The sequence below is a fragment of the Suncus etruscus genome, chromosome 7 (genome assembly GCF_024139225.1).
Source record: "Suncus etruscus isolate mSunEtr1 chromosome 7, mSunEtr1.pri.cur, whole genome shotgun sequence".
Lineage (NCBI taxonomy): Eukaryota > Metazoa > Chordata > Mammalia > Eulipotyphla > Soricidae > Suncus > Suncus etruscus.
In genome coordinates, this window is record NC_064854.1 from 124514164 (window position 1) to 124636749 (window position 122586).

General features: G+C 49.6%; 11 protein-coding genes and 1 non-coding gene across 18 annotated transcripts in view; 6 read left to right on the plus strand and 6 right to left on the minus strand.

Annotated features, from left to right (window-relative positions):
• LOC126013582 (IQ domain-containing protein F2-like) overlaps nucleotides 1-888 on the plus strand; it is a 2898-nt gene extending 2010 nt beyond the window's left edge. The window contains exon 3 of the mRNA XM_049776708.1: nucleotides 520-888. Within this exon, the coding sequence (XP_049632665.1) occupies nucleotides 520-888 (369 nt within the window). The remainder of the gene's footprint in view (nucleotides 1-519) is intronic.
• A 10731-nt stretch (nucleotides 889-11619) lies between these two features.
• IQCF5 (IQ motif containing F5) lies at nucleotides 11620-17606 on the minus strand. Its single transcript, XM_049777706.1, has 2 exons — nucleotides 17573-17606; nucleotides 11620-12077 (listed from the first exon to the last, which is right to left on the minus strand). The coding sequence occupies exons 1-2, from the start codon at nucleotides 17604-17606 to the stop codon at nucleotides 11620-11622; spliced, it is 492 nt and encodes a 163-aa protein (XP_049633663.1).
• A 12236-nt stretch (nucleotides 17607-29842) lies between these two features.
• IQCF1 (IQ motif containing F1) lies at nucleotides 29843-33859 on the minus strand. Its single transcript, XM_049777707.1, has 2 exons — nucleotides 33815-33859; nucleotides 29843-30292 (listed from the first exon to the last, which is right to left on the minus strand). Exons 1-2 carry the CDS (start codon nucleotides 33857-33859, stop codon nucleotides 29849-29851), a joined length of 489 nt encoding a protein of 162 aa, XP_049633664.1. The 3' UTR covers nucleotides 29843-29848.
• A 5323-nt stretch (nucleotides 33860-39182) lies between these two features.
• RRP9 (ribosomal RNA processing 9, U3 small nucleolar RNA binding protein) lies at nucleotides 39183-54579 on the minus strand. The gene is given in 19 exon segments (XM_049776712.1): nucleotides 39183-39337; nucleotides 39427-39500; nucleotides 40154-40233; nucleotides 40324-40469; nucleotides 40691-40753; nucleotides 40832-40884; nucleotides 40887-40925; nucleotides 40928-40973; nucleotides 41052-41079; nucleotides 41082-41115; nucleotides 41117-41152; nucleotides 41388-41480; nucleotides 41575-41699; nucleotides 41918-42047; nucleotides 42878-42919; nucleotides 42994-43061; nucleotides 43434-43543; nucleotides 54047-54129; nucleotides 54483-54579. Coding segments are annotated over 19 exon segments (1431 nt in total). The 5' UTR covers nucleotides 54570-54579; the 3' UTR covers nucleotides 39183-39243.
• A 441-nt stretch (nucleotides 54580-55020) lies between these two features.
• Nucleotides 55021-61982, plus strand: PARP3 (poly(ADP-ribose) polymerase family member 3). Its single transcript, XM_049776711.1, has 11 exons — nucleotides 55021-55422; nucleotides 56828-57011; nucleotides 57931-58056; nucleotides 58286-58474; nucleotides 58646-58778; nucleotides 58868-59091; nucleotides 59316-59465; nucleotides 59614-59700; nucleotides 59871-60048; nucleotides 60960-61115; nucleotides 61473-61982. Exons 2-11 carry the CDS (start codon nucleotides 56835-56837, stop codon nucleotides 61640-61642), a joined length of 1590 nt encoding a protein of 529 aa, XP_049632668.1. The 5' UTR covers nucleotides 55021-55422; nucleotides 56828-56834; the 3' UTR covers nucleotides 61643-61982.
• A 12618-nt stretch (nucleotides 61983-74600) lies between these two features.
• On the plus strand, nucleotides 74601-76447 carry GPR62 (G protein-coupled receptor 62). The gene is made up of 2 exons (XM_049777708.1): nucleotides 74601-74644; nucleotides 74765-76447. Exons 1-2 carry the CDS (start codon nucleotides 74601-74603, stop codon nucleotides 75930-75932), a joined length of 1212 nt encoding a protein of 403 aa, XP_049633665.1. The 3' UTR covers nucleotides 75933-76447.
• A 124-nt stretch (nucleotides 76448-76571) lies between these two features.
• Nucleotides 76572-87446, minus strand: PCBP4 (poly(rC) binding protein 4). Of its 3 annotated transcripts, none has more exons than XM_049776694.1 (13): nucleotides 87273-87446; nucleotides 81088-81231; nucleotides 80434-80457; nucleotides 80126-80158; nucleotides 79712-79828; nucleotides 79388-79519; nucleotides 79138-79266; nucleotides 78881-78955; nucleotides 78497-78541; nucleotides 78352-78415; nucleotides 78172-78224; nucleotides 77908-78077; nucleotides 76572-77462 (listed from the first exon to the last, which is right to left on the minus strand). In XM_049776694.1, the coding sequence occupies exons 2-13, from the start codon at nucleotides 81166-81168 to the stop codon at nucleotides 77174-77176; spliced, it is 1212 nt and encodes a 403-aa protein (XP_049632651.1). In that variant the 5' UTR covers nucleotides 81169-81231; nucleotides 87273-87446; the 3' UTR covers nucleotides 76572-77173. The 3 variants fall into 3 exon arrangements, with proteins under 3 accessions (XP_049632651.1, XP_049632653.1, XP_049632652.1); XM_049776696.1 differs by having other exon boundaries at nucleotides 77308-77457; XM_049776695.1 differs by lacking the exon at nucleotides 76572-77462 and adding an exon at nucleotides 77472-77693.
• On the plus strand, nucleotides 86840-101810 carry ABHD14A (abhydrolase domain containing 14A). Of its 4 annotated transcripts, none has more exons than XM_049776697.1 (6): nucleotides 96471-96627; nucleotides 97369-97828; nucleotides 99385-99596; nucleotides 100006-100121; nucleotides 101072-101307; nucleotides 101499-101810. In XM_049776697.1, the coding sequence occupies exons 2-6, from the start codon at nucleotides 97517-97519 to the stop codon at nucleotides 101679-101681; spliced, it is 1059 nt and encodes a 352-aa protein (XP_049632654.1). In that variant the 5' UTR covers nucleotides 96471-96627; nucleotides 97369-97516; the 3' UTR covers nucleotides 101682-101810. The 4 variants fall into 4 exon arrangements, with proteins under 4 accessions (XP_049632657.1, XP_049632656.1, XP_049632654.1 ...); XM_049776698.1 differs by having other exon boundaries at nucleotides 97369-97810; XM_049776700.1 differs by lacking the exons at nucleotides 96471-96627; nucleotides 97369-97828 and adding an exon at nucleotides 86840-86858.
• On the minus strand, nucleotides 88388-94935 carry ABHD14B (abhydrolase domain containing 14B). Its single transcript, XM_049776705.1, has 4 exons — nucleotides 94838-94935; nucleotides 93215-93467; nucleotides 89905-90146; nucleotides 88388-89349 (listed from the first exon to the last, which is right to left on the minus strand). The coding sequence occupies exons 2-4, from the start codon at nucleotides 93423-93425 to the stop codon at nucleotides 89170-89172; spliced, it is 633 nt and encodes a 210-aa protein (XP_049632662.1). The 5' UTR covers nucleotides 93426-93467; nucleotides 94838-94935; the 3' UTR covers nucleotides 88388-89169.
• A 2767-nt stretch (nucleotides 101811-104577) lies between the features above and the next one.
• ACY1 (aminoacylase 1) lies at nucleotides 104578-112055 on the plus strand. Of its 2 annotated transcripts, none has more exons than XM_049776692.1 (16): nucleotides 104578-104705; nucleotides 105064-105114; nucleotides 105327-105440; nucleotides 106649-106713; nucleotides 106798-106902; nucleotides 107669-107763; nucleotides 109031-109107; nucleotides 109187-109276; nucleotides 109374-109430; nucleotides 109855-109928; nucleotides 110009-110058; nucleotides 110437-110581; nucleotides 110685-110753; nucleotides 111435-111514; nucleotides 111621-111681; nucleotides 111764-112055. In XM_049776692.1, the coding sequence occupies exons 3-16, from the start codon at nucleotides 105347-105349 to the stop codon at nucleotides 111926-111928; spliced, it is 1227 nt and encodes a 408-aa protein (XP_049632649.1). In that variant the 5' UTR covers nucleotides 104578-104705; nucleotides 105064-105114; nucleotides 105327-105346; the 3' UTR covers nucleotides 111929-112055. The 2 variants fall into 2 exon arrangements, with proteins under 2 accessions (XP_049632649.1, XP_049632650.1); XM_049776693.1 differs by having other exon boundaries at nucleotides 111605-111681; nucleotides 111764-111866.
• Nucleotides 111033-111136, plus strand: LOC126015222 (U6 spliceosomal RNA). The gene has a single exon (XR_007498109.1). It is a non-coding gene; the product is annotated as a U6 spliceosomal RNA (small nuclear RNA).
• A 1606-nt stretch (nucleotides 112056-113661) lies between the features above and the next one.
• RPL29 (ribosomal protein L29) lies at nucleotides 113662-115897 on the minus strand. The gene is made up of 4 exons (XM_049776707.1): nucleotides 115859-115897; nucleotides 115233-115277; nucleotides 114821-114885; nucleotides 113662-114168 (listed from the first exon to the last, which is right to left on the minus strand). The coding sequence occupies exons 2-4, from the start codon at nucleotides 115267-115269 to the stop codon at nucleotides 113734-113736; spliced, it is 537 nt and encodes a 178-aa protein (XP_049632664.1). The 5' UTR covers nucleotides 115270-115277; nucleotides 115859-115897; the 3' UTR covers nucleotides 113662-113733.
• Nucleotides 115898-122586: the final 6689 nt, after the last annotated feature.

Consider the following 122586-nt stretch of genomic DNA (forward strand, 5'->3'; position numbering starts at 1 on the left):
CCGACCTTCTGCATGCAAGGCAAATGCCTTACCTCCATGCTATTTCTCCGGCCCCCCCCATAATGATTCTTAATGTCCCATTGACTTCTGTTCACTTAATATGGTTGAAATATTCTTCTATTATAGATTATTAAATATTTTAGTACAAAAGTTGCTTTAGAATATTTTTTTCTTGTTTTCCTCGTCTAAAAACTGTGTGAATCTTATGGTCAGATACATCTTATAGAATGACAAAACTAACAAAATCTCTCACCCTGGATTCACCCTCTAGTCACTAATAAGTTCTTGATCTATGCAGTGGTAGGAGAATGAAAAGGAAAAGGGTTAACTCAGGAAAAGGGGAAAAGGTCTCAGCCACTTGGGCCACCCAGGTCTCAGGCTCTCAGTCAGAAGGCAGGACTGTTACAAAGTCTAGGCACCCGCAACAGCTCCTGGATGCCGGGGTGAGGACATTTACTGAATGATTGCTCTCTCATCTCTGCCTAGAAAAGAAAAAGAATAATCAAGCATGGAAACCAGCAATTGAAAGCAGCAACTATGATTCAGGCCTGGTGGCGAGGCACATTGGTTCGTCGGACACTGCTGCACGCAGCCCTCCGGGCTTGGATTATTCAATGCTGGTGGAGGATGACACTGGACAGGATAAAGCAGAGGAAGAGAAGTGAAGCCCTGTTTGCCTATGTGAAAAGAGAAAGGGCAGTTGTCAAGCTGCAGTCTCTGGTCCGTATGTGGCGCATCCGCTGGCGATACTGTCAGGTGCTCAGTGCCATCTATACCATCCAGTACCATTGGCAATGTCAAAACCCCCAGCCTCGTTCTTTCCTTCGGGGTCACTGTGTAGTTACCGCCACTCACTTGCAGTTTCACATTGAGGTCATCAACTCCTAAAGACTGGCAAGGAGGGGCACTGCATCTGGTGTTCTCAGTAAAGGTCTCCCTGGTCTGGTATGTCACATGGTCTTACCGAGCCAATGGAAATCTGAGGACTTAGGTCATGATGCTACTTATTTTCCCTGGGAAGAATATCAGAGAGGTTTTCACCAAGTGTCCATAGTCCTGCTCTGGATTGACAATGACCATTGACTCCTTAGATATATTTCTTGACTAAAATAGAAACCGAGGGCCAGAGTGGCAGCACAGTGGTAGAGCATTTGCCTAGAATGCAGCTGACCCAGAACAGAAATGAGTTTGATCTCCAGTATTCTATATGGTCCCCAAGCCTGCCAGGAGCAATTTCTGAGCACAGAGCCAGGAGTAATCCCTGATTGCTGTTGGGTGTGACTCAAAAACCAAAAATAAATAAATAAACAAATAAATAAAAAAAAATAGAAATTGAGATTCTCACCTACCCAAATAACCCCAATTCTAATTCCAACTCCATTCTTTTCTTTTCATCTGAGAAGGACTCAGAAAGTATGGTGCAGCTCTGAATACTCTAGGCACCTCTATCCATGAGCCAGGGGCTGAGATGGGTTGGGGTCTGGGATGTCTAAGACAGGTTGCTTTCGAAACACATTTGGGGAGGTGCCAACATTTGGCAAACTCTTTTAGGAACATTCTAATGCAGCCCCAGATAGAAAACAAGATGGCGCTAGGTCAGCGAGAGTACAGAGGCGCTTGCCTTACACAGCGCTGGTTAGGGTATGATCCCCAGCACTGCATGTAGTGCCACCAAGATGATCCTGAGTATTGAGCCAGGAGGACAATGAGGACCGCTAGGTATAGCAGGAAAGGAAGAAGAAAGAAAAAGGAAGGAAGGAGGGAAGGGAGGGAGGGAGGAAGTGAAAGAAAAGAAAGAAAACGAAAGAAAGAGAAAAGGAGGAAAGAAGGAAAATAAAATAAATAATAGAGAAAAGAAAGGAAGGAAGGAAGGAAGGAAGAAGAAAGAAAGAAAGAAGGAAGGAAGGAAGGAAGGAAGGAAGGAAGGAAAGAAAGAAAGAAAGAAAGAAAGAAAGAAAGAAAGAAAGAAAGAAAGAAAGAAAGAAAGAAAGAAAGAAAGAAAGAAAGAAGAAAGAAAGAAAGAAAGAAAGAAAGAAGAAAGAAAGAAAGAAAGAAAGAAAGAAAGAAAGAAAGAAAGAAAAGAAAGAAAGAGAAAGAAAAGAAAGAAAAGAAAGAAAGAAAGAAAGAAAGAAAGAAAGAAAGAAAGAAAGAAAGAGAAAGAGAGAAAAGAAAAGAAAAGAAAGAAGAGAGTAAGAAGAAAGAGAGAGAGAAAGAAAGAGAGAAAGAGAGAAAGAAAGAAAGAAAGAAAGAAAGAAAGAAAAAGAAAGAAAGAAAGAAGAAAGAAAGAAAGAAAGAAAGAAAGAAAGAAAGAAAGAAAGAAAGAAAGAAAGAAAGAAGAAAGAAAGAAGAAAGAAAGAAGAAAAGAAAGAAAGAAGAAAGAAAGAAAGAAAAAGAAAGAAAGAAAGAAAGAGAAAGAAAGAAAGAAAGAAAGAGAAAAAGAAGAGTGAAAGAAAAGAAAGAGGGCCCGGAGAGATAGCACAGAGGCTTTTGCCTTGCAAGCAGCTGATCCAGGACCAAAGGTGGTTGGTTCGAATCCCGGTGTCCCATATGGTCCCCCGTGCCGCCAGGAGCTATTTCTGAGCAGACAGCCAGGAGTAACCCCTGAACACCGCCTGGTGTGGCCCCCCCAAAAAAAAAGAAAGAAAGAAAGAAAGAAAGAAACAAAAAGAAGAGAGAGAAAGGAAAACAGAAAGAGAAAAAGGAGCCGGAGAGATAGCATGGAGGTAAAGTGTTTGCCTTGCATGCAGAAGGATGGTGGCTCAAATCCCGGCATCCGATATGGTCCCCCGAGCCTGCCAGGAGTGATTTCTGAGCATAGCGCCAGGAGGAACTCCTAAGTGCTGCCGGGTGTGACCCAAAAACTAAAAATCAAACAAACAACAAACAAAAGAAAGAGAAGAGACATCCTCATCATTTATATGGTCTTACCCCTAAATACCATGAATTTTTCTCACACAGTTCAGATACTAATGTTAATTATTGTACTCTCTCCCTCCTTAATAATCTGACTTCCCTTGGTCCTTGTGCTCCCACTTCAAATGTGTGTGGGGTGAATTCAACCAGCGGTCTATTCTGTGCCTGTAGAGAAGAGTGATCATGGCTACCAGAAAACAAATCTGTAATTTATGGTTTGTTTACATTAATGATAGAATACTATGGAACAAAATTTCTGATAAATTTACTGATATTTTGGGCCCGGAGAGATAGCACAGTGGCGTTTGCCTTGCAAGCAGCCGATCCAGGACCAAAGGTGGTTGGTTCAAATCCCGGTGTCCCATATGGTCCCCCGTGCCTGCCAGGAGCTATTTCTGAGCAGACAGCCAAGAATAACCCCTGAGCACCGCTAGGTGTGGCCCAAAAACCAAATAAAACAAAACAAAACAAAAAAATTTACTGATGGGCCCAGAGAGATAGCACAGCGGTGTTTGCCTTGCAAGCAGCCGATCCAGGACCAAAGGTGGTTGGTTCGAATCCGGTGTCCCATATGGTCCCCCGTGCCTGCCAGGAGCTATTTCTGAGCAGACAGCCAGGAGTAACCCTGAGCAACGCCAGGTTGTGACCCAAAAACCAAAAAAAAAAAAAAAAATTTACTGATATTTTGCATGTTTATTTTCTTACTTGAATGGATCAGAAAATAAGCTTAATTTCCTCTCCAATATTTCCAATGCCCCCCTATTCTCTTCAAAATTAAGTGATGAAGAACTGGAAACAGATTGAACTCTCTTCCTGTCATTACTCTTGACATGGTATTTCAGTGTTCATATAGGTAAATATGTAATTGATTTTGTTTATGTATCATTATTATGGGGGTGACATATCAGAACCTACAAGTTAGTGATGTAGGAACCCCTTGAAACAACTGATTGAGTAGATGCAGCTTGGGCTCCTGGCACACTTGCTTGTGACCAGAGGCAAGTGTTTTTTGTGATTCTCATGTTGTTTCCCTTGTATTTGATGTTATTCTTCTCACTTTAAGTAGTCTGTATTTGTTTTTGCTTGTTTGGTTTTGGTTTTTGGTTATACCCGGCAGCTCTCAGGGATTACTCCTGGCTACACACTCATAAAACCGTCCTGGCAGGCTTGGGGGACCATATAGGATGCCAGGATTCAAACCACCATCCTTATGCATGCAAGGCAAACGTCCATACCTTCATGCTATCTCTCTGGCTCCTTGCTTTTGGTTTTAACCAGAAGAAAAATTTAAACCAAAAATTAATAGAGGAAAATATATTAGTGCACTGATAGAATAAAAATTGGACAAAATTAGAAAAAAATTAATGAAACCAAAAAGTTGCCTTTGAAAATCTCAACCAAATTGACTAAACTTTATCAAGATTGACTGGAGAAAAAAAAAATAGGGCCCGGAGAGATAGCACAGCGGCGTTTGCCTTGCAAGTAGCCAATTCAGGACCTAAGGTGGTTGGTTCGAATCCCGGTGTCCCATATGGTCCCCTGTGCCTGCCAGGAGCTATTTCTGAGCAGACAGCCAGGAGTGACCCCTGAGCACCGCCAGGTATGGCCCAAAAACAAACAAACAAACAAAAAATAACACTCAAATTGCTAAAATCAAAAAAAAATTGCTAAAATCGTAAATAAAAGTAGAGACATTACTACAATCACAACAGATAGGAAAGCAACCATATGTCAACAAAATTAATAACTAGATGAGATTATCAAATTCTACAAAACATAAAATATACCAATACTGAATCACAAAGAAATAAAAAAATCTGACTTCGGAGCACTGCCAGGAGTCGTTCTCAGAGACAGTCAGGGATAGCCCCTAAGCATCACCGAGTACGAAAAAAAAATATTGATAAGGAAAATATTTTTGTGGGGCTGGAAAGATAGCGTAGAGGTAAGTCTTTTGCTTTACATGCAGAAGGATGATGGTTCAAATCTCGGCATCCCATATGGACCCCTGAGCATGCCAGGAGCAATTTCTGAGCATAGAGCCAGGAGTAACCCCTGAGTGCTGCTGGATGTGACTCAAAAACCAAAAAAAAAATTTTTTTTGTTATATCTATAAATAACAAAAATGTTTTATAATAAAAATATTCAGTGAGTTTAGGGATGTAGTTCAGGGATAGAAGGCACTCCTTGCAATTTCAAACACTGACTTTGATCCATGCTATGAAAAAAAAAATCTCAACAAATAGGCAGTACAAATTTCCCCCAATAAAGTTGAATTCATATATGAAAAAAGACACACAGGCACTAATGAGAATGACCACTTTCATCATTTTTTAAAATAGGTTCTACCAAGGTAATTTAGAAGGAAAAGGAAACAAGTCATATAGGAAAACATAAAATGATCTGTTTTCAGATAACACAATTTTATTATAAGTGAAAAATTCTGAAGATTTCACACTCGAAAATCTTGTTAGAATTAATACATTAGATCCATTCAGCTCCTTAGGGAGGGTCTGGGTGGGGCTCCGAAACTTCTGGCTTCTTGAGCAGTCACTGGTAATCTCTTTCCAGTTTATATTTTCACAACTATACATTAATAGTATCACTATCATTGAATTATGTTTTTATTATGCAGAATATCCAGTTTGTACTCTGCCCTTTTGCACACCCCTACAAAAGATCATTTTTTCTCTTTAACTTCCTTAACCCCTATCATCATTACTCCTCATTTACCCTTTCTAACTTAAGTACTGTAGAGACCTAAGTGGTGCCCTGGAATTAACACCCACCCTGTAGGGTACCTATCTGAGACCCACCCATTTCTGGGAGGGGTCTTGGGAACCGGATAATAGGTGTGACCTTACCTGCAAGACCCGGCCCATTCCTGGGAGGGGTCTTGGAATAGGTAGATAAACCCGGAAGCCAGTGGTTTAAGGGTCTTTGCCTTTTGGCCCTGCTGGGCTCTCGGAGGAAGATGACTGAATTATAAGATGCTGGGCTAAGAATGGCCGAATGCTTAAAAGGTTATGAGATAGGCCACACACACGTGGTGGCTAGGGCCTAAATGAAGATGATTCTTCCTGAAGCCTGCCTGTGAGTGAGTGATTACGCCGATTACCTGGGCCTGGAACCCGCTGGCTGAATGGGGTTGCAGAGCCATGTGGCCTGGGGTGGCAGAAAGAAATCCTTCACCATCCATCGCCATCCAGCTCCATCATTAATTATTTAATTCAACACCACCCAACTATTCCAAAAGGCATAAAAAGGACACATATGTCTTTTCAAGATTTTATGGGTGTTTTCTTTGACAGTTATAACTTTTGCTGAATATTTTCTTATATAGTGACGATTCCTTCCCCTTTTTTTATCTTCTCTGTCTGATCTGCTCAATATGGAATTTGGTGTGAAAGAATCCCTCAGTTTAATGCTTATGTTTGAACCCAGTCATGGGTATTGTTAGACGTGTTCTTACACCCCCATATATCTCAGATAACATCATGTGGCTTTATTTCTTGTTTGCTTAGGCACACTAAAATGGGAAAATACTATACATACCAATAAGTTCTTATCTAATAGAGATGGGAACACACAAATCTTGTGCAATGGAACCTTACACCCTGAACATTGACATAAAGACCTGGCACAGGCCTCAGAAGAATGGGCATTCTCCATTCACCCCTGATCTAGAGAAGACATCTACAAAACATCCAAGGTTGTCTATAACATCACTTGCAGGCAATCCTCTACCAGGGAAGACCCTACAGCTGCGCTGACATTGATCTACTCACAAGAGACTTCCCTTAACACTGAGAAGACTTAACAAGAACAATGACCCGCTTACTGGACAGGGCTTGCTGTATTGCCCCTTAATTGTGAGGTGAAACTAGAGGATACTCCACACCAGCCTGAATTCAATGTAGGATGTGCAGATCCCAGGATCTTCAATACAGAAACCTGATGCCAACAATAGGACTGCGTGAAAAATAAAACTATTGGCACTACAGACAATGACTTGGATTGAATAAACTAGTTTGCCTGGAGCCTAGAGTTGGTCTTATGCCAGGAAACTTCAGGGGTAGTGGTCTCCTTGTATTTAGACCAAGGCTATTCCTTTCTTGACTCCCATATTTTGGTGGGCCTATGCGAACAATATTTGCCACTCTAACACCATTTTTACTGTGCCCTTTTGACTAACCCTTAAAAAAAACCTCTTAAACTTTTGATGTTAACTTAAACTAATATGTATGTGCATGAATATATAAAAATACTATGCCTTCAAAGTTAAGGAGTCACATAAATCTCATGGCTTTAGGTTGCTTTGTGTACTGCTAAGAAATGTTACAATGTACTACAATCTGGGGACTTGTAGACAAAGTAATTGTACATGGGTTCTGCCTTATTTTTCTTAATGTTTTTTTGAGTGTAAGTTCAATATTTAGGCATCATCAAGGGGATTTCTTCTGAGAACTCTGTTTATGGGCGATTGTTCTTTCACTGTAACTTTACCTTGTCCTCTTTGCATCATTGTTTTCATAAAAAAAAAGAATTAATATATTATTTGGGCCCAGAGAGATAGCACAGTGGCGTTTGCCTTGCAAGCAGCCGATCCAGGACCAAAGGTGGTTGGTTCGAATCCCAGTGTCCCATATGGTCCCCCGTGCCTGCCAGGAGCTATTTCTGAGCAGACAGCCAGGAGTAACCCCTGAGCACCCCCGGGTGTGGCCCAAAAACCAAAAAATAAATAAATAAATAAATAAATAAATAAAATTTAAAAAATTTAATACATTATTATTATTATTAGCAGTTATACAAAGTCAACATGGGCTGGAGAGAGAGAGGAGAGAGAGAAGAGAGAGGAGAGAGAGAGAAGAGAGAGGAGAGAGAGGAGATAGAGAGAGAAGAGAGAGGAGAGAGAGGAGAGAGAGAGAGAGAGAGAGGAGAGAGAGGAGAGAGAGAAGAGAGAGAAGAGAGAGGAGAGAGAAGAGAGAGAGGAGAGAGAGAAGAGAGAGGAGAGAGAGAGAGAGAAAGAGAGAGAGAGAGAGAATGCCTTGCATGTGGTCAACCCTAGTTCAGTCCCCAGCACCTCATATGGCCTCCTGAACCCTGTCAGGAGTAATCACTGAGCAGGAGTAAGCCTTGAGCATATCCAGGGGTGACCCAAAAGTCAAAAAAATAAAAACAAGTCAGTACTACATTAAAAGTCACATTTCTGAAGCCAGAGCAATAGTACAGCAGGTAGGGCTCTTGACTTGCACACAACTGACCCGGGTTCTATTTCTGACACCCTAGATGGTTCCCAGAGTCCCATGAGGAAAGATTACTTAGCACAGAGCCAGGAGAAATCCCTGAGCACCTCTGGGTGCATCCCAACAACCAAAAGAAAAGAAAAAGAAAAAGTAGGATGTAGGTCTCAAACTCCCTCATTTTAAAACATTACTAACTTATCATAATCAAATAATGTGGGACTGGTATAAATATCATTATATATTTCATTTTTTGTTTTTGTTTTGTTTGGGGGTCACTTTCGGCAGCGCTCAGGGGCTACTCCTGGCTCTACGCTCAGGCTCGGGAGACCATCTGGGATGCCGGGATTCAATCCACCATCCTTCTGCATGCAAGGCAAATGCCCTACAACTGTGCTATCTCTCCGGACCCATTATATATTCCAATATAAAGATTATATATACCAGTTTAAAGATTAGTATGATCAATAGATTGTACTGGAATAGAAAGCTCCTAAAGAAACCTTCACATATTGTCAAATAAATTTCTAAAACACTCCCAAGCTCATGCAATAGAAAAAAGATAGTCTTCAACTACTGCTGTTGGGATAACTGTTTATTTAAACACAAAAGGGCCATTGATGGGCCAGCACAATAGGACAGTGGGTAGGATGCTGTCTTGCACAAAGTGAAATTGGATTCGCTTCCAGACACCCCATATGGTCTCCTTGAGCCCCACCAGGAATAATTCCAGAACACAGAATCAGGAGTAAGCCCTGAGCATCACTGGGTGTTGCCCAAAAACAATCCCCAAAAGGGAGCCCAAAATAAACTCATACCCTTAAAAAAAAAAGAGAGATTCAAAATAGATTAGTTCTAAATTTCAGATCTAAATCCTAGGACAAGTTGATAATAAGGAAGTTAAGGAACATGAGCCGGAGGGATCGCATGGAGGTAAGGCATTTGCCTTGCATGCAGAAAGATGGTGGTTCAACTCCTGGCATCCCTTATGGTCCTCCAAGCCTGCCAGGAGCGATTTCTGAGCATAGATCCAGGTGTAACCCCTGAGCGCTGCTGGGTGTAACCCAAAAAACAAACAAAACAAAAAATTAAGGAACATGCCTGGCAAGTGCCAGATCCAGTCTTGATTCCAGGCACTTCATCAGCCTTGGAGGCCCCTGAGCACTGCCAGTACTGAAGGACCTGAACAGCCTTGTTTCTTTGGGCCCTTCCACTAAAATGAAGACTGTGTTTGCTAAGAAAGGCTGGTGGGACCCTGAGACCCTGTGAGCAACCGCTTGGCAGGCCCATAAAAAGAAGCTAAAAATATAAAATTCTAGAACACTTTATGACCCTGGATTTTGTAATGATTTTAATTTAGGGGAGACTTTTATTTTAAACTGAATCAACACAAATTATAAAGTCACAAAGTTATTCATGATTGAGTTTCAGGCATATGATTTCATTTTGTGATACCAAAGGCACAGGCATCAAATGTAATGTAATTTAATTACACAATGTAATTGGTGTCATCAAATGTAATTACACCACATATAATTTGGATTATATCAAAATTTTAAACTGGGCATTAAAGAACAAAAATAACTGAGTGCAAAGAAGCCCAACATCAATCGTCATTAGAGCAATACAAATCAAAGTTGCAATGACGTACACTTCACACCAATAAGATAGCTACCAAAAACCAAAACATTAAAGCTCTCATGAGTAATTCGGTGACTAAAGGTGCCTACCTTGCATGAGGCCATGACTTCTATCATGGAGTCACTATAGGCTCTAAGTATGGTTTTGGCAATTTTTGCTGTCTGTCCCACTGCTAAAATAGGACTGTGTGTGTGTGTGTGTGTGTGTGTGTGAGAGAGAGAGAACACAACAACTAAAGTGTGCAACCCTCAGCAAACACAGAAAATAAAGGTGCACAGGCACTACAGCCAGTAGAGCAACCCGTCAAGTACATGTGTAAACATCAAACACACTCCTAGCTAGCACTACAACAAAAAGAATAAGGAGAGTTTCAAGGAGGTCATGATACCCCCATTTTCGCAGCAGCATTATTCACTATTCGTTATTCAATAGTCCCAAGACAGAAGCACCCCACTTGTCTTTGGATGGATAATAACCAGAATCTGGTAGATACTACAATGGATTATTATGTAAAAGCAAAGGCTCAGACATTAAAAAAAAAATCCAGCAATCACAAAAAGTCAAATACTCTATGACTGCAAATCTATGAAGTATTTAAACAGAATATTTAAATGTTAGATCTTTAAACAGAAAAGAAAGTAAAATGTTGATTATCAAGTGACAATCAAAGAGACAGTGTATAATTTAGTTTAAGAAACAGTATTTCAAAAGAAAAGAAAAGAAAAGAAAAGAAAAGAAAAGAAAAGAAAAGAAACGAAACAGTATTTCGGGGCCAGCAAGGTGGTGCTAGAGGTAAGGTATCTGCCTTGCAAGCACTAGCCAAGGAAGGACCGAGGTTCAATCCCCTGGCGTCCCATATGGTCCCCCCAAGCCAGGGGCAATTTCTGAGCGCTTAGCCAGGAGTAACCCCTGAGCATCAAAGGGGTGTGGACTGAAAAACAAAAAAGAAAAAGAAAAAAAAAGAAACAGTATTTCCATTTTGCAAGACAAATAAAATTCTGGAGATAAGGGTGATGTTAACAGCTGCAGAGTGATGAAATATACTTACTGAAAAAAAAGAAAAAAAAAGAAATATACTTACTGTTGTTTGCTTAAAAATTACTTAAGTAGGGGCTGGAGAGATAGCATAGTGGTAGGGCATTTGCCTTACATATGGCTGACCCCGGAGGAACTCGGTTCGATTTTTGGCATTCCATATGGTCCCCCAGCCTTCCAGGGGTTATTTCTGAGTGCAGAGCCAGGAGAAACCATTGAGCACAGCTGGGTGTGGCCCAATAACTAATCAATCAATAAATAAATAAAGTTAAAAATAATTACTAAAGTAAGGGCCAGAGCGATAGTGCAATGGTAGAGTGTTTGCCTCGCAAGAGGCTGACTCAGGATGGACCTCAATCCATATGTGTCCCATATGGTCCCCTAGGCAGGAGCAATTTCTGAGTGCATAACCAGGAGTAATCCAAGCATCACCGGGTGTGGCCCCAAAACAAACAAATAAAAAAGATACTAAAGTAGTAATAATTGAAAAAACATTGTCACAGAGCTTTGTGACAGTGGTGCTTCACAACTCCATAAACCATGCTGCGGTATCTCCCTGGAATTAGTGGATTTAACAGTTCTGCAACTCCAGGTCTCTAACCCATGGCCAACAACTGCCAATGAAAGACCTCTAAAATTGTGTTCTTGGATCCTTCTCCGCAATGGATGCCAGACAATCTCTGCTGTTTCCTCAGAGTTGACTGAAAAGATCAAGTACTTATGATCAACTCTAAGACTTGTTTAGACATAGCAGACCAAGTGGGGAACACAAATCTGAGAGACCTGGTCATTCCTTTATTGGAAGGGATACGCATTGCTGTATTTTGCAAGCCTCTGAGCCCAGAGAGACTTCGAGGTGAAATTGTAAATGATTTCCTTTGAGGTCGTAGTGGCCCTGAATGAAGCCACGGGTGTGGCAACTATGCCAACGCCAATACAGCTGGATAATGCGGGCTGCATGAAGTAACCTGCAATAACGAAGCCGGATGAGCCACATGCGGATCCAGGACTGTAGTCTGACAATTGCCCTTTCAAACTGGACATATTTCCCTAGTGCTGCTCGTCGTCTTTTCTCTAAATTGTTGGCACATGTGGTCTTCCACCAGCACTGAATGACCCAAGCCTTTAATGCCGCGTGCAGAAGGGTCCTGCGCACCAAGGTTCCCCGCCACCAGGCCTGGATGAATACAGCCGCTTTCTTCTCTGACTCAATGGTCTTATGTTTTGTCTCATGATGTTTGGGGCCTTGCAAGAGAAAAAGGGGAACATTTAGAACAGATCATCAATTTCGGCTTGAAGGTAAGCCAGAAAGGCACTTTGATAGCCTCTAACTTTCTTTGGTGTCCAGAATTGCTCAGGACAAAATCTCCATCTAGGAGGCCAAATAGGCTTCTTGCTTCAGCTACTCTCTGGTTAATAGAGATGGGCACACCATCTTTTCTCTAAGTCTCAGAGTCTCTGAAGGCAGCCTCAGCCAATTTTACATCAATACGGTTGGTAGGTCTAGACAAGAGAACGCTAGAGATGAAAGAGATTCAAATTCTGACTGCCTACCTGACTGATATCAATGTCTCTTTCCATCACATTTAACTTTAAATAAAAGTCATAGCCTGTTGTTCTCCTCTGCCTTGCCAAAATTTTTTTGTTTCGTTTAGTTTTGTGTTGTGTTAGGGCAATACCTGGTGGTGCTCAGGGCTTACTCCTGATGTTTGACTGCTCGCAAACATCAGTCCTGGAAGGCTTGGGTGATCATATGGGATGCTGGGTATCAAACCCAGGTCAGCGCCATGTAAGTCAAGTGCCTTACCCCCTGTACTATCTCTCTGACTCTCCATTTAAAACTTTTTTTATTATCACAGCTTAAATATATGCATCACGGGACCAGAGAGATAGCACAGCAGTAGGGCATTTGCCTTGCATGCAGCTGACCCAGGACAGATGGTGGTTCAAATCCAGGCATCCCATGTGGTCCCTCGTGCCTGACAGGAGCTATTTCTGATAGCTCTGAGAGCTTCTGAGCTATTTCAGAAAGCTTCTGAGAGCCAGGAATAACCCCAAAGCACCTCCAGGTGTGACCCAAAAACCACACACACACACACACACACACACACACACACACACACATATATATATATGCATCAGAACAAAAACACACACACTTCTAGACCCGGTCTTTCTGTACTTCCATACTTATATATCTCAAAGTCCCACCCTATGTGATTTAGGTGCTAGTCAGACCCACATTTCTTTTATTTCTTTTTTTTTTAGTTTATTATTTTTAATTAAATTCTTTATTTAAGCACCATGATTACAAACATGATTATAGTTGGGTTTCAGTCATAAACAGAACACCTCCCCCTTCACCAGTACAACATTCCCACCCCCAATGCCCCCCTCCCTTCTTCCCATCCCCTGAGTGTATTCGAGACAGGCATTCTACTAGTTATTTTGTTTGTTTGTTTTTGTTTTTGGGCCACTGTGCTATCTCTCCGGGCCCACTAGTTATTTTTTTTACACTTGATCTTAGCCAAAAGGCTGAGAAGTGATAGTTTGCTTTTTTTTTTTTTAAGTTCAGTAAGCTGTGTTTTTTTTTCTTTCTTAAAGGATAAGTGTTAAAAAAAGAATACAGTAGTAGGGGCCTGGAGAGATAGCACAGCGGTGTTTGCCTTGCAAGCAGCCGATCCAGGACCAAAGGTGGTTGGTTCGAATCCCGGTGTCCCATATGGTCCCCCGTGCCTGCCAGGAACTATTTCTGAGCAGACAGCCAGGAGTAACCCCTGAGCACCACCGGGTGTGGCCCAAAAACCAGTATATGTATATATATATATACAGTAGTAAAGGTGTGAAAGTGGCAATCGCTGTTGTTTGCATAGGCCCAGCAAAATATGGGAAAAATGGGGAAAAAAATCCTTGGCCTGATTACAAGAAGGCCTCACTCCTGAAGTTTATTGGCATAAGACTGACTCTGGGCTCCAAGCATACCAATCTGTCCAACCCCTGAGTCATTCTCCGTGGTCCCAGTGAAACTTTTTTGAACTTTAGCTGTTGTTAGTGTCAGGTTCCTGTATTAAATTTTTTTGTGCATTTCCTTCATTGAAGTCAGGCTGATGTGGAGCATCCTCTAGTTTCACCTCACCATTAGATTAGGAGAGAACTGCCCTGCAAGCAGGTTGTTGCTAAGTCATCTGGGTATTGAGAGCACTCTTTGGAGTAAGTCAATACCAGAGCAGTGGTAGGGTCTTCCCTGGTAGAGGTTTGCATCCTGGTAATGTTATAGACAATTGTGGTGGTTTCCATAGATGTTATCCATTGTTCAGAGGTGTATGGGCAATGCCCATTCTTCTGAGGCCTAAGCCAAATCATTATGCCAATGATCAGGGTATAAGGTCCAACTGCATTACAAAATTTGTGTTCCCATCTCTATTAGATAAGAACTTGTTTGCATATGTAATATTTCCCCATTTTAATGTGCCAATGCAAAAGAGAAACAATGCCAGAAGGTATTGTTGGTGTATCTGGGGGCCTAGGACACCCACATTTCTTAACCTAAGAAGAAAAAGATAGTTGGAGTCAATTCCCATTCATGACAGCTCTGTATGGAGACCACTCATCTCAGTTTTCCTGGCACATTCTGGATTTGTACCTGTTGTCCTGGTCCCACTTCCCTTTCATTCACCAAAGTATCTATTTTTACACAATAATAATGTGGTTAGGTCTTTCAATCACTCCATAGGAATGTAATGGTCAGAGATCACATCAAGGCTCTCCCCAACAGATTATAAACTGAAAGCATCTAATGATGGATGGATGCATGAGGAAGGTATGAAGTGCATATACTGAAGTCACTTCCTCTTCTCTCCTCTGCTCATTCAAGTCTTATCAATATGACTTCATTATGTTGGATTATAATTAGGTTTTATGACCTTTTATAATCAAAGTTTAGAAAAAAAATTATATGGCAGAAACTAACTTCACACTGAGTGCCAAATCAAGCACATGTTTGACTTTCTATACTTTACTGGGACCTCAGAACAGAGATCTTCAGCCAACTATAAAGATGCACAGCTTTCCAGAAGGTTGGGAGAATAAGATAATTTCTTACAAAATCTGAACTTCCCAAGACTTGGTGTGGATGTTCAAATCCCTTCAGGTCTGCCTCTACTAAATTACCCATAGTTAGGAGCTTGATGGTATAATCATCCTCAGGTCTGTTCTCCAGTCATAGCTCTGGAAAGAAGAGTAGAGGGAAGCTGAGCTGTGATGTCATAAGGGCACCTATTACTTAGGCACCTGGATGGTGTCCCAAGGTGAGTCCCTTCTAAAGGATACTTAAAAAGGCCTCTCCTCTGTTTCCTTATCTTTTCTTTTGTTTTTTTTTAGGCCACACCCGGTGATGCTCAGGGGTTACTCCTGGCTAGACACTCAGAAATCACTCCTGGCTCAGGGGACCATATGAGACGCCAGGGATGGAACCAAGGTCCGTCCTGGATCAGCTGCGTGCAAGGCAAATGTCCTACTGCTATGCTATTGTTCCAGCCCCCAGAATTCTTTTTTTGTTTTGTTCTGTTTGGGGGCCATTCAGGGCATGCTTGGGGCTGACTCCTATCTTTGTTCTCAGTGATCCTGGAGGACTTTGGAGCATCATATGTGTGTGTGATGCTAAGGGTCAAACCCAAGTTGGCTGCATGCAAGGTAAATGCCATACCTATTGTTCTGTTATTTCAGCCCCCAATAATGACTAAAATTCAGATGCAAAAAACACCCCAGTACCTCTGAAACAAAAGTGTATAGCTATATACATTAAAATTAAGTTAATCAAGGAATTTTATTTCATTTAAACAGGGCCTATCAAATAACAATTAGAAAGAACTTGCTCTTGGGGCTGGGCGGTGGCGCTAGAGGTAAGGTGCCTGCCTTGCCTGCGCTAGCCTAGGACGGACCGAAGTTCAATCCCCCCAGCATCCCATATGGTCCCCCAAGCCAGGAGCGACTTCTGAGTGCATAGCCAGGAGTAACCCCTGAGCGTCACTGGGTGTGGCCCAAAAACCAAAAAAAAAAAAAAAAAAAAAAAAGAACTTGCTCTTGACACCCACAAACAAAGTCGCCATAGGGCCAGAGAGATAGCATGAAGGTAGTGAGTTAGCCTTGCATGCAGAAGGATGGTTGGTTCAAATCCCAGAATCCCATAAGGTCCCCCAAGCCTGCCAGGAGCAATTTCTGACCATAGAGCCAGGAGTAACCCCTGAGCACTGCCAGGTGTGACCCAAAAACCAAAACAAACAAACAAAATCTCCATGTCTGCTTCTGGCCAGTTCCAAGACTCACTTTGTTCTCAAAAGAGATATAAACCAAGCCATAAAAAATCATGGGTATGGGGGCCGGAGAGATAGCATGGAGGTAAGGCGTTTGCCTGTCATGCAGGAGGTCATCAGTTCGAATCCCGGCGTCCCATATGGTCCCCCGTGCCTGCCAGGAGCAATTTCTGAGCCTGGAGCCAGGAATAACCCCTGAGCACTGCCGGGTGTGACCCAAAAACCACAAAAAAAAAAAAAAAATCATGGGTATGGTGGCCATGCAGTTGAAAGTTTGTGATGTCAGGAAGAGATGGTGAGCCAATCCCCCAACCTGCCAAAGCCATGTCTATTGCATTCATCTCCCATAATCGCCACTTTGCCAATGACTCTGCTTCACCATTCCTTTCTGATTCTCTGCGGAGACACCAATCTGCCTTGAGTAGGTAAGTGGTAATAAGATTAGTTTTTGGGCCTGGAGAGATAGCACAGCAGTGTCTGCTTTGCAAGCAGCTGATCCAGAACCAAAGGTGGTTGGTTCGGATCCCGGTGTCCCATGTGGTCCCCCATGCCTGCCAGGAGCTATTTCTGAGCAGACAGCCAGGAGTAACCCCTGAGCACCGCCGGGTGTGGCCCAAAAACCAAAAAAAAAAAAAAAAAAAAAAAAAAAAGATTAGTTTTTGAAGTAGTACAATAAGAAAATTTGGAGCCAGAGAGATAGCACAGCAGTAGGGCATTTGCCTTGAATGCAGAAAGATGGTGGTTTGAATCCTGGCCTCCCATATAGTCCTCCAAGCCTGCTGGAGGCGGTTTCTGAGCATAGAGCCAGGAGTAGCCCCTGAGCGCTGCTGGGTGTGACCCAAAAACAAAACAAACAAAACCAAAAAAAAAAAAAAAGAAAAGAAAAGAAAAGAAAAGAAAAAAAAAGAAAAGAAAAGAAAAGAAAAGAAAAGAAAAGAAAATTTGTAGAAATCAATGTGTCTCACAGTGAGGTGATTAAATCATTGTCAGAATATTTGCTAAGCATTTTGTTGCTAGTTGATTTCCTGTTATGCATTTTGTATCTGAACATCAATTAGGTGGTTTTGAATCCATGTTGACATCTGCATTGGTGGTGTTCCTACTGGGATGACAGTACTAAAAACTAATCAGATATCGCGTGGCTACACAGTACAGGATCCCAAGCTCTTTGGCCAATATTGTGGCTTTTTGAGATGTTGTTTCAGCTGCCAGGGCTTCCAGAAATGAGAAAGTGGGGATGGGGGGAGGTGGATAGCACTCATTCCAAAAAAGTCCTGGAGATGTGAGCCCAAATACCAGCATACCTGGAGTTTTGGTTGGTTTGATGCCTGCAGAGATTAAGTCATAAAGCTCGGCCAGGGGCAAAGCAATAGTTGTGTGTGGTGGGTGCAGCTGGCATAGCTTCAGCAGGGTGAGGACTTGGCTCACCCTCTCCTTCCAAGATTGTCATTTTCAGGTGCATTATCAGCGTACCCATAAATTTTCAAGGCTTCGTATACGTCTCTTTCGAGAAGAGAGTGAGTTAACAGAACTGTCAACAGTTTGATATGTCCATCATCAGATCTATGAACTGTCAGGAATTAAAGCAGAGTATTCTGACTCATACATGCATCAGTTCCATGGGTTGGCAGTAACTGTTTTACTGAGAGCTGTTCAACACGGGGTCAAGATTAAATTTTTTTCTGAAAAGAAGAAAAACAACCTCCACTCGGATGCTAAGACTAAAAATTTTTCTCTCCAAGATCTGATGAGAGGTAAGTAAAGAATGAAAGTGTATAGGCCAGAGCGATAGCACAGCAGTAGGGCATTTGCCTTGCATGCAGTTGACCTGAGTTTGATTCCCAGCATCTCTTATGGTCCCCTGAGCCAGCCAGAAGTGATTTCTGAGCACAGAGCAAAGGTAACACCTGTGCCCCAAAATAAAACACAAACAAAAGAATAAAAATAAATAAATAAAAGTGTGCTTATTGCTGGGATGAACCTTGGTGCCTCATTTTCTCCTTGCCAAGGGTCCACAGAGCAGGACAGAGGCCAACCACAGCAGCACCCTCGGCACAAAAACAGCGTGGGATTGTCCACGACCTCAGGGCTATGTGGACAATTCCAGCTCTACCTTGCCAGCTTCCATTCCCTATGGCTGCCACACCAGCCCACAATCTTTCCTTCCCTTGACCCAAAAGTCTGGTTGTCCAGTGGGCACTGCCATGTGGAAGGCAGTTCAAGGCAAAGCAGATACATTTTGAGAAACACCAGAACTACTCTAGAACCAACCCTTCCAGAGCAGGAAACACGAGCCAGCTCTGTGCTCTTGAGAGACTGGACTTTGAGGCCGGAATGATAGCATTGCATGCTGCTGACCTGGGACAGAACCAGATTCGATCCCCAGCATCCCATATGATCCCCCAAGCCTGCCAGGAGCAATTTCTGAGTACAGAGCCAGGAATAACCCCTAAGCAACTGTCAGGTGTGACCCCAAAACAACAACAACAAAGAGACTGGACTTTCACATCGGGAGCCTGCACCTGCTGCCAGGAGCATGATAAGCCTGAACTCGGCCTTTTCCATTTGATCCTCTAATCCAAAATTGCCCAACCTTTTCCTTAATCTCTTTTTTGGGGGAGCTGGAGTGGGAGCAAAAGAAGCCTCATGATGCCTTTGGCTGAGTCATAGAGCAACGTTTTCATCAGCTGCATTCTTGCACTTGGCTGGCCTGGACCGTTCTGTGTCTGAGGCCAGGCAGCATGGACTCACAGACAACACCACCACCCATGATGGATTAGAACACTCCAAAAGAACAGAAGGGCAAGGAAATTTTTGAAGTTTATGGTTTGTTTCTGTTTGTTTGTTTGTTTGTTTTTTGGTTTGGGGGTTACAGCTGACAGCGCTCAGGGGTTACTCCTGGTTATTTGCTCAGAAGTCACTCCTTGCAGGCTTGGGGACCATATGGGATGCCGAGAATCAAACTGGAGTCTGTCCAGGGTTTGCTGCATGCAAGGCAAATGCCCTACACCTTTGCTATAGCTCCGGCCCATGTTTTGAAGTTTTGATGTGTCTAAGGAAGGGTCTCTGAACTGCTTCCACTATGTCTTTCTGGCCACTTCTAGACAGATGAGAGACTCTCCCAGACTTTCCACCCAGCAATAGCACAATATCAGATAGTTCCTTTCACACCTTGAGGACTCTTCCCAAAGTGTGGTCACTTTGACAGCCAAGACTCAGTGCCATGAGCACAAATATGTCCTTTGGAGACAGTCTTGGCATTCTTCAAGCAAGATTTGAATAGCTAGAGAGACCATGTTGTCAAGCTTTCCTTGCTCTGTACCAGCTATGATTTTAACTAGAAAGGCAACCACGTGGCTAGAGTTTGGGGAATTAAAACCTTTATGACAGCTTGACAAGAGTTTCAGATATGGATATTCTAACTCTGAAAGAGAGACTGTCCCTGTAACTTGGACTTTGGAAGTCCTCCAACTTGGTTTTTTTTTAAGTCTGACCATAATAGAATCAGTATGAGTTTACCTAAAAAGGTTCTCAAACTTCAACTGAAATTCCATTAAGGGGCCAGAAAGATACTAGAATGGGTAACTTGCCTTGTACACAACTGACCCAGATTCTTTTTCTGATATGATCTCCTGGGCCTGCCAGAAGTAGTCCTTGAGTGTAGAGTCAGGAGCAAACACTGAGCACCCCCAAGTATGGCCCTAAAACAAACCCAAAAATATTTTAAATAATATTAAAAATATTTTGGCTTGGTAATTACATTATTTCTTTTGTAATTTTATATGTATTGAATATGACAATTTAATAATGTTATTAAAATAAAATTTAATAATAAAATTGTATTGGATAATGGAATAATTGACTATTTCCTATACTGAATCTGCCAATCTATGAACATGACATCCTTTTTACATTAATTTATATATATATTTATTTTTTTTTGGTTTTTGGGCCACACACAGCTGTGTTCAGGGGTTGTGATCCAACCCCACAAAAAAAGATTTACATATTTCATCAATATTGTTTTATTTTTGTATATTTGTTTTGTTCTTTTTTTGTTTTGTTTTGGGGCCACACCTGGAGACATTCAGGGGTTACTCCTGGCTATGAGCTCAGAAATCACTCCTGGCAGGCTAAAAGTAAACAATTCTTCCCCTTGGACGAAATTGATCCTTATGGCTCTCTCATAATGTCCATGAGCCAAAGGAAACTGCTGCTTGGCACCACTGCCCATGCCCATCACCTCTGGGCTGTGAGCACTTTGAAAGGCTTGTATAAGGGAACAAACAAGTGGCCCAAGGAAGGACAGCAGCTCAGGAACAGGACAAGACAGTTTCCTGTCTGTACATAGTGGCCTCCATTTCTATTGATCATTGAATCAATAAGACTTTGTGGGGGGAGTAAAAATTTATAAAATATTAAAAGAAAGTTAGCCTCCAGGACCTAAGTGCTAAAGAAACTTTTTAACTGAAAGGCCTGAAATTGTACATTGAGTGGGGATATTTCAGGTCTTCTATGCTTAAAGGGGAACGTTTCTCCCTTTGAAAGATGAAAGACTTATGGAGAAAATCACCTTTGCCCAGTTAAAAATAAAATTTGGGGGGGTGGTTGGTTTTTGGTTTTTGGGTCACATCCAGCAGCACTCAGAAATCACTTCTGGCAGGCTTGGGGGACCATATAGGATGCCGAGATTCGAACCATCATCCTGCATGAAAGGCAAACACCTTACCTCCATGCTATCTCTCCAGCCCTAAAAATAAAATTTTTTATGGTTTTTTGTGTCACACCTGGCGGTGCTCAGGGGTAACTCCTGGCTCTATGCTCAGAAATCGCTCCTGGCAGGCTCAGGGGACCATATGGGATGCTGGGATTTGAATCACTGACCTTCTGCATGAAAGGCAAATGCCTTACCTACGTGCTATCACTCCGGCCCCAAATAAAAATTTTTGATAAGTATTTCTTTATCATCTTTGGGAGGGAGAGGGTTTTTTTGTTTTGTTTTGTTTTGTTTTGATTGAGTTTTCAGTTTGGAAAGGATGTGGGTATATGTGTTTTGTCTTAGGGCCACACCTGGTGATGCTCAGTTGCTCCCAGCTCTGTGCTCAGTAATTACTCTTGCTACTGTAGTGATGGGAATCAAAGCCAGGCTGGCCACATGCAGAGGAACTGCCTTGCCTGCTATGCTCTTTCTCCAGCCTAGTTTTATCAATTTTATGATCTTGGGCAATGTTATGTGGAATCTTATGTGACTGAATCACTGTGTAAGCCTTTTCGGTAGTTGATGGAAGGAAAGTAAGCTTTCAGCCATAATCATAAGATGTGCCTGTCATTGTAAACTCAAGTTATTGGCCCTTTCAGGAGAAGATAGGATCAATACAATCTATTTGTCAAGGGTGTCTCAATACTGGGTCAATTTCGAGGAAAGATGTCATGTAAGGAATTCTTCATCCATCTCTTCTGCTGGCAACTTAAACATGAGCAGTAATAAAGCAGGGAGTCAGGTAGAAGAACTCTTGGCAGTAAATTTCAGAGAGAGACAAAAAGCTATAAAACAAATGGGAGGTGTTTGAAAATACAAAGAGAGACAAAATGTCAAGAAATGCTTAAAGGGGCCAGACCGATAGTACAGAGGGTAGGGTGCTTGCCTTGCATGCAGCTGACTGAGGTTAGATCACTGACCTCATATTTGATCCCCAGAGTCCTCCAGGAGTGATTCCTGAGCAAAGCCAGGAGTAACCCCTGAGCACTCTTAGGTGTGGCCTAAAAACAAAACAATTAAAAAAAATGTATCTAGGGGCCAGAGTGATTTGCCTTGCACTCGGTTGACCTGGGATGGGATGGGTTTGATCCCTGGCACCTCATAGGGTCCCCCAAGCCTGCCAGGAGCAATTTCTGAGTGCAGAACCAGGAGTAACCCCTGAGCACTTCTAGATGGAGCCTCAAAACCAATAAATAAAAAATAAATAACTTATCTATTCAGCTCTTCAAACAGCTACATTCCAACTCTGGGTGCATAATCATAACTATCCCTGTCTGGAGTTAGTTGGGCCCTTCTCTCTCTCTCTGTCTGTCTCTCTGTCTGTCTGTCTCTCTCTCTCTCCTCCCCCCCACATACATATTAACATTATTAGAGTTAGCAACAGGCTTGTTTAAATAATGATTTTGTTTTAGCCTCTGTAGCTGGAGTAGTGGTCAAGTGATTCATATTGGCCAATGAAATATCACTGGGTAGGTCTTTGGAAGATTTTTTTTGGGGGGGTGCTTTTGGGTCACAACTAGTGGTGCTCAGGACTAACTCCTTTCTCAGAGTTTAAGGAATACTTCTGGCAGAACTCGAGGGACCCAGATAGGATGCCAGGGACCAAACAGAGGTCTGCCACCTACAAGGCAGTGTTCAGGGGTTCCTCCTGGCTCTACGCTCAGAAATCGCTCCTGGCAGGCTCAGGGGACCATATGGGATGCCAGGATTCAAACTGCTGTCCTTCTGCATGCAAAGCAAATGCCATACCTCCATGCTATCTCTCCAGCCCCGAGATATAACAATTTTTAATATAATTTTTATTTTGATCATAGTGGCTTACATATTGTTGACAATAATATTTTAGGTACATATTTACATAAAATCAGGGGGGATTCCCATCACCAAATTGTCCTCCCTACACCTCCGTTTTTGTCCTACCTCCCATATCCTCTTCCCTCACCCCCAGGGTTGCTAGAATATGTGGTCCCCTCTGTATCTAGCCTACTACTTAGTAGTCTTGCACCTGTTTGGTCCTGGTGAGATATAACAATTTTAATAAATTTTCTGTTACTGAAACATTTTTAATAATTCTAATACCATTTAGTTGTAACAAGCAATATAACTTTATTTTTGTTGTTGTTGTTGTTTGTGGGCCACACCTGGTGGCACTCAGGGCTAAATGGTGGCTCTGCACTCAGAAATTACTCCTGGCAGTCTCGAGAGACCATATGGGATGCCAGGGATCAAACCCAGGATGACTGCATGGAAGGCAAACACCCTACATCAGTGATGGCTAACCTTTTTGAGCCTAAGTGCCCAAACTACAGCACAAAACCAAAGAATTTCCTCAAAGTGCCAGCACATCAATTAAACCTTAATAACAAGATTTTACTATCTAAAAACTCTTCATAAATTTTATAAATTGGGGCTGGAGAGATAGCGTGGAGGTAAGGCGTTTGCCTTGCGTACAGAAGGTTGGTGGTTTGAATCCTGGCATCCCATATGGTCTCCTGAGCCTGCCAGGAGCAATTTCTGAGCATTGAGCCAGGAGTAACCCTTCAACACTGCCGGGTGTGACCCAAAAACCAAAAAAAAAAAAAAAAAAAAAACAATAAATTTTATAAATTTATTAATTGCAGACCTTCCTGCATGCCAGCTGCAAGGCCTTCATGTGCCACAGCTGGCACATGTGCCATAGGTTTGCCATCGCTGCCCTACATGCTGTGCTATCACTACAGCCCTAGAGTAAATTATTTTGTGCATAAAATAAAATAAAATAAAAGGAAAAGGGCCAGAGAGATAGCATGGAGGTAAGGCATTTGCATTTCATGCAGAAAGTCAGTGGTTCAGATCCTGGTATCCCATATGGTCCCCTGTGCCTGCTAGGAGCGATTTCTGAGCAGAGAGCCAGAGTAAGCCCTGAGCACTGCTGGGTGTGACCCAAAAACCAAAAAAAAAATAATAATAATAATAAAATAAAAATAAATAAATAAATAATTATTTTGTGCCTGTCAAGGGGCAGCCTTGGGTGTGGTAGGGAAATGGGACAATGGTAGAGGAAATGTTACACTGTGGTGGAATTGGTGTCAGAATATTCAAGGCCGGGGGGCTAGAATGATAGCACAGTGGTAGAATGTTTACCTTGTATGCAGCCGATTCGGAACAGACTCGAGTTCGATCCCCGGTATCCCATATGGTCCCCTGAGCCTGCCAGGAATAATTCTGAGCCCAGCAGTAACCCCTGAGCACTGCCAGATGTGGCTCAAAAAAAAAATTCAAGGCCAGAAACAACTGCATTTGAACAACTTTGTAAACCACAGGGTTTAAATAAAATAATTCTTTCAATTACCAGGAGTGACCCCTATAAATATATATATATTATAATATAATATATATATATATATATATATATTATATATATATATATATACAGGATCAGGCATGTATGTAGCTCAATAGTGGAGCACTTTCCTTGCTGGTGTGAGACTCTGGATTTCATTCCCTGGCACCATAAATACTTTTTTCCCCAGCCAGGGAATGTGGACTCAGTGGTGGAGCACTTACCTTGCAGGCATCAGGCTGCAAGTTCAATTCCTGGCACTGGCACCCACATGTTGACTGTGATCCCCAAAGGCACAAGTGTATGATCTCTGGCACACTACAACCAAGCATGCAACCTCCAATGTGCACTGCACTGTGACCACGCCACTCCCCAAGGCCCCCATAGCGTACAGCCCCCAGATACCCTAACAACAAAGGGTAGGGAAGAGAGAGATCATCTTTCTTTTTGGCTCTGACACTTGAGTAGCATTTTAAGTGGCCTATTATTCAATGCTTACATTTTTTTTCTTTCAGGGCACTGGGAATTGCTCCATTCTTTTTCTACATCCAAGGTTGCTCTTAAGAAAGATAATGTCGGGGCCGGCGAGGTGGCGCTAGAGGTAAGGTGTCTGCCTTACAAGCGCTAGCCAAGGAAAGGACCACGGTTCGATCCCCCGGTGTCCCATATGGTCCCCCCAAGCCAGGGGCAATTTCTGAGCGCGTAGCCAGGAGTAACCCTGAGCATCTAACGGGTGTGGCCCGAAAAACAAAAAAAAAAAAAAAAACAAAACAAAAAAAAAAAAAAAAAAAAAAAAGATAATGTCTATCTAAAACGTATTCCTTGGTGATTTGTTCTATTTTTTTTTCTCTTTATATGTTTAAATATTTTCTCTTCTTCAGTTATGAGATGGTTCAGCAAGATGGAGCTCCATCTGTTTTCCTTCACCTTAGAGAGCACTTGAGTCTTTTTGAGCTCTGGGAAACTCATTAATGCTAAGAATGTGCCTGTTCTCCATCTCTGTGTTGTCTTTTTCAGGAATACTAGTTCAACCATGACTGCAACTTCTGCATCATAGCTTCATTCTTTATGTCTTTTAGCCTTTTCATTTCTCTGTCTTTTTGTATTGAGTCCCTAGAGGAGTCCTAGGGCAAACTTTCTACTCACTGTGGAAAAGTTTATATATATATATATATAAACTTTGTGTTATATGTATTTTATATATTCCCTATTATTCACTCTGACTCTGGTCTTTTGTTTTTGTGCCATAACCAGCAATGCTCAGAGGTTACTTACTTCTGGCTCTGCATGGCAGTAAGGCAAATTCACTACCCATTGTTCTATTGTTCTGGCCCCCAGCATCTGGTCTTTTAATTCTGACTTTGCTTCTAAGATCCCTGAGTGGCTTCTTTTTAATAATGGTCCTTTCATAGCTAAATTGTTTTTTTCCATCACTGAAATAGTATCTTTACTTTCTTAAATTGCTTCCCTAACCCTTCTCTTGACCATCAAATTTCTGATTGTTGTGTTTTAGGGATGCCTTTTCATGTTTTGAGTTTCTTAAAACTTAGTGATTCCTGGTTATTTATTCTTCAATTTCCTTGTTTCCTGTTAATGAAAGCCTTGTTAGGGCAGAGGAAAAAGACATGCAGGTTCTTGAGAAATAGTTCGCTGATGGGATTATGGAAAAATTCCCTCTTGCCTAACTCCAGTCTCATAAATGTTTAGGCCTATCTTTGGGCCTTCCTATTAAAAACTCCTGGTTTTATTTTAACTCCTACTTCATAAGTCCCACCCCCAGAGCTGCTGCCCCATTGCAGTTCTGCTCAGAACGTGCTATTTTACAATTTGATTCTCTCTCTTAAATTTCCCTTAGCCTCAAAATAGAGGCTCTCTGATCCCATGCACATCAGTCATGCTGCTCAGTCAACAGATGGGATGGGCATGATTGGTGGGAGGCCTTCTCGGTACGGATCATCCTGTACATGGGGTGTTACTTAGCACCCAGGTCCTGTCACATCTCTCCCAAGCCAGTCACAGCTCATCCCTGGAGACAGACCGTGTCTCAGCAACATTATCTATGGCACAAGAACATTGACTGATGCTCTACGGTATACTCTGGCCAACACCCACAGTTGTCCACTGCACCTATGCATGTGGAACATTCTCCACTTTTGGATAGACCAGTTTTAGAGCTTCAATTATTTTCCAATATTTTCTTTTTTTTTGTTTTTTTTGTTTGTTTTGTTTTGTTTTTGTTTTTTGGGCCACACCCGGCGATGCTCAGAGGTTACTCCTGGCTGTCTGCTCAGAAATAGCTCCTGGCAGGCACAGGGGACCATATGGGACACCGGGATTCGAACCAACCACCTTTGGTCCTGGATCGGCTGCTTGCAAGGCAAACGCCACTGTGCTATCTCTCCGGGCCCATTGAAAGATTTTCAAGAAAAAGATCTTCTTTTGTTTGCTTGTTTGAGGGCCACACCACACCTGGCTCTGCATTCAGAAATCACTACTGGCAGGCTCAGGGGATCATATGAAATGCCAAGAATTGAACCCAGGTCATCCACGTGCAAGGCAAAATATCCTACACAATGTGCTATCGCTCTGGCCTGTGCCTTGAATCTTGAAAAAAAATGTATATAATTCCTTCCCACTAAAGTCTCCTTTGTAGTGTTTCAAGTAACATTAGAAACAATTTTTTTGATTCCTATGAATTTGAGGCCATGCTCACGTTTTGATTTACTTTCTCTTGGATACTTTTTTTTTTTTGGTTTTTGGGTCACACCCAAGCGCTCTACTCCTGGCTCTTACACTCAGAAATCACCCCCAGCAGACTCGGGGGACCATATGGGATGCCGGGTTTCGAACCACCATCCTTCTGCATGCAAGGCAAACGCCCTACCTCCATGCTATCTCTCCAGCCCCTTCTCTTGGATACTTTCAGTGTTTTCTTTGGGATTGAGATAAAAACAATAAAACCGATGAATTTAACAACCTTTTTTCTGTATCTAGTTTCTCTCCCTTCCCCCTAGAATGCTCAGAAATTACTCCTGGCAGTGCTCAGGGGGCCATATGGGAAGCCAAGGATTGAACAAAAATTGGCTGTATTCAAGGCTGTGCTATTGCTCCACTGCCCCTTTTTTAAATTGAAGTCTTGTCCTTTTATTTTCTTCTCTTGCCCAACAAATTAAGTCTTAAATTACTAAACTAGTGACTGCAATGTAGGACACCTGAGGGGAAGTTCACCTCCAGAACACAGAAAAGGAGGTAGATCTCAAGAGGGTGAGGAGGGCACCAGGTCTTGGATAGTCACCCTGCATGGAACCTGGCAAGGTGCAGAGTACACCCAGGAGCCTATGGCACTGTGTCAGATCCCAAGTGGGGTGAGGAAGAAGTGCAAATATGGGCCCTGGCAGAAATGGGTACCATTGCTTGAGTAGGTGGTGAGAAGTAGTCATCTTTAGCTGTGCTGACTTAAAAAGTCAGAACTGAAACACAAAGAGGATGATATCCATAGAGGGTGTACCCTGACATTTCCTGGAAGGGAAACTAGAACCTGAGATCCCTGGCCAGGGAAAATGACTGCAGGAATGAATGCCAGAGGTTGCTGAGGAAGACATCCAGCAGTTGCATATACAGGGAAAATCAAGAAAGCCGATTAAGGATAATGAGACAGGTTGTTTTGCTTTAGGGGACATTTTGATGGGGTGGGGTCATACTTGAAGATGCTCAGGGCTTACTCCTGGCCCTGAGCTGAGGGATCATCCCTGGAAGGACTCAGGGATCATATGCAGTGCTAGAAATCAAACCCAGATCAAATTGAAAAGAAAGAGTGAGAACAGGTGGGTGTAGGGAGGAGGGAACTGGGGACATTGATGGGTGGTAAATATGCACTGGTTAAGGGTGGTGTCCATGACTAAAGCTCAACCATGAACAATTTTGTAACTGTGGTACTTAATGAATTATATATATCATACATATAAAAGGGGGTGAGGGGACCAGAAAAAAAAATGCATCATATAGTTGACATAGTTTACCATCATACATTTGTTCCAGATATGTGAGAGCAAAGTTATTTTTTAAAAAAAGGGAGAAGAAAATTTTAAAAAGATAAAAAATTACAGTAGCGGGGCCAGAAAGATAGCATGGAGGTAAGGCATTTGCCTTTCATGCAGAAGGTCATCGGTTCAAATCCGGCGTCCCATATGGTCCCCCGTGCCTGCCAGGAGCATTTCTGAGCATAGAGCCAGGAGGAACCCTGAACGCTGCCGGGTGTGACCCAAAAACCAAAAAAAAAAAAAAAAAGAATTACAGTAGCAAACACATTTGTGAAAATTATTGTATTTACAATGAGAACATTAACACAAAGGCAGAAGGTTTAGTAAGCTTTTGTTAGCTATCCATTCTATTACACTGGTGTTGTTCCTATAGGGATGATCATCAAATAAACTATCAAAGTTTAAAAAGAAAACCAAAACACTAACCTAGACTCCATTCCAAGAAAACAACTTTCACAGAAGGGATCAAAGATCCAGCTCTAAGGCCAAGGAAACAATGCAAAGATTATAGTGCACATGCTTTACATAAAACCACATTCAGTCTCTGGCACAGTATGGGAGAGGACATCAAACATGAAGCTGAAGCAGCCCCTGAGCACCACTGGATGTGTCCAAAATCTAAAAAAAATAACGGTCCCAACTCTGTGGAGACAGAATCTATGATGATGTGCAGGAGAGACACACAATACTGACACCTCCTTCATGCCATGACTCTGACCACCTAGGCTGATACTCAGTAGAAAGTCTTTGTCCATGGGCTGGAGCAATAGAACAGCAGATAGGGCATTTGCCTTGCATGTGGCCAACACGGGTTCGATCTCCGGCATCCATATGGTCCCAAGCCGCCAGGACTAATTCCTAAGTGCAGAGCCAGGAGTAACCCCTGAGCAACACTGGGTGTGGCAAAAGAAATGGCAAAACCAAACAAAAAGTCTTTGTCCATAACCATGACTATGGATCTTCACCAAGTATGGAGGAAAACCAGTGCTTATGCCCACTTGGGCATAGAAGGGTGAATGACAGAGTTTGAAGTAAAAAGGAATAAGGACTGGAGCCATTGGCCTGAATTACTCCAGTTTGGTCTCAGATTCTGACATAGAAGTTAGGTGTAAGAAAACACAGGGCACATCATCCTCACTTCAATCATTGCACCAGGATCCCAGACCTAGGACTGAATGGGCTCCTCTCAATTGTAGGCCTCAGGGAATAAGCTCTGAGCTACCTAGCCTAGGTTGGGGGACTCTGCCAACTGCTCTCACAACCATTTCCCAGCCCCACAATGTTTCCATTATATAAACACAAGCTTGGAGAGAGAAAACATTGATCTGATTATGGGATGGTGCTCCAGTTTAGCGTCCATTGCAACAACGTTGTGGCCCCAATTTTCCTACCTCTGGCAAATGTCGGTAAATGTCTGTCTCATCAATGTTTTCTAATGAGGACAAGGGCTCAGAATCCTCCTCCTCTGGCATCCCCTGCTAATTGTTTGCAGTGTCTCCAGGAGATATTAAGCTATCTGCCACCCTTGCTCTGTGTGACTTGGAGCTTGTCGGGGTGGGGGTGGGGGCTGGGGAAAGACCAGTTCACTGCTTTATTTTAAGGGGAATACACTCCGTCACAATGTAAGGCCCTGAACCCAGCAAGAACTCTAACTGGAGATGCATCTGATCTGCTGTGATTCTGTACTGGCCCTTAACGAGACCCCTTGAGGGGCCAGAGTGGCACCTCCAGTAGGCCTGGATGATGCGAGCTGCACTGAGTAAGCGGCAGTAACGCAGACGGACACGCCACATGCGGACCCAGGACTGCAGCTTGACTGCTGCCCACTCGTGCCGTGTATAGGTCTCCAGGGTCCTACGCCACTTCTTGTCCCACTGCTTTCTCTTCTTCTCTTTCCACCAGTTTTGAATAACCCAGGCACAAAGAGCCGCGTGCAGCAATGTCCGGCGGACCAGGGTGCCACGCCACCACGCCTGGATCTTTATAGCTGCTTTATCAGAAGAGGACGTGGTTTGCTTTTCTGGGGCCTTAAAAAAAGGAAAGGAAAAAGAAACAAGTCAGGGACCGGAGAGATAGCACAATGGTAAGGCATTTGTCTTGCATGCGGCTGTCCCAGGAGGGACCAGGTTCTATTTCCCGGCATCCCATATGGTCCCCCAACCTACCAGGGGGTGATTTCTGAGTGCAGAACCAGGAATGACCCCCAAACACCGCCGGGTGTGACCCAAAAACCAATCGATCAAAAAATAAATAAAGTTTAAAAGAATAAACAAGTCAGAGAATATTCTCCACAGTTTTCAGCCCTACAATATTCGAGGGAAAGACTAATTTCCCATCTATATTACCCCTCCCTCTGGACATCAGATGCAGTAGAAACCTAAGACCAGACACAGATGTTCTGTCTCTAGTTAATGGACAATTGACGATAAGTCTCAAAATCCCCATGGCCAAAGCAATAGCACACGGTACGGTGTTTGCCTTGAATGCTGCTAACCCAGGAGCGATTTCTTTCTTTCTTTTTTTTGGGGGGGTGTCACCCGGCAGCACTCAGAGGATACTCCTGGCTCTGGGCTCAGAAATAGCTCCTGGCAGACATGGGGGTCCAATATGGATGCTGGTTTTGATTTTTGGTTTTTGGTTTTTGGACCATGCCCAGAGGCACTCACTTGAGTCTATGTTTGTTCTGACTATTCAGGTGTGTTTCTTGTAGGCAGAAGGTTGGGTTGAGTTTTTTGATCCATTTAGCCACCCTGTGTCTCTTAACGGGTGTATTTAGTCCATTGACATTGAGAGAAAGAAGTGTCATGGAATTTAGTGCCATCTTTGTGTTGAAGTTTGGTGTGTCGGTTGGTCAATCTTGTATTAAAATAGATCTTTCAGTTTTTCTTTTAAGGCTGGTTTTGAGTCTGTAAAGTTTCTGAGCTGTTGTTTATCTGTGAAGCCATGCATTCTTCTTTCAAACCTGAAAGTGAGTTTTGCTGGGTGCAGTATTCTAGGCGGAGCATTTATTTCACTGAGTTTTGTCACTATGTCCTATCACTGCCTCTGGCCTTGAATGTTTCTTGTGACAGGTCTGCTATAAATCTCAAGGATGCTCCCTTGAATGTGATTTCCCTTTTTGATCTTGCTTCTTTCAGAACTCTGTCTCTATCTGTGAGATTCGTCATTGTGACTAGGATGTGTCTTGGGGTGTTTTTCCTGGGGTCTCTTTTAGTTGGTACTCTTCGGGCATGCAGGATTAGATCGCATGTATTCTTTAGCTCTGGTAGCTTCTCTTTAATGATGTTCTTGACCGTTGATTCTTCCTGGAGATTTTCTTCCTGGGTGGGACTCCAATGATTCTTAAATTGTTTCTGTTGAGCTTATCAAAGACTTTTATTTTCATCTATTCACATTCTTTGACTAATTTTTCCATTGTCTGATCATTTGCTTTAAGGCTTTTTTCCTGTTTTTTTGTTTGTTTGTTTGTTTTGTTTTTCGGGCCACACCTGTTTGATGCCTCAGAAATTGCCCCTGGCTTAGGGGGCCCATATGGGATGGGGAATCGAACCACGGTCCTTCCTTGGCTAGCACTTGCAAGGCAGACACCTTACCTCTAGCGCCACTTCACCGGCCCCTAAGGCTTTTTTCTAATCTCTTCTGCTGTATGGAGTTGTTCTACATGGAATCTTCAAGCTCACTAATTCTATCTTCAGCTGCTGTTACCCTGATAGAGAGCTAATCCATTGAGTCCTTCAATTTGTCTACTGAGTTTTTTCAGACCTGTTACTTGACCTGTTATTTCAGTTTGGAGTTTTCTGATTTCTGTCTTCATATTTTCTTGGTTCTTATAAGTGTTGTGTTCAACTCGATCTATGCTTTCTTTGAGTTCTGTGAATATCCTCCATATTTCTTCTCTAAACTCCATATCTGAGAGACTGACTAATTGGCTGGCCGTTTTCAAGTCACCAGAGTTGCCATCTTCATTCTCTATTCCTGGTGCTGGCCTGTGTTGTTTCCCCATTGTCACACTTGTATTGTGGATATTTCTACATGTTGTGGTGGTATTCACTGGCTAAATGATGTGCGGGGCCACACTCCTCTGGCTCCACCCTTTCTGGGAGGGTCAACTCACCTACAAGGAAGGGGAGCCCTCCGTGGATGAAGCCATACACAGGATCAAATCTTTTTTTTTTTTTTTTTTTGGTTTTCAGTTTTTGGGTCACACCTGGCAGCGCTCAGGGGTTACTCCTGGCTCTATGCTCAGAAGTTGCTCCTGTCAAGTTCAGGGGACCATATGGGATACTGGGATTTGAACCACCAACCTTCTGCATGCAAGGCAAATGCCTTGCCTCCATGCTATCTCTCCGGCCCCAAGGATCAGATCTTAGGCCGGAGCACACAGCAGAGAAGACAGACCAGAGAGATGTGCTGAGCTTCAGAGATCCAGCGGTTTAGATGGCTCCACCCTTTCTGGGTGGGTTGACTCACCTCCAAGGAAGGAGAGCCCTCTGTGGATGAAGCCACACACAGGATCAAATCTTAGGCCTGAGCACGCAGCAGAGAAGACAGTCCAGAGAGATATGCTGGGCTTTAGAGATCCAGCACAGTTCCTAGTGTGATTTTTTTTCCTGCATGTTGCGATGGTGTTCGTTCATTAGAAAGAGCGCTCTGCTTCGCTTGACTGTGCTCTTCTAGAGCCTCTAGGAGAGCGATTTTGCTGGGCCCTTTTCGGCCCACTCAGGAGAGGTTCAGGACACAGGACAGTAGAAAAACACGCACAGGGGGCCGGAGAGATAGCATAGAGGTAAGGCATTTGCCTTTCATGCAGGAGGTCATCGGTTCGAATCCCGGCGTCCCATATGGTCCCCCATGCCTGCCAGGAGCAATTTCTGAGCCTGGAGCCAGGAATAACCCCTGAGCACTGCCGGGTGTGACCCAAAAACCAAAAAAAAAAAAAAGAAAAACATGCACAGGCGACACTCACAGTCTCTCGCAGTTAGTAACCACTCGGCAGGGCAAGTTTCTCCAGCCTGACATACCGACAGAGGACCTGCCTTTCTGCAATCTATTGCTGATAGCCGGTTTTCACTCTAGGACACAATCTTTCTTGGCTTTCCGGCCCAGCCCGAGTAACTCTAGGAGAACGATTTTGCTGGGCCCTTTTTGGCCCACTCAGGAGAGGTTCAGGACACAGGACAGTAGAAAAACACGCACAGGCCCCAAGAGCAATTTCTAAGTGCAGAGTCAGAAGTAACCCCTGAGCATCACTGGGTGTGGCCAAAAACAAAAACAAAAACAAAAACAAAAAAGACAAAGAACTGAATTGCTGGTCTGCTCTAACCCATCAGACAATGGTAGAGAACCCCACAAGGTTCTAAGACTCCAGGGAACCCCAGCTAGGACTCTGATGGGTTCCAGTAAATTCCTGTCTTCTCCTGACCCTGAAGGACTCAAAACTATACTAGATGGGAAAGTCACTACCAAGGGTCATAGCTCTGGCCCGTGAGAAAGATAGCACAGCATTCAAGCACAGGTACCAGTGGAACTCGAATTAGCGTTTCTCCTACCTTATGTTCCTTTTCAGGCTTCGGTGGGGGAGGCACATTATCCATTCTCACCATCTGGTCCTTTTGACTGACTCTTGGATTTTGTAGGTTCTTCAGACTTTTTATTCTCCTGACACTAGCAGTTAAAGGAAAAGAACAGGTGAGGCTTCTCTTCCTTCTTCTCCACTCAATTTCCAGGGTTTCCCAGAATCTCCAATCTTAAGAAACCTGTGTATGCCATCCTGAGAAAGCTATGACCCATCCCTAAACATCCTGGCATGTCTGTCTCTCCTACTCACCATTGCCCCTACATGGATTGGAATAGATGGATCAAAGCCCCTCAGGTGAGTATTTATCTAGCCATGGCACAGGGGAGAAGTGGAGGGGCAAAATCGATGATGTCATAAGGGCAACTATGACACAAGTGCCAGGATGACTCCCAAAAGCTGAGCCTTCCTCTTCACCTCTGCAAAGCCTTGGTTTCGAGGGAGTGCTATCTAGTACCTGGAGATTCTCTTCATAGAAGCCAAGTGTTTAGTTCCAAGCTCTACCCTGCATACTGAGTGCAATCTTCAAGGCACTGTTACCTCAGTGCTCCAACAGTGTGTAAGGGACAGCCACTATCATGTGTGGCTTCTGGTGCATTACAGCCAGGTGCATGGGAGCAGCACAAACAAGTAACATGATCCTTGTATGCACTACAACTAAGCACACAATTGAAGTAAGTATGTGACCTCCAGTCATCAGAGCAATAGTAACAACAAAAAAGGTAAGGGGAAAAAATGGGGGGAGGGGGTAGGTAAGAGGAAAAGGAAATGTTCAAATAAATAAATAATCGGGCTAAAGAGATAATTCAGGGGTTACACATGAGCAACCCTAGTTCCATCTTCAGCACCATTTCTAGTTCCCCGAGCTTCATCAGGAGTGATCCCTGAGCACAGAACCAGGAGTGACCACCAGTGTGACCCCAAGAGGACTAAGTTGTTTGCCTTACATGAGACCCCCATGCCTGTAAGGTAGGATGTTTTTCCAAACTACCAAGCCATGCCCTGACGCTAGCTACATGTTTTTTTTTTTGTGTTTGTTTGTTTGTTTTTGGTTTTTGGGTCACACCCGGCAGTGCTCAGGGGTTACTCCTGGCTGTCTGCTCAGAAATAGCTCCTGGCAGGCACAGGGGACCATATGGGACACTGGGATTTGAACCAACCACCTTTGGTCCTGGATCGGCTGCTTGTAAGGCAAACGCCGCTGTGCTAGCTCTCTGGGCCCGCTAGCTACATGTTTTATGGTCCAACACAATCCTGACTTAGCTATGACCGGATGCCATAGGTAAAAGGCTTTTCCCAGACTTATTTCCTACAACACCACCCCTGATACTCCCACATCAAACACCCATCAAAAGTTAAGGCAGTTGGGCCAGAGCAAAAGTCCAGACACTTGAGTCGGAATGATAGTATAGTGGGTATGGTACTTGACTTGCACGCTAATCCGGGTTATATCCCCAGCATCCCATGGTCCCCCCCCACCCCACCCCCAGCCCACCAGGATTGAACTTAGGGCCAGGAGTAACCCCTGAACACAGCTGGGTGTGGCCCAAAATACAAAAGAAACAAAGTCACCTCTTTAACAAATCAAAAGCCCTTACCTACTCACTTCTGGAAATGCCAAGAGATTTAGAAGGTATACTAAGTAAGGATGCCTGAGCTATAGGGCATTTGACTTGCATGCTGGCCAATGAGAATTGGATCTCAGCATCTCCTATGGCCTCAAGTCCCACCAGTAGTGATTCCTGAATGCAGAGCCAGGAGTAAGTCCTGAGCACCTAAAACAAAACAAAAATAAATAAGTTGTGCATCAAGGATGGGGAGAAGAAACAAAAACTAAAAGTATAGGATTCCAGTCATACAAATCATCTGAAGTAGCCTGGAGACAGAAAGTGGTCGGTCACCAGAGGCTGGGCAGGGATAGCAGAGGAATCTATCAGATTCGGAATGTATACATGTAACATAGCTCAGAATCTGTTTTACAAGATGAGGCTGAATGGCGATGTCATACAACAGTGTGATATATGCAGCACTGCTTTACTGACTACTTTAAAAACAGTCTAAATAGTAAATATGGGGCTGGAAAGACAGTACATATGGAGATGGCATTGCCTTGCACATGACTGACCCAGGTTCAATCCCCAGCATCCCATGTAATTCCCTGAGCTCCAGCAGGAGTGCTCCCTGAACACAGAGCCAGCTGTAAACACTGAACACAGCTGGGTATGGCCCCAAAACAAAACAAAGAAAAGTCAATGTTTTATTGACATTTCACTCACAAAAGTTCACTCACAATAAGTGAGACTAAGCTGGACAGTAGTGGATAAGGAGTTTGCCTTGCACCTGTCTTTGGCATTCCATCACCACCATGACTAATGAACACAGAACCAGAAGTAACTCCTACGCATCACCAGGTCTAACCCCCAAAAATAAAATAAAATACAAAGAATCAGTTTGGAGAAACAGTATATTGGGCAAGTGCTTCTCTTGCAGACGACATTCGACATTCGACTCCCAGTATCATCCATAGACGGTCCCCTGAGCCTGGCAGGAGAGCCAGGACTAAGGTCTGAGCATTATGAGAATAAACTTTTTTTTTGGTTTTGTTTTTTGAACCACACCCGTTTGACGCTCAGGAGTTACTCCTGGCTATGCACTCAGAAATCGACCCTGGCTTGGGGGGGACCATATGGGACGCCGGAGGATCAAACCGCAGTTCGTCCTACGCTAGCACTTGCAAGGCAGACACCTTACCTCTAGCGCCACCTTCCCAGCCCCAGGTCTGAGCATTATGGGTGTGGACCCAAACCTAAAAATAATAGCATGCTTTGCATGCAGGAGGCCCCAAGTCCATTCTCTGGCTTGATATGATTAACCGCGAACTATAAGGTATCACGTTGGAGGTTCTCCACACTACCCAGTCAGAGCTGGGCATGGCTGAACCAATCAGTCCACTGTGCACTGCTTGGGAGCCCCCAACCCTCAAATAATGTAACACTGTGCTGAGAAAGAGAGCATGAATGATTGGGATCTGGGCTTCAAATGCAATCCCTGGGTCCAATACTTAACACTGCGTATTCCCCCCATGCACTGTCAGGAGCCCCACAGCGCCTGGCTAGGAGTAGCCCCTCAAGTGCCACCAAGTATGGTCCCAGAACGAAACGAATAATCATAATAATAAAATAACAGAAGGGCTGGAAAGATAGCACAGCGGTAGGGCATTTGCCTTGCATGCGGCCAACCCAGGACAGACCTGGGTTCGATTCCCGGCATCCCATATGGTCCCCCAAGCATGCCAGGAGCAATTTCTGAGCACAGAGCCAGGAGTAACCCCTCAGTGTCATCAGGTGTGGCCCCAAAACCAAAAAAATAACACTGACCCCAGAAAACGAGGCCTGCCAGAAAGGTTAGCGTAGCCTTAACCGTCTTCCCATTTCTTAGTAAGAGAATGAGGCACTTGACCACCTCAGCTGCACCCCACCTCTTCTTGCAGGACTGAACCCTTTACACAAGATTCTGACTTTTGTCTCAGGCAGTAAGTGGTTTAGGATCATGCTCCCTCACCTTCAGGGGCAGCTTCCCATCCTTGACCTGGCAGGGGGCTAAAAGGAGAGCCCTAACCTGCAGGCCAGATGTCTTCAGTTCGCAGACCAGACCCCATAGTTAGAACTGGAATTGGAACTGGATAGCCACAGCTCCCTTCTTCTCTGGTGGAGTTGGAGAGGACTCCTCCTGAAGTGATCAGGGGACCATGAGGTACCAGAGAACAAACCAAGGGCTCCCACATGCAAAGCACACTCTAGCTCTGTGAGCACCAGTCCAGAGAGAATGCCTTATGTTTTTGTGTTTTTTTCGGTTTTTGGGTCATACCCAGCAACGCTCAGGGGTTACTCCTGGCTCTAGGCTCAGAAATCATCCCTGGCAGGCACAGGGGACCATATGGGATGCTGGGATTCAAACCACCGTCCTTCTGCATGAAAGGCAAACGCCTTACATCCATGCTATCCCTCCAGCCCCCGTTTATGATTTTTTGGGGAAGGTGGAATCCAGGCCCTCATATCTAGGTCCTCATATACATCCTAGCAGACATAGCTTAGCTACCAGAGCAAACCACAAGGAAGGAAGGAGAATAGGTGAAGTCAGCAAGGGAATGCAGTGACCAGGAGCCAGCTCTCAGCTTTCTCTCCAAGTTCCCTGGAAAAGCATAAAATGCTGGGGGTGGATACAGTACGTGGATAGGGCGTTTGCCATGCATGAGGCTGACCTGCGCTTGATTCTCAGCACCCTTTGTTTCCGAGCCCCTCCAGGAGTAAGCCCTGAGCACTGCCAGGTGCAGCCTAAAAAAACAAGTCAGAAGGAGAGGAAAAGAGAATGATCATTTGCAGGATATTAAAAAACATACTATGGAGTGGCAGGGCATTTGCCTTGCATGAAGCCGACCCAGGAATGGTCCTGAGTCTGCCAGGAGTGATTTCTGAGCACAGAGCCAGGAGTAACCCCTGAGCGCTACAGGGTGATTCATTTTACAGCGGGTAGGGCTCTTGTTTTCCCTGCAAGACCAGGATTCGACTCCCTAGCATCCTATATGGTCCCCTGAGCCCGTCAGGAGTGATTCCTGAGAACAAAGCCATAAGCACTGAGCATTATCGGATGTGACCCCAAAACAACAACAAAAAAAAGTAAAGCATAAGGCCGGAGAGATAGCACAGCAGTATGGCGTTTGCCTTGCAAGCAGCTGACCCAGGACCTATGGTGGTGGTTCGATTCCCGGCATCCCATATAGTCCCTCCTCTCCCCACCCCCACCCCCACCCCCATGCCTGCCAGGAGCAATTTCTGAGCACAGAGCCAGTAGTAACCAGAGTGCTGCCAGGTGTAAACCAAAAACCAAAAAAAAGAAATGCACCTAGCAGAGGCCGGAAATATAGCGTGGAAGTAAGGCGTTTGCCTTTCATGCAGGACGGTGGTTCGAATCCCGAAATCCCAGGGGCGATTTCTGAGCCTAGAGCCAGGAGTAACCTCTGAGCACTGCCGGGTGTGACCCCCTGCACATAGTAGGGGGCTGGAGTGGTAGTGCAAGCAGTAAGGCATCTGCCTTGCCCGTGCTAGCCTAGGATGGACCGCAGTTTGAGCCCCATGTCCCATATGGTCCCCCAAACCAGGAGCGATTTCTGAGCGCGTAGCCAGGAGTAACACCTGAGCATCACCAGGTGTGGCCCAAAAAGAAAAAAAAATTGCTCATAGCAGTAAAGGGATCAGAACCAAGAAACTATGCCTTCCCTGTCCCCTGCTATTCTCCCTCGCAACCTCCCAGGCTTATCAAGAAACTGCAAGACACAAGATCTGAAAAAAAAAAATTTTAATACAAAGAGGGCGGGGCTTGGGAAGAACATAAATAAAAATTTTGTCAGGATCCAGCAGCAGGAGATATGGGCACCCTGCGGAGAGGGATGATGCAGACAGAGTTTCGGGCCTCTTTGATCCGCCACCACCGGCCAAGCCTGCAGGGGTGAGAAAGGGAGCTGAGGCCTGACAAACTCTGTCTAAGCTGTAGTCCAGCCACCTCACCTCATGGGGGGCTTCCTCTTACCTGTGTTCCTGTCCCACCCCAGCCACCAGGAAGTCCCCAGAGCTTGAGAACTTGAGGCTATTGATAAAGCCGACCTGAGAAGAGGAAGGGACAGCGTCATGGGACATAAGAACAGATCCAGTCACAGCCCAGCCCCATCTGGGGAAGATCACTGCTCTGCCTCTGGATCTAACCCTGGGCTCCCCAGGTCCAATGGATGGAGACCCGGCAACCTCTGGGTGAGTCTGGCAGGGTGAAGGTGAAAGTGTACCTATCCTCAAGCTTACTGAGCATGGTAGGGCCATGATGGCGAACCTATGACACGTGTGCCAGTCAGTGGTGGCACGTGGGAAGGTCCGCAATTAGATACTAAAATCTTGTTATTAAGGTTTAATTGATGTGCTGGCACTTTTGGTTTTGTGCTGCAGAGAGAGCCCGAATCATCATCACTAACCCAAGCCCCACACTTGCACTAGAAGTCACTGTCAACACCTGCCCAGGGCCCCAGGTCAGCCCAAGTCCACATGTCATGGCCCTGGCCATGCTCAATCTATCCTAGTGGCAGGTCATCCCAGCCCCGAATCCTGGGCTGGGAAGAGCCTTGGGCAGGAGGAAGTGAAGAAAGGACAGGGAAGCCCTGCTGGGCCCTGTAATACTGTCCTAGCCTGAAGAAAGGTCTGCAGGTAGGAAAACGATAAGGGGCTAAACAGCTGTGCCATAAGCTCCAGGGAGTGTGGGCACCGCTCACCAGAGGGATGTCACAGAGGGGATCCAGTTGCCGGAAGCCCTCCCCACACTGCCAGAGCCGAACGCAAGAGCTGTGGGACCCTGAGGAGAGAGACAGTGATAGTGAGCACCCCACCAGCCGGCCCAGGGGGACCCTGATCTAACCCACCTCCCTGGCTTGAAGGGCATCACCTGTGGCCACGAGGTCTGTGTTGAGCAGTGCTGCCACTGAGGACACCCAGAAGGGCTGCTCCAGGCCTGGCTCCCCCCGCAGTCCGTGGGCCTCACGCTGCAGGGCCAGTGGCCGCTTCTTGGAGAGACCCCACACGGCCACAGATCTGTGGACAGGGACAGTCACATGGGGGGGTCAGTGCTGGGCAAAAATGACCCCTCCAGGAAGGGGTCAAATGTACCCCAGCCATGGGACATCAGCAAGATCTCCTAAATGCTTGTCTCAGTGTCCCAGTCCAGGGAGGGAGCCCATACCCACAGCAAAAGGGGACTCCGGGAAAATCCAAGGCAGGCACAGCAAGGGGCACCCCCAAGGCCACTCTTTTACCCATCATCTGCGCCCGAAACCATGTGCTCCTCATTGATAAGCTGGATGCAGTCAATGGAGCCCCTGGAAGAGTAGCAGTGAGGGACCCACCCTACGGCCAACACCCAACACCCCCACATCTTAGCTGGCAGGTGCTCTTACTGGTGGCCATAGAAGACCAGCTGGGACTCCCTCGGGTATCTTCCACACCGCGCACCGGTTTTCCATCACGGCCCCCCGCAGTCACACAGCACTCCCCTGCTCAGGGCATCCAAACGCTGCCACTGCGTCCTGGTGCCCAAAGCTGAAGGGGCAGAGGGAGGCGTGGGGGTCACCAGAAACCAATACGCCTCAACCGGCTCCCCCCCAGGCACACACTTACAGTGTCTCCACGTAGGAGTTCTCTGCCAATTCCACACCTTCACTGAGCGGTCATGAGATGTGCTTGTAGAGCTGGTGGGTGCCTCTGCGAAAATGCCAGCCCTGAGGGGTGGAGGAGAGGCAACGGGGTCCAGGACAACAGCCAGCCCCCCGTGTGGACCCCCTGAAGCCAGGAGTGCCTCACCTGTCCTCAAGGTACTGCAGACTTCTCAGAGACCTTCCTGGATCTGGGCAAGCACCACTCCAACCCCCCTGCTCTCTCCCCTCATAGATATCCCTCTCCAGGGCCACTACTGTCCCCATGCTGAGAGCCACCCAACAAATGACACCAGCTCACCGACACAGCATCCCGGTGTCCGGTGAAGGTGTACAGGTGTTGGCAACTCTGTGCCTCCCAGATGAGGATGAGTTTGCTGTAGTCGCCGGATGCCTACAGGAAGGGAGGACCATGGCCACGGGCCCACACTGGACCAATCCCCAAAGCTGCCATCCCACCATATCCACCCCGAATCTTGCTGCCTTACCAGGTATTTGCCATCCGAGGAAATGGCCATGCAGAGCACGGGGCTGCTGTGGCCAGCGGGTCGCCCTTCCGTTCCCTTCTGGACTCGTGGGATCACGTGAAGCTTGCGGGCACTCTCCACGCTCCCTGCCAGCAGGGGAGAAAAGAGGGCTGGGATGAGGGGGTGGGCCTCAGTTTCCTCAGATTAGGGGGGAAAGGACAGGCCTCTAGTAATGGATAAAAAAGAACCCACAGCTGGGCAAAAGCTTCCTATAACCTAGAAAAACTCTCCACAGGGGCAGACCAATCTCTGAGATTGGGCCTCCTGAGATGCCCCCCCCCACCTTGTCAGACACCCACTCACAACTTAATAATGGTGCAATCTTTGGAGGCAGAAAAAGATGGCCAAGTCTCTCGGGTAATGACCAAGCCACGTGATGGAGAGCTTATGTCCCCGGCAAGACTCGAATAATCAGCCGGGCTTGGGGTCTGGATCTGAAAGGGCAAAGGTGGGGTCACTATTAAGGGCGACAGGCACGCACACACATGCTCACGGGCACAAGCATTTGCACACACACTTTTTCCAGCACAATAGCTACGTCTTTCCCTGAAAATAAAACATCCTTGAGAAATAAGATCTAGGGTCTGGAGAGATAGCATGGAGGTAAGGCATTTGCCTTGCACACAGAAGGTCGGTGGTTTGAATCCCAGCATCCAATATGGTTCCCCGAGCCTGCCAGGAGCGATTTCTAAGCATAGAGCCAGGAGTAACCCCTGATTGCTGCCGGGTGTAACCCAAAAACAAAACCAAAACAAAAAGAAATAAGATCTACTTACAGATTTCCTTCTGGGTGAAATATAAGGCATCCCCCAAAAAACAATGGGCCCCCTAGGCTCTATCTCAGAATGAAAATTAATTTACCATAAACTGCTAGTGCCACCCCAACTAGCTACCGTAGGATTCAGTTTGTCTGATTAGTGCTAACAACTACAGTACTACCGTACCATATACAGGTAATAGATTTCCTTTATTTTCATTTAACAATAAATGTGTACCGTATTCTTCTTCATGGAAAAATAAGACATCTGAAAATAAGACCTAGCACATCTTTGGGAGTCAAAATTAATATAAGACACTGTCTTATTTTCAGGAAAACAGAGTAGGGAGAAAGGGACCAGACCCAAATCTGAATGCATCTGCCCAACTGACACATTCCAAAGTAAAGATCCTATAGCCGAGCCCCGACAGGCCATCAGCCCCCCAATCACAGTGGGACCCCAACTCACACCAATCTCCAACAGCAGTTTTCTCCAGGCCAACTCACCTCTTTAGCCACCGACTTCTGCAACCTGCCCCTCTGCTCCAGCTGCAAAGAGAGGGGAGGGTGAGATTGAAGAAGGACCAGCCCCACCCCTTCAGCCTCCATCTCCTCACACTTACCACATCCTCCTTCAGGCGACCCGCCACCTGGTCCTCCTCAAATTCACGGGCCTCGACCTTCTCCTCCTCTGTATAGGAGAAAACAAACCAAGTCAATGGAAACCAAGACCCATTCTGTCCTATGACTCAGACCCCCAATAGCTTATGCGGGCACCCAAACACTTGGGTTGGATCTTGCTGGAAGTTTGGGCTGGTGTGGAGACAGGGAAAAGGGGCTGGGTGTTCACCTCCTGCCCATGTCCTGCATTTACTTTGCAGATCAGTAGAAAATCCCCTAAAAGTCTGCACCCTCTATACCTTCACCTCAGGTCTTTGCCACCTCCCACAGAACAGCCAGCATCATGGCCTGGCAGCTTCCCAGTACCGGTGTGTTACCCATTGGAAAGCTGAGGATATGGCAGTGGACCCTAGCCCCCTCACTTGCCCGGAACACGGCTCACCCTGCTGCCTGAGCTGTTCAAGGTAGAGCTTGGCCAAGCGCAGCTTCTTCTCCTGTGCGGTCTCCTCCAGCTCCTCCTCCTCTTCCTCCTCTGTTCTCTTGGGAGCTAAACTATAGGCAAAAAGAAGATGAGTTCAAAGGGCTCACCCAGGGGCCATGAGGACCAGGCATCCTGAGTGCTCCCCATCACTGGATCCTCCCATTCCTGCCTCCTGTGTGACCAAGGCTTAAAGGGCATGGTCTTTTTTGCTTTTTGGGCACTCAGGGGTTCCTAGCTCTGCACTCTGAAATTGCTCCTGGCCGGGCTGGAGGACCATATGGAATGCCAGGGATCAAACCTGGGTCTGTCCTGGATTGGCCATGTGCAAGGCAAATGCTCTACCCGCTGTACTATCACTCCGGCCCCAAAAGGGACAAGCTTACCCAGGGTCTGACAAAGCAAAGTGGAAACAGATTCCAAACCAGAGAGCTCTATACTAGCTCCAGAACAAGGGAACGAGAAGGTCTATATGTTGGGGATAGTGTAGGGCCTTAGAGAGCCTGCCTTCAAGCAGATGTTCAGAGATTCAAATCCCTGGCACCCTACAAACAAGGAACACAATCTGGGAAGCTCTGCTGTCTGTGATTCCCTAGCACACCAAACAATTTCCAGCCACACCGCAGCCAGCTCTGTGAGCACCATTTAAGGAAAAAAAGGTAGGGGGGTTGCCTAGAGTGATAGCACAGCAATAGGACATTTGTCTTGGAAGCGGCCGACCCAGAAGCAATGGTGATTCGAATCCCGGCATCCCATATGGTCCCCCATGTCTGTTAGGAGCAATTTCTGAGCAGAGAGCCAGAAGTAACCGCTGAGCATTGCAGGTTATGGCCCCAAAACACCCCCCCCAAAAAAAAAGATCCCAAATGAGCACCTTAACTGAAAAGATGTGCCAGCACAAGTGTGAGTACCATGGCAACCCCCAGTAGCATCACAATAATAACCTGTGACTTCAACGAAAGATGTGAATCCCAGAGAACCTATGTGAGTGAGCACAGCCCACTAAGAAAACATGAGCCCTATGACAGCTCTGCGGAACGGCACAGCCAGGCAGGTAGGCGACCCTTCAGTGCAAGGTCAATAATGGGGAGAAGTGGAGGTGGAGAGAGGAAAGAAGAAAATATGTAAACTAATTCTAACAAAAAATGATAGTTTGTGGGGCTGGAAGGGATTTATAGCTCACTGGTAATGAACACTCCTTGCTCGAGGCCCTGTGTTCCTTCTCTCACATTACAAAACAAACAAACAGAAGCACATTAACTCCCCACTCTTCCTTCTAAACAAAGAGAAAAGTTGAGGGGCCGAAGAGATAGCACAAAGGTAAGGCATGCCTTGCATACAGCTGACCCGGGATGCACCAGTTCAATTCGCAGCATCCCATAAGGTCCGCTGAGCATGCCAGGAGTGATTTCTGAGCACAGAGCCAGGAGTAACCCCTGAGTAGAGTCAGGTATGGCCCAAAAACCAATCAAATAATAAATAAATGAGAATTAGGGCATCTAGTTCTTTGCAAATAATCTTGTTTGTTTTTTTACTGATCTATTGCGCTAAATTTAGATTACCTATTTCAGGGCCGGAGTGGTGGCACAAGCGGTAAGGCGTCTGCCTTGCCTGCACTATAGCCTAGGACAGACTGCAGTTCAGTTCAATCCCCAGGCGTTCCATATGGCCCCCAAGCCAGGAGCGATTTCTGAGCGTCACCGGGTATGGCCAAAAACCAAAAACCAAAAAAGATTACCTATTTCAGGGCCAGAGAGAGAGAGATGAGTTAACACACTTGCCTTGCATGTTGCCAACACCAGTTTGACCCCATAGCACTGCCTGAGGTAAGCCTTGAGCACAGAGTCAGGCTTCAGTCTTCAGGGTTGTTGAGTGCAGCCAAACAAAATCATCTATTTCAAACCTATCTTCTTTAACTTTGGGGTCACACTTGAGCAGTGCTGGTGTTTGGGATATCTCTTATGGTTAATTGCTTAAGGGACCACATAATGTTTTAGGAGCAAATGTGAGACTCCCACTTGCAATGCAATATACCCCAGTCTTTTGAACCATCTCCCTAGCTCTCACTCAGAGTTTACATAGAACATATAGTGTGCTTAAAATCTCAATTAACTGAGATAAAGCTGGAGCTCAAGAAATCCTAACTTGGGCCCAGAGAGATAGCACAGCGGCGTTTGCCTTGCAAGCGGCCGATCCAGGACCAAAGGTGGTTGGTTTGAATCCCGGTGTCCCATAGGGTCCCCCGTGCCTGCCAGGAGCTATTTCTGAGCAGACAGCCAGGAGTAACCCCTGAGCACCGCCGGGTGTGGCCCAAAAACCAAAAAGAAAAAGAAAAAAAAAAAAGAAATCCTAACTTGGTGCTAGAGCAATAGCAAAGGGGGCAAGGCATTTGCCTTGCACACAGCCAATCTAGCCAATCTGGGTTTGATCCCCAACATCTCATATGGTCCCCCGAGCCTGCCAGGAGTAACCCTTGAGTGCCTTCTGGGTGTGGCCCCAAACAAAAGAGAACAACAACAAAAAACACAAAAGAAATCCTAACAGGGGGCCCGGAGAGATAGCACAGCAGCATTTGCCTTGCAAGCAGCCGATCCAGGACCTAAGGTGGTTGGTTTGAATCCCGGTGTCCCATATGGTCCTCCATGCCTGCCAGGAGCTATTTCTGTGCAGACAGCCAGGAGTAGCCCCTGAGCACCACTGGGTGTGGCCCAAAAACAAAACAAAACAAAACAAAAAAACAAAGAGGGCCTGGAGAGATAGCGGTGTTTGCCTTGCAAGCAGCTGATCTAGGACCAAAGCTGGTTGGTTCGAATCCCGGTGTCCCATATGGTCCCCCGTGCCTGCCAGGAGCTATTTCTGAGCAGACAGCCAGGAGTAACCCCTGAGTAATGCCGGATGTGGCCCAAAAAAAAAAAAAAAAAAAAAATCCTAACAGGGCAGAGGGAAAAAAAAGAAATCCTAACAACTTTTTTCCTTTATAGCCAGGTTTAATGCATATACATAGTAAAATTATTCTTTACAATGTACAAGGGATTTTGACAGGTAAAGAAAAAATAAACACTACCACAATCAAGTTCTATGCCTCTTCAAATCCTTCAAGCCCCTTTAAGGGTTAATCCTTAATAGAGAAAGGACAGAAAGGATTTCGGCAGGACAGTGATATGATTTCACCTCCCCTGGAAAAAAAAATCTCATGGTGATTACTTAAAAATGAAACTGATGGGGGCTGGCGAGATAGCATGGAGGTATGGCATTTGCCTTGCATGCAGAAGGTTGGTGGTTCGAATCCCGACATCCCATATAGTCCCCTGAACCTGCCAAGAGTGATTTCTGAGCACAGAGCCAGGAGTAACCCCTAAGCACTGCCGAGTGTGACCAAAAACCAAAAAAAAAAAAAAAAAAAAGAAAGAAAGAAAGAAAGAGAGAAAGAAAGAAAGAGAGAAAGAAAGAAAGAAAGAAAGAAAGAAAGAAAGAAAGAAAGAAAGAGAGAGAGAGAGAGAGAAAGAAAGAAAGAAAGAAAGAGAGAGAGAGAAAGAAAGAAAGAGAGAGAGAGAGAAAGAAAGAAAGAAAGAAAGAAAGAAAGAAAGAAAGAAAGAAAGAAAGAAAGAAAGAAAGAAAGAAAGAAAGAAAGAAAGAAGAAAGAAAGAAAGAAAAGAAAGAAAGAAAGAAAAGAAAGAAAGAAGAAAAGAAAGAAGAAAGAAAGAAAGAAAGAAAGAAAGAAAGAAAGAAAGAAAGAAAGAAAGAAAGAAAGAAAGAAAGAAAGAAAGAAAGAAAGAAAGAAAGAAAGAAAGAAAGAAAGAAAAGAAAGAAAAAAAGAAAGAAACTGGTGGGGCCAGAGAGATAGCAGATTTGTCATTAAAACTAAACAAAATCTCTGATTAAAAATCAGCCACTGCCTAACAAAGTTGGAGCACCAAACAGCTCCCAAATATTCAGAGCTGGTGGCAATGCTCCTGTCCCTGGGCACCTACAGAGCTGACAGGGCCAATAGTGCTAAACCCGGTAGGGAACCTTTCCCTCAAAGGTTTCAGTGCCACCATTGATAACCAGTGCCCCTAGTCCAGGGTGCGGTGGTATTTGTCACCAAGTCCACCTCTGAGGAGGCCACCAAGTGCATCATCAGCCATTTTCATAAAACCAAGATGCAGGGAAGAATGATCTCTGTGGAGAAGATGGGTGAGCATCGGGCACTGACATGGCCGGACTGACCCAACCCTCTTCCCCAAAACAAGAAGCTGAGGGAATGAAAAGAAACCCAATTAAAAAGATAGGAGTGTGAAGGAGGTGGTGTCTGGTGTAGAGCGGTATCACCGGGTGGAAAGAAAGTGGCAAAGCCATGCTCTTCCAGGAAAGCTTCTTGGCTCTTGGGGGTAGGGTGCTGGGGAGAGGGGGCCAGAGACAGACCTCCGGGGCTTAGATTGCTCGCCTGTGCACTTCTGTGTCCCAAGCCCTCCTCACCCAAAGGCCAAGTGCAGTAGGGCAGGGAGGTGGTATGAAGGGCTGGAGCTCAGACTCTGCATACAGGGGCCCCAGGCTAGCTCCCCACCGGGCTCAGTCTACTTAATCCCTGCACATCTGCCAACACTGCCAGGGCCCCTACCCTGGTCTCTGCTGGGAACGAACGGGGTTGTGCCCGATCTTCCTCACGGTTACTCCCCTCATGTCAACAGGAAACGTGGGGGCGTCTAAGGAGCTGGCTGGCATTGCCCACAGCCTGCCAGGGCTTGATCCCAGAATTGCTGCCAGTTGGGGGCCAGAAGCAAAAAAAGAAAATGTCTTGCTTTTCCACCAGCTTCGGTGTTGGTGTCTTCTGTCCATCCGCAAGCCTCTCTCAGAGTCCAGTGTGTTGAGCATTGGGGTACAAGCCCCAGTCCCTGTGGGATCTTGCAGTCTGCTTGAATTGGTTTGGGGTCCCTTCCTGAGGTGGTTTGGGGTTACTTCCTGCAGCTAAGCAGGGAAGATGCCCATGTCCAGGTCGAGGGACTCACAGGGCCTCGCTTTGTTTTGCTCCAGAACACCGAAGACGGAACTAAACGTGCAGTCAGGTGGTGAGTCTGTTCAGTGCCATGTGGTGGTTTTGGGGTGGCTTTCCAAGGCCCTGTGCCCCCCCCCAGTGAGAGGCTGCCTAGAGGAGCAGAGGAGGTGGGGAGCCCTGATGGCACATATGGAAGGGGAAAGTGCTCTCCTTGGGTGGGTGGTCCTGCTGCAGTCACAGCCCAGGACCTAAGAGCCCTGTGCATGGGTGGGTGGGTGGGTGGGTGTCGGGCAGGGGCAGCTGCCTCCCCCATCTCCTGGCCCTGCTCCCATCTTCACTGGCCGCTGATTTCTTCCAGAAGGAAGTGACAAGTCCCTGAGGGCACAAGCAGGTGAGTCTCATGTCTCCCTAGAGATGAGGTCCAGCAGGCCCTCAGATTGGGGTCTGTGTCGCCTGGCATGAGGACAAGAAGGTCTTTGTGCCACTTTGACAGGTGTTGGAGAGGAAGTCTTTGACAGGTAGGTGAACGCCCTAATAAGGACCAAGAGTATTCTTTGCCCGGTTGCACTCTGGACTCCAACATGTGGGGTAGCGACCATGCCAGGTGGCAAGGTCAGAGACTGGAGGCGATCCCCACGAGGTGTGGGTCCCCGAGGGAATCTTCCAGATGGCCTTTTTGGAAAAGGCCACAGCAACTTCTGATTCTCTTGCAAGCAAGTGGCGAGAGGCGCATGTCTGGGCCCGAGGGCCCCAGACCCATGAGAAGAAAACCATGGTGGCCTGTCAGGTTATGGCAGCACCTATGGACTGCCCAGTGAGGGACTTGATGGCCAGCAGATAATCTTGTCCTATCCTGTGTTGCCCTCAGCCTGGGCCAGGTGGGGCCTGAAGGGGGGCTCAAAGGTCTCCCCTTTGTGGGGACCCAGCATCATCTTCGTTCCAGGCCTGGCAGCTTTCCTCAGGGCAAGCTGTGCTGGCAGGACCCCGTGGGGTGTCCAGCGGTGACCTGGGCCCCGGGCTCAGCTCGGATGGCGACGGATGCCAGCTCCATCCCTGGCAACTGGTCCATCCATCCCCTCAGGGGCTCTAAACGCTCTTAACGGTCTTGCCACTTCATGCTCACGCGCATGCGTGGCGCATGCGTGCCAGACACGTACACTTGCTGCCGGACACACCCCCTCCTCCCCAAGCTCACGTGTTCTCGCACGTGCACGGGCTCAGAATGGGACCCAGGGAGCTCCGCACATGCGCGGAGGGGGTGGGCGCGCTGCTGGGAACAGCAGCCTGCTGCGGGGAGGGCTGAACTTGTTCTTAACAGAAGTGGTGGGTATACAGCTTTCACTATTTCATTTCTTTCTATATTAAAAATATATTCCATTCGCTTCTATATCAAATATAACTCTTCTATATCAAATATACGTCATGGCTTATTTTTAAAAAGATTGAAAAGTGGGCTGAAGAAATAATACAAATATGTCTGATGGGGTGCTTGCCTTGCACACAGCAAACTTGAGTTTTTTTTTGTTTTTGTTTTTGTTTTGGGCTACACTGGTGGCCCTCAGGATTTACTCCTGGCTTTAAGCTCAGAAATCAATCAATCCTGGCAGGCTAGGTAAGGGGAATCTATAGGATGCTGGTGATCAAAACTGGGTCAGCCGTGTGCCTAGTGTGCTAGGCATTTAAATGCCCGCTATGCTATTACTCCAGCCCCAAAACCTGGGTTTAATTCTCTTTCTCTCTCTTCTCTCTCTCTTCTCTCTCTTCTCTCTCTCTCTCTCTCTCTCTCTCTCTCTCTCTCTCTCTCTCTCTCTCTCTCTCTCTCTCTCTCTCTCTCTCTCTCTCTCTCTCACTCTCTCACTCTCACTCTCACACCTGTTAGTATGGAGCCAGGTGTGAACCAAACCTTTAGAGTTTGAGAGGTAACTCAGTGAGCTGAGAGGCCCAGGTTTGATCCCTGGCACCAGTCTCCAGAGCATCGGCCAAAACTGTCCCTAGAGCACCAAGCTGGGAGTACCTCTTAAGAATGACAAATCATAAAAACAAGCAAACAGGGCCAGAGAAATAGCACAGCGGTAGGGCTTGCATTGCATGCAGAAGGATGGTGGTTCAAATCGCGGCAACCCATATGGTCCCCCGAGCCTGCCCGGAGCAGCCCCTGAGTCACCCGAGTCACTACCAGGTGTGACCCAAAAACCAAAAAAAAGAAGAAGAAGAAAAAAAAGCCATTAAAAATATAAGCAAACGGGCCCGGAGAGATAGCACAGTGGTGTTTGCCTTGCAAGCAGCCGATCCAGGACCAAAGGTGGTTGGTTCGAATTCCGGTGTCCCATATGGTCCCCAGTGCCTGCCAGGAGCTATTTCTGAGCAGACAGCCAGAAGTAACCCCTGATCACCGCCGGTGTGGCCCAAAAACAAAACAAACAAACAAAAAAAAAAATACAAGCAAACAAAAACCTAAAAGCCTTAAGAGTCTGTCACAGACTCAGGGTATTCTTAGCATTAAGAGTATATATTGGGGGCCCGGAGAGATAGCACAGCGGTGTTTGCCTTGCAAGCAGCCGATCCAGAACCTAAGGTGGTTGGTTCGAATCCCGGTGTCCCATATGGTCCCCCGTGCCTGCCAGGAGCTATTTCTAAGCAGATAGCCAGGAGTAACCCCGGGTGTGGCCCAAAAACCAAAAAAAAAAAAAACAGAGTATATATTGGGGCCCGGAGAGATAGCACAGCAGCGTTTGCCTTACAAGCAGCCGATCCAGGACCAAAGGTGGTTGGTTCTAATCCCGGTGTCCCATATGGTCCCCCGTGCCTGCCAGGAGCTATTTCTGAGCAGACAGCCAGGAGCACCCTTGAGCACTGCCAGGTGTGGGCCCCCCCCCCAAAAAAAAAAGAGTATATATTGGGGCCAGAGAGATAGCATGGAGGTAAGGCGTTGCCTTGCGTGCAAAAGGTCAGTGGTTCGAATCCCAGCATCCCATATGGTTCCCCGTGATGCCAAGGGCGAATTCTGAGCACAGAGCCAGAAGTAACCAACCCCTGAGCACTGCTGGTTGTGAAACAAAAAACAAAAAAAAAGGAAAAGTATATATTGGGCCAGAGTGATAGCGCAGTGGTAGGGCATTTGTCTTGCACATGGCCAAATGAAGTTGAACCTAGGTTCGATCCCCGGCATCCAATATGGTCCCTCAAGCCTTCCAGGAGCGATTTTTGAGCAAAGAGCCAGGAGTAAACCCTGAGCCAGCCGCCAGGTATGCCCCCAAAACAAAACAAAACCAAAAATATATATTGTCAGGGCCAGAGAGATAGTACAGATGCTTGCCTTGCACAATTATGACCCTGGTTTGTTCCTGAACACCATTTATGCTCCCCTTAGCTCTGCCAGGGGTGACCTCTGAGCACCACCAAGTGCTGTCCAAAAGAAAAGAAAAAGAAAGCATATATATATTCAGCTCAATATATATACGTAGGGCCCAGAGAGATAGCACAGCGGCATTTGCCTTGCAAGCGGCCGATCCAGGACCAAAGGTGGTTGGTTCGAATCCCGGTGTCCCATATGGTCCCCCGTGCCTGCCAGGAGCTATTTCTAAGCAGATAGCCAGGAGTAACCCCTGAGTACCACCGGGTGTGGCCCAAAAACCAAAAAAAAAAAAAAAAAACAGAGTATATATTGGGGCCCGGAGAGATAGCACAGCAGCGTTTGCCTTACAAGCAGCCGATCCAGGACCAAAGGTGGTTGGTTCTAATCCCGGTGTCCCATATGGTCCCCCGTGCCTGCCAGGAGCTATTTCTGAGCAGACAGCCAGGAGCACCCTTGAGCACTGCCAGGTGTGGGCCCCCCCCCCAAAAAAAAAAGAGTATATATTGGGGCCAGAGAGATAGCATGGAGGTAAGGCGTTGCCTTGCGTGCAAAAGGTCAGTGGTTCGAATCCCAGCATCCCATATGGTTCCCCGTGATGCCAAGGGCGAATTCTGAGCACAGAGCCAGAAGTAACCAACCCCTGAGCACTGCTGGTTGTGAAACAAAAAACAAAAAAAAAGGAAAAGTATATATTGGGCCAGAGTGATAGCGCAGTGGTAGGGCATTTGTCTTGCACATGGCCAAATGAAGTTGAACCTAGGTTCGATCCCCGGCATCCAATATGGTCCCTCAAGCCTTCCAGGAGCGATTTTTGAGCAAAGAGCCAGGAGTAAACCCTGAGCCAGCCGCCAGGTATGCCCCCAAAACAAAACAAAACCAAAAATATATATTGTCAGGGCCAGAGAGATAGTACAGATGCTTGCCTTGCACAATTATGACCCTGGTTTGTTCCTGAACACCATTTATGCTCCCCTTAGCTCTGCCAGGGGTGACCTCTGAGCACCACCAAGTGCTGTCCAAAAGAAAAGAAAAAGAAAGCATATATATATTCAGCTCAATATATATACGTAGGGCCCAGAGAGATAGCACAGCGGCATTTGCCTTGCAAGCGGCCGATCCAGGACCAAAGGTGGTTGGTTCGAATCCCGGTGTCCCATATGGTCCCCCGTGCCTGCCAGGAGCTATTTCTGAGCAGACAGCCAGGAGTAACCCCTGAGTATCGCTGGGTGTGGCCCAAAAACCAAAAAAATAAAAAAAAAAAAAATTCAATATATATGTATATATACATATATCTAATTAGATACATACATATTCAATTTTGTAAGCAAAAATCCTAAAACCCAACATTTGTGTGGGGAAGGGGTTTTGGGCCACACCTGGTGATGCTTAGGGGTTACTCCTGGCTCTGTGCTCAGAAATCTTCCAGGCAGGCTTGAGGGACCAAATCGGAATGTTGAGAATAAAACCCAGATCTGTCCAGGATCAGATGTGCAAGGCAAATGTCCTACTGCTGTGCTATCACTTGGGTCCCTAAACCCAACTCTTGAAGAAAGCACCATATCCCCTGTTGTACAAGCTTTCACTTCACGGGATACCGGACACCTTGTTCACCTCCTCCAAAACCCTGTCCAAAATATGCATAACCACAACCTGTATCCAGACCTGTGCACAAACACAACCTGAATGCAGCCACCACCTATCCTTTAGCGCCCGTTCTGGTGCATGCTTAGTTTGAACCCAGACTTTTAGGTTCCTAAAATATTTTCCCAAGCTCTTCAGGGCAGACTTGTCTCCCCTGGTCTGCTTTAAGCATGCCTTCCTCTGTTCCCAGAATACACAGCTTTAAGATGCACGCCTCAAACATTAGACATTATAATCTGTCAGCTCTTCTTTGTACTTTTAACAGTGAAGCCAGCACCTCCCACGTATTGAGTCAGATTGGAGATCAATAAAGGTGAGTGAAAACAGAAGAAAGAATCAGACAGCATATCTTGTATTCCCTGCCGTATGCTTGTCAATCCAGACGGTCCACTCAGCTTTTCCTTCAGGAAACCAAGAAAAACCTCACAGGTCCCTCTTAAGGGCCCCAGAAAAGAGAATTCTCAGGGTCAGAAAAATAAAAAGGGCCAAGACTGGATCCAGACTTGAATTATTTTGCACGCCTCTGCCTCGATTCACCACTTCACATGGGCTTCCCTCATTCCCTTTACTAGGTATTAAGAAAAAGAAAAAGAAAATAGAACTCACCTCTCGCTCTCGGAATCGCTGGAGATCTCTTCATTCATCTTGCCACCACCCTTGGATTTGCCTCTGTCCCCGACAGGGTCAGCCTGGAGTGGAGAAATAAATCACAGGGTCCTTTTATGAGTCAGGGGTTCCAGAGACTTCGATCCCCAGCATCCCATAAGGTCCCCAAGGCCTGCCAGGGGCGATCCCTGAGTGCAAGAGCCAGGGTAACCCCTGAGAGCCGCCGGGGGTAGCCCCCCAAACCCCAGGGACTAGGAAAGGCGGTGATATCCGAGCTCAAGGGCAAGGATCCCCAGTATTTGGCCCATGCATAAGGTGACAGGTTGATTTCAGGAGGGGTCAGACAGGAGAGGCCATGCAGGTTGCAATGAAGGGATGCAATGAAGGTTCCAGCACCTGAACTGACCCCCGGACCTCGGGAGCGCCACGCTCTCACCTTCCGTCGCCGTTTGCTGGCCCCAGCCATTGCCCCGAGCGCCGCACTCGCCTTCCCCCGCTTCCGAGCCGCAGCTTTGGCCGACATGCTGCCAACCGCGAGGGACTTCCGCCCCTACCGCCGAGTCACGTGGCTGCTGAGCCCGGGGTCATCTGGCAAGACTGCGCGCTCTGATAGGCTCCCACCACCGGAAGTTCCGCCTCCCAAGGTTGCCGCGAATCTTAGCCACACCCCCAGTCGCTGATAGGACGTGTGTTTGTAGCCACGCCTACCACGTGGACTTTCTACTGGCCGCTCCCCTTGACATCCGGGCCATGGCTATGACGCATGCGCCCTACTGCGAGATGAAGTCGAAGGTGGAGTGGGCAACTTTCTGAGTTGGCGCCTCTCGGACAGTAGAGGGCGCTAGAGGCGCGGAGTTCTGCAGCCCCACTGCATGGCTCCTCCCTGTATGGGGCAGGGCAAGGGTGAACCAGAGCAACGCAGGATGACAGGGGGGACCATGCAAACCCTCCAGAGGGAGGCTGGGCACCTCCCAGGGGCATCAGGCAAGCAAGACACAGAATTATGCCCAAGGCTAGGCAAGCAGCTCTAAGGGCAAGTGGAACTCCTGGGTTCTGACTGTGCAAACCCACTGGCCACCCATCCTGGGACAGGCCATCAGCTGGTACCTGCCCCGCCTGTGACTCACCCTGCTAGTGGCCAAAGGCCTGTAAACCAAGACACACTTAAGCCCTCCCTTTTTGCTCCCTCCTGGTTTCCGGGAAGTTCCTCCCTAAATCAGGCCTGAGGTTTTCAGAGACTACTAGCCTAAGGGCTTCTGGGCTAGAATCTTGAGCCAGCAGATTGTGACAGGTCCGGATCCAGAATATTCTAATACTAGGCGGCTGCAACTACACACACACACACACACACAATCCCAGGTTTCTGCTTCTCTTAGGTGAGTGCCCTAAGGTCTTGCTGGCAGTTCTCATTGGGGCAGGGCAGGGCTGGGCTGAGCTGGGTGGGGTGGAACTGGCCTTTTGGTAGTTTTCCAGCTCATGTTCTGGGATCAAAGTTGGCATTTGAACTCCTGAATCTATTGTTGGGAGGTTTCTTCACCACTAGGCAAGCTTTGAAGTAAAGGGCAGAGAATCTCAAACTTCCTGCTCGCTTTTTTGAAGAGTAAGGGCCCGGAGAGATAACTCAGTGGTAGGGCGTTGGCCTTGCAAGTGGCTGACCCAGGAAGGATCTGGGTTCGATCCCCTGCATCCCATATGGTCCCCCCAGCCCGCCAGAGGGGATGATTTCTGAGCTCAGAGCCACACCCTGAGCACTGCCGGGTGTGGCCCAAAAACCAGAAAAAAAAAACAATTACTGAGTGCAGTTTCTCTTTCCTTTATGTGGGGTTAGTGGGTTTTATTTGTTTGTTAGGGGGCCAGGGTGGGACTTTTTTTTTTTTTTTTGGTTTTTGGGTCACACCCAGCAGCAGTCAGGGGTTTCTCCTGGCTCTAGGCTCAGAAATCGCTCCTGGCAGGTTCGGGGGACCATATGGGATGCCGGGATTCGAACCACTGTCCTTCTGCATGCAAGGCAAATGCATTACCTCTGCGCTATCTCTCCAGCCCCAGGGGGATGGGACTTTTGATGGGACTCGGGAACCATATCGTGCCAGGGATTGAACATTGTTGGCCACATGCAAGGCAAGAGCCCTGCCACTGTATTATTTCTCTAGCCCTCGGTGCTTTCTTGGGAAAGCACCTCCGTTTTCTTCACCTCCTTTAAGCAAATAGGCAACACCACCCAAAGGCACCTGAGGCTGCTACTACCACCACCACCCACACACACACACACATGCACAAACTCTCTCACGCAGGCACAGATATATCATTCTTGCAGCACGCCGGTGGCTAATATCCTCCCAATGGGAGAAAGATTTTCCGGGGGTGGGGAGAAGGGACAGGCAGGTCTAGCCCAGGAATGCTGTCCCAGGATCCGTTGTCCACTTCCTCTTAGTGGGTGACTCAGCCTAGCAACTATGCCAAGTCCCTGTTAGCTGAAAGGGAGGAGCCGACTCTGCTCCAAGGTTGCTCCAGAGGGCTGGAAGTTGAAGCTGGAGCGGCTTCTTTCTCTTTCCCTAACTTGACACCTTAGAGACAGTAGTTAGGAAACCACTTTCCTTGACCAAAGAGAGGGACACCTTGTGCTGTGACTGAGGACAGGGACAGAGCTACAGGTGCAAAGCCCCAGTCTGGGGCTAGAACTGGCAACAGAGGGAGGTACTGGGGTGAGGGGCACCAAACCCAGAGTTGGGAAAGTTGGTGCTATGCCAGACAGGAAGGATCTGAGTCCTCCCTCTGCCCCAGGACCACCATGCCTCCAAAACGCAAGTCCACAGCACAGCATAAGGGCCCTGCAAAAAAGAAGGGGCGTCAGGAGCCAGAGGACAACTTTCGGTCAACTGTGGAGGCGCTCAAGGCTGCTCCCACAGAGAAGCGCATAGTTCGAGTGGATTCATCATGCCCACTTAGCAGCAACCCTGGAACCCAGGTAAGCTGTATCCCCTTCTTTGGACAAAAATTGGGACTAGCCCCCCCTACACACACACACTCACACACACACACACACACACACACACACACACACACACAGGCTTAACTCAAGTCTCCCAGAGAGCTGTTTGTGCCAGATTTCAAAGGTCAGCCAGTGCTGCATCCTATAAAAAACAGATATGGCCCTGGGTTGCTCAGGCCTTCCACCCCCACACTTCAAGGCAGTTCTCTGAGCCCCTGAGTCCTCCCCCAAAACTCCTCTGGGGGACGGGTGGAGCAAATGCACAGCTAGTGGGGCATTTGCCATGCATGTTGGTCAACCTGAGTTCGATCCCCAGTATCCCATATGAGCCTGCCAAGAGTGATTTCTTTTTTTTCTTTTTTTCTGTTTTTATTTTTTGGATCACACCAGTAGTGCTCAGGGGTTAGTCCTAGCTCTACGCTCAGAAATCGCTCCTTGCAGGCTCAGGGGACCCTATGGGATGCCAGGATTTGAACCACCGTCCTTCTGCATACAAGGCAAATGCCCTGCCTCCAAGAGTGATTTCTAAACACAGAGCCAAGGGTGTCCCCTGAGCACTGCTGGGTGTGGCAAAAAAAATAAAAAAGAAAGAAAAGAAAAAGAATTCCTCTAAGGGTTCCCTCATGCCATGTCCTCAAGGCAGGGCCACACTCCACTGAGTCCCCTCCCCTTTTCAGGTCCCCCAGCTCAGAACCTTGTCTCCCTCAGAGTCTCCTGTCCACTGTGTCCCAACCAACTTTGCAGTATCTGCTCAAAGCCAAGACATCATGACTCCTCAAGCCTTACAAGCAGGGTCTCCTCATGTACCTCTGCATCCTGATTCCCTCAGATCCCGTCAGGGTGCAGCCAGGCACCATGTTTTGCCTAAGAGCCACCCCTTTTCCTTCTGGACCAGGTACATGAAGACTACGACTGTACCCTGAACCAGACCAATATCGGGAAGAACAACAACAAATTTTACATCATTCAGCTACTGCGAGATGGCAACCGCTTCGCCTGCTGGAACCGCTGGGGCCGTGTGGTTCGTAGTGCTAATCTCATGCCCTCCTCCTCCTCCTTTTATCCTGCTCAGCATATGCCCACTGCCCTGCACAGTCACAAGCCTTAGGCCCAAAGAATGAGGCTCTACTGAGCCCATCCACATGGCCACCAGCTTGGGGGTGCTTGGCACAGGGTCTGGCACAAAAGGCCAGGAAACGCGAGGGGAGGGGGCACTGGAGTGGCACAGCCCTGAAGGCTGCTGGTTGCAGGGAGAGACGGGTCAGTCAAAACTCAACTACTTCAAGTTATTGGAGGATGCAAAGAAGGACTTTGAGAAGAAATTTCAGGACAAGACTAAGAACAGATGGGCCGAGCGAGACCACTTTGTGGCACATCCTGGCAAATACACGCTGATCGAAGTGCAGGCTGAGGAGGAGACCCAGGAAGCTGTGACGAAGGTACAGAGGACTGGGGTGCTAGAGGGGACTGGGCAGAGAGACCCTGCAGGCTGTGCAGAGGCCCAGCTACACCCTCCATGAACCTCCCTTCTCTGGCCTGGTCTGGCCAATGCCCGGCATTGACCCAGACAATGTCTGGCTGCCCCACCTATATGCACCCTCTCCTCCCAGGTGGATGGAGGCCCTGCCCACACCGTGCTTCAGCGGGTCAAGCCCTGCTCCTTGGATAAGGCCACACAGCAGCTCATCACCAACATCTTCAGCAAGGACATGTTCAATGACTCCATGAAGCTCATGAACCTGGGTGAGGGGACATGGGCCTGGCACAGGGGACAGGGCCCCAGTGAGACGAGGCACAAGGCTGAGTCTCGCCCTTCATGCCAATCCCTTTAGATGTGAAGAAGATGCCCCTGGGAAAACTAAGCAAGCAACAGATTGCCCGAGGCTTTGAGGTCCTGGAGGCCCTGGAAGAAGTCCTAACAAGCTCTCCCAGCAGTTCGAACCTGGAAAAGCTGTCTTCTCAGTTCTACACCGTCATCCCCCACAATTTTGGCCGCAACCGGCCTCCGTCCATCAATTCCCAGGAGCTTCTGCAAGCCAAGAAGGATATGCTGCTGGTAAGGCCACAGGGGCCTCAGAGACTGGCCCAAGGCAGGCACCTGGCACAATGGCTCAGAGAGCCAGATCAATGTGCTATAGTGGGCACCCCTTGCAAGGGGCTGGGGAGGGCAGGCTGGGTAGATGCAGAGGGGTGGGTGGCATGCAGGGGTTGGCCACACTGCCAGTCGCATGGGAGTACCATGGGGGCAGGTCAGGCACACAGGCGGCTATATCACCCTAGGTGCTAGCGGACATCGAGCTGGCTCAGACCCTGCAGGCAGACTCCGAAAAGGAGGAGAAGGTAGAGGAGGAACCACACCCCCTGGACCGAAATTACCAGCTCCTGAAGTGTCAGCTGCAGTTGTTGGATCCGGAGGCACCGGATTACAAGGTTGGCCCTGAACCTGCCACTCTGCTCCCACCCTGGCCTCTATCCTTGTGTCTTAAGAGCCTGCAAAGATCTGTGGCACAGAGGGAACCCTGGGGTGCGACCACATGTCTCTCACCCTCTCTCTCATCCTGTTTCTGCTCTCACGCAGGTGATACACACCTACTTGAAACAGACTGGCCACCAATACAGGTGCCCCACACTCCAACATGTCTGGAAAGTGAACCGAGAGGGGGAGGTGAGAAAAAGCAAACCCTCCCACCTTCTCTGGTCCCTTAGCTTGTCAGCTTAACAACACTACCCGCATTCCGCCAAGCCTCAGCCAGGCCTGTGCTCCCCAAGTGTGAATGACCTAGTCCCCCTACCTGACTTTGGATGGTGATGCCCCTTGTCCTTCTCCCAACCCAGGGTGACCGGTTCCAGGCCCACTCCAAGCTGGGAAACCGGAAGCTTCTGTGGCATGGCACCAACGTGGCTGTGGTGGCCGCCATCCTCACCAGCGGGCTCCGAATCATGCCCCATTCCGGGGGCCGAGTGGGCAGGGGCATCTACTTTGCCTCAGAGAACAGCAAGTCTGCTGGCTATGGTGAGCAGGAGACATTGCTGATCACCAGGGCAGTGAGGGTTTCAGAAATCTGATGGAGGGGGGGCCGGGGCAGTAGCACAGAGCAGTAAGGCGTCTGCCTTGCCGGCACTAGCCTAGGTTCAATCCCCCCCAACCCCGTGTCCCAGATGGTCCCCCAAGCCAGGAGTAACCCCTGAGCCCCTGAGTGTCACCGGGCGTGGCCCCCCCCCCAAAAAAAATCTGATGAGGGCAGCAGGAAATGGTGTGGTGAAGACAAGAGGTGTTCTTGGGGGGGGTGTTTACAAAGCAGTGCTCAGGGGCTTTCTCAGTGGGGGCCAAGGAGATAGAGTCTGGGCCTCCTGCATGCAGAGCATGTGCTCTGTTCCACTGAGGTGTCTTTGTCCATAAAAGGTGTTCTTGGGACTCAGAGAGATAGTACATGGGCATTTGCCTTGCATGTGGCCAACTCAGGTTCGATCCTGGCATATCCCATATATATGGTTCCCCCAAGCCTGTCAGGAGTGATTTCTGAGTATACAGCCAGGAGTAGCCCCTGAGCACAGTCAGGTGTGACCCAAAAACCAACAAACCAAAAAGAGGTTCCTAAGGATAGAAGGAGAGGGGACCCAGAGATAATACTGGGATGAAGCACATGCCTTGCACACAGACACATGAGTTTGATTTTCAGAGCCCCGTAGAGTCCCCTAAACACCACCAGGAGTGATCCCTGAGTGCAGGGCCAAGAGTAATCTCTGAGATCACAGAGTGTGGCCCCAAAATGCACACATACAGACAGACAAATATAAAACCAGAAGGATGGAGGGAGAATAGACAAACTTCTGGACTGGGAAAGTCAAACCAGAAGTTCCCCTCAACCAGGACCTCAGACAGAAGAGCTAAAATGCCCACCCTGAGTCTCCCTGTGCCCCCAGTTACTGGCATGAGATTTGGCTCAAACTCCATTGGCTACATGTTCCTGGGAGAGGTAGCTCTGGGCCGAGAACACCACATCACTGAGGACCAACCCAACCTACAGCAGTCGCCACCCGGCTTCGACAGTGTCATCGCTCGAGGCTTCACAGAACCTGGTGAGTGTTTGAAACTGGACAGACCAGAAGACAGAGGCAGGGCTGAAGGACCAGGATTCTTCCAGGGAGGAGGTGCCAGGGAAGGATCTGGGAGAGAAATAGTCTCCTCACTGAAGTCACTCATTGTGTCAACCAACACTTGCTGAAGACACAAATCACTCCTGGGCAACTAAGGTCCCTGTGCCATGGACAGCACAGGGAGATGGGGACTTTCCCAGGGAGAGAAACGGGAGAGGAGAGTCCAGGCCAGAAAAATAAAGGGTTTGGAGATTGGCCAGGAGGCAATGAGCAGGCATTTCTGCCGCCAGAAGTACATGGCATCGGGGTAGGACCAGTGTCCCTGACTGTGCCCTGCAGATCCAACCCAGGACACCGTGCTGGAACTGGATGGCCAACCCGTGGCTGTGCCGCAGGGTCCACCCAAGGTCTGCCCAGAATTCCAGAGTTCCCACTTCTCCCAGAGTGAGTATCTCATCTACCAGGAAAGCCAGTGCCGCCTCCGCTACCTGTTGGAGATTCGCCTCTGAGCTGCCGAGGCCCTGCCACGGATACCTCATTGCCTTCCTTCTTCCTGACTACCTTTGAGACCCCCATTACCCTTTCTTGTATCCATATTCCATTTCCCTTTTGTGTCCCAGTCAATAACCACTAAACCTCTCCCATCTGTGGTAGCCCTGTCAAGGCTGAGGCCCCAGTGGTCATGGGCCTCCCTCCATGATGGGTGGATGGATCAGGGACACATGTGTGACAGCCTGGTTAAGGCTGTGAGGTAAGACAGGCTAAAGGGGGCTTGGTCCCACTTCTGCATGGGCCAGTGAGTGCACTTCAAACATGTACAGAAAATCTATTAAATATTGTATTTGCTCACCACACAGCCTCTGTTGTCTGTGCGGCACCTGTCCAGCTGAGGCCTCCTTGTTCTCCAAGTAACACATCACATGACCCTTCTGCCATACTCTGGGGAGCAGCACTCACGACAGCTGATATGACTCACACACACACACACACACACACACACACACACACACACACACACACACACACAGAGTTCTATAGATATCACTATATCACCATAACATCTTCTTCTGGTAATGGGTTCTTCAGAATAAACTCTGCCCATCAACTCAGAACTGTTGGCCATTTGAGAATCCACCTGGTTATTCAGTTCCTGCTTATTCAGATTTTGCCTTGGCACCAAACATCTATAAGTCTGATAACTCAAATATACAAGAGTTGAATGTAGGGGCCGGTGAGGTGGCGCTAGAGGTAAGGTGTCTGCCTTACAACAAGCACTAGCCAAGGAAGGACGGCGGTTCGATCTCCCGGCATCCCATATGGTACCCCCAAGCCAGGGGCAATTTCTGAGCGCTTAGCCAGAAGTAACCCCTGAGCATCGAACAGGTGTGGCCCAAAAAAAAAAACAAAAAAAAAAGCATAACTGGAGTTATGTTAAATGTATCAGCGGAGTCCAGTTATGCTTTTTTTTTTTTTTGGACCACACCTGTTTGATGCTCAGGGGTTACTCCTGGCTAAGTGCTCAGAAATTGCCCCTGGCTTGGGGGGACCATATGGGATGCCGGGGGATCAAACTGCGGTTCGATCTTTCCTTGGCTAGCGCTTGCAAGGCAGACACCTTAGCTCTAGTGCCACCTCGCCGGCCCCTTTTTTTGCTTTTTATATTAGGCCACACCTATTGCTTTAATATTAAAATATATAGTGCTAGTGTTGGGTGAGGTCTTTCTCGGCATGGGTCTAAATGGCACAGAATAATGGCAGAGAAATAACCACAAGCAGTCAAGAGACAGCTCGGCTTATTCAAGGCCCCATCCGCCATGTCCATTTCCTCACATGGCTTCTTCTATCATAAGCCTTTTCCAAGCAGCTTCTTGTCTGCTGCTCCTTTGACTCTCCCCTACCTGCCCTCTAGCCAAACTCTATTATTCTTTATTCAAGATACCCCCCTCCCCGCATCACAAGTCTGACCATACAGGTGATATTAACATTTCAATAGAAAGTTGAGGGCATTGGGGGAAGCAGAACCTCACATACACCCTGTGGTATTCAGGGATTACCTTTGGATCACTCCTGGAGGGTCTTCAGGGCTCCATATGGGGTCCCAGGGAACAAATGCCCATTACCTTGGATATAGCTGACCTAGGTTCGATCCCATATAGTTCCCCCCAGCACCAATAGAAGTGATTCCTGAGAGTAGAGCCAGGAGTAACCACTGGGTATGGCAAAAAAAATAAATAAGATAAACAAATAAATACTCAGCTACATGCAAGGCAGACATTCTACCTGCTATACTATTTCTACACACACACACACACACACACACACACACACACACACACACACACACACACACCAGTTCTTCATTTACTATGCCACCTTTACTATAACCCCCATAGTACCAGCCACACACAAGGGGTGCAGACACTGGAAAGCAGACCTAGGATCAGATGCTACATGCAATGATTGCATCTCATCCTGAGTCTGTATCTCACTCCTGATCACTCAGGAGTGACCCCCTACTGTTACTTGGGAACCAGATTCCTGTAAAACCAGGGCTAGGGCAAGAATTCAAACCAGTACTGCAACTGCAGTTTCGTGCAAGGTAAGAGCCTTAACCTCTGTACTATTTCTCTACCTCTGATTTTGATCAAACTTGGTGATCAGCAGGCCACAGCTAATAGTGGTTAGGAGTTAATCCTGGCTTAGAAGTGACCACAGGGGCTGGAGTGGGTAGGACATTTGCCTTTCTTTTTTTTTTTTTTTTTTTTGGTTTTTGGGCCACACCCGGCAGTGCTCAGGGGTTACTCCTGGCTGTCTGCTCAGAAATAGCTCCTGGCAGGCACGGGGGACCATATGGGACACCGGGATTCGAACCAAACACCTTTGGTCCTGGATCGGCTGCTTGCAAGGCAAACACCGCTGTGCTATCTCTCCGGGCCCTTTTTTTTTTTTTTTTTTTTTTTTTTTTTAGGACATTTGCCTTTCGCGCAACCAACCAACCCAGGGTTTGAATCCTGTCATCCTAAATAGTTCCCTAAGCATCACCAGGAGTTATCCCTGGGCACAGAGCAAGGAATAAATCCTGAGTATCACTAGGTGTAGCCAAAACCTAAATTTTATTTTTTTTAATTTATTTTTATTTTTTTGGTTTTTGGGTCACACTCGGCATTGCTCAGGGGTTACTCCTGGCTCTATGCTCAGAAATCGCTCCTAGCAGCCTCGGAGGACCATATGGGACGCTGGGATTCGAACCGATGACCTCCTGCATGAAAGGCAAACGCCTTACCTCCATGCTATCTCTCCGGCCCCCAAAACCTAAAATTTAAAAAAATGATCCCAGATGTTTCTTGGGGAGCTATATGAGGTATCAAGGATTAGAACTTCTGGGAAATTGGTGGTGGAAATCCTGCACTGGTGAAGGGGGTGTTCTTTACATGACTGTCTGTAATCATACAAGTACAATTATATTTGTAATCACGGTGTTTAAATAAAGATAATTAAAAAAAAAAAAAGAACTGGGCGGGGGGGGGGGGGCGGAGAGATAGCATGGAGGTAAGGCATTTGCCTTGCAATCAGAAGGTCGGTGGTTTGAATCCCGGCATCCCATATGGTCCCCTGAGCCTGCCAGGAGCGAATTCTGAGTGTAGAGCCAGGAGTAACCCCTGAGCACTGCCGGGTATGACCCATAAAACAAACAAACAAACAAACAAACAAAAAGAACTGGGCAGAACTGGCCATGTGCAAAGCAAGCAACATAAACCCCTATACTACCTCTATGACTCAGCATTTCATTCCTAATAATTTTACTGATGACCTTTAACATCTATTGTGATCTTTTTCATGGTTACCATTTTAGTCACAATAGAAATTATTACTCATGGGCCAGAGAGATAGCATGGAGGCAGGGCATTTTTTTTGCATGCAGAAGGACAGTGGTTCAAATCCCGGCATCCCCTACTGTCCCCCGAGCCTGCCAGGAACGATTTCTGAGCGTAGAGCCAGGAGGAACCCCTGAGAGCTGCCGGGTGTGACCCAACACAAACACACACACACACACACACACACACACACAAAGAAATTATTACTCAAATTCACATAAACTTCAGATCTCACAGAAACACATTCCATAAGATTTGGAAATAAACACTCTAGTGAAACCTGAGCAGGCATTTTAGACTTCAACACACTGGGTGGATTTCAGAGATCTCATGCAAGTTTTTCTTTTTCCTTTTATTCTTTTCTTTTTTGGTGGGGGAGGGGAGGCACACACGGTGATACTCAGGGATTACTCAGAAATAGCTCCTGGCTTGGGGGACCATTTGGGACGCCGGGGATCGAACCAAGGTCGGTCCTGGATTGGCCGCTTGCAAGGCAAATGTCATACTGCTGTGCTATTGCTCCAGCCCCAGCATGTAAGGTTTTTTTTTGTTTTTATCTTTTTCAAGAAAATCATCTGGGGGCCGGAGAGATAGCATGGAGGTAAGGTGTTTGCCTTGCATACAGAAGGTCAGTGGTTTGAATCCCAGCATCCTATATGGTCCCCCAAGCCTGCCAGGAACGATTTCTGAACATAGAGCCAAGAGTAACCCCTGAGCACTGCCGGGTGTGACCCCTCAAAAAAAAGAAAAGAAAAGAAAAAAAAATCATCTGGATGTGACTTTATTTTTTCGTTTGTTTTGGGGCCACACTCAATGGCACTCAGAGGTTAATCCTGGCTCTGCACTCAGAAATCACTCCTAGCAGGCTTGAGGGACCATATGAGATGTTGAGAATAAAACCCAAGAGGCCTGCGCGGTGGTGCTAGAGGTAAGATGTCTGTTTTGCCAGTGCTAGCCTAGGAAGGACCGCGGTTCGATCCCCCAGTGTCCCATATGGTCCCTCAAGCCAGGAACGACTTCTGAGCACATAGCCAGGAGTAACCCCTGAGCGTTACTGGTGTGGCCTCCCTCCCCTCCCCCCCCAAAAAAAAACCAAAAAAAACAAAAAACAAAACAAGAATCAAACCCCAGGAAAAAAATCAAACCCAGGTCTGTCCCAGGTTGGCCGCATGCAAGGCCCTACCGCTGTGCAATCGCTCCAGCCCCTTAATATGACTTTATATAGGCAAACTTATCATGCTCCATCACAGTGTACAGATAGTCTTGCTATTTTAAAAGATGATATTACAGGGCCATAGAGATAGCATAGAGGTAGGGCATTTGTCTTGCCTGCAGAAGAACAGTGTTCGAATCCCAGCATCCCATATGGTCCCCCGAGCCTGCCAGGAGTGATTTCTGAGCATAGAGTTAAAAGTAACCCCTGAGCGCTACTGGGTGTGACCCAAAACCAAAATAAATAAATAAATAAATAAATAAATAATGATATCAGAAGGAGGGAGAGGGAAAAATATATATAAAAGAAGATGATGGAGCCAGAGTGATAGCATAAGGGTAGGTCTTTGCCTTGCACGTGGCCAACCCCAGACAGACTCTGGTTCAATTCCAAGCATCCCATATGGTCCTTTAAGCCTGCCAGGAGCGACTTCTGAGCACAGAGCCAGGAGTAAACCCTGAGCGCTGCTGGGTGTGACCCAAAAATAAAAAAAAAAAACAAAAAACAAAAAAAAACCGGATGATATCCCACAAAAAAGCTACTGCAGCGCCACTGCCCAGATATAAAATACTATTTCTTTTTTTTTTTTTTTTGGGCCACACCCTGTGACGCTCAGGGGTTACTCCTGGCTATGCGCTCAGAAGTTGCTCCTGGCTTCTTGGGGGACCATATGGGACGCCGGGGGATCGAACAGCGGTCCGTCCTAGGCTAGCGCAGGCAAGGCAGGCACCTTACCTCCAGCGCCACCGCCCGGCCCCATAAAATACTATTTCTAAATCTAGGGCACCAGGGTTCCTATTGTTCCGCGTTATCAATCAGGTCCTAGCAGAAGCCCTTCTCACCTGTGTAGAAGAGGCACCAACCAGTTGCTGAGTCTGGGAACAGCAGACTGTTGTGTATGTAAACATTTTATGAGATTATTATGTTACTGACCCTACCCTGATCAGTGATTGTGCCCTGGCGTTCTGCCCCCACCCTAGGGTGGTACCTGATTCTGCTTCCACCATTGGGTGGTACCTGATTCTGGGGGATAAAAACAAGGGTCTGTGGAAGGCAAGGGGCTTTTTGCTGGAACTGAGGCTGAGTCTTTGGACTTCAATCTTGTCCACCAAATAAAGCTAATATTTTCCACAAGCCTGACTGTCTGCGAGCTTTTTGCCCGCCACTTCACCTCAGAGGTGGCAGACGCGTGCTCCGAGCTGGAGGGGAAAGACCTCGTCCTCCATCCCTCCATCAGTCAACCTCTTCAGGGGCTGACTTGCAACAGCAGACTTCGGCTTTGTCAGGCAGAAGCGTCAAGGGCATTTGGCCTGGTCATCTGCTCATCATGTTGGCACTGTTGCCCTGTAGGCCTACCCAGACCACCACTGGCAGAGAAACACGAACTCCCCATGATCACACCGTGCGTCCATTGTGATTCTTACTTGACATCTATTACTTGAATTGATATTTGACAAGATGATTGCAAATAATAGTTATTTAATTCTATCAGCCTTTTATAATTACTAATCTTTATAACTATTCCCCTTTATTTATTTATTTATTTTGGTTTTGGGGTCATACCCGGCAACACTCAGGGATTACTCCTGGCTCTGTGCTCAGAGATCACTCCTGGTAGGGAAGGGGGACCATATGGGATGCCAGGATTCAAACCACTGTTCTTCAGCATGCAAGGCAAATGCTCTACCTCCCTGCTATCTCTCTGGCCCCTCCCCTTTATTTCTTATCAGTATGGGTGCATAGAGTTTTTTGTTTTTTTGTTTTTGTTTTTTTTTTTTTTAGTTTTTGGACCACACCCAGCACTGTTCAGGGGTTCCTCCTGGCTGTCTGCTCAGAAATAGCTCCTGGCAGGCACGGGGACCATATGGGACACCGGGATTCGAACCAACCACCTTTGGTCCTGGATCGGCTGCTTGCAAGGCAAACGCTGCTGTGCTATCTCTCCGGGCCCAGGGTGCATAGAGTTTGAATTTATGTAATGATCCATTATTAACTTCTTTTCTGTTTTTTTTTTGTTTTTTGTTTTTTTTGGAGTTACACCCAGCAGTGCTCAATAATTTCTCCTGGCACTGTAGTCACGGATCAGTTAAGGGGACCAGATAAGGTGATAGGGTTCAAAAATGCACACAAGACAAGCACTCTTTCTGCTATACTGTCTCTCTGGCCCGTATTATTACTTATTTTTATTTCAAAATTGTCCCCCAAATTTTGTTTGTTTCTGGGTCACATCCGGCGGCACTCAGAAATCACTCCTGGCAGGCACAGGGGAACCATATGGGATGAACTGATTCAAACCACCATTCGTCCTGAATTGGCTGCGTGCAAGCAAACGCCCTACGCTGTGCTATCACTCTAGCCACTGTGCCAAATTTGTTTTTGTTTGTTTGTTTGTTTTTGTTTCTTGGGGGTCACACCCGGCAGTGCTCAGGGGTTCCTCCTGACTCTACGCTCAGAAATCGCTCCTGGCAGGCTCAGGGGACCATATGGGTTGCTGGGATTCAAACCACGGCCCTTCTGCATGCAAGGCAAACACCCTACCTCCATACTATCTCTTCGCCCTCCAGCCCAGTCCCAAATTTTTATATAGAGGCCACACCTAGCAGTGTTGGGAGCTGAGGCTACTCGCAGCCAAATGCTCAGAAGTCACCAGGGTCATCTCCAGGCTCCATGAGGGTCATGGAGTGCCAGGGACTGAATTCAGAGACTTGCACACACCAGGCATGCGTTCCACCACTTGAACTGTCACCCACAAAATGTCCCAGAGTTCACCACTAGGTGCTCCTCAAGCTGGCTCCTGCTTTCCACCAGCTTCTGATCAAGTGCTTGTTTTCCAGTTTAATTTCTACTTCCCGGCTCATCTTATCTTGCACAAAAAAAACTTCAAGGCTCCCTGGTTTCCTAGACTTAGAAATAATATTTACATCTGGGCAGCAGGTATGTTTGCTGGTACTAGTGAGGGTGGCGCTGTTTTCCAGTTATCATAGCAAAGAGAGTTAGGAAACAGGATGTGGGGAAAAACAAATCTAGCTGTTCACCTCTATTTTTCCAATTCCAACCCAACACCAATTTCTTTCATCCTTCCCCAACACCATATCTATTCCTCCCGTTTCTTTCTTTCTTTTTCTTTTTTTTTTCTTTTTTTTTTTTTTGTGGGTCACACCCAGCAGTGCTCAGGGGTTATTCCTGGCTCCAGGCTCAGAAATTGCTCCTGGGCAGGGGGGACCCTATGGGGCACTGGAATTTGAACCGATGACCTCCTGCATGAAAGGCAAATGCCGGGGCTGGAGAGATAGCATGGAGGTAAGGCGTTTGCCTTTCATGCAAGAGGTCATCGGTTCGAATCCCAGCGTCCCATATGGTCCCCCGTGCCTGCCAGGAGCAATTTCTGAGCATGGAGCCAGGAGTAACCCCTGAGCACTGCCGGGTGTGACCCAAAAACCACAAAAAAAAAAAAAAAAGAAAGGCAAATGCCTTACCTCCATGCTATCTCTCCAGCCCCTATTCCTCCCATTTCTAATTCCTATCAATTCCACACAAAATATTTGGGGGATGGGGCTGGAGAGATAGCATGGCAGTAAGGTGTTTGCCTTGCATGCAGAAGGTCGGTGGTTCAAATCCTGGCATCCCATAAGGTCCCCCGAGCCTGCCAGGAGCAATTTCTGAGGGTAGAGCCAGGAGTAACCCCTGAGCGCTGCCGGATGTGACCCAAAACCCTCCCCCCTCAAAAAATTTAGGGTGGTGCAGAGCAATAGCTCAGTGGTAGGACATTTGCCTTGCATGCAGATGACCCAGGACAGATCCGGGTTTGATCTCCAGCATCCCTTATGGTCCCCGGAGCCTGCCAAGAGCGATTTTTTTTTTTTTGTTTTGTTTTGGTTTTGGTTTTTGGACCATACCCGGTGATGCTCAGGGGATACTCGTGGCTTTGTGCTCAGAAATCGCTCCTAGCGTGGGGGACCATATGGGAAGTCGGGGGATCAAACCGCGGTTCATCCTAGGTTAGCACATGCAAGGCAAATGCCCTACTGCTTGCACTACCATAGGAATGATTTCTGAGCACGGAGCCAGGAGTAACCCCTGAGGGCTGCCGGGCGTGACACAAAAACCAAAAAAATATATTGTGGGGGACTGGCTCCTGAACAAAAACAGTTTCAGAATTGCTGTACTCATGCCATTGTGAAAAACACTTTCTAAGCAGAAATCTATAATTAGTGAATATTATTCACGATGACATTTTGGTCTTTAGTTTTGTTTTGGGGCCACACTTGTTAGGGTTCAGGAGTTACCTCTGGCTCTGCACTCAGAGAGTGGGGCCCAGAGAGATAGCACAGCGGTGTTTGCCTTGCAAGCAGCTGATCCAGGACCAAAGGTGATTGGTTTGAATCCGGGTGTCCCACATGGTCCCCCGTGCCTGCCAGGAGCTATTTCTGAGCAGACAGCCAGGAGTAACTCCTGAGCACTGCTGGGTGTGGCCCAAAAAAACAAAACAAACAAAAAAAAAGAATTACATCTGGGGGGCCGGAGAGATAGCATGGAGGTAAGTGTTTGCCTTGCATGCAGAAGGTCGGTGGTTCGAATCCCAGCATCCCATATGGTCTCCTGAGCCTGTCAGGAGTGATTTCTGAGCATAGATCCAGAAGTAACCCCTGAGCACTGCCAGGTGTGACCCAAAAACCAAAAAAAAAAAAAAAAAAATTGTTTCTGGCGGGTTCAGGAGACCCTACAGTGCCGGGGATTGAACTCAGTTCAGCCACATGCAAAGCAAGTGCCCTGCCCACTGCATCATCTCAACAGCCTAACATTTTGGTCTGTAGATTGAGAGTGAATGGCCAAAGTAATAAACTGAATACAGACTAAATGTTACTTGGATTAGTTACTTCTCTTCAGTTGTTCATATATAACCTCATTTGTTTTGTTCTTTTATTTATTTTTTTGGTTTTTGGGCCACACCTGGCGGTGCTCAGGGGTTATTCCTGGCTGTCTGCTCAGAAATAGCTCCTCGCAGGCACGGGGGACCATATGGGACACCAGGATTCGAACCAACCACCTTTGGTCCTGGATGGGCTGCTTGCAAGGCAAACACCGCTGCGCTATCTCTCTGGGCCCTTGTTTTGTTCTTTAAGAGAGGGGTTCCTCATATTCATTGATTCAAGATAAGGAAAATTAACATAACCTTCAAAGGTCCATTCTATATAAAATGTGTGTTCCAAAGGGCGCTTCTTCCACCCCTGTTCCCTATTCCCTCCCAACTATGGTAGGAAGGCCATTACTTTCTTTGTTTTGCCTTTTTTTGGTTGGTTTTGTTTGTTTGTTTGTTTGTTTGTTTGTTTTTGGAGGGGGCACACCTGGCAGTGCTTAGGGGTTACTCCTGACACTGTTCAGAAATCACTCCTGGCAGGCTGAGGGGACCATATGGGATGCAGGAGACAAAATTTGGATAGGCTATGTACAGGGCAAACACCCTGTCCACTGTGCTGATATCAGACCCTGATAGTTCATATTTATTTTCAAAAAATAAACCAGAAAAGCCGGAGCAGTGGGGCAGCAATATGGTGTTTGCCTTGTGCAGCTTACCCAGGATGGACCCTGGTTCGATTCCTCAGCGTCCCATATGACTCCCCTAAGCCCAAGCCAGGAGCAATTTCTGAGCACATAGCTAGGAGTAAAACCTGAGCATCACTGGGTGTGGCCCAAAAATAAATAAATACATACATAAATAAATAAATAAACCAGAAAGTTGAGGCTGGAGGCTGGAATGATAACGCAGAGAGTAGGGTGTTTCCCTTGCACACAGCTGATCTTGTTCATTCCCTGGCATCCCAGGAGTGATTTCTGAATGCAGACCCAGGAGTAACCCCGGAGCACCGCAAGTGTATCCCAAAAGTAAAACAAGAAATCCTGGGGCTGGAGCAATAGTATAGTGAATAGGGCATTTGCCTTGCACTCAGCCAACCTAGATTTGATCCCCAGTATCTTGTCTAGTCCTCAGAGCTTTCCAGGAGTGATATCTGAATGCAAAATTCAGGTCTAACCCCTGAACACTACTGGGTGTTAACCCCCCCCACACACACACACACTGTCCCCCCAAACAAAATCATTGTTAGCAAAACTGAAATCATTCTAAATTTTTCCAGCAGGAATTCAATACAGGGAAGAAATAAAACTATCAAAGGGGAAGATGAGACAATCTTGGCATTAACAAGAAGAAGAAAGAACTCTCACCTGTAAGGAAGATGGAAGGAAACGGGATTTTAATAAAGCCAGAGTGATATAGCACAGCAGTAGGGTGTTTGCCTTGCATGCCGCAGATCTAGAAGGACCCGGGTTTAATTTCGATCCCCAGCACCCCATCTGGTCCCCTGAGCCTACCAGGGGTGATTTCTGGATGCAGAGCCAGGAGTAACCCCTGAGTGCTGCCAGGTGTGGCACAAAAACAAAAACAAAAGAAAGGGATTCTAATGTCCCAAATGGGCCATTCTGCCCTAAACCAAACATGGTTTGGAAGACAAGTCACTACCCTGGATATAAATACTCTCAGGATGTAGATGGGGGTTTGTGAAACTATAATCCATAAAAGCCACATGGCTTTGGGGGGGGGCAGAGAGATAGCAAAGGGACTAAGACTTGTATGCATTTTATGGCATATTGATCCCTGGACCTCAGCACCATCAGAAGTAACCCTTAAGCAGAGAGCAGGAATAAGTCCAGAGTTTAGCCAGATGAACCCAAAAACTAAAGGAGAAAAACCAAGAGCCACAGGCTTTTCCTAAGCCAACCACCTGGAGGGGCGTGCGGGTACCATATGCTGACTGATTAGGACTGGATTTCATGCCTGACCAGAAACATGGAAGGTGGGGATCTTTTCCAAGTGCCCTTAACTCACATGCCCTAAGAGTTTTCCAGTGTTTTCCAGACAAAAGCTCGGGGATTTTTGTTTTGCTGTGTATTTCGGGCCACACCCAATAGTGCTCAGGAAACCATAAGGGATGCCAAGGATCAAACTCAGTTGACCACATGCAAGGCAAATAACTCTATCCACTGTACTTCACTGTACTCCCATCATGGAGCTCTTAACCTGAGCGGACTTGTTTGTTCGCAGCAAACAAACAAAACAAAACAAAACCAGTCATTGCCTTTAAGTTCTGTTCTCGTCCAGAAGCAGCTATTCTGTGCCAAGTAACTAAATAATATCAAATATCTACTAGGTGTTAAGTCCTTGATTTGTCTTCCTCGTAAAAATTGAACCCTCTCTTTCTATATACATTTTGATTTGGGAGACACTTTTGGCAGTGCCTAGGGCTGGTTCCTCACTACACTCAAGAATCACTCCTGGGGCCGGGCGGTGGCGCTCGAGGTAAGGTGCCTGCCTTATCTGCGCTAGCCTAGGAGACAGACCGCGGTTCGATCCCCCGGCGTCCCATATGGTCCCCCAAGCCAGGAGCGACTTCTGAGCGCATAGCCAGGAGTAACCCCTGAGCATCACCGGGTGTGGCCCAAAAACCAAAAAAAAAAAAAAAAAAAAAAAAAAAGAATCACTCCTGGGGCCAGGAAGGTGGCGCTAGAGGTAAGGTGTTTGCCTTGCAAGCGCTAGCGTAGGACTGACCGAAGTTCGATCCCCACCCCCACCCCCAGCGTCCCATATGGTCCCCCCAAGCCAGGGGCGATTTCTGAGCGCATAGCCAGGAGTAATCCCTGAGCGTCAAATGGGTGTGGCCCAAAAACAAACAAACAAACAAAAAAAGAATCACTCCTGACAGTGTTCAGATGCCAGGGACCAAACCAAGGTTGCCTCATACACAGCAAGTGCCCTACCTGCTGGACTATGGCTCTGGAAGCCAGTATCTCCCTTTCTAAGAGACATGACCTTTCTACAGCCCAAAGGATACCCAAGACTCATTGTTCCAGTTCTTATCTGTGTCCCTTTAGTTCCCTTCCCAGTACCAGGGCTGAATGATCTAATTGCCACTCCCCGCAACACTCACATAAGAACGTAAGGGGACAGCAGATGGGGAGTCACATGTCACCCCTGGAAAAGGCAGAGCAGGGATCGGACTGACTCCCAAACCCACACTCTACTGTCCTGCCTGTTCTCCAGCCTGTCCCTTGCTCTGAGCTGGCCTGGGAGGCACCCCCAAGCACTTGCAAAGCAGAGCCTCTAGCCTCCAGCTGGCAGCTGCTAGGACCCAGGAGGGGGTGTGTGTGTGTGTGTGTTGTGGTGCCAGGCCCTGCCCCTCCCTTGCCAGCTCTTCTGTCTCTCCAGGCAGCATCAAAGTGACAGCCGGTCCCATCCCCAGCAGGAACTGAGTTGCTGGCTTAGAGAAACAAGCCTGCACTCCTGCCTGTGGTCCCCTTCATGGGACTAGCCAAGCACCCGAGAAGATGGCAACCTGGGCAAAGGAGACAGTGCATGGACAGCCTGTGAGGTGAGAGGCCGGAGGCTCAAAATCCCAGGGAAGAGCATAGGTGGGTGGGTGGGTGGGTGCGTAGGGATGTTGGAGGAGGAGACACCCTATTTCTTCTCTGCATCCCAGTCCAGGGTGAAGCCTGAGCACCATCACAGGCACTCCAGGCTCCATGGCACTGATCCTGGCAGCTTTGGTGGAGGTGGCTGCGCTGCTGGGCAACGGTGGGCTGCTGCTGGTGGTCCTGCGCACGCCAGGGCTGAGTGATGCCCTCTACCTGGTACATCTGTGCATCGTGGACCTGCTGGCAGCCTCCACCATCATGCCTCTGGGCCTGTTGGCCTCCCCGCCGGGCTTGGGCCGGGTGTACCTGGGCCCAACGCCTTGCCGGGCCGCACGCTTCCTCTCGGCGGCTCTGCTGCCTGCCTGCACCCTGGCAGTGGCAGCCCTGGGCTTGGCACGCTACCGCCTCATCGTGCATCCCTTGCACCCAGGCTCACGCCCAACGCCCACCCTGGTGCTCACCACGCTCTGGGCTGCAGCCGGGCTGCTGGGCGCGCTTGCCCTGCTGGGGCCCCCGCCTGCACCACCTCCTGCCCCGGCTAGCTGCTCTGTCCTGGCTGGGGGCCTGGGGCCCTTCCGACCACTCTGGGCACTGCTGGCCTTCGCGCTCCCCGCCCTCCTGCTGCTCGGGGCCTACAGCAGCATCTTCTTGGTGGCCCGTCGTGCAGCCCTGAGACCCCCAAGGCCCTCACGCGAGGCCCGGCCTCGTTCCGACTCACTGGACAGTCGCCTCTCCATCCTGCCACCCCTCCGGCCACGTCTGGCTGGGGCCAAGGCAGCCCTGGCCCCAGCACTGGCTGTGGGCCAGTTTGCAGCCTGTTGGCTGCCCTACGGCTGTGCATGCTTGGCACCCGCAGCACAGGCCGCAGCAGCAGAGACAGCAGTCACCTGGATGGCCTACTCGGCTTTCGCAGTGCACCCCTTTCTGTATGGCCTGCTCCAGCGCCCTGTGCGCCGGGCTCTAGGCCGTCTGGCCCGCCAAGCCCTGCCCAGGTCTCCAAGGGCCTGTATTCCCAAGGCCTGGCGCCCGGGGACACTGCTGAGGCACCTCCAGGGACCTCCAAAGGGCCCTGTTGAAGCATCAGATCAAGCCCAAGCTTTGGACAGAAAGGAATGTGAACATGCTGGAGCCCACCCAAAGGGAGAGCCCTCTCCCAAGCTGAGCCCAGGACTACAGAAAGGAGGCTGGTATCAGAAGGAGCCCATCCAGCCCCCTGCACAAGCGTTGGCAGGTGCCCTGCCGTGACTTCCAGCTCTGGAACAGGAGCAAAGATGCTGCTGTCTGGTGAGGTCCAGAGGCTTCTGGGAGCCAGGAGTCCTGGCTCATGTGCCCTGGTGCACAGATGTACCCTTCCACAGACCTTGGCTTTCCCTCTGTACCCTGGACCATGACTAAGAGTTCCTTCAGCTTAGGCAGCTTGGACACTCATGGATGGTGGCCAGGCCAAAGGAGTGGAGGTAGGCAGGGACACAGAGAAGGCCGAAGGGCTCACAGCCAAAGGACAGGCCGGGCAGGGCAGGGCCTGGGTGACAGCCACAGCAGGAGGAAAGGAGTGGAGAAGACATTCGGGAAGACTTTCCTGACGTCTGTGATGAGGAGAGGCAGGTCAAAGCTTCTGGAACGTCTCCATCCACTTCTCAAAGACCCGGCCAACAACTGGCTCTGTTGGCTGCCAGAGGCAGAAGGCTGTGCATCATGGTATTCTAAGGGTCTGAAGCCCCAGAACTGGCATTTGGAAGAGGCCAGGGGCCCAGCTGGAACTGGCAGAACTCACAGATTTAAGTGTGTGTGTGTGTGTGGGGGGGTCCCATCCCTGGGAGTCTCAGTCACACCCATTTCCCCAGGGGGAATTCACCACCCACAACACCCACAGTGTTTCACAGCTTCCTGGTCTCTGAGAATATTTATTCAAAAACAGGGATTGAAAAAACTGTACAGAGTATCTGCTGCTGAGCCCGCGGCTCCTCCCCGCCTTGCCGGTCCCCCACCCCAACCCACCCCTCTTTCCCCAGCAGCAGCAGCATTCCCTCCCTGGGTTGCCAGGCCCAGCCAGTCCATTCCAGTCAAAAAGGTCTCAGTGGAAGAGCAGGAATCCGCAAGGGAGGTGGGGGTGGGAAGCGTGGGCCCCCAACCACCCTCCAGCCCTCCTCCCTGATCCCCACCGAGGGGGGCAGTAAGCTAGGAAGCCCTAAAGGATGAGGAGGGCATGAGTAATCCCCCCTCCCCAAAGCACTAAGGATGCTCCCTGCATCCAAGCACGAAGTCGGGGAGTGACTATCTTGGGACTGCTGCAGCTCCCAGAACCTTGGGCCCAGAACTGCGCCCATCCAAGAGGAGGAACCCCCACAGGCCGGGGCAGGGTGAAGGGATGCATCCATGCGTCTGGGCATTAGCGGCATTCGGAGTTTCCTCGGGCAGGTGGGGTGCAGAGGCAGCCCCCCGCCGGCGGTCCCCTGCTCCTGCGCCTCTGCCTCTGCCAGCCGGCCTCAGTAGGGAGAGAATTTCTGCCGCTCAGCTTTCTTGCTCCCATTGGCCGCTGCCATCTTGGCGGTGTAGGCCGCCAAGCCAGGAGGCGGCCCTGGAGAAGCAGGTGGTAGAGCCAAGAAGGGCACAGGCTTGAGGCCGATGAAGTTGGAGAGGGAGATGGCATAGGGTGTGCCCAGCAGGCCTGGGGGAGCCGTGGGCAGGGCGGTCAGGGGTGGTGAGAAGGGGGCAGGCAGGTCTGCAGGGGCTGAGCCGGACGTCCCCCCAGAGGTAGACTTGGCCGTTTCTAGACTGAAAAGAGGGATATATGGGGGGAGATGAAGGGAAAGGCAGGGTGAGAGAGGGGGCAATGAGGGCAAATATCAGAAGGGAGGTTAGATGAGAACAGGAGAGAGGAGTGGAGAACACTGAACAGGAGTGGATGTGTTTGGGAAGAAGACGGGGCGAGGGGCCAAGAGGGCCAGGGAGGGAAGGAAGGGCAGGCTGGTACCAGGTAGGTGGGGAGCAGGGAGGTCACAGACCCTGGGGTGAAGGGACACGAGGGTGATGGAAGGACATGAGGGGCATATAGAGAGAAGGGAGATGGGGCAAGATGGAGTGAGTCAGGCGGGTCTAGATGGCACAGGACAGGCTCAGAGAAAGACGGTAAGCATCCCGGGGGCCCCCCTGTGCCTTTCCCAAGCAAGCAAAGCACAGGGCCCCCCATCCTGGTGTGCCCACCGCACCCCACACTCACCAGGCAGTGATGAGGTACTGGGCCAGGGCGATAGAGACCGGCGAGCCAGTGATGGTCACGTGCCGCTCCCCGGCACCCTCTGCTTGGTTCCCGATCTTGATGTGCGCCCCTGACATCTGCCGGATCTCACTGATCTTGCTGCCCTGGCGCCCAATCACGCAGCCGATCAGCTTCGGGGTGGGGGAGAGAAGGACGTAAGAGTCAACCCAAATCCAGATCCAGACCCCAGAGCCACTTTCCAATATCCCATTTGCCCCTGCTCACATCATTAGGAACCAGGAATTCCTGCGAGCTGGTCTGGGTACCAGGATCCAGTCCTATATGGAATATAAAAAAAAAAAAAAACTGGGCATGGTTCTGGGCTTTTTCTGCCTCTCTGGCCCATCCCAGAGGTGCTGTCTAGCCCCTGGCAAATGCATCAGCCCCTCTCCAGGGCCTGCTCACCTGGCACCATACTGGGTGAGGCAAAGGGAACGGCGTGGCCTGAGAGCTGCTGCAGCTTGCTGACCTGTGACCAAGAAGAGAGGTCAGATGTCCAGGGAGGCTGGGCTCAGTAAGGGGTGTGTGCCCCAGGCTGTAGGTCACTTACCTCAGCTGGGGTCACAGCCCCATACTGACCCTGGACAGAGAAGCCCTGTAGGAACACAGTGGGTGAGAGGAGGTTAGTGACATGACAAGAAGAGGCAGTTGGGTAAGGTGCCTGCCTTGCCAGCGCTAGCCTAGGACGGACCACGGTTCGATCCCCCGGTGTCCCATATGGTCCCCCAAGCCAGGAGCGACTTCTGAGCACATAGCCAGGAGTAACCCCTGAGCGTCACCGGGTGTGGCCCAAAAACCAAAAAACAAAACAAAACAAAAGAAGAGGCAGTTGGGCAAGTCACTCCTCTCCTGTCTCTCTGTCCCCTAACTTCCTCCTGACCCTTTTGCCACCCCAATCCTCCCTCCCACCCCACTGCTGTCCCCCCCACCTCACCTGATTGGCAGAGAGAAGGACAGTGCCTAAAGAGAGGCTTGGGTGATACGGGATGGTGGCTCCTTTGGGTGGGGACTGGAGAGCACAATGGGGAGATGGTCTCAGGACCTTACTCAGGCCCCATTGATTCCCATCCCCCAATTGCTCCCACCATACACACACAAGGGACCTGTGTCCCTGAGGCACAGCCCCCCAGTTAATAGGCCTTGACATCCTAGAGCCCTAAATCCTGCCCATCCCTGCCCCCAGGGCGGTACCTCTAGGATGACAGCACAGATCTGGCGCACACAGAGAATGATGGCGTCAGGAACCCCGGACACAGTGACAGCTCGCTCCGTGGAGTTGGGGAGCAGGTCCCCTGCCACCTGTACCTGGGCACCAGTGGTCTGCAAGCGGAAGACAGGAGTCACTTCCAACTGCTCCCAAGACCCAGATTCAGAGGAGACCAGGACAGGCAGCCATAAGGCCAGATCCCCCACTCCCCACTCCCCACGGAGATCCCCTTACCTCTCGGATCTCTTTGATCTTGGTGCCAGCCTTCCCAATCAGTGAGCCACACTGGCTGGCAGGGATGACCAGACGGAGGGTCACCGGTGGCTTAGAAACACTCCCCCCATTGGCAGGCGCAGCACAAAGATCCTGGAGGGAGAGATGATGGGTTCACTATGCCCGAGTGTCTCTCCCCTCAGGGGCACCGTGATCACCATTTAAGGGATGAAAGTGGAATCCAACCATCTCCCCAAGGCTCATCCCAGAAAAAGAACCCCACCCTGGGCTGCCCACCCTCTTCTTGAGGGTCTAGGGTGGGAAGTGCCCTTGGCTGCCTCAGACCTCATCCAACTTGAAGGCAATCATGGAGACTGCATGGAAGACAGCAGCGGTAGAGCCAGTGATGGTGGTGATGCGCTCAGGACAAGAGCCCTCAGAGATAGTGATCCGGGCACTGCTCTGTAGACACAGACAAGCCATGAGCAGTGGAACACCTTCTCTGCTTCTTTGGTGGTACCACAGACCAAACCCAGGGCATCACACATGTACAGCTTCCCTGTACCCCTGAGGCACATCCTTGTCCCACTTCCTATTTCCTCACCAGCAACCTGTCTGCCCCCTCTGCCCCTCCACTCACCAGGCTCTACCCAGGATTGGGACAGTCACCCACCATCTCAGAGGGTGAGGTTCAGAGAGAAGATGGAACCGGGACCTCCCTTCTCCTCCAAACCCCCCTTCCCCAGACGCCATCCTCACCTGCTCTCGGATACGCTTTACTGTCTCTCCTTTCTGCAGGAAACAAAACAGATTTTGTTCATAGCCTCAGGGGCTATAGCCTCAAGACAAAGCAAATATAGGGGCTGGAGCAATAGCTCAGTGGTAGGGCATTTGCTTTGCATACAGCCAACCCTGGATGGACCCGGGTTTGATTCCCGGCATCTCAGATAGTCCCCTGAGCCTGCCTGGAGTGATTTCTGAGCACAAAGCCAGGAGTAACTCCAAGTAACACCGACCCAACCGCCCCCCAAAAGACAAAGCATAGACAGAGCAAAGCTGGCACCTACCTTCCCAATGATGCTGCCCACCTCCTACAAAGAGATAAGAGCCAAGTCATGGAGGTACCAAAGCACCCTCCCATACAAACTCCCCAGCCCCTTCCAACAATTAAAAGGAACCCCAAAAATTTTTATAAAAAATAAAATAGGGGGGCCGGAGCAGTGGCGCAAGTCATAACGCATCTGCCTTGTGTACGCCAGCTTAGGATGGACAGTGGTTTGATCCTCTGGCGTCTCATATGTTTCCCCAAGCCAGGAGTGATTTCTGAGCGTATAGCCAGGAGTAACCCCTGAACGTCACCGGGTGTGGCCCAAAAACCAAAATAAATAAATAAATAAATAAATAAATAAATAAATAAATAAATAAAACAGGGACCAGAGCCATAGTGCAGCAGTAGATAGGGCATTTGCCTTGCACACAGCTGACCCAGGACAGACATAGGTTCGAATCCCTGGTGTCCCATATGGTCCCCCAAGCCAAGAGCAATTTCTGAGCGCATAGCCAGGAGTAACCCCTGAGCTGACATCGTTGAGTGTGGTCCAAAATCAAACAAAACAAAACAAAAGAAAATAAAGTGAGCCCCGCCCATGGATAGGCCTAGCCTCGCTTTGCCCTCCATCTTCCCACAGCACAGCCCAGTGAAGCCTCTCACGGTCACACACCTTCCCATGCATTAGCATCCGCAGCGTGAGCGTGATGCTGAGCTCCGGCTCCTCCTCCAGGCCCGCGTCGGAGCCGCTCATACTGTCAGGCGGGGCCGGGGCCACAGCGGCTGGGGAGTACGTCCACACTTCACCGGGTCAGCTCTGTGGGATGGCAGAGAGGAATAAGGCTTCTCTCTGCTACATCCTCCTGTCCTTACTTGGGGCCCCATAGCAAGGCTCCCAGAAAAAGGACTTAGCCCTGATGCGAATCTCAGAGGTGGCACCCAGGGGGTACTTCTGTGCAGTCAACCTGTAATCCTGGGGTCCTGTCTAATCCATCTGGGCCTCAGTGACCCCATTTGGCAAAAGGGGGATCCCAGATCCTAATCCCTTAGGTTTACAAGAGAAGTGCTTCATGGCAGGGAATGAGTTAGTTTCCTTCCCCTCATACATTGGAAAGCAAAATGAAGCCCAATGGGAAGCCAGAGAAGCAGCTTCCCTGAGCTGGGGCGGTGAGAGCTATAGCCTGAAAGATGGCTGAAAGGTCATGTTAACAAGAAGCCTTGTGCAGGGGCCGGAGAGATAGCACAGCAGTAGGGCAGTTCACAACAGAGTTCCCTCAGCACCCCAGGCCTGGTCTACACATTGAGGTCCAAGCCTTCTCCTCCAGGCTGAGAGGGTATGAAGTGTCCTGGCTGGTCACATGACTGAGCCACAGCACTTTCTATTACACTCAAGTCACTTGGGTTCTGGGATCTCAAATTCTTCATGGGAATATGGAAGGAATATGCTCCCCTAGGAGTAAGTACTAGGGATGAAAGAAATCTGGGGGGCTGGGGAATGTCAAGGATAACTGAGGGATGAAGGAGGGGCCAGAGATTAGTTGCTAGGATTAGCCCTGCTGCCAGTGCTCCCCACCCGACCCTCTTTCATGTCCCTGCTTAATCCTGTACTGTAATCGGGTTGAGAAATCCGTCTCCTCCAGTGGTAGACTCCCACCAAGTTCAGCTTTGGCAAGGAGCTCACTGGGGGGCCAGAAAATTGGTGCCAAGTCTGAGCCCCAAGTCTTAAGGCTGCAAATTCCTCCTGTCTGGGAGGATGTGGGGGTGAAGGATGGAGGGATCTAAGCCTTGCTCTCTGCACACCTTCTTTCTTAGCCCCTATTGACCCAAGGTCAAGGACACAGAGCTCTATCCAATGTCCTCTCCTGAACCCCCCAAACTAGCCAGAGTATAGGCATGGTGTTGAAAAGGCAGGGCACAGGCTGACTCATTGGAAGGCCAAAAGCTTGGTGTCTTTGTACAGTATGATGGGAGTAACAGCCTGTCCCTATCCCCAGGCTCTTGCAAATCCCCAAGTCTCATCCTGAGTCCACAGACTATCCAGAGGTCAGAGGTCAACAGTAGACGCCTCTGCTCTGGACATCTTCAAGTTGGCTGCCCTTGTTCATCACATCCCCCAGGCTGCCTACACCCCCCACTCCAAGCTCTGGTGATGATGTGTCCGGTCTGTCTTCCTGGACAGCCAAGGCGCCTCAGTGCAGGAGCCTAGTGTTCCTTGGGTGCCAGCACTAAGCCCAGAGCCAGCCCCAGGAGGTGTGTGGTCATCCTGGCACCCGGAATAGATGAATGCACCAAACAGAAGGAGAACCGGATGCATAGAGAATCTGTCCTCTGCCGAAGGTGACAGGGAGGGGGTGTTATGGTGGTACTAGTTGGGCTAGTACCCGGGTTATCATTCAGATTCCCATCTGCCTCCCTTTCTGGCTGCCTCTGTCTCTCTCTTCTTAGAAAGGAACCCTCCGGGGGCCTGGAGAGATAGCACAGCGGTGTTTGCCTTGCAAGCAGCCAATCCAGGACCAAAGGTGGTTGGTTCGAATCCTGGTGTCCCATGTGGTCCCCCGTACGTGCCAGGAGCTATTTCTGAGCAGACAGCCAGGAGTAACCCCTGAGCACCACCGGGTATGGCCCCCCCCCCCAAAAAAAAAGGGGGCCCTTCGGGGGCTGGAGTAATAGCACAGCAGTAGAGCATTTGCCTTGCATGCAGCCAACCCTGGTTCGATTCCCGGCATCCCATATGGTCCCCTGAGCCTGCCTGATTTCAGAGCACAGAGCCAGGAGTAAGCCCTGAGCACCACCGGGTGTGACCCAAAACCCAAAAAGAATCAAAAGGAAGATCTCCAAAGGAGGGGCAGGCATTGGCCACCTCTGAGACCCCTGCTCTGCTAGGAGAGCAGGGCATTTGGACAGAACTGACAACTTATCCAGAGCCAGGATGATCTAGGCCTCAGGGACCCCTTTGGAATGAACAAGGGTGTAAGATGCCCAGTTTCCTATGGTGGGCAGAATGGCCTAGAATAAGGCCAGAACCCGGGTTCTTGGGGCTGGAGAGACAGCATGGAGGTAAGGCATTTGCTGTGCATGCAGAAGGATGGTGGTTCGAATCCCAGCAACCCATATGGTCCCCCGAGCCTGCCAGGAGTGATTTCTGAGCGTCGAGCCAGGAGTAACCCCTGAGCACTTCGGGATGTGACCCAAAAACCAAACCAAACCAAAACAAAAAGAACCTGGGTTCTTGCCCTGACAACATACCTAGGTCTACAGCAGAGCCCCATGGCCACAAATGCAATGGGGGGGGGGGGGCGGGGGAAGGAACAGGGACTTGGCCAGGCCCTTACCAAACCTGGACTCAATTTCCCTACCTGTTCTGTGTGTGTGTGTGTGTGTGTGTGTGTGTGTGTGTGTGTGTGTGTGCGTGCGCGCGCTGTGGCAGGGAGACTAGGGAAGGGACATGGGTCTCTATAGACTTCCTGTCCAGCAGGACCCCCAGGATAGGTCTTTCCTATCTGTAGAAGAAACCCAGAGATCCCCAGGTGTCTTCCAAATGATTGCCTAGAGGGCCTAAGAGTGGGTGGCCTTGTTACACATTGAAGCCACCCGCCCTCCGTCCCCACTTGGCCTCTAGGAAGTTCTTAGCTGCTGCAGCCAGGTGGGTTCTGAGCTTCTGCTGGGCGACCCACAGGGCAGCCACCAGGGCACACCACACTGACCTCCAGCTCACCTCTTGGGGTGCCCAGCCCCCTCCAGTCAGCAGGCTTCCCTGGCAGAACATTCTAGGTTCAGGCCAGCCTCTGACCTCAAGTGTTCCCTCCTGCTCCTCGGGCCCCCTCCCCAGCTGCAGCGGCGCCCACTCCTGTCCTGGCTTCCTGCCACTCGGGCTGGAGGGGGCGGCGGGGCGACAGCTGTGTAGGGTAAGGCGAGGCGCTGCCCCTTCCTGCCCCTCCCCCCCAGCTGTCGCTCTCATGACAGCTGCCCAATCAAAGGGCTGGGGGCTTAGCCAGCTCCCCCCTACATGCAGGGATCAAGTGTCCACTCCGGCTTTGTTCTGGAGCAAGAACAATCCAGGAGAGGGAGGGCTCCTGGGGCCAGGCTCTGGACTGGCCCACCCCTTGGGGGATTCCCTCTGCTCCCCAGCCACAAAGCCTGGACCGACTAGGGCTTACAGACTTATGGGGAGGGGAGAGGGGAGAGGGAAGGAACCAGGTTGAACGCCCATTCCCACCTCAGGGCACCCCACATCCCCTTAGCACCCCCAGCCCCCAAGCAGCAGCATCCTTTGACTCCTCCAGCTGCAGTCATGCTGGCCACACCCAGTGATGTTGGGGCATCACTGTAGGGCGTGGCAGAAGGCGCACTCTGGGCCTGGGGTGGGGGAGCACGGAGAGACCCCAAATTCCCAATCTGAACCCTTCTCCAGGCATGCTCATGTCCCTTATTTGCCAGGTAACCACAAGAAGTCTGGGGATAATGCGCCCTCAGCCCCCAGCCTTTCAGCCACCCATATCCATCCAGGGCAGGGAGGAGGCACGTGGGGTTCTCAAGCATCAACCTTCCAACTCCCCTAATGCACTTCCCACCCCCACCCCCACCCCATTGCCTGACTGGACCAGAATTGCTGGACAGACAGACTCAGTTCCAGGAAGGAAAGGGAAAATGACAAGTTGGTGGGTGCCAGAAAGGCTATAGCCTCTCCGAATGTCTTCAAGGCCAAGGGAAACTGAGGCAGGCCCAGGTTTAGGCTGGAGTCCAGGAGAAGGAGCACAGCCCCAATCCCTCAGGTTGTAATGCAAATCGAGAAAGGGGTTCCATTCTCCCAGACATTGGTCATTCCGCTGCTCTATCCTGGCTCCCTAGTGCCAAGAATAAGGGCCGAGCTCCACAGACAGAGCTCAGACTCTTCAAAACCTGGCCCTTGCCAACTTCTCCTGTCTCATCTCTACCCCCAACCCCCACATTTTCGAGACTGCAAAGCCTTCCTAGCACCTGCAGGCCTCTGGGCCTTTGCCCAGGCCGGTCCCAGATCAAAATGTGCATCCTTCCTTCTCTCTCTTAAGACCCTTCTCAAATGCCATCTCCTCCGGCAACATCTCCTCTGAAGTCCTCTCCAACCTTCCAAGTGGTCAAGCACATTGCCCAAGCCCCCCACAGACAGGCCTGCAATTCAAAGGAGTCCAAGTCAGACATTTATAAGCTCAGTTCCAGGGAGAATCCAGTGGGCCAGACCCAGGCCCCAAGTCCTATCAGGAGCAGAACTGAGGCTGAGATTCCTGGAGAAACAGTGAGGGTGGGGTAAGAAGAGGTGGTACAGAGGACCAAGCTCTGCCTCCAGGCTCCTTCCTCAGTTCCTTCTCTGTCCTTATGAGCTTGTTCTAGAGACAGAGGATTTGCATGTACTTTCCTGGGGCCAGGTGGTTTTCCCCAAGGGGTGGAATATGGGGCTGGAAAAGAAAAGAATCCCGGGTGGCATAGATTTCACAAAGTCAGGTTGGTTTGGTTCATGATTGCAGGAAAGGCCTCACCGTGGACAGAGGAACCAGTCCACAGAGGAAGGGTCTCCTTTGTAAGGCGACAGGGGAGGCCTTGGTAGGAAGCTGGGAGCTCAGGGTCTACCTGGGTGGCTTAGGGTTCCGTCCTCAAGCGGTAAGGCACCACTGGAGTTGGGGGTCAGGATGGAGGCTGCGGGGAGCAGTCATGGTGGACACAGGGTGGGGCAGAGCCAGTCACCCCGTGGCCTGGGCCTGCCAGGGTGTGTGGGCTGCCTGCTCCCAGCCCCCCACCCTGAGCATGCAGGAAGAACAAATCCCCTTGTGTTCTTTCGGGCAGCCAGAGAGCCTGCATGCTGATGAAGGCTAGGGGGTGGGGGCTGGGAAGGGGTGGGGTGCCTGGGAGCTTGAGGAAGTTCCAGAGCCCCCAGGGGCTAGGGGATCCTCCTCTGGGAAAAAGGAGAGGGTCCTAGGTGCTGGCTCTGGGGCTATGAGCAACCCCAGGAGAGAGGGGGGGGATCAGGGCTTAGATTTAAGCTCCGAGGGTGGGCCAGCTACTGTGGGGTGTGAGAGCCCTTTGTGAGGGAAGGCGGGCCCCTGGTGCCACATGTTCTTGGTGCAACAAGGTGGTGGTCACCCTGGGCTTTGGGAGGGCACCAAGAGCCACATTCCGGGGGGAGGGAAGGACATCCAACTGGCCCCCACGCATCCCCTTGGGAGAGCCACTTCCAGGGTGCTGCGGCCGGGTGGGGCCCTGGGTGCCACAGGTCTCAAGATGGCGGGCCTGGGATGGGGGGAGTGAGGGTCAGGCCCCTCCCTTTCAGGCCAGGCAGGCATGGTCAGGCTGAAAGGAGTGGCCGGAGGAACCCCCCCCACCCCAAATCCCAGCCCCCTGGGCTCCAGCCCAGAAGGTAGGTCAGAACCCAGAACCAGGTCCAGGGTAGAAGGGACCTGCGTAAGTGAGTGGGTGAGTCCCTGCACCCACTCCCCCTGCCTTGGAGGTCTGTGCCTGGCCCCCCAGGACTGCAGAGAAAGGGGAGAAAAGAAAAAGAAGGGGTGTGTGCAGAGAGAGCTCAGAACTGCGGGAGGCGGGCATGGTGGGGGATGGAAGCCAGGCACAGAGATGGAGCAGAACCAGAAGCCAGGGCAGCCTCAGAGGGCAGACACAGCAGGTGGGATGATGAGGGCCTCTCCCCAAAGCGGGGTGCGGCCCAGAAGGCCCCTCCCTGCGCGGTGCTGGGGGGCGAGGGGGGCTCCCATCCCCATGCCATCAGCTTGGGCCCGGGCGCGCCAGCCTCGCAGTGTCCCCTGCGCGCCCCCCCCAAGCTCCCCGGCCCTCGGGGCTGCACCCCCGAACTCCGGCCCCGCGCCCCGGCCCTACCTCCTCTCCCCGGCGGTCCTGCGGCGGCGGCTGGGGCGGCTTTGGAGGCGGCGGGGCCGCTCAGACCCACATTGTCCCCGGGCGAGGCGGCCGCTCACAACTGCGAGTGACATCAGCTGCGAACAATGAGGGGTTTGACAGGCGCGGAGCCCGGCCGGCCCGGAGCCCGGCTCGGCGCTCCCCCACCCCCCGGCCCGGCCCAGCCCGGCCCCTCCCCGCCCCCTGCCCGGATCCGATTACAGCGCCCGGGCCCGCCCCGCGCCCCAGTGCCGCAGCCGCGCGCGCCCCGCCCCGCGCCCCGGCCCCAGCCCCAGCCCGCCGGGGAAGGGCTGGCAGGGGATGGGGCGGAGGGAGGAGGCTCGCTTGGGTCGGGTCCGGTCGGGTTCGCTCGGGTTCGGAACCGGGGGGGCGCGCGCGCAACCGGCCCCGGCGCTTTGGGGCATCTCCGTGCGCCCTGGGCGCATCCCGGGTCCCCGCGTTGCGCGCTGCGCGCTGGGCGCTGCGCCCCTTGGAGAGGGGGCTTGGCCCCTGGGAGGAGGAGAAGACAGACCCTCCTCTTCGGCCCCGGGGGGCTCGCCCACCCAGTCCCGAACCCCAGAGTCACCCACAACTTGGAGCGGTGCGGCTCCTCCTGCCCAGCCTGGACTGGTGGTGGTGCTGATGGAGCCAAGCTGGAGGGAGACCCAGGGATGTCTTTGCGCTCCTGTTGGAACGCCTGGGAGGGTCTCCAAGGAGGGGTGGGGAGGACGGATGGGACCTGGAGGGGCCACTCTGCTGCTGCTGCTCCCCACCCCACCCCACCCCACTCCACTCCACTCCACCCCGGGGAGCAGATCTGATCTGCCACCCCTTCCACTCCCCTCTGTAATCGGCTCAGCCTGGTCCCCTGACCTCCTCCTCCTCCTCCTTCCCCCCCATCCCTCTGCTGAGTCTGGGTACCTGGGGGTTAAGAGTGGGGAGGGGAAGGCAATCTCCCTCCCCCTCCATCTGGCCCGGTTGACAAAGGGCAGGGGGACCATCTGGTCCCGCCTGGGTGGGGGAGGAGCCCGCAGGATGGGTCCCCAGGGGAGGGGCAGGGAGAGGGGCGGCGCTCCAAGCCAAGAATGCCTCCCGGATCTAATGGCATCACTTTATTTCAACGACCACCGCTCGTTCAGTCTCCCGGAGACCGTCTTGGCTGAAAAGACCCAGTCCCAATAGCCTCGTGTACTGGGGAGATGTGGAGCCCCCACAGAGAAGGAGAGAAGCAGGGAGGTTTGGGGGTCAGGGGGAACACCCCTCGAATTGAGGGAGGTGGCAGTTCCATTCGGGAGGTTCTCTGCAACCTGGGGGTAGGTGGAGTCTAGGACTAGCCACCCCTTCTTTTCGACAGATCGTCTCCCACAAGGGGGTAAGGAATGTCCCATAGGGTTCCAACCTTCCTTTTGATACAGTCGGGGTGTGTGTATGCCTTGGGGTGGAGGTGCGGGTCAGCCATGTGTGAGTTTGTGCATACGTACACCTGCTGTGGTTGTTCCCATGCAAAGGGGGCTCAATCGATCATAGATGGGTGTAGAAGAAGCTGCAGGGCACGTGTCCCACAAAACATCCAAAGAGGAGGTATGGGGTAGGAAAGGGACACAGGGCCTGCAAAGGACGGAGTTCAAAAAGCAGGAAAGCGCTAGAAGCTCATCAAATCAAGGGTTTACCCTCCACCAGATTGTGTCCCTTGATGTCTGCTTTTATTTTCTCTGGATTTCATCTCCTTGGTCTGTCACTGCAAGAGAAATAGGAAGAGACAGACAGATCCCAAAAGACAGAACGCATAGAGATAGAGATTCCTGTAGCTTGATGAGCAGAAGGAGCCCCTGGAAGGAGAGAGAAAGAAGGAGAGACCCAGGAAGCCCATAGCCTGTGCTCATTCTAGCCCCTTCAGGAAAGCCAGGAGCTTTGTATGCCACTCCTCAGGCTTATCAAGGTAACAGGGGTGCCCCGCTCCCTCCATGACCAACACTTGGTGATTGGGCAGCTGCTTCAGGTGCTCAAGGCTGGTGGGACCCATGGGATCCTGGTCTCCATAAACGATCAGAGCTGATGTCTGAGAAAGGAGAGAGGAAGTCGTCAGGGACCTGTCACACCAGCCCCATTCTAGTACTCAGCTCTGGTCACCCCAAAAGGGGGTTGAGAACTGCATTAACTGGGTAGGCCGGAACAGTCCCAGGGACTGGGTTTGTTCTAGTTGCAGCAAATAGCCCAAGGCTTAACACAGTAAATCAGCTGCTTAAGGAACTTAAAAGCACGGAGCATGGGGCTGGAAGAGAGCACAGCAGTAAGGCATTTGCCTTGTATGCTGCCGACCCGGAAGGGACCTGGTTTGATTTCCAGCATCATCCCATAGGGGCCCCAATCTGCCAGGGGTGATTTCTGAGTGCAGAGGCAGGAGTAACCTCTGAGCGCCACTATATGTGGGCCCCAAACCAATCAATCAATCAATCCTTTAAAAAAAATAAAATAAAAAGGATGGAGCATGGATTCTTGCTTCCCAGAAACCACCCTAGCTCATTTGTCCCTGCAAGGTGGGGAAAGGGCCCAAGAATGGGCACTTTTTTTTTTTTAATCGTGCTAGGGTTGATTCGGTGTCCCACACGGGTACCTTCACACGGCTGTAGTCAGCGGCGTTGATTTTGTCAGTGCAGATGGGGGCCACAGGTACATAGCCCCGGACCTGGGAGCCTGGAGCAGTGATGAAAGGCAAGGAATACATGCCACTCAGTGATGGGCTGATCACGACTGGGGGGCCCAGTTTCAAGGCATCCACCACAGTGGCCAGGAAGCCACTAGGTGCCAGCTCTCCAACAGCGGCAGGGGCTACGGCTTCCTTGGAGTTCCCTAGACCTGCAGGTGTTCAGATGAGGGAAAGACAAGAATAGTAAGTTTATAAAAGTAGGAGAGAAAGGGTCCCTCCCTTCAGGTAGCCTTCCTAGTTCACTCTTGCAGTGCCAGGTTCCTGCAGCAGCCAGCATGCCCGAGTTTCTACCCACAACAGCCTGTTTTGTCTGTCGCCAGCATGAGGCATGGTCTTTGTGTTTGTGCCTGTCTCTACCCCATGACACAGTGTCCTGGTCAGGATCACTCTTTTGTTTTAGTTTTTGGACCACACCCTGTGGTGCTCAGGGGTTACTCTTAGCTCTATACTCAGGAATCACTCAAACAGGCCTGGGGTACCATATGGAATACCAGGAATTGAACCCTGCTGGGTCTGCTGTTTACTAGGCAAACACCCTACCCACTGGACAATCTGGCCTAGGACCAGACTCTTTGTTTGTTTGATTGGTTGTTTGGTTTTTGGGTCACACCCGGCAGCACTCAGGGGTTACTCCTGGCTCTACACTCAGAAATCAGAAATCACTCCTGGGGCCGGAGAGATAGCATGGAAGTAAAGCGTTTGCCTTTCATGCACAAGGACGGTGGTTCGAAACCCATATGGTCTCCCGTGCTTGCCAGGTGTGACCCAAAAAACAAACAAGAAAAAAAAATTGTTCCTGGCAGGCTTGGGGGACCATATGGGATGCCAGGATTTGAACTACTGTCCTTCTGCATGCAAGGCAAATGCCCTACCTTTATGCTATCTCTCCAGACCTGTTTTTGGTTTTTGAGCCACATCCAGTGGTGCTCAGGGCTTACTCCTGGCTCTGCGCTCATAAGTCACTCCTGGCAGGCTCAGTGACCACATGGGATGCTGAGGATTGAACTTGGGTTCATCGCAAGTCAGACTTGTGCAAGGGAAACATCTTACCGCTCCTGCCCCAGGATTAGACTCTTTTTTTCTTTTTTTGGTTTTTGGGTCACACCTGGCAGTGCTCAGGGGTTACTCCTGGCTGTCTGCTCAGAAATAGCTCCTGGCAGGCACGGGGGACCATATGGGATACCGGGATTCAAACCAACCACCTTTGGTCCTGGATCGGCTGCTTGCAAGGCAAACGCCGCTGTGCTACCTCTCCGGGCCCAGGATTAGACTCTTAAATCTAATACATAGGGAGCCAGAGACATAGCACAGCAGTAGGGCATTTACCTTGCACATGACTGACCTAGGACAGACCTGGGTTTGATCCCCAGTATACCATATGGTCCCTCGAGCCAGGAGCGATTTCTGAGCGCATAGCCAGGAGTAACCCCTGAGCATCACTGGGTGAGCCCCCCCACAAAAAAAAATTTAAACACAGAGGGGTCCAAGTCCCAACTCACCATTTACTAACTAAATTGACCATGGGCAAACTCCCTCAACCTCTCTGGCTGCTCAATATTCTCATCTGTTACAAGGAGGAAGCAAAAGTATTTGTCATTTAGAATTGTTGTGAGAATAAAGTTAATTGCTTAGGATTGGTATAGGCTGGGGACCTCCAGGACAGTGGCTAGTGGTCAGGCACTGGACATATCACCCCCCACAATCCCAGCCTCAATTAGTTTCTACCAAGATTAGCCCAAGACCTTTGCCTTGAAGCTCAGCCCAACCCACTATGACTATGGGAACCAATCCAGGCATAGCCTGGAGGCCTGGCCTTGGGCACTAAAATCTCACCAGCCTTGGCTAGTGAGGGGTTAGGTCAGCCACTGCTCCTACCAGGCTTGCACCATAGGTTGGGGCCTTGCACAAATTATATTGACTGGGGGCCGGGCGGTGGCGCTAAAGGTAAGGTGCCTGCCTTGCCAGTGCTAGCCTTGGACGGACCGCGGTTCGATCCCCCGGTGTCCCATATGGTCCCCCAAGCCAGGAGCAACTTCTGAGCGCATAGCCAGGAGTAACCCCTGAGCGTTACCGGGTGTGGCCCAAAAACCAAAAAAAAAAAAAAAAAATTATATTGACTGGGGGCCGGAGTGGTAGTATAGCAGTAGGGCGTTTGCCTTGCACACGGCTAACCCTAGATGGACCCAGGTTTGATCTCTGGCATCCCGTATGGTCCCCCAAGCCAGGAGCCATTTCTGAGTGAATAGTCAGGAGTAACCCCTGAGTGCCACTGGGTGTGACCCCAATCCAAAACAAACAAACAAAAAAAATCTATTGACTGGTAGTTTGGCAATTGCTTTGCCTCCTTCAAAACCCGGTTTAGGGCTATGCACATAGAAACATGACTGAGCCCTTAGTCACAAAGTCCTGCCCTGTACCAAAGGTATCAGGAGATTGAAAATCACACCCTAAACACCCAACCCAACCCACCACCACCCCTTGCTTCCTACTGAGCCTGTAATCTTTCAAGAGTTTATTGTCAGGGCCAGGGAGAGTGTTTAGAGGACTAAGCAAATGTTTTTCATGGGCAGGGGGTTGTGTGTCTTGGAGGCCTTCCATGACAGTTATCATAAAATCCCCCAAACACAGTCAGAAGTGACCCCAAGCACTGAGCCAGGAGTAGTCTCTGAGCACCATCTGGTATAGCCACAAAACAAAACAAAAATTAAAAATTTATTTTACATCCAATAACCTGATCACTGATTATCATGTGTCAGTATTGGTAACAAACTCACCTAGTAGTCTCATTACCTCTGCGCTCGAGCCGCCCTTCCCCCAAAAAATGGTGTGTTACTCCCCATTATAGATGGGGAAACAGAGGCACAGAGATCTGGACAATCAGAAACAAATGGTTAGTATCCAGATCTCGAGAGACTCAGAGCTGAAGACAGTATAGACAACACTGTGCCGGCCTTGCATGCAGTGGACTTGTTGTGATCCCAGATCCCCAAAATGATCCCTTATGATCCCCAAAGCATGTAAGCAGTGCTAGGAGCAACCTCATAGCCAGCCCAATGTCACTCTCTCCTCCCCTCAGAAATGAGAGGCTCAAAAGCAATGGCTGTGTGTCTTGTGCCCTGACAAGCTTGGGCCCAGTCTGGTTAGGTCCCCACAGTCCCCAGCACCCTTCCCTGGTGAGTCCCCACAACCCCTGTACTCAAAGCCCACCAGGAAGTACCTGGCAGGTCAATAGCCACAGCTTGGTAGCCAGCCTGGGCCAGCTTGTTCAGTGTGCCTAGTTTCTGCCAGGTCTCCGAAGAGAAGCGGATGCCATGCAACAGCAGCACGGAGAAGTGGGGAGCCTGTCCACCCCCTGGCACAGCCTCTCGGAAGAACAGGCTCTGGCCTTGGACCTGGATGGTGCCCTGCCGCTCCTCAACATCCGCCATGTCTGCTGCTGCAAGGTGAAGGGCCTGGAGTTCAAGGCCAGCCTGCGGAGAAATCACAGGAGAGCCTGCATAGGCATAGCAGGCAGGAAGAGGACAGGAAGGGGGTCAGTCCTGTGAGCAGCAGCAAGGAGGCCTCTGAGAAGCTACCAGAACTGTAGGAATGGGGCCGGAATGATAGCACAGCAGTAGGGAGTTTGCCTTTCATGTAGCCAACACAGGACAGACCCCAGTTGGATTCCCTGCATCCCATATGGTCCCCTGTTCCTGCCAGGAGCAATTTCTGAGCACAGAGCCAGAAGTAACCCCTAAATGCTGCTGGGTGTGACCCAAAAACCACACACACACACACACACACACACACACACACACACACACACCAAACAAAACAGAGCTGTAAGGGGCTGGAGCAGTGGCGCTAGAGGTAAGGCATCTGCCTTGCCCATGCCAACCTAGGATGAACCGAGGTTCGATCCCCCTGCGTCCCATATGGTCCCCCAAGCCAGGAGCAATTTCTGAAAGCATAGCCAGGAGTAACCCCTGAACGTCACCGGGTGTGGCCCAAAAAAACAGAACAAAACAAAACAAAAAAAAAGGAACTATAGAACCCTGCTTGGGGGCAGAGTAAGACAGAAGGGTTATTGCTGCCTCTGCCTTTTGTCTAATCCTGGGACTTTGTGCCTCAATTTTCTGGGGGAAAATAAAGGGAGCATAAAGCCTATCTCAAAAGAAAAAATATATATAATTGACAAGTAAGGGTGTTCTTGAGAATAACTTAATACATGGGGCCTCTATTACCTTCTTGTTTATTGTTACTATCCCTTTCTAGAAAAGGGGATAATATCACACGGCTTAGCTCACAGGTGGCTGAGAGGATTAAGGGGGGGCCGGACATGAACCAGCCTGGCTGCGGACACCCAGCATAGTTGGCAAAGTTAAGTGCGCAGTCCACAGGAGAGAGGCTGGTGCTTTTTTGCTCATCATCCCCATCCTACAAGGCACCGTTACAAATGGAAGGTTGAAAACTTCAGGCCCCAGTGGGGGGCAGTCAAGATTATAGTCTAGAAAAAAAAAAAAAATACATTTTCCGGAGGCGGAAACCGAGTGCCCAGAGCCCAGAAGAGAACGACTTTGGAATTCCAGCACCCAAGGAAAGCAACGGGGTGCCAGAGGCGAGACCCAAGGGGGCCCCCACATCGAAGAAGCCGCGGTGGGGGCCCAATTCACATGTGCATCTGAGCTCTCCGACCTCGGGCACGGGATCACAGGATCGCTGGGCCTGGTAGGGAGGGTGCTTGGGGAGAGGTTTGTGGGGCATGCTCTGAGAAGCTGAAATAGGAAGAGGAGAGGCTAGGGGAGCGTTGGGGAGGGCGATCTAAGATCAGAGAGGAATTGGAGGACAAATATTCCCGTACCTGGGGAGCTGTCGGGCTTGCAGAGGTTGAGACTGGAGAGTTGCAGGCGGCGGAATGGGGCCCAGGGCGGGGAAGCAGGGAAAGGGTTGGAGCCTGGAAGCAGGGATGTGGCCCGGTTGAGGGCGGGGACCGGGCCTGCTGCGGGACGCCCTCTGGTGTCCACCTGCCATCTCGGGGCCAGGCTGTGCAGCTAGCCCAAGTTTGTTCTAAAGGCTGCCTCCGTTTCCTAAAGTCCCCCTCTGGCTTTGGGGGGTGCTTGTCAGGCTCAGCCATAGGCTCACTTGCAGTAACTTTTTGTTTTGTTTTGGGGTTACACCCGGCGACTCTCAGGGATTAAACCTGGCTCTGCGCTTAGAAGTCCCTCCTTGGGCCCGGAGAGATAGCACAGCGGTGTTTGCCTTGCAAGCAGCTGATCCAGGACCAAAGGTGGTTGGTTCGAATCCCGGTGTCCCATATGGTCCCCCGTGCCTGCCAGGAGCTATTTCTGAGCAGACAGCCAGGAGTAACCCCTGAGCACCGCCGGGTGTGGCCCAAAAACCAAAAAAAAAAAAAAAAAAGAGAGAGAGAGAGAAGACAAGTAGGTCATTGGTTCGAATCCATATGGTCCCCTGTGCCTGCCAGGAGCAATTTCTGAGCCTGGAGCCAGGAATAACCCCTGAGCACTGCCGGGTGTGACCCAAAAACCACACACACACACACACACACACACACACACACACACACACACACACACTCAAAAGAAGTCCCTCCTTGCAGGCTCTGGGGAACATATGGAATGCCAGGGATGGAACCCGGATCCGTCCCAGGTAGGCCTCATGCGAGGCAAACTCCCCACCGCTGTGCTATAGCTCCGGCCCCTCAATTGCAGTGACTTAAAGGACAGAATGCCTTGAGGGTCTCATCCTGGTTGCTCCTTGAACCGTCCCCCAGTTGCCCACCTTATCCCAGCTGATCCTGCCCAGCCCCAGAGCTGCACACCCATAATTTGCAGCTGAAGGTCCTCCAAGATGAATTGAGAAGCCTTGCCAACATCTGCAAGGGTCTGCTATAGTTTCCCCATCTCTCAGGGGTGGGGACCTCTTTCCTTGCCCGTATATTTGGGGAGATGTTACCCAGCTCCCAGATAATTGGTAAGGAGTGAGACGCACCCCTACTGTGAAGAGAACCAGGAGTGAATTTGAATCTGGAGACAGGCCAGACTTTTGTGGACACACCCCCCACAACAAGGCTGGGTGCCATAAAGCTCAGAGTCCATCCTCCACTTGGCTCCAGCGTGCACGCGGGCCTGTGCACAGGCAGGGGCTTGGAATGTCGTTAACTCTGAGACCCGGAGCTCCTGCAGGACACCACCAGTCACTCCTCAGGCCAAAGACCTCCAGGCCCAGCCACTGTTCTAAGGGTTCAGCAGCCATTAGACCACTCTGAGAGCTTGATCTTAGGGTCTAGCCTTAAATTCCACTGGACAGAATCCATCAGAGGCCTGAGCTGCGTGAAATGGTGAAGACACTCTGCTGGGAAGCAGCCTAACGGTTCCCCCCAACTCCCAGGGCCAGAACAATTCAGAAGCATCCAGAAGGAGGGTGGGTCTTGTGTTTGGGGCGCCGCCCCCTTGTCCCCCCTTACATCAGGGCTGAGAGTGCGCAAGCGCGCCCCGGGACCGCGCTCAGAGTCGCGGGCGCCCGCAGCCACCTCCGTCCATCCCCGGTGGCAGCGGTTGTGCCATGGTCGCTGCGCTCTGGGGCTGCTGGTTCCACCGGGGCGGAGCTGGCACTGCCATCCCGGTCCACCCGGTGAGTGTCCCCGGAGAGAGGAGCCGGGCAGGGTGCCCGGGCCTGTCTTTTCTCCGCCCTGTGCCCCGGGCGCCTTGGGCACTGTCCTGGGTGTGGGAGGGGCAGGGAATTCTGTGTTTTCAGCCTGTTGTGTGGCTGTGAGGCTGTCTGCTCGTCTGCTTGGAAGCTGGGGGGCTGATTTTTCTGCAATGCAATGGGGGATCCTGTCTGTGCATGAGCTGCTTTTGGGTGGCTTAGGGGGCTTATCCACCAACTCCTTTCCTTGTGCGTAATGTTGAGTGTGCGCTTTGGAGAGGTTCTATGTGGGTGTCCCCTCTGCCTGTGCCTGCGTGTCCCTGGGATGCATATGAGTTTTCTTATCGCGTGCGTAGCTTTTAGACTCGTGTGCATGTCGTGTTACATGAGCTGGAATGTGGAAGTCTACAGATGTGTGGAAAGCATGTTGCTTGCCTGCCCACCCGCCCCCAGGATGTCTGATTGCATACCTGATTTTTATTTTTTTGGGGGTGCGTAATCAATGGATTCATTGCACACCCATCTCCAAGCGCCTGTGCCAACTGAGTCTTCGTGATCCTCTGAGCCGGGAGGGGTGTGCTAAGAGCTTGTGCCAATGATGGGGGGCAGATGGGCGAGAGAAAACTCCATTTTTCCTGTGCGTGTGTGTCCACCTGTGTCATCGGCGACGCGTAGGCCGAGGACCTGCGGGCACAGCTCCCTCCCCCACCAACCCCATCTCTGTAGCATCCACCCAGCTGCCCACCCCCAACAGTTGTCTAGTGGTCCAGCCGCCTGAGTTGCCAAGGCAACCGCCGACATCCTGCATCCTGCCCCTCCCTCGCCCTGCCTGGCATCTTTTGGTCCTGCGCACTGAGAGCTCCAGCTGGGACTGATGCTCCGTCGTGGCGAACATAGAAGGAGCTCCACATCTGGAGGCGAGCGAGGAGGCGAGCGAGGAGGCGAGCGAGGAGGCGAGCGTGGAGGCGAGCGTGGAGGCGAGCGAGGAGGCGACCGTCCTAGGATGTCCGTGGCCAAGAAGAAGAGAGGAGTGCGCCCTTCCTCCTCCGCTCGTATGGTCCTGCGCCAAAGAGGAGGCCACTGCCCAGCCGCCTACTACCACCTAACCGGGGGTCCTGGGGGTGGGGCCTTGGGAGACATCCCCGAAGATTACGAAGATTACGAAGAGGTGGGTGGGCTGAAATCGGTCCTAGCTCCTGGCCTCCTCCTCCTCCTCTAGGGTCCAGCTAGCACTCAATAAAGATGTTTCTAGTGGAATATGATGGGGACATGACAGGCATGCTTCTCCGAGGAGCAAGAAATTGATTTTAAATACATTGGCAGTCCCTTGGGCTGGACCTAAATAAACCACAGTGGGTAAGGCCTCCTGGTTACCAGGGTTCAGTCACCGGTCACTATATATGGTTCCTCTCCGAGCATCACCAGGAGTGATCCCTGAGCGCAGTCAGGAGTAAGCCATGAGCACAGCCAGGTATGCCCCCCCACACACACAATTAAAATGACAGTCTCTAGTCAAATTCACTGTAGTGAGGCCGGAGTGATAGCACAGCAGTAGGGTGTTTGCCTTGTACAACAAACTGGAATGGACCCAGGTTCTATTCCTGGCATCCCATATGATCCCCCTGAGCCTGCCAGGAGAGATTTTTGAGCTCAGAGCCAGGAGTAACTCCTGAGCGCTGCCAGGTGTGACCCAAAAACAAACAAACAAACAAACAAAAAATTCACTGTTGTATTTAAATCTCAAAAAAGGCTTGGGAGGGCTGCTCCGAGGTTATTCTCCTCCATTCTAACCAAAAATTGAAGACACTTCCAGGAAGAAGCAGAATTCTTTCTCAGAACCAGGACTAGCTGAGGGCAGTCCTTTGGGCTGACAGAGGACCCAGGAGCAGGAATCTTTCAAATAGACCTGTGGCATTCTGATCCTCTGTAGCCTTCATGCACCCCTCTCCGTTTCGAGGTGTATCATGTTCTTGGCACCACACCACTTCATGCTTCAACAGTTCTTCATCACTAGTATTTTCTCTGGTCTCTCCATTTCATATCAGCTGGCATTGTAGCATCATAAATTCCCATCAGTTGTGAAACACATTCCGATTTTAGCATTCTTAACTGTGCTGAAAAGAACCATTTCTGAACATGCCCTCCATTGAACTTCATCTTGTAGTCTTTCCCCTTTGATCACCTTCCCCACTCTTCACCCACAAGGGGTTGTCAGCTTGTCTATCACCTCCCGGTCCAATGGTTTCCTTGGCACAATGAAGGAATAGATGCCTGGCCCTATACTGTAGTCTCAGTTCCCCCCCCCCACACACACACACACACTCGTTTTTTTCTTTTTTTGCTCTTTTGGCAAGAAAATTTACCTCCCTGAGTTTCAGTTTCTTTATGTGTAAGGGACCTAGAATCCTAACCATTATTCTTGTGTAGATTTTCGAGCTATGGCATGTAAAGAAAAGGCCAAGCACTGGACTTGGTTGTCACAGGCTCTGTGAATGAAAGTGGCTTTTGCTGGCACGGTAACTAAGGTGGTCACCGAGTTTGTTGTGTGCCAGAGGGATATCTCAGATGTGTCTCATACTGCTGCATATCTAAATCCTCATTCGGTATATGTAGCTATATGGTATATGAGTAGGGGAAGGGGCAAGAACTGGAGCTTTTCTTCTGGGGGCTGTTGCTGGGTGGGATCCAGGGAAATTTGGGGATCCAGGGACTCAGCCCCAGATATTTCTCCCTCTCCTCTAGATAATGAGACAGACCTACATGAATCGGGCCCAGCTTGCCCTGATGGCCCTGTCCTTGCTGCTCTTGCTGCTACTGTACATAGGGGTGCCACGAGCCCCAGAGCAGACCAAATGGCCCTGGTCAGACCCCAATGTCTCATCCCTGACTGGTATCACATTTGGAGAACCCCCCATCTTTTACCGTGAGGTGTACCCACTCCAACAGGCACGCAGGTAGGTAATGACTCCAGGGTGTACTGGAATGTCTGACCTTAGGGGGGGGCTCTCTATACGGAACCCCAAATCAATTCAGAATACTTAGGGCCTGGAAACACAGTGGGAGAAACCCAGTAAGAAGAATGGGATGGGGTGGGCAAAGTAGGTATGTGGGTATAGCAGGAAGGGCGTTTTCCTTGCACATGGCTGATCTGGGTTTGATTCCTGGTACCCCATATGGCCCCCTGAGCCCACCAGGAGTTATCCCTATAAAAAGAATTGTGTGTATTTGTGAATTGGTGGGGAGAGGGTTCAGAGATCTGTAATGCATATTTTGTGTGCAGGACCCCCAGATATGATCTGTTCGCTATATGGTCTGAGCACCATGGTGCCAACACACGTTATTAATTCTCCCATGTGCCCACAGGCTGGACGTGGTGCTGCTTCACGGAAAGGCCTTTAGCTCCTTCACATGGGAACAGCTGGGCACACTGCAGGTTCTGGCACACAGAGGCTACCGGGCTGTGGCCATTGACCTCCCAGGTGAGATTCCCCCATTGCTGGTCTAGGGAGATAGCATAATGCCTCTGAGAGGGTCAGCTAGGTGAGGCGGGAAACCTTCAAGTGTGGCTGAGGAGAACCCTGTCAACACCTGGTTTAGATAAGGAGCAAAAATTTACAGCCTGGGATGTCAACGTGATAAGGTCTCTTTTTACTTTCTACCTTGAAAGTCGTAGTACAGGAGCCGCCGAGGTGGCGCTAGAGGTAAGGTGTCTGCCTGGCAAGCGCTAACCAAGGAGGGACCTCGGTTCGATCCCCTGGCGTCCCATATGGTCCCCCCAAGCCAGGGGCACTTTCTGAGCACTTAGCCAGGAGTAACCCCTGAGCATCAAACGGGTGTGGCCCGAAAAAAAAGAAAAGAAAAGAAAGTCCTAGTATGGATTGTTGCATGTCACAGAACAAATAGAAATGGTCATGTAAGGAGAAATTACATGTATCTCATGGTAGTATTTAATAGCAAATTTTGTTTGGGGGGAGGCACACCTGGCAATGCTCAGGTGTTAGTCCTAGCTGTGCACTCAGGAATTACTCCTGGTGGGGTTCAGGAGATCACCTGCAAGGCAAGAGCCTTACCTACTGTACTGTTGATCTTGCCCCAACAAAAGGGCCAAAGGATGAATCCTTTACTTTGTGGGGAGAGTATCTTGCCCTCCAAAAATGCAATATAGATCGATCCTTCCATCTGCCCTGTGTGACTGACCTGATTCCCAGCATCTTCCCCAGTGCTAGCCAATACCTGTTTTGTCATTGTTTAGCCTTGCCCATTCAATGAATAAAGGGTGTTTCTCTGGTAGACCTATCATGTTACACAAGTTGGCTTCTGGGATGTTTGAGGTGGCATGTGCAACTGCCCCTTGGCACCCCACTGCCGCTGGCAGAAAACCTTGGACTCATTTCCAGTCTTCCTTAGTGGGTGCCTCTGCTATTCCCAGGTTTTGGGAACTCAGCACCCACAAAGGAGGCCAACACAGATATGGGACGGGCAGAGCTGCTGAAGCAAGTGCTGGAAGAACTGCAGGTACAGAAGGGGGTGTTGGTGAGCCCCTCCCTGAGCGGCCAGTATTCCCTGCCCTTCCTGATGCAAAGTCACGAGCTGCTACATGGATTTGTGCCCATCGCGCCTGTCTACAACCAAAACTACACCCGGGACCAGTTCTGGGCTGTAAAGGTAAGTAAGGGAGGGAGATGGGGAGGCCTGTGAAGGCAGGGGAGAGGGCTTGTGTCACTCAGAGAACATGGGGCTTCTCTCTGATCTGTACAGAAGAGATTGGGTGTTTGGGAAGATTTCCTAAGCAGGTAGCACCAAGGGCCATCAGCATCAGGTCTCGGGATCACAGCCCTTTGCTTTTGGCCCTCCAGACCCCGACCCTCATCATGTATGGAGATATGGACCAAATCCAGTCCACGGAGTCCATGCAGCGGCTCCGCTACCTTCCCAACCATTCTGTGGTGAAGCTACACAATGCTGGCCATGCCTGCTACCTTCAGAAGCCACAGGACTTCCACTTGGCCCTCCTCAACTTCCTGGACAACTTGCCTTGAACTCACCCAGTGCTCCCGCCCCAGGCCTGACCTGAGACTGTGCTTGTGTTCCTCTCCCACTCCCAGAGAGCTAAGCCTTGTCGTTACCTTTCATCTTGCAGACTTAATAAAAAGTATATTTGTCGTGTGCCTGGGTAGTGACAGGCTGTTTTCTGGGGGGTGCTGAGGTGGGACAAGAGCGGGAAGTCAACCTGGTATGGTTTTAGAATTGAGATGTTAACTGGAGAGCCACTGCTGCCTAGGATGCCTGGAACGTGGGCTGGTTGACTTTACTAATCCATGCCTCTGTTTCCCCATTAGCAAGCAAACTAATAACACTTTGTTGGGGCCGGAGCGATGGTGCAGCAGTAAGGTGTTTGCTTTGCACGCAGCCAACCAAGGGCGGATCTGGGTTCGATCCTCGGCATCTCATACGGTCCCCAGAGCCAGGAGTGATTTCTGAGTACAGAGCCAGGAGTAACCCTGAGCCTGAGTGTCACCAGGTTTGGCCCCAGCTTCCCCCTTCCCTCAAATAATAATAACACCTTGCGTAGAAGGTGGTTTGAACCACTTCTGCCACTGAGATTGGTGAGAAGTCAGGGGCCTGCAGTTAAACTTGGTGAATCTGTAATGCAGGCCCTGTGACCCAGAAGGAGCGGTATAGAGGTGAGGGTGGGAGATGTTCTAATAATTAACAAAATTTTTTTTTGGGTCACACCCGGCATTGCTCAGGGGTTACTCCTGGCTGTCTGCTCAGAAATAGCTCCTGGCAGGCACGGGGGACCAAATGGGACACCGGGATTCGAACCAACCACCTTTGGTCCTGGATCGGCCGTTTGCAAGGCAAACGCCGCTGTGCTATCTCTCCGGGCCCAACAATTATTTTTTTAATTAACAATTCTTTGCGGGGGCTGGAGTGATAGTACAGCGAGTAGGTAGCCTGACTTGCACGCAATACACAGCCAAACTGGATTCGACCCCCAGCACCCCATATGGTTCCCCGAGTCTGCCAGGAGTAATTCCTGAGTGCAGAGCTAGAGTGTGGCACCCAAACCAAAATAAACCACAAACACACGCACAAACCACCGATGCTTTACTATTACACAATCACCCCTACTTGCCCCTGGCTTTGTGTGGGCCAACCACCCATAGACTCAAAAGGATTTAGATAAACCCCTATCCTCCCTGTTCGACTTTCCTCCTCTGGCCTGGAGGTTGAAGTCTTCAACCCCTGCCCCTCCTCAGGCTGGCTCAACTCCCAGAGTCGAGCAGAACTGGCTGAGTACAAAGGGCAGCTGGGTCCCAGTGGGCAGTACAATTGTGTGTACTGCCCTGCCCGTGGTGGCCAACAGGACACTTGCTGCATCTCTTTATCCTTCCTCTCCGGTGGCTGCAGAAGAGCCAGGGGGTCTGGCCCAGGGTCAGCTAGTGGGGTGTCCATGTCCACTTTCTGCTTTCCCACCACCATTCACTGTGTTACGTATTCCCATTAACTCCCTCCAGGTGCTTTCACCATCTCCCCATATTTTCCCATCAGTGTCAAAAGCACAGCCATGCCCAGATACACATAGTTTGAGCCCTGCCAGGCACAAATTTAACAATGCCGGTCTATGGATCAACTTGAAATTCATGGTCCAGAGAAAGGGTATTAAATAATAACCTCTTCACACATGGCCCTGGGACAGTCAGGAAGAACGTCATTGAAGTGCTGAAGCATAAAAAGGAGAAGGGCCCGGAGAGATAGCACAGCGGCGTTTGCCTTGCAAGCAGCCGATCCAGGACCAAAAAGTGGTTGGTTCAAATCCCAGTGTCCCATATGGTCCCCGTGCCTGCCAGGAGCTATTTCTGAGCAGACAGCCAGGAGTAACCCCTGAGCACCACCGGGTGTGGCCCAAAAACCAAAAACCAAAAAAAAAAAAAAAAAAAAGGAGAAGCGTGGTAGGGCAGGAGTGACAGTACAGCAGGTAGGGCATTTGCCTTGTACTCAGCCAACCCGGATTTAATCCCCAGCATCCCATATAGTCCCCCAAATCTGCCAGAAGTGATTTCTGAGTGCAGAGCCAGGTGTAACCCCTGGGTAAGGCTTGCAGGATGTGGCCCCAAAGCAAAAACAAAAAGGAGAAACGTGGGAGACTCGTGTAGGAGGTAGGGGAACACTTGGGCCGAGCTCCATAAACACTAGACAGCCTGGGACTGGAAAGGTAGCACGGTTGGTAAGGCTTTGCATTTACTTGGTGGGCCAAGTTTGATCCCAGGCATTCCATAGAGGCCCCCAAAAAACAGCCATAAATTATTCCTGGGTGCAGAAATGAACCCCTAAGCATTGCTGGATATGCCCCCCCCAAAAAAAGCAAGAACAAAACCCCCAAAACAACACCACCCCGACAGAAAGAAAAGCCTTGGCATCCCGAAAAGAAGAAATTTGGGCAGCGCCATTAGACCAAGAGGGAGAAGACAGCAACATCCGCGCAAAGACCCGCCCTCCTCCCCTGCGGACCAATCCGGTGTCTGCGGGGTGGAGCCGAACGGGGCGTGGTTATTCTAATACAGCAGACTCCTCCCCCAAGGAGGAGTGGTCTGGGAAGTCTTTCTGACTGGCTGGGGGCGTGGCCGTTCTGAGCTCCCAGACTCCTCCCCTAAAGGGGAGTGGTTAGGACTGGTCTTGTGGCGGGCTGGGGCGTGGCCGTGCTAAGTTAGAAGGCTCCTCCCATAAGGGGGCGTGATTGGACGCGCTCCCTTATGGGGCGTGGCCAGGGGGCGGGTCTTGCTAGGTGGCAGGGCCAATAGGAACCAGGATGGCCGCTGAGGGGCGGGGCTTGCAGCAGAGCTCTTGGCTCGAAGCTTGGAGCCTTGCAGGACTCCCTGCAGCCCGGCGGCGGCTTCATTAGGCCCCGCCCCCGGGTCCCGGGCCGGACATGTGGCGGGCGGGCCAAGGCCGGCCCAGGCGCCGGGGGCGGTTCTGACTCCCTACCCTTCCTCCCTGGACCCTCTGTCCTTTGCACAGAGAGCTGGACGCAGGCCCAGGAGCACCGGCAAGAAACTGAGGTGGGAGCACCAGACGGGGGGGAAGGGAAGGTGGGGTGTCTTGGCCTGAAATGCAAACAGTTGGGAGCCATTGGGGGAGCCAGGTCGGGAAAGGGGAGGGGAGAGACTATCTCTGGAAGACTATCTCTGGCTGCAGATCTGGTCCGACTGCTACTCTTGGCCTTCCTTGAATCTCTCTGCAAGTGGGCACGAACTTAGGGCTTTTGGGGTTGCAGACTGGAAGCTGTCTTGACAGCTGTCTTGACAGGGGGTTCCCCTCTTGTGGGACAGAAGGGCCCACTCCAGGGATCACTCCAGAGAGGGCCCCAAGAGTCCTGGCGGTTGGAAGGGCTTGATAGCAATTTGATTTTGTCCCCAGCTACTACTCTTGGCCTTCCCTGAATCTCTCCGACCTCAGCTTCTTCCTCTGGTAAGTGGGCACGAATTTAGGGGCTTGGGGTTGCAGATTGGGACCTGGACTGGCAGTTGTCGGTGCAGCACCTGCATGCAACCCAATAGGTCCCCTGACAGGGGACTCCCCTCTTGTGGGACGGAAGGGACCACTCCATGGGCCACTCCAGAGAGGGCCCCAGGGGTCCCAGCGGTTGGAAGGACTAAATAGCCATTTGTTTTTGTCCCCAGCTCACCCACCGTGCAGAACCATGGCCAGCAAAGGTATCCAGGGAGAGCACCCGTCTGTGACACTGTTCCGTCAGTACTTGCGTATCCGCACTGTCCAGCCAGAGCCCGACTATGGTGAGAACGCCCCGGTTCAGGGCCTGTCACGGGACCAAAGGGTGGGGGGTTTCTACTTCAGGCCAGGTTCCAACCCCTTCCTGCACCCACCCATTCCCCTAAAGCCTGTGATATCTTTTTTTTTTTTTTTTTTTTTGGTATTTTTTTGGCCACACCCTTTTAATGCTCAGGGGTTACTCCTGGCTATGAGCTCAGAAATCGCCCCTGGCTTGGGGGGACCATATGGGACGCCGGGGGATCGAACCGCGGTCCGTCCTACGCTAACGCTTTCAAGTCAAGACACCTTACCTCTAGCGCCACCTTCCTGGCCCAGGCCTGTGATATCTTAAAATTTGCTCCAGGCTGCCAGTTAAGGGTCAGTTCTGCCTCACTCTTCTGGGCTGGAGTAGGTGGGCTGGGGAGAGTGTGAAGCCCCTAGTAAGGACACCCTAGAAGTCTCCTGGGGCTAGACAAAGGTCCCAGGTCTTTGGGAGGAATCAGACTTGCTGGCTGAAAATTGGGTGCAGGAGTTCATTCCTGCTCCGCTTTTCCTCACTGGGAGACAGGAGGCAGATCTGTTGTGCCTCCTCTGGACAGAAGTTAATAGTAACTGCTTCTGACTTTGGACTTCAGTCAGTCTTCCCCAAAGAACCTTGGGCTAAACATATTTCCTTGAGGCAAGAAATACAGGTATAAGGGCATGAGTGTTAGCACCTCAGGGAGGGAGTTTGCCTTGCATGTGGCCAACCCAGTTCAAACCCCCCCCCCAGCGTCCCATATCATCCCCCGAGCCTGCCAGGAGCAATTTCTGAACACAGATCCAGGAGTAACCTCTGAGCATCACAGGGTAGGCCCAAAAACAAAACCAAAGAAAAAAAGAAATATAGGTGCTGGTGCCAAAGAGATCCTACAGTGGGCAGGGCACTTATTTTACATACAGCCAGGTTCTACTTTTGGCACCCCAAATGTTCACCTGATCCCCTCCAGGAGTGATCCCTTACTGCTGCATAGAGGCACTAGTAAGTCCTGAGTACCACCAGATGTGGCCAAAAAACCCTGAAAGATGAGGGACAGAGAGAGGAAGGATGGAAGGAAGGAAGAAGTCTCTGAAGGGCGTGTAACTGTGTTGAGGGGGGCAAGTTTGGGGGATCTTTTCTTTAGCTCTGTCCTCTAGTTGTCTGGCTCAATGGGAAACACAAGTAGGTAGCTTCAAGTTTCTGTGTCTGCAGCGGCAGCTGTGGCGTTCTTGGAGGAGCAGGCCCACAAGCTGGGCCTGGGCTGTCAGAAAGTGGAGGTGAGCCTGGGGTCTTGAGTCAGGGGGCCTGGGGCGGCTCCTCCTCATCTCGCACTGACACCCCTCCTTCCGGATCCTCTCCAGGTGGCACCTGGCCGTGTGGTGACCGTGCTGACCTGGCCAGGCACCAACCCCAAACTCTCCTCCATCGTGCTCAACTCCCACACAGATGTGGTACCCGTTTTCAAGGTGTGTGTGTTGGGGGTGGGGGCTGCAGGGCAGGGGCATGCATACCCCTCTTCGACCTCAGACAGTTCATGCCGGTTGTCACTCCCTTGCAGTATCACTCACTGTCACTTCGCTGACAGCCATTCATCCCCAGGTTAGGGAATAAAATGTGAGACAGTTAAGGGCAGCGATTAGGGGCCAGAGAGATAGCACACTGATAGGGCATTTGCCTTGCATGTGGCTGACCAGGGAAGGACCCCGTTCGATTCCTGGCATCTCATGTGGTCCCCCAGCCTGCCAGGGGTGATTTCTATTTTTTTTTCTTTGGGTTTTGGGTTTGGAGTTTGGGGTCACACCCGGCAGTGCTCAGGGGTTCCTCCTGGCTCGATGCTCAGAAATCGCTCCTGGCAGGCTCTGGGGACCATATGGGATGGCAGATTCGAAACACCATCTTTCTGCATGCAAGGCAAATGCCCTATCTCCATGCTATCTCTCCGGCCCCCATTTTTTTTGGGGGGGGTTTGCCAAGGGTGATTTCTTAGTGCAGAGTCAGGAGTAACCTCTGAGCAATACTGGGTGTGGCCCAACAACCAACCAACCAATCAATCAATAATGTTTTTTTATGTTTTGTTTTATTTTGTTTTGTTTTTTAAAAAGCAACGATTAGCGGTCTTTGACCCTTTTCAAAGCCCCCTTCTCCATTACCCTAGTCCTGCAGTGGACTCCTAGAGCTGGCCCATAGTCAACCAATGTAGCCTGGCAACGCTCTTTCCATCCTTGCCCTTAGGAGCACTGGAGCCATGACCCCTTTGAGGCCTTCAAGGACGCAGAGGGCTACATCTATGCCAGAGGCACTCAGGACATGAAGTGTGTTGGCATCCAGTGAGTGTCCCCAAGCCCATCCATAGTCATCCTTGTGCAGTGGACTGTCTCGGGCCTGGGTGTGTTTCGTCTCAGGGTCACATCGAAGAGATTTCTGTGTTCTGAATTTTATGTACAAAGAGCAAGCATTGTTTCAGTTGCAAAGTAGGGGTCTGTGTGACCAGTTCCAGGAAGTTCACTTTGTCCAACTTAACCAAGGCTGTCTCCTGGTCCTCCTGAGAGAAATGAGAGCAGATTGTATGTCTCGATTACACCCGTGGGCTTGTGGATTTGTCTTTCTGGATTAGGCCATGGTGGTTTGATCAGATGTGGCAAGAGCAGAAACTAGGGCAGGTTTTCTTGGATGGCTCCAGGATGGCTGGTGATCAGTCCTCCTGCTTTCTCTAATGTGGCAGAATACCCAAAGAACTTCTTGTCTTTTTCTTTTCGGGACTGGAGATTGATCCAGAGGCTCATACATGTTAGGTGTGTGCTTCTACTGCTGAGCCATATTTCCGGTCCCACAAGGAATTTCTTTTTGATTTGGTTTGGGGCCAAACCCAGCAGTGCTCAGAGGTTGCTCCAAGCAGTGCTGAGGGAGGGACATGATGGAGCCAGGGATTGAACCCTGAGTAAAAAGTCTGCACTCTAGCCCTCTGAGTCACCTCTCAGACCCAGTGAGAAAGCAAAGTTTGTTTCCTTTGTTTTCTGAAGAATTTCCTGCTAGCGACCTTTATTAGGGAGATTATATAGTGCCAGGAATCAAACCTCGGCCTTGTGAATACCAGACATGTGCTCCCTTTGATTTAGCTCCCCTCTCCAAGAATCATATGGACCCCTTTATTTTGGGAGGAATTACCTCTGTTTTTGTTTGTTTTGTTTTTTGGGTCATACCCAGCAGTGCTCAGGGGTTACTCCTGGCTCTACGCTCAGAAATTGCCCCTGGCAGGCTCAGGGGACCATATGGGATGCCGGGATTCGAACCACTGTCCTTGTGCATGCAAGGCAAACGCTTTACCTCCATTCTATCTCTCCGGCCCGTTTTTTTTTTTTTTTTTTAATTTGGCAGTTCTCAGGGGCCACTTCAGGCTCACTGCTTGGTGGTCATTCCTGACAGATCTATAGTGCTGGGAATCAAATCTCGGCCCCCTACATGCAAAGTTGAGCCATACTCCGGCTATTAGGCAAAATTTACTTCTGACCATTGCATGAGAACAAGATTCAGGGCCCAGAGCTTCTGCCTGTCTGGTCCCCAAAACCCAGATGATCCCCTCTCACTGGCCTTCAGGTACCTGGAGGCTGTGAGGAGGCTGAAGGCTGAGGGCCAACATTTCCCCCGGACCATCCACATGACCTTTGTGCCAGGTAGGGGTAACTCGGGGAAGGGCATCTTCAAAGAGGGGAAGGGTGACTCCCTCACCTTACGTTCCTGTTGCTTTTTCAGATGAGGAGATTGGGGGCTACCAAGGCATGGCACTCTTCGTGAAGCGACCAGAGTTCCAGGCCCTGAGGGCCGGCTTTGCCCTAGATGAGGGTGAGTAGGGTGGCAGTCCTCTGAGCAGCCAGCAGGGACAGGAGGACTACTGAAAGGGTTGGTCGCTACCCTCTCTGAACCCCCTTTCTCTCCTTAGGCCTGGCCAATCCCACTGATGCCTTTACTGTCTTTTACAGTGAACGGAGCCCCTGGTGTGAGTATGGGAGAGGGTCCACATAACAATTTGGGACCCATCTTCTGCCTTTTTTGTTTGTTTGTTTTTGGCCACACCTGGCAGTGCTCAAGGGTTGCTCCTGGTTCTATGCTCAGAAATCATTCTTGGCAGGCTCGGGGGACCATACGGGATGCCGGGGATCGAATCTGGGTCGACCGCATGCAAGGAACTCTACCGCTGTGTTCTCTCTCCGGCCCTCATCTTCTGCTTTCTAGCCCCTTTCTACTCAAGCTTTCAGGATTGGCCCTAACTGTGGGCAGAAACCAGCTTCGTGCTGCCATTTGAGGGGCCTGAGCATTGCCAGAGGCACTCAGAAAAGAAAGACCGAAGACCACCCTGGATTGATCATGCGTCCTTCAGTCCCTCCCATGCCGAGACACCCCCTTCCCTCTGCATTTCCCAGGGGTGCGGGTCACGAGTACTGGGAACCCAGGCCATGGCTCACGCTTCATCGAGGACACTGCAGCAGAGAAACTGGTGTGTGACCCATGGTGGTGTGGGCTTCCTGATGCTCTCTCTGTCAGGCCTCACTAACATCTCTCCTCACACTTTCTTAGAACAAGGTCGTGAGCTCCATACTGGCCTTCCGGGAGAAGGAGCAGCAGAGGTGAGGCAGCTCCGGGAAGCTGACCCAGCTGTTTTGTTATTTTTATTTACTTAGGGACTTTTAAGGGGCTGTACTTGACAGTGTTCAGGAGCACTCTGGGCTCTGTGCTCGGTGATTGCTCCTGGAGATGTTCAGGGGACTATGCAATAATGTGGCTCTGTTGCACCTGTTTTTATCTCTATTGATTTATAGTGATGATGAGGTTGGGACCACATTCAGAGTTGCCATTCGGCGCTCAGGAGTGACCCCTAGTGGTGTCAGGATCCACTAGTGTTAGCCACAGGCAAAGCAAGCAATAAACCCCACCAGGATTCTCCAACTGAGCCACCAATTTTAATCTAGTATCTCCACTTATTACCTCTACTCCTTCCTCCACAGGCTGCAGTCAAACCCCCACCTGTCAGAGGGAGCCGTGACTTCTGTGAACCTAACCAAGCTAGAGGGCGGTGTGGCCTTTAACGTGGTTCCTGCCACCATGAGTGCCTGCTTTGACTTCCGTGTGGCCCCGGACAGGGATCTGAAGGTGCTGGCTACCTCCACCTGGTTTTGGAGGAGGGAGAATGGGTTCTCCCTCCTGTGCCAGAACTCTGGAGAGCCTGAGGGTCCGTTCATTCTCCCTTCTCTAGGCTTTTGAAAAGCAGCTGCACGATTGGTGCCAGGAAGCTGGCAAAGGGGTCACCTTCGAGTTTGCCCAGGTATCAACTGGGGATCAGCTGGGGGAGCGAAGCTTACTTAGCATGTCCCGCAGCATATGTATCCCTGGCGTGCTTTATAGAGAATTTGAGAAGTTGACATTTTATTCACCAGCCAGAATTAGTTATGGAGGCAGTTGGTGTTGGGATACTACTGTAGGTGCAGTTAGTCCTGGCTATTGCCTTCAGTCTTTACGGCACAAATGTGGAGTGGCCACAATTATATTTCTGTATTACTCTTAATGTCATCATGAACACACATGGGCCTGGAAAGGAATGGGAGTACTCGCTTCGGCAGCACATATACTAAAATTGGAACCATACAGAGATTAGCATGGCCCCTGCGCAAGGATGACACGCAAATTCGTGAAGCAGTCCATATTTTTAAAAAAAAAAGAAAAAAAAAGGAAAGGTATGGGACCTCCTATTCTGAGCATTTATAATTGGATGAATTGTTCCGAGATTTTGAAGAGATCTATCCTGAGGAAGTGGGAATAAGACTAGGAACTGAGGCTGAACCTAAGTAGATGGATGGAGCACAGGACAGTCCCACACTGCCATCTCTGAGGGACTAGAAGGCCTGTGGCTAGAGTCCAGCTGGAGGCATGAGTAGGTGGGCACCAGGACCGGGCACAGCCCACCATGCACAAGCTCTGTCCTGACCATCATCCCTGCTCCCCACAGAAGTGGGAGAAGCCCAAAATTACACCTGTTGATGACTCAAACCCCTGGTGGGCAACCTTTAGCAGGGTCTGCAAGAACATGTGAGTGTTCTCCCTCTCCCTCCTTTAGCCCCTGCCTTTGCCCCTTGAGACCTGCCCTGCTCTCCCGCTGCCATTGTCCTCCTTTCTCAGGCTCTTCCCTCTGCAGGAATCTCACTCTGGAGCCCAAGATTTTTCCAGCCGCCACAGATAGCCGTTATCTCCGAGCGGTAAGTCAGCAGGTGGCAGTCGAGATGCAGGGAGGTGGCCCTGGATGATGGCCTCCTCTGAATAACTCCTCGCCCCCTGCAGGAGGGGATCCCAGCCCTGGGCTTCTCGCCCATGAACCGAACCCCGATACTGCTGCATGACCATGATGAGAGGCTCCACGAGGATGTGTTCCTCCGCGGGATCGACATCTACATGCAGCTGCTCACTGCCCTGGCCAGTGTGCCTGCCTTGCCCAGTGACAGCTGAACCAGCCACCAAGATCAACCCCTGGAAATTCCACCCTCAACAATGGCCAAACCCCTCTTCCCTATAATAAAATCTGTGGACAGGGGCTACCTACCCCCTAGTACCAACAGCAAAAATGTTCATGGAACTGGGGCTTACATTTCTTTAGGGACATACCGTCAACACTCTCATTTCACAGAGCAAGAAATAAGCATCTGGCTGTGGCATGCACTACCCCATACTGCTGTTTAACCTCAACACCATCCAGACTTGTCTGCCTTATAACCAGGATCATTGTTCCTATTCCCAAAGCTCACTGTGCTGCTACTGGACTTGTAAGGGGGGACAAAAATAGGGGGCTCAGTAAGTTAGTTGGCAATGTGTAAGTGGCTAGATAGCATCCCATAGGGTCCCCTGAGCCTACCAGGAGTGACTTCTGAGCAGTCAGGAATTACCCGAGTGTGGCCCAAAACCAAAAACTATCCTTCGAATCATGATCAGAGGTTAAGGTTCAAATGCTTGCCTTATATCTGAACCCACCACAATGGATGCCCTAAACACCCCAGGTAGAACCAAGAGTCTTACTTGTGAACAGCTGGGTGTTTCCCCAAATCTCAAGCCCAGAGAAATAGTCAAGTGCTCCCCTTGAACGCAGCCCATCTGGATTCAATCTCCAGCATAATTTAAGGACCTTTAGCAACAGTCAGGAGTGTCCCTGAGCACTGCTAGGTGTGGCCAAAAACTAGAGGAAAAATAAACTATTGAAGGCCAGACACCTGGAACCCAGGTTTAATCTCAGATATCACATGGTCCCCCAAGTACCCTCTGTAACGATTCCAGCACTGAGCCAGGTATATACCCCCTTCAGCATCACTGAGAATGGCCGAGCCAAACAAGAAAAAAGCTACCGAGGGCCTGGGGAGACCACCAATGCTTTGTTCACTAGAGAGAGATCAAGACATTGTATTCAAATCCCGCTACCACCCCAAATCTTGGCACTGGATGATCCTCCAGCACATCAGTTAGTGGCTCCAAAATTAGCTGAAGCCTGAGAAAAAACCTGCTTGCCCCCAAGAAGCATGCCCAGATTAGAGCCCCAAAATACCAGCCCAACCTTAGTTGAACAAAACCCTCTGGGGTTCCATATAAATCAAGATCCTTCAGTTACCTCTACTCCTTCCCAGATGTGAAGCAAAGATAACAGTGACAGTGAGTTCTCAAGGCATTCTTGCTAACTGCAATTTTAAAATATGAGATGAAGGTGACATAGCATGAGAATCTGCTGCAGAGATTGGAGGAACAGGACAACCCAGAACCCTGGCTGAGTGAAGGTAAGCTTTGGCTCTAAAACCAAAAGCTGGGGCTGAAGAGATAGCATGGAGGTAAGGTGTTTGCCTTGCATGCAAAAGGAAGGCTGTTTGAATCCCAAACCCGGCATCCCTTATGGTCCTGAGCATGCCAGGAGCGATTTCTGAGCGTAGAGCCAGGAGTGCTACTGGGTGTGACCCAAAAACCAACCAAAAGCTATTTGGATCTAGCCTCTTCAGCAGTCTACTCAAGGCAGCAAGCATCATATCCCAGGCTCCCCATGGCCTCCAGTCAGTCTCTTTCCAACCCCAACTCCTACCCACACCCTACCATCCAGAAGACTCCTACGATAGAAGCAACAACCCCACCAGCCTCCCCTCTCCAGCTCTGGGTCAGACACACACAGACATATCCTGCACTCAGGTTTATTTGTATAAACAGCACAGAAACACCCGTGCAACCAACAGCTCAGAGGTTGCACCAGTCCTTCGATGTGCGCACTGGCTGATGGAAGCCTCCTATGGAGCCTTGGGTGGGGCCTGGGCACCTTTGGGAGCTGGTGCTGGAGCTGCAGCTGCCTGGGTCTTGGGCTGGGCCTTGGCTTTTGCCTTAAGCTGAGCCTTCTTGGCTTTTGCCTTGAACTGAGATTTGGATTTCACCTTGGTTGGATCCTTGGCTTCAACCTTGGTCTTGGGCCGGCAGAGCCTGAGACCTTTGGCAATGCGGGCTCGAGCCTTCTTCCCAAGCCTGGGGTGAGCGATGTACGCAAGCCGGCTGAGCTTGCGGCTGTCCTTCTTGGCGACGACGGGCCTGGCCTGCTTGGGCTTCACAAGGGCCTTGATGGCCTCAGCTCGGGCACTCAAGGCCTTTGCATTGTTGGCCTGCATCTTCTTCAGGCCCTTCTTGTTGTGCTTCTTGGCAAAGCGCATGTTCCTTAGGAATTTGGGGTCCACCTGAAAAGCAGGCAAAAGACAGGACACTAAAGTCCAACAGTCAGGGACACTGATCCTTTCTTCAGAGCAGTGCCCACTACAATACTGCTCCCAGTTAAGGCCTATTAAGAATATAGATATTAAATTAACCTTAAAATGGCACCTTATCTGCAGAGGAGCACACACGCACCATCACCCCAAGACCAACACTACAACTTGTCACTGCCCACAATTACAGGATATCCAGAAGAGTACAATCTAAGAGTACAAAATCTAATTACAGAAGGTATTCCCCCTCTGTCAGGATCCCTGGATTTCTACTTCTGCTGGCAAGACTGCCTCATCCCTCAAGTACCCCAGCCCTAAGAAAGTGTCAATGAGGTACAAGAGAAGCAGGTCAAAAGCACACGGGTTAATCAACTTGGTACCAAGCTTCACAAGGCAAACAGGTGCAGTTCTTTCCCTGAAAATTCTGGGTAAGCAAGATATAGCCACACTGCTATGAAGGGGCAAGTCCCATCCTACAAGGGTCTCACAAGTCAGTGAAGACCAAGGAAGATTTTATTAGGGATAAGGCAAGGCTTGATGTCCAGACAACAGTTGGGTAGATAGTGCAAGGGACAAATTTCAGTGCCAGATGCAGAAAACTCTCACGTCACTTAGTAAGACTCACCCCTTTAAGAGACTCGTATCTCTGTGATCGGGGTTTCTTAATCCCATTTCTGTGCCATTTTCGAGCTGCGGAGAGAAATCATAAAATAAAAATGAGACCTGTTTTACTAAGTCCACAGACAACAAACACAGCTGTCAAATCTAGGATACTTTCAGGTCTTCCTGAGATCGGATAAACATCTCATGGTTGAATCTAGGGGTGTGGGGAACACTGCGAGTACTACACCCCTTATACAGTTAGACAATTATTATTGTATTGTACAACTGTATTATACAATTATACAATCCTGAAGGTAATAGTAAAATAAAAAACACAAAATAAATCCCAGGCCCCCTTGACCTGCCTTGCCATCCCAAATCAGGTTAAAAGGGGGAGGGAGTGTCGAGCTGGAGGTTGGGCCTCCCCAACTTACACTGGTTGTGCGTGGTGTGGTTCTTGGACTTGGCCATGACTGCACCTGGGGAATGAAGAGTGGAAAAATCAGGCAGAGGCATCTCGTCTGGGCCCCCCTCTGATGCCCTAACATGCAACTACAGGACACCGAGAAAGTAGAATTAAGTTGCATACAGATCCCTCGAAACAGCAGTTTCCATCCTTCTATCTAGACCCAAGCCAGGTTCCTCCCACCTTGCAAACTCTGGCAGTGGGGAGGGCCAGATTAGTTAATTAATTAACTAGCACAGGTAGGGAGTTTGCATTGCACGCAGCCAACTCGGGGTTCGATTCCCAGCTTCCCATAGGGACACCCCCAACCCTGCCAGAAGCGATTTCTCATCATCAGCACAGACCCAGGAGTCACCCCTGAGCAAAATAAAACACACAACAAACTCTGGCAGTGGGGCTCAGAGCCAACCCCGGTCCCGCCAGGTTGCGCTCCCCCAGCACCCCTCAACTGGATTCTTCCTCTCCCGCCCTTGCTTGCGAACCCCCCAAGCGCCACCCCTGGCCCGCCCTGTCCGCCGTTCCCCAGGATTGCATTTCCACCGTGGCCCGGGAGTTGCGGATGGCTTTGGATGGATGCGGAGACGCCGCACTCACCAGGGCCGTGGTTCCACCAGCGCTGGAACCGGAAGAGAAGGGGTTCCCGTGGTGCACCACGGGAAATAGCCTCCTCGAAACCGGAAGGTACGACGGGAATCACTTCCCCCCTTTCCCCAGTGCCAAAGGAGAAAGGTTCCGGAGCTTGACAGTGCTTGGCCTTGCAGAAAGAAAGGTGGGGTGCCATGAGCCTGAACAGTTCCAGTCTTGGTCTTGTCCCTTCTGCTCTGAAAGGTTTGCAAGTTGAGGCCAGAGCAACAATAAAGTGGGTCGGAAATGTGCTTTGCATGCTGTTAATCAGGATTCAATCCATGGCATCCCATGTGGTCCCCTGAGCACCACCAGGAGTAACCTCTGAGCACTGCCAGATGTGGCCCCAAACAAAAACAAACTGCAAAGTGTTGGAAGTCTTGAAGGATACATATCAAGCAAGGAGTGATAGGATATCTATGTCCTTATAAAGGGTCCAAGGCTACCACTGGATGAAGGAGTTGGGTGGCAGAAGGCAGGAATCAGTTGGAATGAGGCTGGAGGCTGGTACAGAAAACCAGCTCTTCTCTTACGTACGGTGCATTCTCCTACAATTCAGAGCCAGAGGGAACTTTTTAAAAATAGAAAGAAAATTAAAGTGGTCTCAGATGTGTTGGTGGAGAAAAATGTAAGGACAGGACTAAATATCCAAGCTAAAGTTAATGATAAAAAAAAAAATCGAGAGTCTTAAACTTTAACAATCTAAACTTAAATGGATCAGTTATACTGGCAAGCCAGGGGGCAAAGGGTGGTGGTATAGGATGCACTCTGGGGCCAATGGTGGAGGGAGGTTGACACTGGTGGTGGAAAAGGTCCTGACTCACTGTATATCTGAAATTCAACTATGAAGGAGTCTATAGATCACAATTGTTTCAATAAAATAAAATTAGGGGCCGGAGAGATAGCATGGAGGTAAGGCGTTTACCTTTCATGCAAGAGGTCATTGGTTTGAATCCCGGCGTTTCATATGGTCCCCTGTGCCTGCCAGGAGCAATTTCTGAGCCTGGAGCTAGGAATAATCCCTGAGCACTGCCGGGTGTGACCCCAAAACCACAAAAAATAAAAAAATAAAATAAAATAAAATTAGGGGCCGGAGAGATAGCACAGAGGTAAGGTGTTTGCTTTGCATGCGGCCAACCCAGGACAGACAGTGGTTTAATTCCCGGCATTTCATATGGTCCCCTGAGTCTGCCAGGATAATTTCTGAGCACAGAGCCAGGAGTAAACCCCTGAACACCACCGGGGGTGGCCCAAAATCCAAATAAATAAATAAAAATAAAAATAAATAAAAATAGGAAATAAAAGTCTTACTGTTTTGTTTTGGGCTGTGCTGGTGCTCAGGGGCTATTCCTGGTTCTGTGCGCATGGGTCACTCCTGATGGTGCTAGATGAACCACATATGATGCCAGGGATTAAATCAGGATTAGCTACATATAAGGTAGAACCTTAACCCTGTACTATCTCCTCAGTGACAGATCTTGTCTTTTTCTTTTCTTTTCTTTTTTGTGGGGAAGGTAGAACTACACAACTGTGTAGGACCTACTCTCAAGATGCTCAAACTTGGGCTTCTCATCGTAGTCTAGCTGTTAGAGTTATCTCCCTGGTCTACACATTATAATTAAAGCCTGTTACTTAAAGATTTCCCCTTGGAGGAACTGGAGCAATAAATAGTACAGTGGGTAGGATACTTGCCTTATATCATGCAGTTGACTTAGATTCTATCTTCGGCACCACATATGGTACCCAGAGTTCTGCCAGGTGTGATCCATGAGCACAGAGTCAGGAGTAAGTCCTGAGTACTGCCAAGTAGAACTTCAAATTTAAAAAAATAATTTCCCCCTTGAGCTGAAAGTGTTCAAAGTAGCCAGCATATTGGTGGGTAGGCATGGTGTGTTAACACTGCCTGTACCCTAAAACAATAATATTGAATGTTATAGCCAGTGTTGCCACAGTAAAACATAAATTCAGGGGTGAGGAGATTTTTACTTGTCTTACAGATACATTCTTTACCTTAAGACTGGCTGGGGGGGGGGGGCGGCGCGGTGGCGCTAGAGGTAAGGTGTCTGCCTTGCCAGCACTAGCCTAGGACGGACCGTGGTTCAATCCCCCGGCGTCCCATATGGTCCCCCAAGCCAGGAGCGACTTCTGAGTGGATAGCCAGGAGTAACCTCTGAGCGTCACTGGGTGTGGCCCAAAAGAAACAAAAAACAAAACAAACAAACAAACAAAAGAAAGGACTGTCTGGCAACTATTTTTTTTAATATGGAAAATTTATTTATTTATTTATTTATTTTTGGGCCACACCCATTTGATGCTCAGGGGTTACTCCTGGCTAAGAGCTCAGAAATCGCCCCTGGCTTGGGGGGGACCATATGGGACGCCGGGGGATCGAACCGTGGTCCTTCGTAGGCTAGCGCTTGCAAGGCAGACACCTTACCTCTAGCGCCACCTCGCCGGCCCTAATTTTTTTTTTTAAACACTTCACCAGTGCAACATTCCCATCACTAATATCTCAAGTGTCTCTCCTCTCAACACACTTGGTCATACCCGGCAGGGCTCAGGGGATACATCTGGCTCTATGTTCAGAAATCGCTCCTGGCAGGCTCAGGGGACCATATGGGATGCCGGGATTCGAATCACCAACCTTCTGTGTGCAAGGCAAACACCTTACCTTCATGCTATCTCTCAGGCCCCCTGGCAACTCTTTTCTTTCTTTCTTTTTTTTTTTTCTTTTTTTTGGTTTTTGGTGTTTGGGCCACACCCGGTGACACTCAGGGGTTACTCTGAGCTATGCACTCAGAAGTCGCTCCTGGCTTGGGGGACCATATGGGATGCCGGGGGATCGAGCAGAGGTCCGTCCTAGGCTAGCGCTGGCAAGGCAGACACCTTACCTCTTGTGCCACCGTGCCTGTCCTGGCAACTCTTTTCTTATTCTTCTGATCCTTGATCCTTGCTTTGGTTTTGATTTTGGGCCACACCAACAGAGATCAGGGCTTAGTTATGGCTCTGTGCTCAAGGAACACTCCTGGTTGGCTTGGAGGTTCATATATGGTGCCAGGGACTGAATTGTTTGGCCACATGCAAGGCAAACACCCTGCCCTCTGTACTATTGCTCCTTCCTTACCCCTACCTCCATCCCCTCCCCTTTGGAACCACATCCAGAGATTCCATGATTCTCTGAGGTACCCCAGAAACCAGAGTTCTAGCTCTTTGAGCCATCTCATGGATTTCTTTTCGTCGTCGTCATTGTTGTTGTTGTTGTTGTTGTTGTTGTTGTTGTTGTTGTTGTTCTTCTTCTTCTTCTTCTTCTTCTTCTTCTTCTTCTTCTTCTTCTTCTTCTTGGAATCATATGGGATGCCTGGATTTGAACCACCGTCCTTCTGCATGCAAGGCAAATGCCCTACCTCCATGCTATCTCTCCAGCCTCATCGTGGACATCTTTTCTGTCAAACACAGGAGATTAAGTGATTATTCCTGCCCCCAGGACCTTTACACTGCTTTCTCCTCTACCAGAACCTCCTTTTTTTCTCTTTGGATAGCTTGCTCTCTCTCAAAGAGGCTTCTGCAGACCAAACTAACTAAAATAGAGACTCTTGGCTCCATTTCTTCAATTGCTAAGTCTTCTCATTTTGTCACTGCTTCTTTCATAGACCATTTCCAAATTGTTATGCATACTTTATTCTGTACATGTCCATTGGAAAGTGCCATGAGTTTTAAGACTGATCTGGTTACCTTCATTTTCTCGTTAACCCACACACTTCATAGATCAGGACCTATGAATAAACTTTTTTTTTTGGTCCACACCTGGCGGCGCTCAGAGGTTCCTCCTGGTTCTATGCTCAGAAATCCATTCCTGGCAGGTTCGGGGGACCGTATGGGATGCTGGGATTCGAACCACCATCCTTCTGCATGAAAGGCAAATGCCTTACCTCCATGCTATCTCTCTGGCCCCAGTGAATAGACTTTTTTTTTTTAAATAGGGTTTTATTATTTTTTTTTTTTTGGTTTTTGTTTTTGGTTTTTGGGCCACACCCGTTTGACGCTCAGGGGTTACTACTGGCTATGCGCTCAGAAATCACCCCCGGCTTGGGGGGACCATATGGGACTCTGGGGGATCGAACCGCGGTCCATCCTATGCTAACGCTTGCAAGGCAGACACCTTACCTCTAGCGCCACCTTCCCAGCCCTGAAAAATAGGGTTTTAATTTTTCTTGCCAGGGGAGGGATGTGTCTCCCAAGGGTTATTTAAGTGGCCCAACGGCTCTTCCTGGCAGTACTCAGTCAACAGAGCCAAAAAGGCAGTTCTTGCCTGAGTTCTGAATATTACTCAGATCTTTAAGGTCATACCTACTGGTGCTAGGGGTAAGGCCTCAATGTTTAAGAAACCTTTATGGTGCTGTGGACCAAGTGCTATTTTCTGCATGTAGGGCTGTTTTCTGCATGTAAGGCATATACCCTAATGCTCTACTGTCTCTCCAGTCCCAGAAAAGTAGGTTTAGGAGAAGGTGTAGTCAGGATATGCAGGTGACTACTTAAGGAAAAGTTCTTGGGAATGGAGAGCCAGTTCTGACAGGTGTGCATTAGAGAGAAGTGCAGGCTAGGAGCTGGTAGCACAATGGGTAGGGTATTTACCTCAGCAAACCCCTTGCCAGGGTTTTGATCCCTGGCATCCCTGTTGGTCCCCCCAAGCTTGCCAGGAATGTATTCCTGAGCACAGAGCCAGGAGAAATTCCTGAGTATGGCCAGGTGTGACCACCCACCCACCAAAAAAAAAAAAGTGCAGGCTAAGATACTGATTATACTGTGTCTTAACTTAGTACACCAGAGAAATGGTTGAGAACATTGGGAAAGGTGTCTCTTGGACACGTGCAAGGCATGTGCTTTATCTCCTATATTATGTCTTCATCCTAAGAACAAAGTTCTTGAGTGAGTTATTGAATGGGTAAATGTTTTATCTGTAGGAGAGCAGACAAGTGGGGAGGGTGTAAAAGAGAGGGCACCCAGACATTAAGCTGAGCTTTGAATCTGATTAAAAATTTCCCAGAAGAGGCTGGAGATATGGTACATTGGATACTTGCCTTGCACGTGGTTGACCTGGATTCAATCCAGATCCAATCACCAGCATCCCAGGTGGTCCCTTGAGCACCACCAGAAGTGATCCCTGAATAAAGAGCCTGGACTAAGCCCTGAACACCTCTGTGTGTAACCACCCAAAACAAACAAACAAGCAAAAAAAAATTCCCTAGGAGGTCAAGGAGATGGCTCAAAGTGCTGGAAGAGTCATTTCTGGGACAAAATTTCCTCCAGTTAGTGGATTGAGTGACTGGGAATAGGGACAAATAAGGGAGAGAGAGTTGAAAATCTAGCCTGTTTTGTTCTGTTTGGTTTCGCTCTGGGCTCTGTACAGGAATTTTATCCGGCCTCCTGTATGCAAAGGCGTGTACTTAATTTATTTATATATTTCTTCCTCCCTCCCTCCCTCCCTCCCTCCCTCCCTCCCTCCCTCCCTTCCTTCCTCCCTTCCTTCCTTCCTCCCTCCCTTCCTCCTCCCCTCCCTCCCTCCCTTCCTCCCTCCCTTCCTTCCTCCCTCCCTCCCTTCTTTGTTTGTTTCCTTCCTTTATTTCTTCCTCCTTCCCTCCCCCCCTCCCTCCCTCCCTCCTTCCTTCCTTCCTTTCTTCCTCCCTCCCTTCCTTCTTTTTTCCCTTCCTTTCTTCCTTTCTTCCTCCTTCCTCCCCCTCCCTCCCTTCCTCCTTCCTTCCTTTCCTTTCTCCCTTCCTTCCTCCCTTTCTCCCTTCCTTCCTTCCTTCCTTCCTCCCTGCCTCCCTCCTTCCTCATCCCTCCCTCCCTCCTTCCCACCCCCTCCCTCCCTCCTTCCTTCCTCCCTCCCCCCCTCACCTTCCTCCCTCCCACCCTCTCCTCCCTCCCTTCCTCCCCTCCCTCCCTCCCTCCCTCCCTCCCTCCCTCCCTCCCTCCCTCCCTTCCTTTCCTTCCTTCCTTCCTTCCTTCCTTCCTTCCTTCCTTCCTTCCTTCCTTCCTTCCTTCCTTCCTTCCTTCCTTCCTTTCTTCCTCTATCTCTTCCTCCTTCCTTCCTTCCTTTCTTTTTTTTGGTTTTTGGGTCACACCTGGCAGCGCTCAAGGGTTCCTCCTGGCTCTACGCTCAGAAATAGCTCCTGGTAGGCTCAGGGGACCATATGGGGTGCCAGGATTCAAACCACTGTCCTGCATACAAGGCAAACGCCTTACCTCCATGCTATCTCTCCAGCCCCATCTTTTTTGGGGAGGCCACGCCCAATGACACTCAGGGGTTACTCCTGGCTATGTGCTCAGAAATCGCTCCTGGCTTGGGGGGCCATATGAAATGCCAGGGGATCGAACTGTGATCTGTCCTAGGTTAGTGCATGCAAAGCAAACGACCTACCACTGTGATATCGCTCTGGCCCCCATTTATATATTTCTTGAACTCTCAACCACTTTGTGTGGATGGGGTTTGGACCATACCTAGCCTCTGGGGCTATTCTTGGCTCTGTGATCAGGGACAACCCCTGCTCAGGGAACCATATGTGGTACAGAAAATTTAAACCAGGATTGTGACAGCTGCACCTTAGTGCAAGGCAAGTGCTTTGGCTCTAATGCTATCTCTCCATCTCTCCACCCCTTATTAAATCCCAAGAAATCATTTATTTTTATTATGGAAAATC

Bases quoted from the DNA above. Each gene is read 5' to 3' on its own strand.
- ACY1 (XM_049776692.1), top strand. From the start codon at position 105,347: ATGGCCAGCAAAGGTATCCAGGGAGAGCACCCGTCTGTGACACTGTTC. The intron at 109,108-109,186 runs GTAGGGGTAACT...TTGCTTTTTCAG, and splicing joins CCACATGACCTTTGTGCCAG to ATGAGGAGATTGGGGGCTAC. The intron at 109,929-110,008 runs GTGTGTGACCCA...ACACTTTCTTAG, and splicing joins ACACTGCAGCAGAGAAACTG to AACAAGGTCGTGAGCTCCAT.
- PCBP4 (XM_049776694.1), bottom strand. From the start codon at position 81,168: ATGAGCGGCTCCGACGCGGGCCTGGAGGAGGAGCCGGAGCTCAGCATC. The intron at 80,458-81,087 runs GTGTGTGACCGT...ATCTCTTTGTAG, and splicing joins GGATGCTAATGCATGGGAAG to GAGGTGGGCAGCATCATTGG. The intron at 79,829-80,125 runs GTGAGGATGGCG...CTGTGTCTACAG, and splicing joins TAAAGCGTATCCGAGAGCAG to AGCAGTGCCCGGATCACTAT.
- PARP3 (XM_049776711.1), top strand. From the start codon at position 56,835: ATGCCTCCAAAACGCAAGTCCACAGCACAGCATAAGGGCCCTGCAAAA. The intron at 57,012-57,930 runs GTAAGCTGTATC...CTTCTGGACCAG, and splicing joins GCAGCAACCCTGGAACCCAG to GTACATGAAGACTACGACTG. The intron at 58,475-58,645 runs GTACAGAGGACT...CTCTCCTCCCAG, and splicing joins CCCAGGAAGCTGTGACGAAG to GTGGATGGAGGCCCTGCCCA.
- IQCF1 (XM_049777707.1), bottom strand. From the start codon at position 33,859: ATGGATAATGTGCCTCCCCCACCGAAGCCTGAAAAGGAACATAAG. The intron at 30,293-33,814 runs GTAGGAGAAACG...CCTTTTTTTAAG, and splicing joins AGCCTGAAAAGGAACATAAG to GCCCCAGAAAAGCAAACCAC.
- GPR62 (XM_049777708.1), top strand. From the start codon at position 74,601: ATGGCAACCTGGGCAAAGGAGACAGTGCATGGACAGCCTGTGAG. The intron at 74,645-74,764 runs GTGAGAGGCCGG...TCCAGGGTGAAG, and splicing joins GTGCATGGACAGCCTGTGAG to CCTGAGCACCATCACAGGCA.
- ABHD14B (XM_049776705.1), bottom strand. From the start codon at position 93,425: ATGGCGGATGTTGAGGAGCGGCAGGGCACCATCCAGGTCCAAGGCCAG. The intron at 90,147-93,214 runs GTACTTCCTGGT...GAACACCTGCAG, and splicing joins TGTGGCTATTGACCTGCCAG to GTCTAGGGAACTCCAAGGAA. The intron at 89,350-89,904 runs GTACCCGTGTGG...CTCCTTTCTCAG, and splicing joins CTGACTACAGCCGTGTGAAG to ACATCAGCTCTGATCGTTTA.
- ABHD14A (XM_049776697.1), top strand. From the start codon at position 97,517: ATGCTCCGTCGTGGCGAACATAGAAGGAGCTCCACATCTGGAGGCGAG. The intron at 100,122-101,071 runs GTGAGATTCCCC...TGCTATTCCCAG, and splicing joins TGTGGCCATTGACCTCCCAG to GTTTTGGGAACTCAGCACCC. The intron at 101,308-101,498 runs GTAAGTAAGGGA...TTGGCCCTCCAG, and splicing joins ACCAGTTCTGGGCTGTAAAG to ACCCCGACCCTCATCATGTA.
- IQCF5 (XM_049777706.1), bottom strand. From the start codon at position 17,606: ATGCACCTGAAAATGACAATCTTGGAAGGAGAGG. The intron at 12,078-17,572 runs GTGAGCCAAGTC...TTCTCTTGCAAG, and splicing joins GACAATCTTGGAAGGAGAGG to GCCCCAAACATCATGAGACA.
- RPL29 (XM_049776707.1), bottom strand. From the start codon at position 115,269: ATGGCCAAGTCCAAGAACCACACCACGCACAACCAGT. The intron at 114,886-115,232 runs GTAAGTTGGGGA...TTCTCTCCGCAG, and splicing joins CCACACCACGCACAACCAGT to CTCGAAAATGGCACAGAAAT. The intron at 114,169-114,820 runs GTGAGTCTTACT...CCTGCTTTTCAG, and splicing joins GATACGAGTCTCTTAAAGGG to GTGGACCCCAAATTCCTAAG.